Here is a 144,179-nt window from a genome sequence, read left to right on the forward strand (position 1 = left end):
TGAAAGAATATACAAGTGCAAGAGCAGCAGAATGTGAACATTCTGCTTCCAGAATACACACACACCTGGGAGTATCAGGGTCTTTTTGACGTGATCTCAAACTGCTTCAGTGGGTTTGTAATGACAGGATGTTTCAGCTTTTAGACCACTTCAGTGATTTTTTTCCTCAAAATATTTGAATTTCCTTCGGTCCAAACTGTGGTACATCTTCTGTATCCACATAAGGGAACAGCAGGACTCAGAAACACCCCATAAAAATTATACCAGTAACAGCTAGAGCAGGCCGTTTGGTGACTCAGCTTGCCTTGCAGTCAACAGCTGCAGAAACACAACATTATCATTTTGCATGGGTCTCACAGCAAAACCAAAGTGTGTCCTTTAAAGAATAAATCTCCATCATCATATTATGCCTAAACTGTCAGTGTCAACATGCTGATGGTTGGTTTTCAAAGTTGCGTGGTGTTGATGGCTAATATAATAGAAAAGCATGAATAAAGAGCAAGTTCAGAATACTGCAGCAGGAACTTCACAACTTTAAACAGCCTTTCAAGGCTTCTGTACCATGTGGACAAAATTCAGTGTTGCTTCTGGTGGCTGAGTGGTGGCAAATCTTGGGGTGTAGTTGAGGGGAGCAGAAGTGGAAAAAGGGGAATGAAGGATGAAGGAGAAAGGCTTGATGGAGTTTAGTTAAGAGAGTACTGAAGGAAAAAGGGTGTAAAATAGGAAAGGGAGCAGAGAGCTGGAGATGGAAATGCTTTCTTTTCCTGCTACTGCTGGGGTGGGAATAGGGGCAGCAAGTTCAAGAAGCACTTGGACAACTCTCTCAGTCATATGGTCTGATTTTTGGGTGGTCCTGTATGTAGCCAGGAGTTGGACTCAATGATCCTTGTGGATCCCTTCCAACTCGGGTTATTCTATGATACTATGATTGTATTTGGCTGGAAGCAGCATGTGCCTTGAAGTAGTAACTTTCAAATCACACATCTATTGCAAGATTCACATCTTGCCTAACGGCCATGCTCACCTCTGCACTGCATTGGCTCCGTACATGAACCTGTGAAGCTGTGAAGCATTCCAGCAGGAGCAAGGAAGGGTTAACAGCCTGGCTGGGGGTGTGCACAGCTGCAAGTTCAGATCAGCCCTTGCAGACATTGTATTCCTCTGTTTGCACACGATTCATTTTCCCCTGCACTTATACCCCACTCACACATGCACAAGCATACATCTACACACACAAGGACTCCTCTAAGAAGATTACAGTAACCAGCAGTTATAATTTTACTTAAGCCTTTATGACATTTTTAATTAAAAAGGCTTTAGTGCTTTTCTAGCATGACATTTGATTGCACTCCAGATAATGCACTCTTGCCGATTCTGGCAGGAGAAGGCATTTAGAAAATATATGAAATATTTTTATAAGGAGTTTTACCCAATCTGTCTTCAATGAAAGATATAATGATTTCAAACTATGTGTATTCCTTTGAATAAAACAACAACATATGCCAGAGCAAGATAGCTGAAGAAAATCACCCTGTATAAACCACTGTCCATTTAAAACTGTGTTTTCATTTACAATGCCTGAGTTCAGGATTAGGTTTCCTATGGGAATTTACTCAAATATGTGGCACAGTTTTAATGCACAGCCTGAAATGAAACCTGCTCCAAACAACTTCTTGACTGTCTGGATAAACCTGGATCTGATGTCCTTATCATCTGCACCATTTTAATTTCTTTGACTTAATCCTGATTTTCACCTCAAGCAGCTCCAAAGAAGCTGTCATAATTATACTTTAATATTACTTTTACCAATATTAATATGTATTTTCCTTTGATTTATTTGCATGTAGTCCTTCATCCATTTTGGTCAGCAATAATCACTCTTCTCTTAAACATGGTACCTTGATAATCTATTACACTGAGCTCTCTTGAGCTCAAGCAATTTTGAAAGCAGAAATGCTGTTACTAAAGACCACACACACTTTGATATGGATGCATTTTAGCCCCACAGAATTTTAGCCCCACTAGCATTTGTAGGTAGCCACTGACAACAGCATCTCCCACATCTTCCTCAAAATAATAAATATCTTAGAGAATTATTTTTCCCAGTTAGTCAGTTTCTGACATTTCACAGTGTTTCCACTCCAACTGAAACTAATGTGTTATTTTTTCCCTAAAAATTATGTCTAAGGAAAAATATTATATCAAGCTATAGTGCCCCTCTTGAACAAATTAGAACCATTATTTTTCTGTCCATAGCAAAACAAAACAACAAACAAACAAACAAATAAATATCTGTATATTTTGTGCTGAAATAAATTGAGAAAGCTTTACTTGTATTATTATCTTTTTCAAAAGAAAACATCTGCAGAATAACCCAGCAGAAACTTTCGGTCATGGGAAACAAATCAGTTATTTCATGATGGATTTGTCTTCGGCTTCATTAGGATAGCAGACAAATGCTTCCAATATGGATTGTCCTGATAGTATCCTTATGACATGAATAGTTCTCACTCTTCTCCTTCTATGGATGAGGACAAAAATATTCACATCAATACTTTCTCCTCATTTGTTAAACCCTGACTTGAAATGACAGGGCCCCAGCTTTTTTTATACAATGTTATTTTATGGCACTTTACTTATGAAAGGACACTTTCTTTATTCTGAGCATAATTCTTATTGACTCCAGTTGTCACCCTGAAAGCCCAGTGCTGCTGCAGACATCAGAAGTCTCTTGGTAGGCTCTACAGGGAGAAGCACACTCACTTAACTGACACCTGTGAAAGAGAAGTTATTTAATGTAATATAAAATTATATAATATTTTGAAAAATTAACAATAAGTGATTGCCCAGAAATCAGGTCAAATGATGTTTGACATGACCCTGCAAGAGCCCTGGGCTCAGCTGGATCTGCCTCTGGCCTGGGTCCATCTGTCTGTGTAAAGGAAATGATGGAGAAGATGACTAAAACACTGATCTTCAGTGGATGCAGGAGAAAGTAAGGATGAAGAATGAAGAAAGTAGAGACAAAGGTGCCAGGGAAGAAGCTATGTGTCACAGAATAGAGGTAGCTCCCCAGGGAACACCTCTGGGGTGCATGCTTTGTCCAGAAATTTGGTATCAACTTGGGAAAAAAATTAAAAAAAAAAAAAAAGATCACGTTGCATCTTTGGAAGAGCTGGGGAGAAAATTTTTACCCTCATTTAGGATTCACAGTCAGAGGTCAGCATTGAGCAGTTTCCACCCTTTAGCAACCCAACCAACATTCCCATGACTGCAAGCCCTTCACTTTTTATAGTGAGACAAGGGTTCTTATTAATGAAGTTTTACTAAAATCCCATCTCAATCCATTTTCTGAATGCCATTATTTTCTGTCATGTGTGAGACAAAGATATGGAGAAATGTCCCCTTGGACTGGGCTTTCTGAGTCTTATCTCATTCATCAACAACTTGGGCCTCCAACTCTTCCCCTTGGGATACACACAGAGACCAACAGAAGCAGAATGCAGTCCTCCACTGTGAGTACTTGAGTATGTAGTCCCTTGCTTTTGGCCCATAATCAATTTTTGATCTTTACCCTGAAGTCACAGAGCCAATCAGACAGCGACACTGATGCTGAGCCTCACCATCAGCCTTCAGTCATGATGGAGCCATTTGGTAACCTTAGCCATTGTCTTCTGAGCTGCAATGAATGGGAAGACCCCAGAGGCCTGTGACCTTGCCAGATGTTGATACCTTTTGTGTGGAAGAAGCTAAAGGCACATTTCTGACATTCAAGTCAGAAAATGCTGGCAAAATTATAAGAAACTAAAAAATGGTGTCTTAAAAGGACAGATTTGAGGCAAGTTTTGCAACAAGTACTGCTGCTTGCACTGTTTAGAAGAGGTATGCACTTACAAAGTACTTGCAGTTATTGAGGTACCACAGCAAATTCTTCAACAGTAAATTTTTCCCCTGCTTTAAGAGCAAAATTCAGTATAACAGTGTGGAGATAACATGTTCCCTGCACATTGCAATTTTGTAATTTCTTTAACACCATTAGTTCCTATGGCTCCTTCCATTACTTGTGGCCTGAAAAATATCAAGAAAAGGAGGGGGAGGAACTCCTACTGACTTGAAAGAGATTTTTAGAAGCAGCATATTATGGAGCGCAGTCCCCCTATTCTTAATGGCCCAATTTTGTTCAAAGAATGCTTCAAGGCATTCAAAAACACTTTAAAAGCAGCAGGTTCTCAAATACATACGTCAAGTTGCAGCCAAGAGTGAAATTTTATAACCCATTGAAAAATAAGATTGTATTATGGAAAAATCTGACACGCCCTTCATTATTGCGGCCTGAATGAACTTATTACAATAAAGCAAACTGATAAAACTCAAGAAGCACAAAAGACACTTTGGTAAAAGGACAGTGGATCAATGTAGAGCATGCATCGCTGCAGAGCTCTGGGAATCTTGAGTTTTTAATCAAAAGTCACTGGTTTGTAACCTTGTGGCACCCCTTCTGTACAGCTGAATGGGAAACCAGAACAGGATGCCCTTGTTCAAGAAACAGTATCATTAAAAAATCCAGTTACTTTATGTTAGTTTTAACAATCAAAGACAGTGAAGCCTAGGTACCTGCAATAGAAGCCTTTTACTCTCTTTAGCGGATTAACATCTTTAGTTTCTCAGGCAGGGGAAGAAGTTAGAATTCGTTTACTTCAGATGTATAAAGCAAATGAGGTATAAGGGGAATGGGATCACAGTATGATTTAGATACTTCATTTCTGCAGTTCTTGTCCATTTTAGTTACATAGTCATCTCAGGGAATCTGGTTTGGGAGAGAGCAATGATAGAAAAGGAAAACCTTGCTTCAGCAGTGCTCTTGTAAGAATGAAGTATTGTGTTTGAATCTGGTGCAATAAAGGATCATGTGTATCATCTGATTTAATATTCATTTTTCCCTTTTCTCTTAGAGGGGCAGCAGAAGGGCATATGTGAAAGCCACATCTTTGTGCCATTTGGAAATCAAGAATTTGGAAAAACAAGGGAAAAAAAGAAAAGAAAAAAAAACACAAACGTTTACCACATGTATCAAAATGGCTTTAAGCTGTCTTTTTGCTTTCAATTAAATAAGACCTCATACCCTCTGAGCTAAATCCTTCTGTTCTTCCTCTTTATTTTTATGTGTTTATATCACTTGAATGATGTCGTGTTTATCTGGAGCTAGAACTGCACCTTAAATCCCAAATCGCTTTATTGGTCCTCTTACTCCCTCTCGTGGCTGCATATCATCTGTACAGAGACTCTAAAGGATGGACTGCAAGACAACAGAAAACATCAGAAGATACAGCATTCCTCTAATGCTCTGCAGACTTCTCTGCATACATGAGCATGTCTGACACACTGGGTTAATAAAAAGAAACTTTAAAGAAAAAGAGCTGGCATCTCAGCAGCTGCAGGCACGTGAGTGGAGCGAGTCAGGTGGGTCAAAGCCGGCTGTCTGTTGTGCAGCACTTTGATGGAATTTATGGCACAGGGCATTCTGAACTCAGAGTGCTCACATCCCACGTGCCAGATCCACTTCCTATGTGGAACAATCTGGGCAAGCGTCAGAAAGCTCTGTGAGGTTCTTTCCAGGAGGCCTCCTGCAGATTGTTTTGTCAGATGTTGGCCACCCTGCCCCAGGGCCTCCAGACCTCCAAGGGAAGCTTCCAAAAACTGAGGTCACCTCCCGTGAGAGGTGGGCCTCTGCTCTGCATTTCTGGTTCGCCTTCCTAAGCCACCTTGGGGGCATCTGGCTCCTGCATCTCCCTTTGGGCCCCAGATTTCATGGTATAGAAGGTAGAATACTTTTTGCAGAGATCAAAATAAGAGGAACTTAATATCTAGAGGCAGCACTCCTTTCTGAATCAGACAGCACAGAGCATTGGAGACATCAGTAGATCATGTAGGCCAGCAGACAGCCATTGGTGTAAATAACAGAATAACATGCAATTGAAGATTCCTGCTTTTGTCTGGGATGAAAAGAAAATGTTTCATGAAAGAAATGAGGCATTTACGTCAGAGAAATTCTTCTCCTTTTATGCCCTTTTTTGCTCTAAAACAGATTATGGTGACAGAGTTGTCTTCTGAGGTTTCTTCAAACAATTCACATACACTGTTTCAAATATTTGATTCTTCTTGTTGAAGCACATGAAAATAATTACATCTGGAGGCTGTAAGCTTCTCTATTTTACCTCCTGAAGCAGGGTGAGATACTAGCCACCTCTAACCAGTGTGCAGGACCTGCTGATCTGCGCATCAGAGTGCACACAGCTCCTGTGAAAGACTGGAGGTTCAGCAGAGATTCTTCACATTGGGACTTTAGCTTCCAAATCCACCACGTGGAACCCATCAATCCCATGCTGAGAAAAAATATCAGAACCAAAAATCCAAACCAAAACTGCTCTGAAAGCAGCTAGATGCACTTCCAGGCTTCTGTGGCTTACCCCAGCTCTGAAGACCGTGCATTCAGCATTGACAATGTCTGCATCCCAAGGGACAAAAGCAAACAATAATGTTCCTAGAATCATAGAATTATAGAATCACATAATTATAGAATTATAGAATCATAGAATCATCTGGATTGGAAAAGACCACTAGGATCATCTAGACCAACCATCATCCCCAGTATACCAACTAACCACATCCCTCAGTGCCACATCCACAAATTTCTTGAACATTTTGACTCCACCACCTTCCTGGACAGCCTGTGCCACTGCCTCATCACTCTTTCCGAGAAGAAATGTTTCCTAATATCCAACCTGAAACTTCCCTGGTACAATGTAAGGCCATTACTTCACATCTTATTTGTTGGTGCCCCAGACATTCTGGATGTTCTGAGGATGGATTCAGGGCATTCTCTGTTACAGTGAGCCATAGCAATGGCATGTTTGGATGCAACAGGCATCTCTGGCTTTTCTCCAGCTGTGTTCAAGTATGTTTCTGCCCATTTTCTCCCCAAAGCAAATGAAGATCTGATATTACTAGGAAGCTGTTGCTCTGTAAGATGTAAACTAAAAGTAAGAGCTAGATGGCCAAAATCTTTTGATCCTTCCTTCTCACTGGCCATCTCTTTAATCCCTTTTGTGTCAATACCTCGTATTCCGCTCCTTAACCTGGCAGTGAGAAATTCTAGAATCATTCACCTCTTCGTTTTTCCCTGCAGGATATGAACCAACACCATCTACAACATTTTCATTTCTTTCTCAGTAATTGCAGCTGCTGAGGAAAAGAACAAAACAAAAACAAACCCTCAAACAGAGAGGTGAAACAATGGTGAGAACAAACCTTCTGTGAAGCCTTCAAGCCTGTTGTGGTTTTATTGATACAGATCACTCTGAGAGTGGGATTTCTCTTCACTTTACCATGTGTATTCCCAGGTGAAGGCAGAAAGAAGTATATGAACAGAAGTAGAACTTCAGAAGCTTCCCAGGCATCTAGGTGTCATTTGAGTGTTTTAATCATGTATAAAACACTCCTATCTCTACTGCTGATATTTTCCAAAAATTGATAAACACAGCACATTTTCACAGAATCACAGAATCACAGAATTGTAGGGGTTGGAAGGGACCTCTAGAGATCATCGAGACCAACCCCCCTGCCAAAGCATGTTCCCTACACCAGGTCACACAGGTAGGCATCCAGGCGAGACTTGAATATCTCCAGAGAAGGAGACTCCACAACCCCCCTGGGCAGCCTGTTCCAGTGCTCCGTCACCCTCACCGTGAAGAAGTTCTTACGCACATTCGTGCAAAACTTCCTATGCTGCAGCTTATGTCCGTTTCCCCTCTTCCTGTCTCCACGTACCACTGAAAAGAGACTGGCCTCACCACTATGGCTGCCACACCTCAGGTCTCCTTGCAGTCATCTTTTCTCAAGGCTAAACAGACCCAGTTCACTTAGCCTTTCTTCACAGGGGAGATGCTCCAGGCCCTTCACCATCTTTGTGGCCCTCTGCTGGACTCTTTCCAAGAGATCCCTGTCTTTTTTGTACTGGGGAGCCCAGAACTGGACACAGTACTCCAGATGAGGCCTTACCAGGGCAGAGTAGAGGGGGAGGATCACCTCCCTCGACCTGCTGGACACTGCTGCTCTTCTTAATGCACCCCAGAATGCCATTGGCCTTTTTGGCCATGAGGGCACACTGCTGGCTCATGGCCAACCTGTCGTCCACCAGGACGCCCAGGTCCCTCTCTGCAGAGCTCCTCTCCAGCAACTCATCCCCCAGCCTGTATTGGTGCATGCAATTATTCCTCCCTAGGTGTAAGACCCTACACTTGCTTTTGTTGAACCTCATCCGGTTTCTTACTGCCCAGCTCTCCAGCTTGTCTCGCTGAATGGCAGCACAGCCTTCAGGCGTGTCAGCCAATCCTCCCAACTTCGTATCATCGGCAAACTTGCTGAGGGTGGCCACTATCCCTTCATCAAGGTCATTGATGAAGATGTTGAACAAGACCGGACCCAGCACAGACCCCTGGGGGACACCACTGGTTACAGGTCTCCAGCCAGACTCTGCACCACCAACAACCACCCTCTGCGCTCTGCCAGTCAGCCAGTTCTCAACACCATCCACTCTCTATCCCACACTTCCTCAGCTTTGTTATAAGGATGTCGTGGGAGACAGTATCAAATGCCTTTCTAAAATCAAGGTAGATTACATCTACCGCTCTTCCCCCATCCACCCAGCATGTGACAGCATCATAGAAGGCCTCCAGGTTGGTCGAGCACGACCTCCCCTTGGTGAACCCATGCTGACTACTCCTGATAACCTCCTTTTCTCCCAGTTGTCTGGAGATGGTATCCAGCACAAGCTGTTCCATCACCTTTCCAGGGACAGAGGTGAGGCTGACAGGCCTATAATTACCCGAGTCTTCCTTCTTGCCCTTTTTGAAGACCGGAGTGACATTTTGATATCTGCCTGCCAAAGATGGAGTCAGAACTCTAAATGAGTTGCTTACACAGTGTAGGCTTTGATCAAGGAACTCAGTGCAGCAATTATACACAGCTTAAAGGTCTCCAAAAGCATGAAAATGGAAAATTTGAGCAGAAGACCCGTGTTAAATCATTTTTCCTACCAGTGCAAAGACTGCTAAGGCTCACACACTGGCCTTGAAAGTACAGGGTTGGAAATGCTCTTCCTTTGTACAGGAGATTGACAAAATGCAATCTGGGAAGACATAACCACGGTTCAGAGCTTTACTCTACCTTAAAAAATTGAATCCCTTTCTCTTTTCGCAGGTAAGAGTCAGGCTAAAATTGCTTTGGGAATAAGAGTGTTCCTGCTCTTGTAGCCCTGTGGGGAAAAGATTAAGAAATCAGCACATTTCTCTCTCCTGTGTGAGAGAAGTCATGCTCTACTACAGAATCACAGTGCAGACATACACAGTGTGTTTAGAAGTGTGCTAAATGGCATTCAGATCTGGGGAAGGAACACACATGTGGAGCATTACGCCCAATGAAGCTTCCCTTGCACAGATCAGGTTAGGCGTGTTCATCCATTTTTACTCACCAGGGAGCCACACAGGCAGCTTGGGGAGTTTCTGGGATCTGCTGATCCTCAGTTGCCATCTCTTAGGGATGTGCATGATATTTCCATGCATGAGGCATTTGAAAAACATTCCTGTCATTGAACTAAGCTATGGATTCGGAAACAGATTTAAAACCCTACACCGTCCCCCAGCAAGTGCACAAACACATAAAGGCATAGACACATTCAGCTATCTCTCGGGATGTTGTGCATCCAGTCCTGTTTCCTTGCAGCGTTGCAGCATTGTAATCCTGCATCTGTGTGACTCCATAATAGGTTATCAATGTTTGGAACAGGAATATCTCTACTTTTTGCTTTTTTTTTTTTTTTTTAAATGCAGTATTTATATTGCTTTTTGTGCCCTTGATGGTATGACCTTCAGGAGGGAAATGTGCATTCCTCTGAGTCTGCCATTTGTACGACTATCCCCTGTTTTTTTCCTGTCTTATTCTCTGTTATAGCTCCTGCTGAGCACAGCCTTCACCAATCCCTCCCTGGCTCAAACCTCCCTGCTGCCCAGTGGGCTGCAAATCTGTAGCAGCTCTCAGATTTGTTTGATTGAATTGAAAGACTTCTACTGGATTCCTCTACCCTCCCTGAGGGTCTTTCTGCAGCTCCTTGCATCAAGTTTCTGAGGTATGAGCACCCCCGGGATTGAGTTGGGGTGAACTTCCAGGACTGCTGGTGAATCTGCAGATATGAGAAGCTGTATTCTGCTCCCTTTCTCCAGGACAGTGCTTCAGCTGCTCTTTTGATCTTACCCCTCAGATCCAGTGTCTTTGCAGGCTTATGCGAACAACAGGTTTTGACCCAACAGGTTCAGATTTTTAGGAAAACATTTGTGAAATGCCAAGCAATTTCTTACTAAGATCAAACACTTTGAAAAGGGAGTCTATTTTAGGTGTTCACTGGCAACACAATGTAGAGTTTCTTCCTCTGTGTTGCAGCTGCAAATAAACGAGTATCCATTTCCTATACAGAGACCACACTGATCATTTCCTATCTGCCTGTTCAGTGGAACTTCCACACATGTAAAGGAGAGGCTATTTACAGCACCTTGAGAGCAGTTTATTGCCCAGATGATGCATCCTCTGGTGGAGGCAGCGTGGTTGTGAAGCAGATGAACTTTGGAGCTGCATTTCTCACAGCACTAAAAGCATCATATGGCAGTGCTGGTGGTAGCGCAAAGCTGCACTCCTGTGGGGAAATTGAGTCACACCCAGCTAAAGGCTTCTGATCCCAAACACCACAATTTATCCCAATGCCATTTCCAATGCTGAGAACCGCTAGTTAAAGCTAACTGCAAGGACTTTCCCTTCAATAAAATGACCTGAAATTCATTTACCAAATAAATTTATTGTAGATGATGTGAAATTAGAACAAAATCCCCATTATTTGGGCAAAAAAAAAAAAAAAAAAAAAAAACACACAAATTGCATTATTTAGGGATGTCTGTATTGCTCTTAGGGAACAGCTCCAGTAAAATATTGTAGAGTGAGAAAGCTCAGATGACAGTACTTTTCAGCAACTTTTAACAATAGCATTGTACTCTATTTCTTTGCCATGAGGGTGGTGAAGTGCTCACACTGGCTGCTCAGAGAGCTGTGGGTGCCCCATCCCCAGAGGCACTCAAGGCCGGGTTAGGTGGGCCCTGGGCATCCAGAACTGGTGGGGGGCAGCCAGACCACAGCAGAGGTTCGGTGGGTGGGCTGTGAGGTCCCTTCCAATCCAACCAACAGGTGATTCTGATTATATGGTTCTGTGCTTCTGTGATCCCATGATTCTAAGATTTTAGAGTGAAAATTAAAAATATCCTTAAGATAGCTGAGATTTATTAGCATAGAACATCATTCACCTCCAAGATGAAGCAGCTGTGCAGGCTGCACTATTTCTGCACTGCACATCTGGCACTGACAGGGGTGGGCAGCAGGAGCAGTAACTGACCCTGCTGGAACTCCTCCTGTGCCTGCTGCAGACTTAAATAAGGGCTTTATCTGTCTGCCTCCTCTCATAAGCAACGAATTTGCAGACATAGGAACACTTTTCTTCATATTTCTCCTGTTTGGGAGTACATGACATGCACTGTTTCTATGGCTGAATGAAAGGTCACGACTGACCAGCTGGTAACACAGAATGCAGGCTTATACTAATGACAGGGTATTCAAGTTTTGTTTCATATTACAATGAGTGCATATTTACATAAATCCTACATTTCTTTAGCTAAATTAAGCCAGAGGGTGATGATTTTTGTCTTTACAAAGGAGATGATTTAATTTTATTGAACACAGGTTTCCATTTAGAAGATCAAAGTTGGTGTAGCTCCCTCCAGCAAAAATTCCATCTTATGCACTTCTTCATATATTCAAATTAAGAAAATGGGGGAACTGGGACTGAAAAAGCTAATGAGTTCTAACAGACAGCTAGCAACGACTCGTTTCTTTCCTTTTTTCTTTCTTTCTTTCTTTTTTTCTTTTTTTCTTTCTTTCTTTCTTTCTTTCTTTCTTTCTTTCTTTCTTTCTTTCTTTCTTTCTTTCTTTCTTTCTTTCTTTCTCTCTTTCTTTCCTTCTTTCTTTCTCTCTTTCTTTCTCTCTCTCTTTCTTTCTTTCTTTCTTTCTTTCTTTTTTCTTTCTCTCTATTTTTTTTTTTTTTTTTAAAAGGTATTTGAGGCCTTTGTTCATCCTGGCCTTGAAGACATGAAGACATTTTTCCTTCCATCAAAGTCCTCTGGAATAGGTCCTGACTTTCCTTCCTCCACAACTGTCAGGAACTGATAGCAGAGGCAGCGTGCACATTTTTGGGCAAATTTCTAGAAGCTGATGATATGGAGAGAGCACACAAAATACAGAACAAAGAAGAAAAGCATAACCCATTCTCCCCTGCTCCCATCTAGTGGGTACTGCTATAAGAAACAGAAGGGCATGGACCATGCTGTAGCACATTCAGGGTAAGCCGTGAGTCTGGAGGCTGAGGGTACAGGACCCAAGCTCTATTTTTCTTCCTAGGAAACCTTTCTGCTCCACTTGCAACATGCAAAAGACACACACTGCATCCACATAATGCATCTACACTAGCATCTTAGCTTGGATCAGGAACATGCATTCAAAGTGTTTCCCTGACCACCGCTTCTTACCAGGCTTTGCTTTGCACTGTGTACAAGTTCTGGTGAACTGAGCTCCATTCAAAGCCAAAACAGTAGATCTGGTGCAGGAACACATAGCAGCTGCTAATGCAAGACCAGCCCATGTGATAAGATTAGATCTCAGCTGAAATGAATCTTCAAAATACTTGTAAGGTACACACTGGGAGCTGCACTAGCTCCTCTCCTCATTCCATGCCACCTGCTAATACGTGCACAGACAAGCACTGTTTTCTAACCTCTCACTGCTTTAAAGTGTGAGCAGTGCCATTTTAGGCACCATATGGTATCCCTGCGGGCCTCCAGCTTCCACTCTGCAGATGAACAGCTCACCCAAATGTCTTGTGCCATGGCTGGCAGCTCTGCACAGACATCTCAGCTACCTCAGGGAGATGAATAGGCCCTCAATGTCTGTGTTAAAGAAACTGAATACCACCTTATGTAAACTTTTGATCCACTCTTTGCCAACAAATAAATAAGTAAATACACAAAAAAAGGCAGTAAATTACATCAAAATGGAAAAAAGTGCTTAAAATACTGTGGTGAGTACTACACAATGCAGTGCAATACAATGTCAAGCAAAAGTCTCTCATATAAAACTCTCAGAGATGTTTTTAATAACTAAAAAAAAAAAAAAAAAATTAACTCAAGCCAATACAAGTATTATTTTATACCTAAGGAAACACTTGAACTTTACAGATATGTTTGCTTTTTAGTAAGAGATCCATTCACTGACTTTAAAGCAGTACTAAGAATTTCAAAGGTTTTTTAACTTTTTAATTTTAAGTTTTTGTGTGTGTACTTTCCTAACAGCAGGATCTTTGCAATACCATGTCCTAAAGCCAGTTCTACATTAACAAATAAGTAAATTAACAAATTGCTATATTTACTGGGGTAGTAAGTAATAAAACAAACATTCTTTGGCATGTCTCTTACCCTCAGGCTGACAACCTTCATTTGTGCTCCGAAATGCCTGACCTCAAGAACAGGTTGGCCAGCGGTAACTAAATGAAGATGCTGAAGGATGAACACGCTTGGGACTGCCTGGCAAGGGCTCGTGGTCATGGGCCAGCATTATGACACGGGCCCATCCACTGTCTTTCTTGGATCATGTTTCAAAGATACACAAAAAAAAAACAATTTGGTTTACCAAGATTTAGCCTAAATTCCTCAATCTGCATAATATTGTTTGGAGCTTCAGATCTTTAAGCTCTGAAACAAAAACCCTGACCTTGTGTGGCCATTATATTTCCCAGTAAAACAGTTCACAACTCAGCAAGTAGATGAAACTCTTGCTTGGCATGAAATCTTCAGTGTTCTTCAGGCCAGGTGCTGTCTCACCTGGAAAAGCCAGACAATGCTTAGGTCAGGTGTATTATTTATTGGTAGCCTAGTGATCCATGCACAGTGATGCTCTCCATATGTGGAATTCAGTGATTTTCTGAGGATAATTGAATACCTGGATGCTTCATAAGTGTATTGCTCACAAGGATCTATTTCCAGCCTACATGCATGGCAGATCTCAAGGATACTGTTATTCAGAATAACACATCAAACACAGCAGCATACATTATCAGTATGTAAAAATACATTACATTAACTCACAAAGATAAAAGAGTTCATGAATAAAACTTATTTACATTAAAATCATTGGGTTTGGAAGTTATTCTATCAACTTCTATATAAAGATTGGATATAACCAATGCAATACTACTCATTTTAATTTACAAGATAGATTTGTTCATAATTATATTGTATAACACAGGAAAGTAAGCATAGTGTTTTAAATCAAATTGCATTTTATTAGTGTTTTTTGTTTTTTTTTTTCTGGAACTGCAATTCACTTCTGACACCCCCAAAGCTTAACCATCTGTTTTGTTTTATAGTTATGAGTAACAGTGAAACAAACATACATAAAAATAAGACTTTACAGGGCTGAAATCTTGCTGGTTGTCTGCTTTTGTATTCAACACGTGGGGAAAAAAAAAAAAAAGCAGCATACAAGTAAAATTGGAGTGCCATCATCCTCATTGCTCCAATTCTCTGCATTTTGTCATTTCACATTCTCTCAAAAAGAACACAAACTTACACTGACAAACCTATAGGATAGAGAAAATACTTTGTAAAAGGATATTTTAAGAATCATTTAACCAATGCTTTTAATCTCGTGTTCTTCTCAGGTCTCTGCTTCTAACATGTCAGTGTACTCATTTTTTTCCCTCTGAAATGAATTTACATTTCATTTGCATATGTTGACAGGCATGAACTGTATTCCTTAGAGTCCCAGGTAGTTACCAGCCCATATTTATGAGACACTTATTACAGGATGCTCATCACAGCAGCTCATCCTCTATTGCAGTAAGCAACATCAGGCTGTTCCAAAATGTTATGATCGTCTCATTGCTTTACTGCTGGATTACATTTTATCCTCTCCTTGTACATTTCATGCTCCTGCTGCAATCAGTGAATTCTGGTACACACTGAAGGTATGAACAAGATCTCATCACGATGATGATACAACCTGACAGCATCTTGAAATGTCACACTGTCAGAGAGGACTCTCACATACTTTGTGTAAGACCGTGGTAGGCTTGTGGTTTTACCAGAAATGCTGAACAAGTGAGAGTGCTATTTTGCTTCACACATAAAAGTGCAGTAGACATCAGTGAAACTGATAACCTGACCAGATTGCTGTTGGCAGAAGAAATAAATGGTTCTTCTAGGGAACAAAGCACATCATAGGGCATATTGAGCTAGCAGAAATAAAGGGACAATAAAAAGTAGATTGTAAGTGTTAATAAAAAGAAGTTGCTTTCACAAGGTACAGTGTTTTTTAATTAGTTGCAGCACTGTCTTGAAAACCTCTTCCTTGGAGGGACTGGCATCAACCTCTTGGCATGCAGGATTCACCATCCTTCTGTACGACTCTTCAATTCTATTTTAAAACAAAACAAGAGCAACAAAACAAATTGCAGGAATGTGAAATGGCATTAGTCATCAGTCTCAGAAGAAAGTACTGGCACTGCAGAGACAATGGAAAAAAATGTAATATGAAGCTAAGTATGAAATCTACTGCAAAGAGCAATGAACTACTAGGAAAATCTGAGACTGCATAGTTTCCTTGACAATGATTGCCAGACCCATAGCAATGTTCACATGGCATGACACTGATGTATTTCTTTCTTTATGGCTTAGGTCTAGAAACTGTCCAGAACAGCCGTACAGTGGGCATTCTGCTTCTAACACCTGACCTTACTGCTCTCTTCAAATACCTGAAAGGTGACGACAGTAACAGCGGGGCTGGTATCTTCTCACTGGCAACAGGTGACAGGACAAGAGGAAATGGCCTTAAGTTGAGCCAGGGGAAGTTTAGGTTGGATATCAGGAAAAACTTCTTTCCAAAAGGGTAGGTAAGCACTGGAATAGGCTCCCCAGGGAGGTGGTTGAGTCACCATCTCTGGATGTGTTTGAAAACCGTTTGGATGTGGTGCTCAGGGACATGATTTAGCGGAAGGTTGTTAGAGTTACGGTAGTATGATTAGGTCATGGTTGGACTTGGTGATCTTGAAGGTCTTTTCCAATCTGAGCAATTCTACGATCCTATGAGTCTATGATCTTCAAATGTCATCATTTTCTCTCAGTACACCCATCCTGACACAGGCACCGCTGTATGTCTGCACAGAGCTTCTGTCAAAATTAAGCAATACATTTTTTAATATGTGCCATCAATATAGATGTTAAAACTCTAGAGGTAAGTTTCAGCTTTGAGACTTGTGTGTATAGACATCTACATCCAGGTGTTGATGTGGAGGTATATACAACAGCACTAGTTACTCAAGCTCCCACTGCAGAAAATGATGATGTCACCAACACATTTGGTGGTGCCTAGACAGCAATTCAGCTCACCCTGAAGTAGGATATCTAGGGTGCAATTCAGATGCCTAAACATGTGTTTCAAGTGCTGCTTGAGACAATGTAGTCTAATCTCATTTAGCTTCCAGCTGCTGAACAAGAAAGGGTCCACAGGTTGTGTGCCATATCTGTCAGCCTCTTGAAGACGCCCTAGAACACATCAGATTACTCTAGATATTTATGCTCAGATCACTGGTTTCCTGGCATCTGCTCAGCTGAATCACACTGAAAGTGGCACTGACTATGTTGACTGTATAGGAGACTGAAATTATTCACCTGTAGCATTCAAACATGTTTAATTAGAAATGATAAAATTTACCCTCCTCATCAGCCATGAATCTTTTCCAAAACAAACAAACAAACAAACAAAAAAAACCTCCACGAAATGTAGAGATACAGGAATCCTTGTCCCAGTAACAAAAGCTGGACATTTTACTACTGATTTCACAGGAACCAAGACTGCTTCCATCCTCTTACCCTTCATTAAAGTATACCTTTGGCGAAACAAGCTGTTAGCTTCCAGCTCAGCCTCTTCCTTTGTTCTCTCCAGCCCTCGACCTTCAAGCCTCCGGGCTCGCTCCTCAGGGTTGACAGTTAGGAGAAGAACAAGATCAGGTTTGAGCAGATCTTCAGGCCACTTATACACGGCATCATGATCTGGTGGAAGATTTTGGATGTTCCCATCTGTTTCAGTGGCTATTGTATAAGCAGCTGTGCTATGCCAATACCTGTTGGGAAAATACAGAATGGACAGAAAGACATTTTAGAATAGACACAAGATCTTCAACAACATAGGAGGCAAGTATCAATATAACAGAGTGCTCTGAGAGCTGGTAGATGCCTCATCCTTAGAGACACTCAAGGTCAGGATGGACAGGGCTCTGAGCAACCTGATCTAGCTGTACGTGTCCCTGTTCACTGCAGGGGAGTTGGATGAGATGACCTTTGAGGGTCCTTGTCCAACTTAAATGATTCTATGCTGCTGATTCTATAATAACCACAAGTAAAAGAATGACTAGGTACTTGATGCTGGGAGTTTGAAGGCAACTACAAAGAAAAATTCTGTGCCATCCAGAATTGCCAAAGTACTCCATAATAGTCAGAATCATTGTGAATTACAAATTAAAAGGTATGGTAGAAGCTATGCATTAGGTAAAATGTTCCAGATACTCCTATCAAAATTAAGTTTTCTCACATGAGGGCCAAAAGGAGAGTGTTATGTAATATTTTCAAATCCAATAACCATATTTTTTTTTGTGATTTCTATACCACTACATGCAGCAAACTTGGTAGCAAACATAGATCTTCAACCACATGTTAATGAAGATGATCTTTATTAATGGTTACCCATTTCACTTGTGATTAACATTCCCACCACCATGAGAATGTACACATTTCCATGTTTTTAAGGCTGGTTAGAAGTACCATTCACAGATACACAAATTCTGGGCAATGGGAGGGGAGGAGGTCATAGTACATCTATTGAAACATGCCTGGAGTTTCAAAGTACATATAGACTTCCTTTATTAAGAGTAAAAGAAGTGGTTGATGCTTCATGCCTGCCAGTGATCAACAAGCATTTTGACAATGTTCTCAGTAATGTGCTTTAACATTTAGTAGGCGCTGACTTGAAGTAATTGTTGGACTCAGTGATTCCCTAAGGTTCCTTGCATCTTTTCTTTTCTTTTCTTTTCTTTTCTTTTCTTTTCTTTTCTTTTCTTTTCTTTTCTTTTCTTTTCTTTTCTTTTCTTTTCTTTTCTTTTCTTTTCTTTTCTTTTCTTTTCTTTTCTTTTCTTTTCTTTTCCCTCCCTTCTCCTCCCCTTCCCTCCCCTCCCTCCCCTTCCCATTTTTTCTTTCATTTCTATTCCTTTCTTTTCTTTCTTTCCAATGAGCAATTGGATGATGGTACTGAGGTAAGAGGACTTCCTAAATATACAAACCTGTCTACAATCACAGGTGCCTGAGTGGATGCTTTTGCTATTTCTGAAGCAAGAATGTAGTTGCCCGCAGCATAAAAGGCCCTTCTAATGGGTGTTGGCTCTTCATCAAATATTGTCCTCCACTGGCTGATGCAAACTGGCGGAGACCTTAACAGAACAGCACCCAGGGCATCTTTGACTGACTGTGTTACTGTGGTTTTGCCTGTATTTTACATTTACAAAAGAAAACGATTGTTATATATCACTTCAGATACAGCTGAATTTTAATAACTGAAAAGTGCTTTTATTTTTCTATTTGGAGTACATGTTCTGACACCAGTGTAGCCTGAGTACCTTGTGATAAGGCTTTCGGTGGAAAGTGCTTATGAGCTTGACTCAAAGGTTATTAATTACTCCACTTTCAGCTCTCTGGACCTCCTCTTCCCTTCCAGCAGTTCTCTAGATTCACTCCTTTAAATGCATTATGAATACCAATTTCTCTATATATCCATTTACAGTACTTTTCTGTGTGACAATCTGTGTGGATACTATCAACCAGTACTTGCTTTTCAAAAGCAATTTTCAGTTCCATTTGATAAAAATACAGAAAACAAAGTTATTCAGAAGCAACTCATACTTCTCCCTGTGGCAGACTGTTGCTAGTTTCCCAGCCCACCACTACTTTAGCTCCAGTAGTTGAGTTTACTTGTCAACAAAAATATGCTTCATAATCTGCACAAGAACTACAATTTCCAGCATGCCACACTTTGTGTTTCTTCATTTACATAGACAAAGAATTCAACCATAGAATGAAAAGCAGCAAATGAGAGAAGGTAGACTGGTATTTATAATGGCTAATTATTCGTGTCGTAAGTGTAATTTTCTGAATTTTTGAGCTTTCGAATTTTTGGATATAATTTGTTTTTTTGTATGACATTTCAAGCCTTGGGTGTGTCTTAAAGCCATAGCTGTTACTCTTCCCAACAACTCCTACTACACCACGCTCCTACCTGTGGCATCCAGACCCTCAAACACCACGACGGGAAACTCTCCCTTCCGCTGACGCTCGGGGCACTTCTCCAGGATGTCCAGCACCGCTCCGGCCTCCGGGATCCGCGCCGCGCACTGCGGGAGAGAATTAAACCCTCGTACCTGCTTGCCAACCACACGGAACGGAGCGCCCCGCGGCCCCCCGTGCGCTCACCTCCCGCAGGCGGAGGCGGACGGCGGGCGCGGCAGCGGGCAGGGCGCGGCGGAGGGGGTCCGGAGCCCCCGCGATGCAGCCCCGCAGCATCGCCGCCCGCTGCCTCTGCCGCACCGGGGCCGGGCGAAGAATGGGGCGGGCGGTGGCGGAGCCGGCGAGAAACGAAACTGACTCTTGTCTGTGAGGAAAAGTGAGGGTTGTGTCTCTGGGGGAAGGGTTTTCTGCTCCGCCTCCCCTCGTTTGGTGGATCACAGGAATGCTCCCCGCGGGAAATCGCTCCGTGCAGGCTGGGCGTGCCTGGGGTGGAAGTGAAAGTGAAAGGAAGATAGAGACATATAGTTTTTTTATTTATGTTTCTGAATTCCTCTTTCTGATGACTGGCGATAAACTCGAGGGAACAGCATGGAATTGTGTTAGGGGAGGGTCAGGTAGGGGTTAGGAACAGGCTGCGCACCAGAGGGCGGTGGGCATGGAACAGGCTGTCGAGGGCAGTGGCCACGGCCCCGAGTGCCGGAGTTCAAGTAGCGTTTGGACACTGCCCTTAGGCATAGTGTTGAATTTTGAGTGCTCCGTTGTGGAGCCAGGAGTTGGACTTAATGAATCCTTGTTGGTCCCTTCCAGCTCAGGACATTGTATGATCACACGATTCTTGACAGCTGCTGTGAGTGACGCTGTCCAAAATGTGGATTTTGTGTTTTTTGAAATATTTAGCTTGTTAAATAGGGACCTGCAGCAGTCCCATTTTGCCCTTTAAATAGCTGAAAAACTGCACGTTGGAGATACCCAAGTTGACTTCTGAATATCATAGAATCCTAGAATAGAATCATTATGGTTGGGAAAGATGTCTAAGATCATCTAATTCCACTATCAACTCACCTCTGCCATGCTCACTAACAATGTCCCTCAGTGCCACATCTCCAAATTTCTCAAGCATCTTCAGGGATAGTAACTCCACTACTTCCCTAGGCAGCCTGTGCCAATGAGAAGAAATGTTTCCTGATATCTAAACTGGACCTTCCCTGGCACAACTTTAGGCCATATTCTCTCTTCCTGTCCCTTGTATGCAGGAAAAGAGGCCGACCCCCACCTCACCACAGCCTCCTTTCAGGTAGTTGTAGAGAGTGTTAAGGTCTCCCCTGAGCCTCCTCTTCTCCACACTGAACAATCCTAGTTCCTTCAACCACTCCCCATAAGATTTGTGCTCCTCACCTCTCACAGCTTTGTTGCCCTTCTCTGGATACGCTCCAGGGCCTCAATGTCTTGAATATAAAAGAGGGTACACTCTGCTACTTCTTTCAGTAAGTGCCCTCTACTTATAAAATAGCTGACTCTGGTAAATAACTGTTCAACACTCAGCTTGTTTACCACCTTCATGATTTTGTAAAGCTGGCTCAGATTTCCCCCTCAGGTCTGTCATGTAGAAATGAGAGCCCTTCCTGCTGCTCAGTCCCCTTGCTCATTTGATTCCAAGGACAACTTTAACACCATGAGATCCTGCTAAGATGTAGGGGCCAGAACTGTACCACTTCTCAAAGCATAGCTCTATGTGCCCAGTTTGCACAGAACAGCAAATTAATGCCATCTCTCTTATTCTCAGTGCTTGGTACTGTTTTTGTTGCCTTTTTTTTGGCTGCTACCTCCTACAGAGCCAATGGTTTCAGGAAGGTAGCTGCACTCTGAGATGTCTTTCCTGAGATGGAAGTGCAACTATTCAGCTCACCATTATGCAAATGTGGTTTTGATTATTTTTTCATATGTGCACTGTGTTACATTTCCCTACACTGAAGCTTATCTGCAGTGTTTTTGTTAATTCAGCTCTTTGACTCACAGCCAAGTCTTGCTTGAAAACCTGACCTGGTTCCTCATTGACTTCTCTGGTTCTTTGCTTATCCGTTTTCCTTGTTTCCTGATGGCACTGCTGCCTTTCCCTGATGTCTGAATGTTTACTTTCATTTTCCATTTTCCATTTTCCCCTCCCACCACCCTGATCTCACCCTGTTTACAAGCATTCCAGAGCAAGCAGCCAGTGCTTCTTTTTCTTTTAATGGTATGTTTAAGAAATCACTTTTGTATGTGACTTTCTGTTCTCCTGGCTAAATACTTAAAACTATCTTTGTGCAAGATTTCAGGTGCTTCACAACAAGTTATACAGAAATAGCCAGGTAAAAAGAGAGGAGAATGGAGTTGCCTTTTTTTTCTCCAGGGCAGATCTTTGTGTTTAGAATCAATGTAGAGAATATAAATCTGTTTTGAAATTAACTTACATTAAACATTTTTTTCACTTTCTTCAACTGTACTATTATCATTCTGTCTTTTGTACAACAGGAAATGATGTCGAAGAGCAAATGTGCTAACTATGTGAAAAGCACTGTTCTCCTGAAACATTATTTTCAAGTTCTGCTTTTCTAGCAAAGAGGGTGCACAGCAGTATTAGCCATGTATATCCTGCTGGATTCTTTTATGCCAATCATGAATCACAGACTCACAGAATCACAGAATGGCCCGGGTTGGAAGGGACCTCAAGGATCATGAAGCTCCAACCCCCTGCCACATGCAGGGCCACCAACCTCCCCATTTAATACTAGACCAGGCTGTCCAGGGCCCCCTCCAATCTGGCCTTGAACACCTCCAGGGACGGGGCATCCACAACCTCTCTGGGCAGCCTGTTCCAGCACCTCACCACTCTCTCTGTAAAGGACTTCCCCCTGACTTCTAACCTAAATCTTCCCTTCCTCAACTTAAAACTATTTCCCATCACTGTGTGTCATCCAGTTTGCAATTAATAGCAGCATTCAAACATTTCTGAAAAATTATGTGTATGTTGAAAATATTTTTGACGCATATCTGATGAACTGAAATGCACTGAGTTCCGGGATGCCATTCTCTGACTGCAGGAGTGCTATCAGGAACAGAGGGAAGAAGCCAGTTCTCCTGCCACTTATAGAGACCACTGTGCTTTTCCAAACCTCTTCTTGAAGGCTATAGGCCAGAAAATCAGTCATTGCCTGCAACATTTACTGTAGATTGCTAGTACTTGTACATCCTCAGAGGGCACAACCAGGTCTGGGTTTACGTTGCAGTAACAAGCAGGCATTGGCTTTGCATGTAATGCAGAGAACATCACTTGAAAACACACTCAGTTGAGGCAAAAATTAGAGAGAAATTTCATAATTGCCATTTCCTAAGGAAGCTCAGAGAAAATTATGAAGAACAGGAAGTCTTGAGTAAACTTCAGTGTTAAGTTCTCTTTACATTTTTTTTTTCCTGGAAATACAGTTCCCCTCTTTCAAAAAGGAACACAGTTAAAAAATGCTCATGTTTTATTTTACTGATACTATTCAGGCATACTCTCGGAGCCTTTTTGCATCAGATGTAAATATTGTATTGAGATAAGTTGGTAATCATTAAAAATTTCAATTAACTTTGAAAATTACATATTTTGGAACATATTTTGCCATATGAGACGCACTAATGGAAGTCTTTAAGATCTTGTGCCTACATACCACAAGCATTCTCAGTAAAAGATCACAGAATCATAGAATGGCTTGGGTTGGAAAGGACCTCAAAGATCATTCAGCTCCAATCCCCCTGCTGTGGACTGGTTACCTCCCACCAGAGAGGCCCATCCAGTCTAGCCTTGAGTGTATCCAGGGATGGGGTACCCACAGTTCTCTGAGCAGCTGTGCCAGGGCCTCACCACCCTCTGAGTGAAAAATTTCCCCTGAAATAGATGCCAACCTACAGATGTCTTTTGTCTGGTCCCTGATTTTTACTCACATCTGATGTTCAAGTCAAGGAAAGGAGAAAACTGTGCTCCCTGTGGTTGCATTGGCTGAACTTGACATAAATATAAGTTAGAAATTAGATGAGAAAGTAATATGAATTGGGGTAGAGAAGATACAACATGTGAGAAAGTTTCTAACATGAAGCAGAGGGGATTATGTAAGAGAGGGAAGAACTGAGGATATCAGAAAAGCCTGCTTTCATCTTTAAGCTTGTGTCTTACACAAACCTGAAGGAGCTGGAAGGGCACATAGATCACATCTCATGTGGACAACTCATTGAAATGGCCTCTGTTGATAAACTCCAAGGCAATTTTGGAAACCCTCAGGAGCTGAGATGTTTCCTGTCATACAGCAACAACCCATTTGTAAGGTGGTGTTATGAAGGCTAGACACAGCAGGGAGGCTCTCTTTCCACCCTGCTGACATGGATCCAGCAAAGATGGCTGATAGGGAATCTGTACACTGGCTTAAGGGGAAATCTGAAGTCTGGTCGGTTATGGTCCAGCCATTAGTGGGCCAGGTCAGCTTCAGAAGAGTAGCAGTTTGGAAAGCAAGTGGTATCCTGGGCTCCATCAGAAGAAGGGTGGCCAGCAGGGAGAGGGAGGTGACTGTCCCTCTCTACTCTACTCTTGTGAGGCCCCCTCTGGAGTACTGCGTCCAGGTCTGGGGCCCCCAGTACAAGAAAAACAAGGAGCTGTTGGAGAGGGTCCAGAGGAGGGCCATAAAGATGATCAGAGGGCTGGAGCACCTCTCCTAGGAAGAGAGGCTGAGGGAGCTGGGTTTGTTCAGCCTGGAGAAGAGAAGGCTGTGGGGTGACCTTATTGCAGCCTTCCAGTGACTAAAGGGAGCCTATAAACAAGAGAGGAGTCAACTCTTTTCAAGGGTAGATAACAGCAGGACAAGGGGAAATAGTTTTAAGTTGAAGGAGGGAAGATTTAGGTTGGATGTCAGGGGGAAGCCCTTTACAGAGAGAGTGGTGAGATGCTGGAACAGGCTGCCCAGAGAGGTTGTGGATGCCCCATCCATAGAGGTGTTCAATGCCAGGTTGGATGGCCTCATCATGCTTAGCTGTCACCTTGCCTCACCCTTTACCACTGCAAGAACTGAAGCCACGAGCCCACACCCAGTGGGAATCCCCAGGTGCTGGAAGCACCCGGCTCTACGAAGGTGACAACGGCCACACCGCGGCCTCGAGAGGAGCGGGCTCTGAGCCAAATTTCTTCTCATCGAGAAGGGAAAGCGAAACTCGGCGTTTTCCCGTGCCGTGCGGTGCCGTGCCGCGGCGGGCGGGGCGGGCTGTGCCGCCGCTCTTTTAAAAGCAGAGCGCCGGGCTCCTCGCTGCGGTGTGAGATCCGAGCCGGACGTAGCCGAGCATCGTAACGCCGAGCCGAGCCTAAACTAGATAAACTGATAAAGCTGAGTTGAGCCGTGCCGATTCGAACCCAGCAGGGACAAGTCGAGCCAAATAGAGGCGATCCAGCTGAACCTCAGTGCACCTCTCCGGGTGGAACCGAGAGAGCCATGCTGCTAGGCGTGCTAGGTCACCTGCCGCTGGCTCTGGCGCGGGCGGTTCTGGCAGCGCTACGCGGGCGGCTGAGCGCGCTGTGCTGGGAGCTGACGCCCCTCGTTCTGCCCCTGTTCTCCTGGAGGCGGCGGTCGGGCTGCAGCCCCGACACCCCCGCAGCACTCCGGGAGGACAAGGACGAGACGGTCCCGACGCCCACCAGCGTCAATTACCACTTCACCAGGCAGTGCAACTACAAGTGCGGTTTCTGCTTCCATACGGCCAAGACCTCCTTCGTGCTGCCCCTGGAGGAAGCCAAGCGGGGACTGGCAATGCTCAAGGAGGCGGGTGAGTCTGGGGGCCACTGGGAGAGGTAGGATGAGGAATGCATGGGCACAACAAGCAGAACCAAATGGCATTGAAAAAATTAGACTCTTTAGCAGGGTCTGTTCTGATAGGATAAGGGGAAATGGTTTCAAAATAAAAGGGGGAGATTAAAACTGGATATAAGGAAAAAGTTTTTTACTATAAGGATGGTGTGTCGCTGGGGTGGGTTTGCCAGAGACACGGTGGATGCCCGTGCCTGGAGATGTCCAAGGTCAGGCTGGATGGGGATCTGATCGAGCTGTAGGTGTCCCTGTTCATTGCAGGGCTGTTGGACTAGATGGCCTTTGACAGTCCTTTTCAATTCACATGTCTCTATGATTCTAAGTCATTCCGTAACTGCCATGTTCAGGTTCCCTCATAATATCACTGGGGTGGGGTGTTGGAAAGTGTCACTGGAAGTGGTCAGTATGCAGACAGGCTCATAACATCATTCTTTGGTCCTTTTCTAGGAATGGAGAAAATAAATTTCTCAGGAGGAGAACCATTTCTTCAGGACAGAGGTGAATTTGTAGGCCAGCTGGTCCAGTTCTGCAAGAAGGAGCTGAAGCTGCCAAGTGTCAGCATTGTGAGCAATGGTAGCCTGATCAGAGAACGGTGGTTCAAGAAGTACGGTAAGAAAAGCTATCATGCAAAACAAGTGCTGGTGGGGTTTGAGAAACAGATTGGGGCAGCCTCCTGGAAGGATGCTAGGAAATGACTTCTTAGTAGTTCATTTTCAAGTTTGATAGTAGGAAAGATTTTTTCTCAGACAGAGGGGTGAAGTATTGGAACAGGCTGCCCAGGGAGGTGATGAATTCACTGTTCCTGGAGGTGCTCAAGAAGTGTGGAGATGTGGCACTGCGGGACATGGCTACTGGGTGTGATGGGAACGTGTTGGTGATTGGACCAGATGATCTTAGTGGTTATTTCCAACCTTAATGATTCTATGATTACAGTACCTTTGAACCAAGAGTAACTTACAGTGAAATATTGTTAATTACACATTCTGAACATATGCAGTCAGTTCTATTGCCTCACTGGTACAATGGCATAATAAAAGAATAACTCAGCCTGTCTCCATAATGCTAGAAGGGTGGTGTGCCTTCTGAAGATGACACTGCTGTGGTTTTTGTGGTTGATGCAGTGATTTCACAGAACTGTAGTTGGATGATGCTTGGCGATAGACCATGAGGAAATGATAGGCAGACTACAACAATTTCGAAATGAAAAAAAAAACATACTGCTTATTGATTTTTGAAACTTGTTCTCAGGTGAATACTTAGACATTCTGGCAATTTCATGTGATAGTTTTAACGAGGAAGTCAACGTTTTGATTGGCCGTGGTCAAGGAAAGAAGAACCACGTGCAAAATCTGCATAAACTGAGGCATTGGTGCCGAGATTATGCTGTTGCTTTCAAAATAAACTCCGTGATCAACAGATTTAATGTTGAGGAAGATATGAATGAGCAGATCAAAGCACTCAACCCTGTGCGCTGGAAGGTAAGAAAACAGTGTGCATTATAGGTCACACTTCAGAGAAAACCAATGATGAAATGAGGTTCTGTAATTCTCTGGAAGTCTAATGGCCTCAGTCAGAGCTCCAGCTCCAGCTTGGGGTGAGAATAGGGGACATCTTGTCAGTGCTGCATGCTGTTGAGATGGGTTGTCTCTCTTTCTGCACTTAAATGGAGCTCAGTATGTCAAGAATCTTCTCTGTTGTGATATTTACAGGAAATTACTATTTCACCATATGTAGATCTAATTTTTTATGATTTTAAAAATAAGACAGAAGGATTTTATTATTTGAAAATGTGTCATGTTGTAGAGAAAATGAGGAGAAGGTAGTGTACAATGATATATAATTAGCAGCATAAAACTTTATACATTAATGTTCTGTTCGAGAGTATTAGTGGACAGTGTGTATATGATATAACAGTCTACTAGCACTGTATTAATAGATACATTATATTATCAGTTTAAATATGGGTAGAGATAATGTGACTTAGAAATAGGAGACAACTTGTCTAATAATTTCTTATTGTTCTGTGATACTGTAATTCTATTTGCTTTTATGGTCATCTGAAGCTAGCTAAACTTGCAGTTCCCAGTCAAGTTATAATAAAGAATACAGGTTGACTTGGTAGTCTGCATGCCACATAGCGCTTACCAGCATTTGTAATATAACTATCATAATCAAGTTTCAATCAGAAGTTTGTTCTTGGCCTTGATTATCAAAGCCCTCATTAAGACTAGAGCAGTTAAGATTTATGTGGAAATCTGGTCAAGAACCATGATTGTGTAATTGCATATACAACTGTGCAATGTTAATTATTTAATAAATCTTTTGTATAGCATTCACTTAATCACAGTTTCTACCAGTGTGACTCCACTGATAGAAAAAATTAAAAGATATTGCTACCAAGACTATTGAAGGTTTTTGAAGTGTTTTGAGGCTTATAAAGTCATGATGTGTTTTATTTTCAGGTGTTCCAGTGCCTAATCATTGAAGGGGAAAACAGTGGGGAAGATGCTCTGAGAGAAGCAGATAAATTTGTTATCAGCGATGAAGACTTTGAGCAATTCCTGGAACGCCACAAAGATGTCCCCTGTTTGGTACCTGAATCTAATCAGAAGGTAAAACTAAGACTGTCTTTTCATAAATTTATTTTGTGGCTAGCTGGAAAGGTACTTGATAAGGTATCATGGTAATCAGCACTTTCTCTATCAATATTGAGTTAGAAGAGCTACGGTGAAAATCAGTCAACACATGGTTTTGTTAGAGTGGAAACCAAAGTATTTTATTTTCTTTAAGGCTTCTTAATGAGGACAAAATTATTAATTAAAGGGTAAAAACTCACTGATCTCAGTCCTGGTGAGATTCCTGTCACAGTTGCATGACCCTCTGAATTATGGATATAAAAAGTATCAGTACAAAAAGGGTAGAAACTGAAATTTCCACAGTTGAGTTGTGAACTCTAAATACCTGTGGAACTGGATACGCCTCCCCTAGGAGTCTGATAAGGTTCAATATCAAAGTAAAGACAATTTGTACTCTTGGTTCTTCTTTCACTTATGAAGGTAAATATTTTGGGGGGGACAGTGGACAGACAAGTAGGAGATACCCATTTAGCCATGAAGTGTGTCGTATTTCTACTCTTGGCTTATTTCCTTGTGCAGACCTGAGAGCTTTTTGATCTGGGAGATTACCACTGGCATCTCTGTCTGCTGAGGTGATAATTAAGCAGCCCTGCTTAAATAGTCATGTCATCTGTTTGGCAAATGACTTAATCATTCTAGAATGCAAAACTGTAATTTTTGCTGATGTTGAAATTATCTGCAAACTTGAACGTTATTTAGAGCACCCGAATACAGCTGAAAAGCCACATTTGAATTTGTTGTTTTAAGGTGTCATATTCAAATGATTTCTGATTTGTTCATGTGACAAGTCATAATAGTAATCCTGTGACTTACTCCTGTAAATTTGATCCAGATTAACTGAAATCCATGGGAAGTCCACTACTCTGGACTTGAATCAGACTTTAAAAGAATGATTTGTTTGTCTTGTCCTTGACTTTCATGAGAGTAGAATTTTTGTTTGTGTATTAATATTTTATTTTTAATCTATTCTAGATGAGAGATTCATACCTCATTTTGGATGAATACGTAAGTCTTTGTTTTATTCTTAATATTTGCATGCTAACATATGCTGATATGTACAACAGTGACAGCCAACTTAATTTTTTCTATGCATTCCATAAAATAATTTTTACTGTATAGTACAAGTGTAATTTCTTCCTCTCAGACACATCGAGAAATGAATAAAAGTGTGACATAAGGAGGAACTGCCATTGGCTTGCATGCATAATCTTGCAAATCTTAAAGTATACATATGTCATTGCTGCTTTCCTGTAATTTAAATATATAGAGTTTGTCCTGAAAACTAAGTTTCAAAGAATATACTTATTTTACATATAGTTAAAGAAAAGCATGAAATCTTCAGGATTTGGAGTAAGGCTTTGTTCCTGCTGCTATATGTCAATGTGTCTAACTGTGAGCCTCTGAGCCATCGGAGGACTGCAGCGATACCCTTTGTATTCTTACGCAGGCTGCTGTGGGGTTGCAATGCAAGTTCATTCTGCTTAATTCTGTAGAAAAATTAAGCTTTTACAAATTAACTTTCTAACTTATTTCATAATGGTTTTCCAGATGCGTTTTCTAAACTGTAGAAATGGACGGAAAGAGCCTTCCAAGTCTATCCTGGACATTGGTGTAGAAGCGGCAATAAAATTCAGTGGATTTGATGAAAAGATGTTCCTAAAACGAGGAGGAAAATATGTGTGGAGTAAAGCAGACATGATTCTGGACTGGTAACTCTGTGCACTGAGTTGTGATGTGCATTTTCTAAAGAAAATTGTGTATACGTGTGTACATTTATATAGCTGTATATCTATATATATAGAATGCTGTTAACTACAATATGGTATACTATACAGGTTGATGTATAACTCGATACATGAGTGATTCTATGATTTTATGATTCTATGAATGTGTTAAATGTTTTTAGGATGCAGATTTTGTTCTTACTTATTCATTGGTTGAATGTTACTGAGCAGCTACAGAGCTTTCATAGAAATATGAAGGACTTAACGGCAAACCATTAGGATGCTGTTACACAGTATCTTACACAGTATTAAGATAATAGATAAGTGTGGTTGCAGGAAACAAACAAACAAACCCATTATATAGAGTTGCGGTGGTTGATAAGTGCAAACTCATGAGGAAATATTCTTACGGAAAGGTTTTTGCAGTTCCTTACCAGCTCACAAGAGGGCCCACAGGCAACCTTTTGGAAATAGCCCACATCTTTCTCAGGCATAATAGAGGGTCAGAATGTTGTTATCATTCTATATACTCAACAGGAGATTGGGATTTTTTTTTAAAGTAACAATTTTCATTTTTAAAATGTTAAAGGCATCTGTTGTTTTTCTCCTTCCTCTCCACATATACGCGGCATTTGCAAAAATATTGGGAGATGTAATTTTCTCTGAAAATATTGTTTTTAGTCATGTGAGAATATTGTTTTTTTTCCTAAAACACAAAAAGGAATTTTATCCAATAACAAACAACTTCTTGATTTACACTGGCAATGACCTCAGTTCTGACAAAAATTTACAGTGGAAAAAATGTTTGCATTTTATTCATAACTTTGTTCATTCTCCTCTTATTTGCAAAAGTTGATTTATTATTTTTAACAGCCACTTGCACACAGATTTGTTGGAGATCCTTTCTGAAATGAGTGAATAATATATAAGGCACTTCACACGTGTCTTCTCTTGAATACAGGCAGTGCTTCTTCCCATGCTTTTTGTTCTGCTAAGGCATGGATGTGCAAACAACAAGGCTCATATATCATGTACCCTTCTTTTAAAGGTTGCTGGCTCTTACCTGCTGGTTGCTAACTGGCAGATACTGAGTGAAACTCATGGAGTTTTGTGAAGGCTGTCTGTGATTTGAAAAGCTGGCAGCATCAATATATAATAGAAAATAGACAAACGAAAACATCCTGTGATAATTAAATGTGCTGCCTGTTTGCTTGGTTTTCTGATAAATTTACAGTGTTCTAATTACAGTTTTTCAAAGCTAATGGTCCCATCCTCCCCAGAGCTCTATATGGGGACCTGGGGGTAACCTTTGCACAAACAGCAGTGAGCGGGCACTGCTTGTTCTCCCTTCCCATTGCACTTTCTGCCCAGGCTGCCTCAAATGTCTGAATACTTTCAAACGCTGGAAGCCAGCATGCATTAAACGTATTTACAGTACACCTTCTTTCCCTTTTCTGATTGTACTCGTATTTTTAAAGACATTTTAAAGAGAAATGTCTTGCATTTACCCAATGCACCTTCAGAAGTGAAGGAGCTGGTTCTTCTAAAGAACAAAAAGGTACACCTCTGAAAACTGTGAAAATGTTTCAGTTTACAGTTCTTTCCATTTCTGTTTTTACTGTCCTAACTGCAAATGCACCGTCTCAATGGTGCTCTTTTGTCTTTTTGCATCTTGCCCTCACTTCCGACGCATTTCTGTATTTTTTTTTCTCGTTATTAATACTCAGTGACATTTTAAATGTGGCCCACATGCATTAACCCCACAGTCTTTTGGCAGCTGTTCCGCTGACCTCTGCTTGAGTTTTGCCCGAGTGCCAACTACGGGCAGCTCAAATCCATGTGACTGCAGTGCTTGACTTCTTCTGTGCTCCCATTGCTCAGGCGTGAAGTCTGGCTTCTTCCTCAGCACCGACGCTGCATGATAGAAAAGGAGCATTTTCCTTTGCTGCTGGCTCAGCCCCAGCCCGAGGAAAGATTTAGTGCATCCCTGTGCCACTAAATCCACCCGCTTGCCGCTGCTGCAGAAAACGCCAGCTGTATCGCGGCGCGCAGATGTGTGGTGCACAAAACCCCATTCAGAGCCAGAAATCCTGCCATGCTTCCCTGAGTGTTCTGCTCTGTAAATGGCCATTGTTGTGCTCCAAGAGATCGCTGAGCTGCAGGAGGAAGCTGCAAGATAAACAAAAGGAGCTGAGAATGTGAAAGCGCTGTGAATAGTTTGAACACTAAGGCATGGAGGATGGTTTTAATCACAAGGTTCTAAGTTATTTCTTAAAATGCTCAGGATTCTGTGTTGCTTCTTGCCATACATAACTGGGAAAATGGTTCTGCTCTGTGTGACTCTCATCTTAAAAAAAAAAAAAAAAAAAAAGCCACATTGTTGTGTTCTCCATTGTAAAATGAAGAATTTGCGTAACATGGTTTGACAGACAAACTTGAAATTTAATAAATAGCTATTGGGATGTTTATACGCAAAATTCATTTTTGGTATGAAATTTAAAAAAAAAAAAAAAAAAGTAAGTTGGCTGCTTCTTGATTAACCTAGATTATTACTATTATTACACGTTGGATCAAAGATAGATTTGTGACTTTAATTCTGTGTTTGGTGCCAGGGGAGTAATATTGGGTTCAACAGGGCCTCTTCCAGGCTGCAGGATTACACATGCACATCAGAGAGTCAGGGTGAAAATTTGTGTCCTGCAAACACAGATATGCCTAATTGCATTTTCAGGTGTAATCCCATAGCAGTGCAGCCACTGGGTCAGGCAGCACCTTACACTGCAGTTTACCAGTGTTGTGCAGCTATTTTTAAAACTTGTTGAGATGAAAGTTGGGGAGAATTGGTTCAGTTTAAATTAGCAGGATTGTAACTTGAGTAGTGGGTAATATTGTCATGTAAGATACATTTTATGATGAACTCCTTTTCAATGTGAAAGAAGCTCAATGCGTTTGAATGTTGAGAAGAGTTTTTGAATGATACTGCCACATAATTTGTGCTGAATGTTCTACATCAGTATGTTACATGTTGCAATAAAAGTTTCTACTTTCCTAAGTCTGCCTGTCATTGTTTTTTTTTATTATTGTTTTTTATATAGCCCAGACCCACAATAGCTGAATAATGACTGCCTTCATGAGAGCTGTTGTTGTGGACAAGGCCTGTATTTAGCACCAGGCTCTGCCTGCACGATGCCAATGGCAGTGTTGGATGGAGAACAATGGTGGGGACTTGCCTGCCCACCTCTGCAGCTCGGTTGCTTTCTTTTGTGCTTCCCAGTTGCTTCACACATAAGCCAACAGCAGGAAAGCAGCTGTTGGGGTTTGTTGTTGGTGGTGTTTTTTTGTTCTGTTTTGTTTGTTTTTTTTTTTTTTTTTTTTTTTTTTGTTTTGGTGATGACGGTTTTGTCTTTTTTGCTAAACAAAGCTTGCAAAAGAGCACCTGCAAAACAGCCTCGTGGTTTCCTGATGTTTTCCTTCTTCCTTTCCTGGCAGCAAGGCTGGAACCCTTCTGCCTTCCTTTGTAAAACCCCTATTGTTTCTCTCCTACCGCCGAACGACCTGATTAGCCGCCGGGTCCGCAGCCACTGCCAAGGCAGGACAAAAGGAAGGAGAGCGGCGCGGCGCGGCACACCCGGCCTCTGCTCGGAGCAACGCGGCTGCCAAACGGGAAAGCCCGGCATCCCCGCACCGCTTTCAGCCACAAGGGGGCGGCACAACGCCTGGCGCGGCGCAGCGCGGCGCGGCCGCTTCAAAGCGAGCGGCGGCGGCACCGCGGCGGTTAATGGCGCTCGCGTAGCTGTGGGCGCGCCCGCCTCCGCGCGCCCTCACCCCACCCTCCGCCGCCGCTGCCGGCCCTGGGGAAAAGCCCGCGAGCGGCGCCGGCCGCGCGCACTTCGTTCGGTGGTTGCCGGCGGGGGGAGACCATGCGCAGGGCGGCGGCGCCCGGCCGCGGTTCCACCGGGTAGCGCCGCGCACCTTCGCAACCTTCTCGGCGGGGCTGGCACGGAGCGGTAAGGCGGCGGTAGGGGATTGCGGGGCGGCAGCGGCAGGAGGGGTGCTGCTGGGAGGAGGGATGCTGCTGGCAGGCTCTGCTGAGGATCTCGGGGGGAAGGGGGAAGGGTGTCCTCACAGCGGGTGGCCGCGGGGTTGCCGGAATCCTTTACATAAGGGCCCGCGGGTCCTCTGATGCCGGCTGACCGCCGCCGGTCTCGGCCCCCGCGGGCGCGCGGTGCTGCGGTCCCGTTGCCGTCTGCCGCCCGGCGGGGAGGGGGGGGACAGAGCGCTGCGCCGCTGGGGCCGGAGCCGCCCGCGGGGCGGATGGGCGCGCACCGGTGGAGCCGCTGTCCGCGGTGCAGCCTCCAGCCGGCGTCGCGGGGCGGGGAGGAGAGCGGTTCCGGGCAGTTGTGCGCCTGCTGTCCTGTGATTTACATCGAGGAGCTCGCCCTCCGTCCAGCAGTCCGTTCTCAGCAACACACGGTGCGGTTTAGGGAGAGAAATGGTTTTGTTCGGGTCACAGGGTAAAGAACTAGGAGTTGGAGATGTTGTTTCTCTTGTTTTAGCTTAATTTGCTGCAATTAAGAGATGCTGCCATTGTGGCTTTTTTTTTTTTTTTTTTTCCCTTCCTTTTGAAGTGTCAGAAGCCACGTGCGTGATAACAAGGTTGCTCTCCCCTTGAATCCAAGGGTGTCTTCTTGAAGTAGCAGCTCTGTGTCACTTTGTTTCTATGGCTTCTAAACAAGGAGCATTGTTGGAGCAGGCTGCGGGAGTGGATGTAAACTGCCCAAATTTCAGTCTGTTCTTGGAAATACTGTTATTTCTACACTGGAACAAGTCATGCTGTGTTCTGCAATAAGTAGGAACAATGGTTTATAAATAGATCCATATGTTTATATTGTTATAACAGTGCGGCCAAACAACTGTTTATGTTGTGAAATGGGATTGCTTCATTTCACATCAGCTTATCAGCGCTGACCTAGAAGAGGCTGCAGCTGAAGTGGCGACATTCTTGGGCAGAGTGCTACTGGAAATGACATCAGTTCCAGTTCCTTGGCTTTACAGCTTGTACTGGCTGGCCTTGCTCATTGCCTCTGTGTGTTTTGCTTGTGGACCTGAGATCTAGTGAGGGAATGTGGTGGAGGAAGGGAAGCTGTGTGGGGATGTTCAGGGCAGATTAGTGCCTTAAATAAAGTGCTCATACCTCAAGGGATCTTTGTGGCAAAGGAGGAGAACTTGTATAACTGTAGGAGAAATTGGATAACTGTCTTGTGGTAAGGCAAAATGACCCAAACTGAAGTTTGTTACATACCTAAAATAAGATTAAAATGAGAAGAATCAGGAGGGGGGGGAAATTTATTTTTGCTTAGGGGTTACTTGTAAAAGATAGTATTTTTTTTTTTTTTTCCTTGGGATGAAGTTTTATTCCTCCTCCCCTCCTTTCCCTAGACATGAAGTTTCATTATCCTCTTGTGCAATTGGAATATTACTTGTGACAGGGAGAAGCCATCTGTGCTTGAAATAAGAGTGCAGTGTTTCAATGTGATGCAACTCCTTTGATTGAGACATTCTTTGGGTAAAACCAAGGGTTAATTTTTTTCTTTCCAAATGTTCTTTGTTCCTGTTCTAGGAACTGCTAGACCAGATCATGTGTTTATCATCTACAAGCTGTTATTGTAGAGTTTTGCCCTTGAAGTATAGCATTGTGAATTGTCTTCAAACAGTGTTATCTTTGAATATCATAAGTTATCTTCACTTACAATCTGGATTCTGCATAGCTTGGTATTTTAAGGCAATAGTTTGCAGAAAAAGATATCATCACAAACTGTTTTTATTTCTAGTGCTTTATCCAGTGCTACATTCCGTGTTTTTGTCCCATTTTGTGTGTATTTTTTATTTTTTTCTCTCAAATAACTTGTGACAACTTTTCTTTCAGTTAAGCCAAAGGACAAGGCTGCTATCCTAACCATGAGTTTTGGCTGTGGTGCCATACAGAGCGGGGAGGGAGGGGGATGGGGGTATGAATGGCCTTAGTGTATCTGTGTATTTACAGGAGTGCTCTCATAGGCTGGCAAAGAGCTGTTGTTTGCCCTCGCAGAGCTGATGTAGGGAAAAACAACAGCTTGGATCATCCTGCAGTTTGGTCTGTGTGTAGCCCCACTCTCTCCTAGAGAATGGGTGTACAGGGAAATCAGAACGTGTTGCATTTCTTCTTTCCTGTGGATATGGTATTGATAGGCAGCTGTGTCATTAGGCTGTGGCTTGACTGGGAGATTTGCTTTTAACTGGATGCCTTTTCTTTTATTTTGAGTTGCCAAAAAAGGAAAGGGAAAGCAATTACACACCAACACACCACTCAGCTGGGTTTGGTAATTCTGCTATGCCCAGCTTAGGCTGTGCTCAGCTGTTGTTTTTACAAGGCATTTATTTTCCTTTGCAGAAAGGAGCTCATAATATTCATATTTCACTGACCTTTTGAAGGAAATCAGGCAAAAAGATCATAAAGATAATTTTTATTTTCTAGTTCTGATGGCTGAGGTAAGCTGTTGAAAACACACTTGCTTCTCTGGCTGTGTGTTGTAAAGCAGTAAACATAACTTTCTATTTCATAATCTGTATGCTTCAAATTGAATTGGAAATACAGATTTTCTGCTTGTGAAGTCACTGAATGCTGGAGCTGAGATGCTTGCACAAAACTGATGTTCAAATACCTTGACTGCATGCTGGTGGTGATATTTACAGTGGCGACATGTAAGTGACCTTCCTCAAATTGCTGTGGGAGGGGGAAAAAAAAAGAGGAACAGAGAAAGTGAAATACTGTTTGGCACTTGTTACTTACTGTGAGAAATAAAACCTTCTTTAGATGGTTCTGGTTTTGGCAAGACAATGGCATTTCTGTAGGATCACTTTCGTTTTTCATCCAGAGAATGGCACGTGGGCTGTTATATGGGAAGATTTGACATCTTATTTTCCAGGTACCACTGTGCTGGTTTAATGAAACTGCACCCTGTTCATACAAAGTGGAAACAACTTAGGATAGAGTAGGTGGGCTAACGCTTACATAATGTGGCCTTTGATGTGGTGGATGCCTTGTGTCTGGAGATGCTCAAGGTCAGGCTGGATGGGGCTCTGAGCACCTGATCGAGCTGTAGATACCCCTGTTCATTGCAGGGGAGTTGCACTAGATGACCTTTAAAGGTCTCTTCCAACTCAAACGATTCTATGGTTCTTTTTTCCCACCACATAACATCCAAAGGATCATCTGAAATACTTCGGAGTGAAGATGGACCTTGAAAGTCATCTGAAAAATAAGATTCTGACTTTGTGTGCTCAGGCACAAATTCTTTTGCTGTGTACAAGTGCTCAGCTCTTCTAGCATTGATCAAAACTTTTCTTATAAGCAGCTACTTTCCAAATCTTTGGAGTGTTTGTATTTACTTTGGAATTTAATTTGGAATTTTTACTGATCCAGTTTGCAGAGTACTGTAGTTATTCCCCATTATTATAAAACTCTACCATGAGCTCATGCAATCTGTGAATCGATCACATCTTCAGCTCAACCTGCCTTCGCCTTAGCTCCAGCCCTGGATATAGAATTAAATGCTACCTGACAGCTGTTGGACATGTCAGCCTTTGTGGAGGACTCCTGAGTTTTTAGCTAGTGTGAAATATAAATAGGAACTTGAGAAACGATATTGAAGCAACAGTCCGTTATTGCCCTTCTGCAATCTGTTGCATGATCAACTTCTTTTGCTTTCTATTTCTGCTGCTGCTGCTATTTACCAGATAGTCTGCTTCATGTCTCATTGCTGGTGAAGATCAACACAAAAGTGTGTAGTTTTCTTAATTTTTCAGATACTAATCTCTTTTTCTATAGGTTCGCATATATCTGTTGCTGTTATATATTACTTTATAGTAAGTATAAAATATTTTTACCCTGTAATTTCTCCAAGCAATATCTGTAAGGGAGCTGATCTAGCAGAACTGCTGACGGAGCTGAATGTGTGTCTCAGCCACAGTAGCTTTCCTGAAGCACTCTTTGCCTTGATTTCTGGTGCCTTTCTCTTTCTCAACATCTTGCCCTTGAAGTGCATCCTCTCCTGATTTGGATGTGCTGATCACCAAGCTATGGTTCTGCTGACTGGGAGCAGTCCCTGCCCATTGCAGGCTGTTGGGATGTGCCAATTGTCAAGTCTCCTTCATAACTACTTTGCTGCATATAGAGGACAGAAAACTGAACTCTACCTGAGCCAACCTACCTTTGAGCTTGTTTGTGTATATAGCTTCTAGGAAGCAATGAAACAATTGCAGTACTCTCTGAGCTTGGTTACGCTGCAATGAAGTTTGTTCATATCCGTATTGCTTAAGGCAGTTGTGTTTTTATGGGCCTCCAACAATGTTTGTATTTCACGAAAGGAAAATACAGGTTATTTAAATCTGTCTTGTTCTTCTATTGATGCTTAACAAAGGAGTTTACCTTTATTTCTCTATGCCTGTATTGAGAAAATCACGCATCCAGATGGAATTACAGCAGTGCCCTGCGATTTGGGTGGCCAGGCTTACATCTCTAGTGTGATCTTGTAACAGCAAGTGAAAATTCAAGGCTGAGCTATTTGCAGTCAGTGTGTATATTAGCCTGGCTTTCTAAGAAAATAGAGATTATGTGCAACTCCCTCTGTGAATGTCTGTCTTTCACTCTAGCTCTTAATAACTTCTAAACCTCTTGACTAATTCCAGTTGCATTTACAAGAGGGGTAGAAGCTTATCTCCAATAAACCCAGCAGTGGGCTGACAGCAGGCAGCCTGAGCAGATGGAGAGATCCTAGCAGAAGCAGCGGCTGCAGCCTGAACTCTTCCTACCACTTTGACACACGCATTCCTAGGAAACTGGATTTTGCTGGCTCAGTTGCTTATGAAACAGCTTACGTTGTGGTATTGTTTTTTTTTTTTTTTTAACCTTATCTGAAATTAAACTATGACTTCCTTTATGAGTATTTTGAATATGGAGAAAAAGCAAATGTTTAATTTTATTCTTTAACTGCAACTTACTTCATAATACAGCTGAAAGTGCATGAGGAGAGAAAAATAAATGAAACCTCAAAACTTCTGTTTGTTGTATTGTTATAAAATACTTAATATATTGTGCTTTCATGATGTTAACTGTCTCTTGTTAAAATGGCTATTTCAACTTGCTTCCTCCATTTGCTAGCTTTGTCTTGCAACATCAGTTCTTCAGAGACCAGAAGCTTTAGGATTCTGGTAGATTTTGTGTATAGTGGTCATTCCCTGAATGGAGCATGTTGTTTGACAGGATACGAACTGAAACAGTTCCATTTTTATTTTTCCTCTGTGTTGGTTTTATGTAAACGGTCTGCTTCTGCTGGTCCCTTTTGCTTACTGGTATCTACTAAACATACCTTCTTGTCTTCTGTTTTCTTCTTTATGGTGGTTTGGTTAATGTTGTATCATCATTTTCCCTCATGTATAAAGTATTTCTTGTGTTTGGAACCTGGAGGAAAAAACATCTACACCCACTTTCTCCCATTAACTGTGGGACAGAAAAGTGCTGACCAGAAATATGTGTTGAGGAGATGTTTGATTTGTGAAGATACAATCCATATTACATTTTTGGAAGAAAGTGTATGCATACATTAAAATAAATAAATAAATAAATAAACAAACAAAAACAACAAAAAACAAAAAACCACCAACTTTTATTAACTTTTATTGAAAGTTTTTCATTTTAGTATTTCTTATTCTCTTTCAACTTTTTATAGTTGTTGACACCTTAGATCTTGAAGTTTGCAGATGATGTTTCTCTGTACAGTGAATTAGAAGGTTACGTTTGTGGCAGTCATCGTGTGTGTAGCTTTCTAGCAAAGCTGTAGTGGGGAAAATGCACTGGTTTTATTCCCTGTGCCTGGGAGCAGTGGACCAGCTCGAGCATGTTGTTTGTACTGACAGCATCCCAGAACCTGGCCTCAGCTGACCCTGAGGGCTTGACTTGCTGGCTCTGTAGGCCAAAGGGTTGCAGGGCTGTCCTGACAGATCCCAATAGATTGGGGTGATGCTGAGCAGCTTAGCTATGTGCTGGGTCATCAGCCTGTGGGGCTCCTGACCCCGCTGCTGGGTCAGGGCTTTCATGCCCCTGGTAAGCTGCAAGCTGAGCAGAGCAGGCAGCTCTTCAGGCTGGTTAGCAAGAGTGAAGCCCACAAAGGAAGGTCCTTAAGCAAATGTGACTGTGACCTTTGTGGTTATTGCATGTGTTGACACCAGCCACTTCATGTGCTATCTCGTCTGCAGCTCTAATGGTAAACAGTCAGAGGCTCAGAAGGTCACGGCACTTCCTGTGCTCGTGCTCACCTGCAGGGTGCCAGTTTATCTCAGGGCTCTGAGATAGGATGTTTTTCTTTATCTTCTGAGTGAAGTGACAATCTCTGATCTTGGGAACTGTTCTGCTGAGCGTGTTTGTGCTGTGTCTTGCTCCAAGCAGTGCTGCCGAGCCTGGCAGCTGTCCATGCTGTTGTTGGCTCCAGTGCAGCTGATTGGTCCTGCCCTGTGCTTTGGAGCTGTGTGACTCTGAGGGAGCCCGTCTGCACCATCCGATTTCATCCTTTGCTTTGCTGCAGTTTCTTATGCTGCAAAAGCCTCCAGAACTCGGTTGGTATCAAATGGCTGCCATCTCTGGGCATCTGATCTGGTGGCATTCAGGATGTGTTGTGTTTCATACTTACCTCTTTTCTTCTGTGATGTGATATCCTGCTGGAGCAACAGCCTCAGACTTTGACTTTGTACGGATTTATGTCTGAAAATCCATTCTGTAATACTTCACCAGTGACTGTTACTTAGGGTGAAGCAAACAAGCAATTCTTGCTTGTTTTCCTGTCCCTTTTGCATCTGCGAATAGTTACAACATCAGGCTGATAACCCACTTTTTTTTAACTTTTTGTTTCAAATTTACACAGTTTGCAAAAAAAATCTAACTTCAGAGGGAGCAGCAATCTAGTTCTAGCTTCAGTTCACAATGGATTTTTATCTTAAAATGAAGTTATGACAAATCCTTAGACGACATCTAAATCCAAACTGTGTGATAGTCTTTTTAACAAACTGTCAGCGCTAAATATTTTCACCAGTCATTTCACATTTCCATTAGCTCCTTAAACAGCTGAAGTTCACAAATATGAATGAAATCTTGTGTTTATGGCTGTTCCCTGCCTTTCAGTTTAGACTATTGCTTTGAAGCTTTATTGTTGTTAAAGATATAAGTGCTTCGAGGAGGCTGGCTGCTTGTTGTTAGGTAGATCACAGATTTGTTTTCTGTTGTGTGAAAGGTCTTCAGGATGGATCACTGGAAGGGCAGCAGGGTTATGCAGGATTTCTGCTTCTCACCTTGGGATCTTTCCTCGTATAGCTTCAATTATCACGCTTTAAGACTGTCCTGTTCTTTTCATTGAAGTAACTGGGTATTTTACACCAACTCATTCTTATCTTGCAGTGTGAAAGAAGGGCAAAGATTGTGCTTTTTTTCTTCTTTTTGCGTTATAGCTTTTGTGGAGTCATAGGCAGAATGTTAACTAAAAATTCAACTTGGAAAGCGCCAGGATAAAACGAAAAGTGGACTGTTATATCTGAATGTCCTACCAAAATCACCTCAACTAACATGGAAATCCATTCTTCTTTGAACTATGAAAGGAACTTCACATGAGACGTCATTAATATCTGTGATACAGGAATTATCCAGTCCTATATTGTTAAAGTTCTTAGGAATCTGGAGAATCCAGAGTACGATAGAAAAGAGAGGAAGTTCTTGTTCTATCTCAAAATTTCTTTGTAGTCAAAGTGACTTTGGGCAAGTAGGCCTGAAAGACGTTGCAGAAATCTGCCAGGTTACAGTAAGGTCTAGATCTTTCCTAGTTTAAAGATTTGTGATAAATGTGTTTTAGACTTTTTAAAATGTTTGTCAGTTGTGCTGAGAAGTTGGTAAAAGTCTGGGGATATAGCCTTCTAAAGAAAAGCAATAAAGTAATTTTTCCCCCCCTCTTTACTGGAAAGCATACTGAAGTTCTGGCAATTCAAAATGGCCCATTCGTTCACCTAGTGAGCTGCTCACCTTACTGTTGAGAAGAGAGGGGGAAAGCCAATAAGTATGGAACGGCACTGTTCGGTTAGCATTTCTTTGATGATAAAGAGAACAGCTCAGGATATGCTGGTAACTTCATAAAAATAAAAGCAAGCGATTTGCCTCTAAACAGATATTTGGAGGTGGTGTTTGGGATGACAGGAGGTATCTTTGCACTTGAACATTGTTGAGAGGTTGCAGGAGTTTTGTGTCTTGGTGTTGGCAAGTAGGTCTTCTACAGTATGTGTGGGAAATCCTCTTTATAGATGTTGTACGCATGAGCCTAAATGTTTTGTGTTAGTTGCTCTGAGGTGCCAAAGTCTCTGAATGTTCCAGTACTCGAGTGGGAGTGTATCAGAATTTCCTTGGAGAGTTCTTCGCAAACATTCATCATCATAGCCCTGATTGTTTCATTTCTATTTTGTGATGATACAAAGAACTTAAGTGCTTGAAATGATGAATGCTGTAACATGACAGTAAGAAATAATTTAAAACACGTTCTTGCTTTGCATCTTGACTGGGCTTTGTATTTTGATGCACGTGTAAATGCTCAATAAGGTTTCATGATAGCTATGTCTTTTATGGTTGCTTTGTTAGGGATGCTAAGTGACAAACCGACTTTTCCTTTGATTAGAGGGCTTCTGCCATTTACAGTTAACATAGACCTACAGGGTTGGGAGCTCTGCAGCAATCTGAAAACATTTCTGATTTGCCTGAAAACTTTAAATCTAACATTCTCTAAAAACAAGAGTAACTTTTAATAACAGCAGTAATAATAACAAAGACCCTTCAATTTTATTTTCTTACTACTTATTCACTACATTAAAACAGTAAAATGAGGATAAATTTTTTAAAATTGAGATGTTTTGCACAAACTATTTCCAAAAAGTACTTGCTGGTTTTTAATGTTGGCATTTCCTGTGGATATTAATGGTTAATTATAATGGAACTGTCAAAGAAAACAAGATGTGAGCTTCTCAAAAAAGAATACAGTAAATACAATTAGATTTTCATCTGAAGGCAGTAAATTTTGGCAGATGAAATCTATTCTGGGTGTGTACCCATATATGCAAATTGCATAAACACAAAGAGTGGCTTCAGGGCAGTCTGTCATAAAATGAACAAGAGTATTGAGCATCTGGTGGTACACATTAAAAGTTCATCTTCTCCAAGATGTGAAAGCTTGTGCGTAACATAACTGAGTGAGCAGTACTGCATGACTGGGAGGACTGGAGTTATTTTGGAGACTTCTTGGAGGATCTGGTGTTAGCGGTAGAAGCAATCAGACTGAATGGGGCCTTTATTGCTATGGTGTTATGAATTACAGTGCTGCATACCATGTTCTACATGAGTAATGGCACGCACAGAGACGGGTTGTGTGCTCTTTTACAGAGCTGTATTTTCCTTACTGACAGTTCTTGTTCAGATCATTGCCATCTCCTTTAACATTCTCTTCTATTCCCTGTGGTCTCCTGTGCTTGTATCTAGGTTAAGGGATTGGTGGCTTGTTTTTTTTTTTGTTTTTGTTTGTTTGTTTGTTTTTTGATCTGTTGATTTTTTAGATGGTAAATGTGAAGCAGAAAATTAATGCTATAATCCTTATCTAACTCACTTTCCCATCGAAAACCGCAATCCTCTCAGCTGATATAGTGACTCTGGTGAGTATGCGGATATAACACAAGATGCAAGAGAAGAGCAATGACACTGCATCCTACAGGTGTAGGGAGAGTACCCGCCATGAAATACTGAGACCTTAGGGAGTGTATGTTTTAAAGTAACACTGTGCTACCAGCTTCTCCCTGCCTTCTGTTTTGCCCTTGTATTGGCTGTGGAGCACTCTGCCAGCCAGCAGCAACCAAACCACTCCAGTTCCATCCCTCTGGCTGTAGGCTGAATGGTGTGCAGTTGTATCTGTTAACATCTCATGAATTATGGACAGTTTGTAGTCCAAAAGGAATTTGGACTTACACCATGTATTTCTCCTCACCTAGTCAATCCCTGTGCGCCTGAGTTTCAAGAGGCAATTCAAATGCTTCTTGGTTGCAAAAATACAAATCTATGGCACTTAAAAATAAACATGCACTTGAGAACAAAACACTAGTCTTTTCCAGAGGAATACTTTCTGCATTTTAGAGTGTCAGAGATAAGCAGTGACTTCTCTGCTCCCTCTGTGACTGAATGTTAAAATGAGGTTAGGTTGAATCTGTGCAGAATTGTAGGTCAGCTTGAAGCTGCCCTTAAACCGTAGCTTAATTTTTTAGTGCTTTCAGTGAATAATAACTTCAAGAAGTTTTTGCAAATGGAAGAAGAAAAAAACTGCCTAATGTTCTCATATGTGACTGAAGGATAGGTAGATATTTTCTAAAATTCAGCCTTTTATTACTCCACTTGGCACTTCTATGCAAATGATAGTCACAGTATTTTAATATTTTTCCTTAAGAAACTAGACTAGCAAGCCATGTGGAAAAAGCAATTTTTTCCGCATTGTACAGAAATTGTTCAAAGTGGTGTGATATGCCTGCATCTGCCTTTTCAGAGGAATCTATACCTTATTTCTTCAGCTTCCCTCCAAATGCTCTTCAAATGCAGTCATTACAAAACCTCCTGCAGTAAAATAAATATGCAATGCTGATTTCATTATGTTAACAGTAGCTTTTGAATGTTTGTTCTTCACTGGAGGGAAAAATAAATATAGGGAAGACATTTTCCACTCCAGCTTCTTAATGAGCAGGTGTGCAGGGGAATCATCTTCTCACAAAGGCTTAATTGTGTATGGATTTCTGTTGCACTATTATAGTAAACCTGCTAGTTAAATCCAAGAGAAGACCACCTCTTGTTACAAATCTGAAATGATGAAGATTCTTTTGCAAGTGCATCCTGGAGTTAGTTGAGCAATAATAGCTGTCAGCTTCAAAGTAGACCTCATAATTAAATTGTCTGGCTTGCCATGTTAGAAATACATTTCCCGATTTTCAACACTCTGTATCTGATACACTGATGTAAGTGGATTTTATTAAAGCATCCTCTCTCACTATATTTTGAGCCTTTCTGCCTTCATGAGATCACATGGTTTCTTTAGAGCTTCCCACGTGGGATCTGATAAGAAAGCATTTTATGGTCACAAATCAGCTAGGTAAATAACTGTTCAGCCGTGGTAGTCTGAACTATGCTTGCCAAGAGAGAATGACATGGGTTATATAACTGGTAAAACCAAAAGGAAGGACTAGAGCAGATGGGTGGCTGGTCCTAGAGGTCCATGGGGATTTCACCTCTTGACTTGAAGAACAGCAGAGTTAGCTGACACCAAATAGCCCAGAGCTTTACCCAAAGCCCTCTGCGTTTTTCTCTTCACTAAATACTATGGTTACATTCTGTTTCTGTATTTCAAGATGTAGCCTCTTTAGCCCAGAGATCACAGGACTTGGGGTTGGCATGGCATGTGAACATCATGCACAGAAGAATTTCCCATTGTCCAAGGTACTGTGTCCCTGGCTCCTCCACTGCTCCAGGGAGTGATAGCTGCCGAGGGAATCTCACCATCACCCTTTTGATTCTTGCTTTTCACTGTGGTGATGACAGCACAGGACTGCATAAATGCCATCTCCTGACAGTGTTGAAAGATGCCAGTGAGGGTTTTACATTTTTGCATAATCACACGTTGTCCCTACAGTAAGCAAAAGTGAGAATCTGAAGCTGAAATTGTGCACATAAACTGTCAAATTTCATCCTTTTTTCCTCCCTGTCCTGAAGTGTTTGTCCTTAGACCCTCTGGCTGCTGGGCCATGAGATGCATCATCAGCTCTGACAGAATGGAGCTGAGGGAGATGAGTTTCACGGCCATTTGTGCCTCCTGGCTACTCCTGGCTGACACAAAAGCAGATGAACTGTGGGCTGTCACATAAATACACAGCAGATCCCATAGCCTTTCTTTCCTCATCTGTCACTGGTTCTGTGCTGAGCCTGATGCAGGTTTCCTAATTCTGCCTGTCAGTTTGTGGCTTTGTACAATGGAGCTTACTTGTTAGGAGAGGCATTACAGCATGTCAGCAAAAACACGCTGGGTGAATGGAGCAGCAGAAATATTAACGAGTGGATGTCTGTGGGAAATAAACTAGCAGTGAAAATGCTCCAAAAGGACTGGGCATAGACCAGACACCATCTCAATTTTTATTTTTATTTTTATTTTTTTTGGAAAAGCCAATTACACTGATTACCAATCTGTCTTTCTCAGATTTTATAGATAACTAAGCAGTCACAACAATGACTTATATTTGGTTTCCCACATTAAAAATAAGTATGCAGGAATTTTCTGGGCATCTGTAGCAAGGGAGACAGCATCCTGGAAAGCAGGAGCTCTGCAAACATACTGCATATAGAACTTCATTTAGCTTACCAGTGCATAGCTGGAAGGATTGGAGAGGGACAAGGATTAAATTATCCTTGGCTGGGATTTGTAAAAGAAAGATTCTCCTTGCAAAGCATTAATGACAGTTTAATATGTAAATTCTGCATCTGGTTTTAGTTTTCCCATCTTTAAAAGGTCTTTTGAAAACTTGTAGGAGGTATCAAAAAAAGAGTCACAAGAATTATTGGTGCTGAAACAATTCCTGGTAGAGATTTAATGTGGCAAGGATGAGTTATGAGCAGCTTTTTATTTTTTCACTTGCCAGTGCATTTGTTTTATTGGGTCCTTGTTCAGGTAATTTTAGGGCAGACCTTCAGTCATCCAACGACAAGCGTCTAAAACATGTCAGATAGGGGGCTGTGTCATGTCCACCTCTGTGTGATGCATTGTCCTCCATCGCCAGCAGAGCAATGTCATGGGCAGGTCAGAAGCAAGATGCTGGCTCTTGAAACACTGGGGAAAAATAATCAAGAGAAAACAGAGTGAGAAGATGATTGAAATTACAAGGGGATTTGTTGTTTCTGACGTAACACGTTTTGTCATTTAATTCACAAGGGCAAGGTGTCATGCAGAGAAGATAATTCCTTAGGTCTTGTCAAAATGCTTATTGGTTGAAACCTGTTAAGAGGTGGAAGATCTTGAGTGTGGAAAACCTGAGTAAGCAATTTAGTTATCTGATGAGGAAAAACTGCATTTTGCGTGATCAAAATGAGCAAGTTCACTTTGCCTCTAATGATCAGCCTGCAGGCTGGGTGACAGGCAGGATGCTGGCTAATGAAGGGAGAGCCTTCTGGGAAAGACTTGTGTGGGAGGGGATATAAGAATTTTGTCTCTCTGCAGAGCTTAACCTAGTAGCTGAGTGTCTTTAAGAAAATGCTGGAGAGGAGGACTGAAATTTGCACTGTGGCTAAGGAAGGAAAGGCCTGAAATAGGAGGTAAATCCCTGAGGTTCTCCTGAATTTTGGGGGCTGGAAGAGAGAGTGCAAGAGCAAATACTGACAAAAAGGGAATTGTTTCCTTAGGTCTCTCCAGGCTTTGAAAGGCAGAAAAGGGAGGAAGCTGCAGGAAGGTGATTTCCTTTGTTTTCCTCCTCTCTACCCTCTCCCCCCCCCCCCCGCCACACAGTCTCCGTTCCCATTTAGACAGCCATGCAACTACAGTCACTGACTAAAACTAAGTATGTCCACATGCAAAACTTACTGGATGTAGTTCTTCAAGTCAGTAAATTTCTTTCTCCACCACTGGAGAAAGCAGTAAATCACTTGAGGTGTCCAGATAAAGGCAGACCTTGTGCTTGGGCAGAGTTTGTAGTCTGTCTAGCTTTCAGACTAGCTGGGACTTAGGTAATCTCTAGAATTCAGACCAACCAGCTAATACATTCAATGCTCCCTCTGACCTTCAGCTCAAGGAAGCTATTTTTTTTTTTTTTTTTTTATTAGTAGATGTACCATAATGAAATAGATTTTCATTTCTTCCTCAAAGCATCAAGAGAATGTGGGAAGAGGGCAATAATGATAGTTGGTCCTATTTCCTCATTTCCAAGCAGAATTTGAGGCAAAGAAGCAAGTAGGAGGAAAAGGTTAAAAAGTGAGGAGAATGTGCAAGAAGGGAGGAGGGAACCTCCTTTTGATGACAACAGTGGGATGAACAGCATGTTGGATAGCTCTAAGGTGCTATAGTGCATGTGCATATATGCCTGTGGATAAAAGCTTGTGCAAAGGTTTCCTGAGCTGTCTGGTCAATTTTTTAGCTACTGTTGTTGTTCTTTCTTTTATTCTTCCCCTTTCTTCCCCCTTTCCCCCCCCTTTTCATATGAAATAGAGCTTTTTTTTTCTTCCCCATATCACATCTCTCTAAGTGGAAATCAGTGTGAAAGCTGAGAACATTGCAGTAATTAAATGCTCATTTTCAAAACTTCCAAAGGTTAAACTAGGTCTTGAAACATACAGCTGTTTTAAAATGTTACTTTAATAAAGCTCATGATTAAGAAATTAAGGAGGACCAGAATCTTGTGTGTGTGGCAATAAGCTAATTCCAAAACTGCTTTAAAGAAAATGAACGAAGTAATAAAAGATTGCTTTCATGTTTAAAATCTACTTGCTCCATTTGAGGATGTAGGTTTTCTGAGTATTCAGTGAAAAGGAGCTGAGGCAATGGTTTCTTTCTCAGAAGTAACATTTGGATAAATCAGAAAATGGGAAATGGCTTGGAATGAAAGCAGCACTCCTGCCAACTGCTGTATTCTGAATTCCTCCTCTTCCCTGGCATTTTATCATATTTATTAAAATGTTCTGCCTACAGACTAGCTTTGCTCAAAGTGGTGGGCTTTGCATGTGATTTTGTATGTATGTTGTCCTCGTACAGTTTCAGAGAATGCTTTGTTAAGAGTGTGCAAAGCTACCTTAATTCAGTGTAGTTCTTGCACACAAGAAGTCCCTGAATCTATTGCTGTATGCGGTCTGTGATCTTCAGAGCATACTTTTGTGAAGCTCTGACCGTGAGGACTGCATCTATGTGAGACGTTATAAAATATATTTTCCTCTTCAGGCGTAAAAATATATTGCATTAAAAAATCTCCATCATGTCACTTTAGGAAGACTCATCCCATCCCACATGCTCCTTGAGCCAAAAAGAGTCGAGAGGTGAATTTTTGTCTTCGCTAGGACCTCCTGTGCCACCACACACTTTTAAAAGCTCATTGACGGAACAGAGCGGTGAGTTCCGGTTTTATACAGTCAATCTAAATAAAGTCTGACCCTTATTTTTGTTTTTTTAGGATTGTCTACCTCTGCATCGAGCCAAATTCCTAGACTGGTTGGTGCTGTCTCATGGGATCCCTGTGACTGACAAAGGAGAGCTTGTTGTGGTAGGCGCTTGCATTGACTGTCTTGGCAGCACTTATCCTGGGCACACGCAGATGCAGTCTCCAATGCAGCCACTCTTTTGTAGGACTCTTATGCCAACAGGAGCTGGAAAGAAAGCCCGTGAGAGAAGGGCTTTATGGAAGCTCTGGAGTTGTTGCTGTGTTCTCCCATAAAAATCAAAACCACATAGCTCAAACTGCTACAGAGGAGGGAATTTGTTAAAGTTTGTTTTTAATTATGGAGCTCTATGATGAAAAAAGCTGGCTTATTTACCAATTAAATGTAGGAAAAAAGCAAAAATCTGCATTCCAGTTAACTTCCTAGAAAAGCGCAGGGCACAGAGACTTGTTTTGGTACAGTTCTATAACTGTCTTCAAAGCACAGTCATATTGTACTGCCTTAAATAGGCTGATTAGGTTTTTGTTTTCATCAAACTCTACATGAGAGCCTGCTTTGCTTTCATATACACTCCTTGATTTAGTAGGTTGGTGTTCCACAATACTGTGCTTTCAATTTTAACCAGCAGTAATAATCCAAATAAGGAAATATGGTAACAAAATAAGTGATTTCTTTCTTGAGTTGGCTATAGATCTATCTGTATTAATGCCATAGCAAACTGCTCATGTATTTGATAAATAGATTTCCAACAAAGAAAAAAAATATAGCACACATGCTGATCTACTTGCCTTCTAGAAGGCAGTAAAAATTCTCTTTAAATAATGAAAGTGTCTCCATTTTTATTCTGCTTGTGGTTTAGAAAAGATCATGTAAATATCACTAGCATTGGAACTGCTGTATTATGTTTCCCCTCATATGTTGCCATTTGTGGAAATTAATGTAAACTTCAGATTTTTCATTTCCCTGAGCTTGTAATTACATATTCAAGGTTTTCCATTTTCCTGAGCAATGCCACTTTTGCTTGCATGCATCTTTTGGAAATAGTATTGTAATCTCATATATGTGCAGACTAGCAGATTTTTTTTTCTCCTTTCCTTTCAAACTGATGTTCTTGTCTTAGCACTCAAACTGTAAAAGTGTTCTTGCATGACTTTTTCTAAGCACGAAAAGAACCTAGTGTGAAAAAAGCATAACCATTTCCTCATTGGCTTGAGTTTATGTATTGAGTTTTTATACAAAAAAGCTGCATGTTTAACTTGAGTAATGTCTCTTAGCGTAAAGAGGTACCACTTAACTGTAAAGTTTACTGAAATATTTTTCACATAGCATTTTCTTTCCCGCTCACTCTTTTCGTACCAACTGAAAAAAATATTTTGTCATGCTCTTTTTTTACCAGCAGAAAAACAGAAAGGCAAAGAAATAGATAAAATTTATTTTAGACCAGAATGTCTCAGCATCTTCAGTATCCCTTCCTTAAAAAAATGAAGTTAAACAACTCTTCACTGCTTATTATTATTATTATTTTAAGCATTTGATTTAAAACTTTTGTATGAAGAACTGGAAATGATTTCTTGTGTCCCTTGCACTTTGGACTGTAAATTGTATAACTTCTCCTTTCATAAACTCTCATTTCATAAGTAATCATTATTTCTGCTTCCCCTACTTATTTTGGGAAGATGTAGTAGAAACTTTTGGTGCGTGTCTATTACTCTAGAACATTTCTTCAAGTTTCTGTAATAAATACATAATGACAAATTCATGCCTGTTTGTCCTGGCAATGACATCTCTCTAGCTTAGATAACTTATTTCATACTTTGTGATGTTTGTTACCCTGTGTCATCTGTATGCAGGGAGTGACTATATCTCCTCCTGATCCCCATGCGTCAAACAAATAAGCCAGGCTTCCCCAGGTTTCTTCACAGAGATCAGCTCTCCATTCTTCTCCCAGGAGAGTCATGTTGTTCATGCATGGTGGTCACCAAATGTGAAGCAACTCTGGACTCTATCAGTCTCTTCTGGTCTTCTGTGATGAGTCTGAATAGCTCAGCCTCACTGTGCTCTTCCATAGCTGAAATGTGACTTGATTTTGAATATTTCTGCTTCCTGCACACCCTGGAATGGCTCTAAAGGATTACTGGAATGGTGCGTATTCTGGCAGTAGTCTGTACTGGAAAATATTTGTGGCATACGGATGATCATGAGGTATTTGTGTGACGAACAAGAACATACCATACATAATTCAGGCTGTTAGTATAAAGCAGAAAAGTGCTGCACTGTGATTATCCTTGTCTAGCAGGCAAAAGCCTGCTGTTTCCTTGGTATGACAGTGAATATATTGACAGAACTTGCTGAGCTGCAATAAGTATTGATTTTTCTTCTCTAAGTATCTTGAGAAAAGCTTGTGCATCTCTTCTTCTTTAGAGATGCTTTCATAGGTGTAGCTCAGTAGCTTACTCCTGCTCCTTAGCTGAGAGAGAAGGAACTAATGGTGAAAACCAGAGTTTGCCAGAAAAAGCAAACTTCTCTAATAATCTAGCACTGGTTTGAGATTGTGGAGATTTCTTTTGGAGTTGTTTGTCATCTTGTTAATAATCTTTAAATAGTTCTAATGTTCCATTTTGGTGTGAAAGGAAGCAATCACAGTGTTTTGGTTTTTCATCAGATGTCGTAGCAAAGTTAATGTATTCTAATTTGCTGTCTTAAGCCCGGTGGCAGCTGAGTTGGTGTGCCATGGTTCAGGGATGAGTGTGCAGTGTGTATGATTCAGCTCCAGTGACACATACATCATTTGCATTATTGTTATTATTCTGTTACGTTTTGTAGCCAAACTGTGCCTTTGGCTGCTGCTGAGTTCAGCTTGGAAATGTTGAGAGGTGAGATGAAAGTTAGTGAAGATGTGAATATAAACTGCTTACAGGAGTTGGATTTAGTTTTTTTTCGGCCTGTGAAAGGAAGAAAGAACTGTGCTGCAGAGGTGACAAACACACTATGTGGCAACAACCACTAGGTAGGTTTTGTTTAATTATAGTTCCTGAAATAAGAAGTGAAAGTAAACCTATTGACTTTAGTCACAGGAAATCTCTCTGATAGCAAAGAAAGGTTTGGAAGTGGTGAAAGTGGACAATGACTTTTTCTATTTTCTTTTTTTTCTTTTTGGAAAGTAAAATTTTAGAACGTATCTTATATCAGCTCACGTGTTCCTTGTTTGCTCTGTTGTTTATATGGCACTGCTGTGGTACGTGCAAAGTGACAAAGAATGGTCCTAACCAGGCCAGGAATTCTCAGTCTTAAATTAAAAAAAAAAAAAAAAAATTCTTAGTTGTTAATGTGTTGCAATTATTTCAGACAAGCTCAACATTTGACTGAAATCATCAGCGGTAGGTTACATCTCTGGGCTTTTATTTCAAATTCTGGAAGTCTTTTCCCCTCTCTGTTGTTGTTGTGCTCTTTTGAGAACTTAGTCTTGATTTATAAAAGGTGCAGTTGAATAAGCTGTTTTGGAGGTAGTACCATATGCTGACAACTAAATGGGAGGGTTTTTTCCTCCCCTTTTGTGTTTTGTAGAACTGAAATCTGGCTGCAAACGTTTGCTTTTTGAACAGATGTTGTGTATATGTGAAATGAGCTCTCTGAATAGATTGTTCCAGGCTATGTGAAACTGGCTGCTTTTCCGTTAAGAGTGGATTTGAAGAGTTGGGTGGACTTGGGCATAGCCCAGTTTTTTCCCCTGTGCAGTGAGTGAGAAGGGAGTAGAGGTTGCAGACCACTGCAGACACAAAATAGGGAATGCAGTAGGATTCCAATACTTAAATGTGCTGGAATGTACTGGCAATGTGCAAAGTGGACAAATAGGCATAAGTTAAGGCATGTGTCTGCTGTTGTGTATTTTGACCTTCAAAGAGAAGTATTAAGCAATCACTGCAGACCAGTTCTTGTAGAAGTTGACCTTTCATGCAGAAGGGTCTTGTTGCTGCATGTCAAACTCAGTTCCTGAGCTTTCCCCCCAAAAAACTTCCACTTTTTTTCTCCTCTTGAATGAGATTCACTGCAGATGTGCTTGAGAAACTTTCTTGTACCTTCCTAGGTTCAGGGATTGCTCTGGATCCTCTAGTTTTATGTTACCTATTTTTCACTCTCTTGTATTTTTCCAGTGTCCCTCCAAGTGAAATCAGTACAAAAGCTCTCTCTGTATCGATTCTTATGTTTATGTTACTGAATCTTCATCCCACCCTGAATAGCAAGATTTTGAGCTCTTCCTTCTGTCTTGAGCTCTGGTTTGCTTTTTGCATGTCTCCATCCAATTTTACTTCCCTGTAAAATTATTAAGTTGAGTTGAAACAGTTGTATACCATAAGAACTGCCAGTGGGAACAAAGCTGTTGAAGAGCTATGCATCTCAAGGAAAGGATGTGGGTTTCATACTGTCTTTTCCTCTGCTACTAAGGTAGAAGGCTGATTTACAGCTTGTCTAATAACTTTCCTGTTATTCAGTAGCTCTTCTCATGTCTGCCATAATTTTGAAGTGCTGCTACCATAAGGACTGGAGCTCCAAGCTGAGGAAGAGGCAGGTTGGTGGCTGAGTCAGTTGCAGAAGCAAGCTGAGTGGTGCAAAAGCAGGAGCTGTCTCATGGGCTGTGGAATGAACTTCTCCAGGAACTTGGAGCCCTCTCAAACTTCACCACTTGCTCTTCCAAGCACAACACCCAATTTTCAACCACGCTTTCTTGAACCAAAACACAAAGTCAGTCTCTCCAGAATAAAAACATTTAATTTTGAGAGTTAGTGGAGGACAAAGGAGAGAGTACAAACTGTCTGTGACGCAGGATAATTATATTCCTTTATGCGCTGCATGCTACTTTGCCTGCTTTTTCCATCTGCCAAACACTGGTGTGCCAGTATCCCAGACCTCTTGGTTACTTCAGGCTGCAAGCAGGTATTAGAGCAGTCTTCATCAAACCAAGCTCAGGTAACTTTTATTCATAGGTTTGAATCATTTCCAGTTGGCCACTCAGTGTCAAAGTGCTGTGACCAGTGTGTGGGGGAAGAACTCTCTTCCCTATAGCTTGCGTTCTAGCTCTAATGCCATTGCTTTGTGTCCATAATCTTTTTTTTTTTTTATGTATTGTGATTATTTCTTTTTTAAGACTTATACTCCTGTTTTTATCAAACACTTTATAAACGGCTAGTTATTTTCATTCATTTGGTAACTGCCATTCAGAAGCCACATGTGGTCAGCTTATGATTTAAGTGTCTTAATATCTTGTATTTGGATGTCTCTTCCTGGTCTGTGTGTCTTTTAATCAATACTGTCTTCTGTAGGCCTTTGCTAGCAGTGCTTGGGTTTTCTGTTGTTATTTTAAAGCACAGATGAAACTACAAATGTACCTGGGATTAATCAGTTACTGACCTAGTTGCTTTGTCATGTTCTCAAACACACTGTTAATATGAGTACATGACTTCACTTATCAGACTTCAGATGTTTAAAGCTTATGAAGCATTACCTTGGCTTATGCCTGTTGTAGTAACAGCTACCTATACTTCTTTCATAGCAGTGTTTGGTACGGATGAAAGAATCACTGGATTTCCCATCTTCTCTTGCATTGTGGTGTCTTCCTACGATGGTCTACCCCTGCCTAAATGAATTGTGAGGGCCTCCAAGCACCTTTCTTTGAGTTGTGATTCTCTTGCTCTCGTTTGTGCTCTCTGCTGTAAGATATGCTGTCCTTACATTCCCCCTCTACTTAAAGAAAGGCTTGTTCTGCTTCTTTTGGACAAGCATTAGCCCTCTGCTCTGTTTCTCCCTCCTATGTACTTTTAAAGTAGCACTACTCTGCTATTGAATCTGTTGAATTGGTTTCCTGCTGGAAAGAAACAAAAAGGCGGTGTACTCCAATTGATTGAGGCAAACTACTGTATTAGTTGTCAGTGAAGGTTAACCAGGGATTTCAGAAAATAAAGATGATACAGATCAGGCGTGGTGGTTATTCATTAGTGGGGGTTCTTTTCATTAGTCTTAAAATAGAAATTCAAAGACATTTCAGTGTTCCGTTCCCTCCCTGTAGCAGTTTTTTTTCCTTCCTGTCTAGTTTTAAAATTGACCAACTATTTAATCCTAAAAGCATGTAGAGCTTTTAACTCCTAGCCAAGAACTTATTGTCCTCTGCAGGGGCAACAGTGATGTATGTGGGGGAGGGGAAATCTAGAGCCTGTGACAAAGCTTACTCATACAATAGGCTATCTTTAGAAACATTAATAGCCATATTTAAATGAAATTTCTATTACTGGTCTCCTAGATTGCTAGGTACAATAAAGTCAACCAAGAGAGAGCAATCAGATTGAATTTGCTACTAGGAATATCTAAAAACAAACCACAAAAGCTAATTTTAAACAGTGGGTTGCCATTCATGTTGTTTAGTTTAGAACCTCTGGAGCAATTCCTCTCCGTTTCTATTTTAAAATTGGCATGTCAGACCAATGTAGCTGCTCTTTCTCCATCTCCTTAACATAAAAACACCATTAAAGTAAAATAGGAAAAAGCAACAATTACAGAACTTACAAAAAAGATTCGTTTTTTAGTACAGTGGTTTTTCTTTAAATAGGACATTATGTCTTGAGCTGGGTGGGTGGCATATGTCTGTGCAAGTACCATGTAACGTGGCTTGGACTGTGGTAAACGACCTCATCTGTGATCTTCCCAGAAGCTGAAAAAAAAAAAAAAACGGCTTCTGTGGGTTTTTTCTTGTTTGGTTTGGGAAAGCATGAGTTGAGCATTTTAAATAGTAGGATTCTTTCCAATTTCAACACGTGGCATCTGGAAAGTGTAGAATATCTTTAACTACCATTTTTTAATTTGGCCTTCTTAATAATAATTTTTCTTTCCACTGAAATTTTATTTTACTAAGTTTTTTTTTTTTTTTAGCATTTAAGTATTAAATGGTTGTGATGATCACTTCTTTTGGTGCTGCATGCAAAAGGAAAGATGCTAGAGCAGTCAAAACTGCTCATATTCTGCTTCAGACATGTTTTCTGACACTCAAATGGGTCTAGAGAAAATGGTTGAACACAAAATTCAGATACTCATCCATCTGTTTTTTGAAGCAGTAAATTTAGTATTGAGGATATTTATTAGTTGAGCTTTATAACTTTATTCCTATGATTTTAGCTTCTGAAACCTACAGCATGCACCATACAGAACAACTGACTATCTGCAGAGCTTCTAAACTAGATTTTTTCAGACAGAATGTATGTTCAAGGTATGAGACTTGAGGTGAGTGTTTCATGAAGGAAGGGGAATGCCTCTAAGGAGCTCTTTAATGGATATTGTTCCCATGTGACAAACTCACGTGACCTTTCTGATCATTAGTTGATTGTTTGGATGCATAAGAAGAACTCGTTTTATAAAATAGCTTTGGGAATATATTTTTATGGATATCAATGCTTTAAATATAAATGTTGTTTCTTCATTTTTCTTTCTTTAGGAAGTGAAATGAAAATGCTGTTAATATTAAGTTTCTTTAAAAATTATCAGAACTCATATAAGAAAGCTATTCATTGGACTGGTTGTTCTTAAGGCTTTTCTTTATAAGCCCTTAGAATGATGAGCACAAATGTAAGCTGCCCTAGAAATGTTTTTCCCTCCTTGCCAGAATAAATCTTGTCAAATTTCCCCTGTTCTATGCTGCATGCCAGATCTTTCTGCTGAGAATAAATAAATTTTCTGTCTCTGAGCCCTGCATGCACTCAACAACTAAGCAAACAAGCACTGTAGCCTATGAGAAAGTGTTAGTGCGGTAGCATTTTGGTACTCTTCCTGTACGGTCACAGAATCACAGGGATTGGAAGGCATCTCTGGAGAATAGAGTCCAGCTCCCTGCTAAAGCAGGTTCCCTTCAGCAGGTGGGTCACACAGGAAAGCATTCAGGTGAGGAGAGTCTACAACCTCTCTGGGCAGCCTGTGCCAATGCTCTGTCACACTCAAAGTAAAGAAGTTCTTTCTCATGTTCGGATGGAACTTCCTGAGTTCCAGTTTGTGCCCATTGCCCCTTGTCCTGTCAATGGGCTCCACCAAAAATAGCCTGGCCCCATCCACTTTACTCCTACCCATTAGATATTAATAAGCATTGATAAGATTCCTCCCTCAGTCTTTTCATCTCCAGGCTGAGCAGCCCCTGGTCTCTCAGCCTTTCCTCATACCGGAGATTCTCTGGGGCCCAGTCATCTTTGAGGCCCTTTGCTGGACTTTTTCCAGTTCACTGTCTTTCCAGAACTAGGGAACCCAGAGGAATCACAGATGAAGCAAAATGTGTGTGCCATGTTCAGAGCCACAGCCCAGCGCTGCTTTTATGAGTATACAGCATGTGATAATGTGTAACGTCTGAACTGAGCATGACAGAATGATTTAGGTTGGAAGTACCTTCTACAATGTGCATGTTAACTGGGGGAGTGGTCTAATATATTCAGGTGTCTTGCACAGTATTAAAGGTTAAGAAAGCAAAGTCCTATCACTTTCTTAACACTTTTACTAAATTAACTAGCTGGCAGTGAGAGCCATTTACAAATGCAGAGAACCCTGTAGCTTTTGTTGTTAAAGTTTTATTATAAATGAGGAAACAAAAGCTATACTTCAAGCTCCAAAAGCATCTTAACTTACTATGATTAACCACTGAGTAAGAAGAAAAAGCTACATAGGAACTAGAAACGATTAAATCAAAGCCCAACACCTATTGATTTTTAAGAGCTGTGCTAAGATTTACAGAGCTGCGTGGAAAAAAGTCTAATAGTATTCCTCTGCTCGCATTATCTAAATCAAAGATTTTTAATTCATCAGTGCTTCTTATTTAGAGAACTTTAGCTTGGGGAGCCTCGAGTACAGCATTTCTGCTGTGGTGAACCTGCATTCTTTCTTTTTTTTTTTTTTTTTGTCCCTTTTCAATTGTCCCAATATGCTGCTACATCAGCCAACAGGTCTCTCTTTCTGCCAGTGCTGTTGCAGTTGTGTTACGCATAGTTTCTCTTTGAACACACTGGTCTACATGATGTGGTAGGTACCACCAGCTCTCATGTCTGCTGGAGGCATGAGTAAACTGAACTGAATTACGCTGTAAGCTTGTGGCAGAAGAGGTTATCAGTAGTTTTTTGCTCTCAGTAAACTCAAGTAATGTTCTAATCACTAGACCGTCCTCTTGTGTATGTAGTCACGGTGGCTCAAGCAATTATAAGAGCTTTACCATTCCTTAAAGGTCTTTCACAACCTGTGCTATGCGACTTGACCATCATTTAGAAGGTAGGAGCCTAGACCAATTTGAAGATCTGCCCTGAATCAGTGTTATAGACAGATCCTTATTATGTTATAAGCTCCCTAGCTGAGCTGCTCAATGTGGGTGAGAGATCTGTGTCCAGCCATGTTCTGACTGAATGTCACGCTGGGATCTGATTTGGAGAAATATAGATGAAAGATGTAATTCTGTAATATGCAAAATGGAAGTTGGGAACAAACAGTTTATTCACACAATAATTTGTTCGCCAATCTGGAATGGCTGAGATTCTACCTTAGACAATAATAGTATTAAATTTTGTAACACTCTGCTTAAAGGCAGATTATTTTTCTCCTAGAGAAAAGAGAAAATCTTTAATGATCTCAGGAATTTTTAGTTTATTTTTAGTTTTGACTGATCTAATCTGTAAGTAATAAGCAATAAATTACATTAATCTTACTATGATGAGTCTGTTTTGCCCATGATAGTAACTGGTGACTGATCTCCCTGTCCTTATCTCAACCTTTCAGCCCTTTGTTATCATATTTTCTCCCACTGTTCCTTTAGGGAATCAGGGAGATGTGAGAGAGTGGCTTGGTGAAGTTTAGCTGCCCTCCAGGGTGAAACCACCACACTTAGTGGGTAGGTGGAAGTAGAAATATTTTTACCAGATGGATTATTCTTATCACATGAGGCATCATCGGATGCTATTTAAGGATGAATTGTTCGGTGAGAGATACAGGAGTTCTCCATTGTGTTTCACTGTTACCTATTTTTCAGTCTGGTGCTATGAAGAGAAAAGGTGAGTAGGTAATACTGTTGATCAGGATAGATCCCGTTTACAGGATGTGCTGAGAAATTCTCAGCGTTTCCTCAGAATTTGAGAGGAAAAATAAAGGACAGAAACAACTCTTCTTAATGATCTATAATTCAGTTTAATTGCACAGCTCATACCACTAGGTGTCATCAGGTGGAATTCCTCCAGAAAATTTGGTGTTTTTTCCCTGTTATTTATTATTGGCTGAGGTGCCTGATATTAAACAAACATAATCTTTCTTTAAAGACCTCTAAAATTTCCTGTTCAATCAGTGAAATAGATTATGTAAACAATCTATTCTAGAAGTCCTACCTCCTCCAGTACCAACGATTGAGTGAGTGTCTTAGACTGAATTTTCCTAATAGTCCTATTGACACCACGTGCTCCATTGGGTCTTCTGAATTCTTCAGAACACAGGAAAACTTCATGCTAGTCTGAGTTGAATGACAAGACTGGGAACTTGCTGTTAGCACTGGGAACTGTGAAAATGCTGTCTCATAAATATGTTTGAAATTTGATTATCAAGTCAGAAGAACAAAGATAGTTGTAGTAAGCTAACCCAACTTCATCTCTCTCTGAAGGCAATTTTCAGCTACAGCTTACCTGCTTTATGGACAGTTGCAGCGTATATGAAGATATCTTTCTGTATATCTTACAGCTGGGGTATGAGCTGTTGATAAAACCTAAGTTTCACTTTTAAAATAGAAGTGACAGACAATAAGAGCTTTTGCAGTCATTCCTGAGTAATTTGTTCCTTCATCTGAGACATGTAAAGCACATGAAAGTGCAGTGCTGGGCAATGCACCAAGCATGCATTTTTTTCCTAGTTGCAAGAAAAAAAAAGACAAATTTTGATTTCCTTTTGGTGGAAACAAGGGAATTGCTCAACCAGTCTCTGAGTGTCTCAGTCAGAACCTGCACTCCACTCCCCTTGCTCATATTCACATATTCTCAGTAATTTCATACAGCTTTAAATGTGGTTTCTAGCTTTAAGCTTCCAAGACTTTTCCCCTCCTTTCTCTTCCATCCCCTGCCAACAGACGAAAAAGCCAAAGATCTCAAGCTTGGTATTATTTGGGCTTTGTGTAAACATAGCTGTTACTTTTCTAAGGGAATCAACTATGGAGAACAAAATCCTTGTGGTATGTTAAGGTTTCAAACTGCTCCTTGCTGATTTATTGTTATTGTGGAGACAGCTCAAAGGGAGCACTAATTCATCAGTTCCTTGTAAGCAGAGAGGGGGAAAGAATAGGAGGAAGTGAGAAAAAGGGTGGAGAGGAAAAGAGTTCAGGGAAGAGGAAAGATCAAAATGGGAAAATACTAGGAGTGGGAGGGAAGACAAAGAGAAGCAGTTGTTTTTGACTGGGTGGTTTATGAGGTTTCTGGAAAATAATAAAATGATATGTTACCCTAGAGAGCAGTGGAATTGTCTGAAACTTGTTATAACTTCACAAGCTAGGAAATAATTCAGGCATGAGTGACTTCTCACTGCCAGTTAGTGATAACTGATATAAGATTTAAGGTATTTGAGATGCAGGCATCTATAGGCTACCGATAGCTAGTAGTGTAGCTATCAGTAGTCTATAGTGGAATAGTCAGCCTAGCCAGCAGCACTGCCAAACTCAGCCCGTAACTGTAATGGGAGCTTAGATAGCCAGAAAGCATCAAATATCTTCACTTTACTATGTTAACACTGTACAGGTCTTAACTGCGGCCTTCCTTGGCTGATGAGTGCTAGCTGTGTAGCCCTTGGTGTATTTATGGTTTTGAGCTTGAATTATTTTAACAAAGGTGGCAGCTACAAGATATATAATACTCTGGAAATCTAAACAATAAGTAACCATCTGCTTTCTTTCAGTTGAAGCAAAATCTGAAGATGTTCAGTCAGGAAACTAGTCTAATTGTTTCTGATTTCATCTTCTGATAAACAAAGCCAAGTCAACAGGATGTAGCTCTTTCACTCTGAATGTCTCCTGGCTCTTGCCAGCATCTGCTGAAATGCTTATTCATATTACAATTCCTTTTAAGAACAATTATAGTGCTTTTGTTTAGCCAATTGTCAGTGGAGAAGAAAGCTGTTTTTTGTTGTTGTTGTTGATTTTTTTTTTTTTTTTTTTTTCCCTCTGAACTACTATTCTTTTGGTCAGGATGCTGATGAATTGTTTCAGTCTGTTTAATCTCAGACAGACTACTGTCTCAATTGTGTAATCTTAGTTCTGGTTTGTTTAAATTTGGGAAGGACAGCAATGTGAAGTATCGTTCTTCATATGGAGAAAACCTTTATTTCCTAGATTCTGTGTGCATCTGATTTTTCTGTCTCTCAAATACTCAAAAAGCTTCCACGTTTCAACTGTTAATGTTTTAACCCCTGGTCTTCCACACTTTGACATGAACTTAGTTGTTGCCGTAACAATTATAGATTTTTAACTTGTTCTTGACTCTATTATTCAAAGGCAGTGGCTCAATGCAGTAGAGAAGCGTTAGGAGACAGCTGGGAATTCATGGACTTTCTTAATGAAGGTTTGTGACTCTTAAGGCAAACAGATGAGATGTGCAGGCCCATCTTCTCCAGAGCAGAATGATTGTGCTGCATTTCTGCCCACCTCAGGTCCAGGTGATATACCTGGACGTGTATGCTTACAGTATCCAGGCTTTTCCTCTAGTAGGAGAGACAGATTTTTCTGCTCAGAGTGGAACACTGTATATTTACCCATACCTTCTTATCTTCCTGCTCTTTCTTTTCTTTCACCACAATTTTAATTTTTCCTTCAAATTGTTTTATTCAGGCCTACAGGGCTTGAATAACAGCCACTCCCAGTTTATTTCAGGTTGCTGCTGCTTGGCAGTGTTTCCAGAAGCCACAGTGGCACTATAGCTGGTGACAAACACAGGAAGATGCAAGGTCAGAAAATTCTTTGGCTCTGTCACGTTGCACAGAGGCTGCATTTTTCAGTACAGATGATAGGATCTTGCACTCTGAGGCACTTCTGCGTCTCAGCTTACAGGTTATCTTTTGGACAAAAGAGGAGTTTTTGGTGTGTCATCTTTAGCAGTTAAAGCTTTTTCTTTATTTTTGTAATGTCTCTTCCTTTACACCTATCCATTCATTTGATAGGCAACACTTTATATGCATGAATAGATCTACAAATTGTCCATTACCTTTCTAATACTTTAAAACTTTTCATAGTTTGTGTTGTAACCAAGCCAAGCTGTTAAAATTTTCATTTTATGCCTTCTAACATAATACCTAATTAGTAAAAAAAAGGTTGTGTGAGGGAAGAAATCCTATCAGCCAACCTGTTTAGCAGACGTTTTTGAACTTCCCCTAACTCAATCATGTGTCTTTGAAGCAGTCCAGTACATTTTTGCACTCCTTATGCTATTGTTCAGTGGTACTGTTCAGTTTTTTTGGTCATTGACATGACTGAAACTTTTATTTTATATTTCATGTATACATTATAGTATGCTTATACATAAAATATAGTTACATACATACCTATTTGTCTATGTTTGCCAAGAAGATAAAGCAAACAAACACTGACTATTCATGGGGTGGACACAAACACTGACTATTCATGGGGTGGACGTGGATGATTGAAAAGTTCAGCTCCATCTCCACTCAGGAGGAGCCCATTTGTCATATGCTTTACTAGCCAGAAGTTGAAGCTGCTGACGAAGCTCCAAACTTTTACTTGGTCTATCTATTCCAGGCCACAGCATCACTTGAAGATGAGGACAGAGCTAGTAAGCTTGATGTTGAGGGTCAACAAATGCAATAGAAGAGTAGAGGTCAGCTCAAGATTTCACAGTACATTGTGCATTGACAAGATTTCTTGTGCCCTTATGTGATAAAAAGTTATGTCATAGTATATCATTTGAAGGACAACTGATATTCACTGGACTTGCTTAGTTGACTGTGGATCACATTAAGAATTAAGTAAATATTGGGCAGGATTTAAGAGCTTAGGGAAGATAGGCTACAAACCTTTGGAAGGCAGTCATCTCCAAACATCTATGTAAATCCAGCCTTTTGTGTGTTAGTTTGCCTGACAGCTAGCTGACAGAATTATTCTTCTGTACCTCCCAGGTAGTTCATGAAGATGAAGGTGCAGAAGCAATTAGTTATTGCAGTTGTAGATGCCTGTAACTAACTGGGATTGATAAGCAAGAGCCATTAAGTCTGTTTGACAATTCTTACAATCAAAAAATCCTAGTGGGTAAATTTATTAATTAGTTTGTTTCATGTAGGGGCATTTAAATGGCCTAATCAGAAAGCCATGGTGCATTTACATAACCAAAACTGATAGCATTAGCAAAAATATTTACTAATTAGTCAATTCTGTCATGTATGCTTTCTCCATATTTCTCAAGCTGTATAATCCTCCAGATGATCCATCAAAGAGCCTAGGAACAGAGAAAATGACATCCAGTTCAAACTCTGTCAGAGGAAAAACAATGCAAGTTGTGAGGCCCTACAGAATACCCTGAGCCACCAACCTCAATCATGTCAAAAAGTAGCTGTCCCCTTGGAGAGAACATGAAGACGTTCATGTGCAGTCAGCTACAACTCTGGCTGCTTAGAGAGTCTCAGAGTAGTTTCGTTCTCACAGCCTATTCACCTAAAAAGCATAGCAACCAGCTCTAGTTCCAATGTGCCATGTAATAGGCTTTCTGCAAATGACTTCACTTCAGAAATATGCATTTTTTTTTTTTCTCCAAAGAAGTAAAATATTTGGAGAAACTGTACTATAGCAGGTGTGTTTGATTCCTTCTAGGAGAAAATATAGCCTGGATCATATTAACTGAAATTACTTTGACAAAGAAGGGAACAGAAATGAGAACCAATTTTAAATCTTTAAATCCTTTCCTTTGACTTCTAAAAGAGCTGGTTTTCATCCTACCAGTAAACATAGTTAGACATTAAGATGAAACTTTAAGGCATGTGACTTTAAGAGTACATGACTAACTGTTGTAGTTTAGAAATTAAACCAATCCCCAGTCTAGAGCTGAAATTAAGATTCTGTTGGAAGCTCTATTTTGAGTCTTATCTGGTGCAAAAGACCCACTAATTAAAGCACACAGCATATGACCACTTATTCAACTGTATTTTCTTTGCACTTTTTTCACACCTACCTGATTATGTACTCATGAAGCATTAACTTGATGCAATTGCAGCTTAACTTTACAGTGTCATGAAGAACTGACCTAAAGATGCAATCAAAATTTGTATAGCTTTGTAAGTTCTCAAATGACTTGCATCAAAGAAAAAGTTGTATGATCTTTGCTTTCACAGAAGTTTTTACACTTTGATCTTACTGTTCAGAAGCTTGGAAATAAGGCATTGCTCAGTTCTAGTCTTATCAGAGATCAAATCTTCCATTTGTTCTTACTTAACAAAGTAGTCTGTTAGGTAGGCCAAAATCTAAGGTCAGGAATCCCATTTATCTTCACTTAAGTCATTAGTTGTTGTGCAGAAATAATGAACTGCTCGTTTCCTCTCCATGCTTATCTCACAGAATGCATGACAATCACATTTGAAATGTATTAACAGTCTTGTTACAGCAGCAAGATTTCTGTCATTTCCATGTCTTTCTGCATTGGTTCCTCTTTTCTGTGGACATGCACATGGCTGCAGAATTAACTAGTCGATTTATGCTGATTCTTTATGAAAAAAAAGCTCTAAACAAAAAATTACATCAGCTATTTCTTGTGATTTCTATTTCCAGCTTTTTATGATTCTGTTCTAGAAAATGTGCTGCATTAGCATATTTTTACAGATTCGGTTTTACTGTATATGGATGTATTCTGCAGGAATATGCAGATGAGAGTGACTATGATCACACTGGAGTTTGAAGTCTGAGCTGAAAGCTATCTTCTATTCTGTTTTTCTAAGTCTAATAGACCTGACTTGATTCATTTGTTACCAGGGTCTGTGAAATGCATGTGTTGAGCTTGGTAATCCAGTTCAATTCGTAGTGACCTAAGCATTAACTGGGGTAAAGTTTGTTTAGGAGTTGGATTGAACTGTAGCTATACCTTTACTATCTATACTTCCAATGGCTTACTAGCAGATACTCAAAAAATTTCTACTGTCTGGAGCTGTAACTGATGTTCTTCACTACAGAAATACTCTAGTAGTTATTTATCACTGGTTTGGTCCTCTACATTTTCTATTAGTTGCTTTCTCTTTCTTCTTGCTGTTGCTTTACATTCTTCCTGAAGCTCTGCACATCACTAAAAAGCATGTGAGAACGCAATCTGAAGCAATAAAAGTCCTGGCTATGGAACATTATCACATTTTGACTGTCTTCTGTGAATTTGTAGGGTTGTTGGGAGAACACAATGTGTGTAAACACAAAAACTTGTTATTTAGTTACAACAGCGTGCCAGATGATTGTGAAGCAAAATTCTCTTGCTTTGGAAAGCTTCATTTCTTGTATGTTTCTTTACAGGGATAACCAGCAGAAGTACCACTTGAATGGTAGCTTTCCATGTATGGTTTCCAATGCCAAGTGGCAGAGATTCCATGTTCCTTGCATTAGTGCCACCAGTGACAATAATTCTTGTTTTTTTTTTTTCCTGTTGCAAGTGATTCTAAGGCATCATAATTAAAAGACTACTTTAACATGGATTTAGCAAATAATTGAGGTTGTAATGAATGTACATGCATATTAGGCTGCAGTAGGCTTAAGTCAAAGGTGAAAATTATTATTATGCTATCTTTTGCCTTTTGCATGCTGTTACAAAAGTGACATACAAAAAATTAATGAGACTAATTTGGTAGCCTGAAGCTGTTTTTTCTTTTCTTTTTTTTTTTTAATGACAGCGTGGATCAGTTGTTCTTGTAAGTGGCTTGAGAATCAAATAAGCAATTTTTTTTTTTTTTTTTTTTAAACATGCTCCTATGATCAAAGGGAGGTAATTGGTCTCTGCTGCATGTATTCCTTTCTCAGCAGCAGCTGCTTGGCAAGAAGGGTGAGCAAGAAGCAGGCTGGTCTACTGCTATTTGACACTATGGTCAGATTTTGCTTTCTGCTATCATTGTGGTTGAGTTCAAGTCATGGATTAGATGTCAAATCTTATCAGGCAACCCATTTATCTTGGCCTGCAGGATGCTAGTTTGGAGGAAGTTTTGCTTTGCTACACTCTTTACCAAAGAAGACAAAAGAAGAGAAATATTTCTCATTGAATTATTGTGGTTGTTTTACATAAAAAAAAAAAAAAAAAAAAAAAAAGAATTATCACAGTGATACCAGTAAACCTCTGTTAAAAGTCCTAGGGAGCATGGGTAAGACTTGGAGCTGAAAGGTTAATATTTTCCCCTATGCTTATTGACAGGCACTGAATATACTTAAAACTTCTTTTAGTCTGGATTTCATCATATTGGTGTATTTGGTGATCTTTTAGTCTGAATTGGGTCAAATTTTACATCTTTGCTCTAAAGAAAGCTTGCTAGAACTTTTGTCTGCCTGACATATGCAAGTGCACCCATAACTTATTTCTCTCTTCACTGTTCATCTGCTGGTTTCATCTCTTTGTTGCCATAAGCAGCAGCTGTGCAATAAACTGGGCAGGATGAGTAAAGGACACTGAAGCTGATACAAAGCAGATTGGATGGTGTTTGATCATTGCTTCTCAAATATTTCATAATTCTAGCTGTAAATCTAACAGATACACCAGAGTTGGGAAAAAATTTTTACTGGTACTTTGTGTTAAATGGAAAAAGTAGTAGGAACTGACAGTAGTCTAATAGCCTCCAAAATCTTAGGCTCTGATTTGTATGACAGTGTTGGACTTTCACGTTAGTCTCAGAAAAGATAGCCCAGCTATTCTTATTTTGTGTCTTGGAGCCATTATTCATGTGCTGTTCTGCAGGGCTCTTTCACCAGTTTCCTTTGAAACTGTGGGGTTTGTATAGGGGTTTTCTGAGCAAGTGATCCTGAGCATTCCTGAAAATGGGATTGTTTTATCTTTTCTCCCTGATAGCTGTATTAGAATGAAATACGACAAGGGTCTGCTTTTTTTTTTTCTTGTCCTTGATGTACCTTTTAAAGAGCTTCTTCCAATGGGTTAGAATGAATGGAAAACTAATGTAAAATCATCACTGTGTTTCCAAGATTTTAGAGCCCTTGGTGGAGTCATGTCCACAGTGAATTGAGTATCAAAGGCTCAGAATTAACAAGCACTGCTTTGAATTCTCCATGTGATTGTCTGGAGGCAAAATACCATCTTTTGCTTGAACATCTGACTAAATCTCAGCAAAAGACAGAAAGGTCATAGTTATCATGGTTCTGTTGGTCTTAGGAAGTTTGTAGGTGTTAGGTTTTAGATACTGAAGTTCATGCATCTGCAAATAGGGGAAAAAAAAAAAGCTGTGAGTATAATTGGGGTATTGTATTGTCCTATGTGGGCAAAAGTAAGGAAACAGCTAATGTGGGGAAATGGGGTGGTGTAATAAAGCAGACTTCTCAGCAATCCTGAGATGTGAATTTTCCACTTCTGGAAGGTCAGTATCACCATGACAAAATAATAGTAGCAAATATGACATTAAGACTAGATATACTACATAAATTACCCTAGCTGATTTGAAGAAGTGTGGTTTTTGTTTGCTTTTTCTTCCCCATATGTGTAACTTTTAAATTATCTTTACTCTTTGTGATAATGCATTTAATATGTGTAAGATTGTTTTCTTTCTCCTTAGTCATTTGTCAACTCTCCATCTGGGCCCTGAAACCTAGGATAAAAATGCTCTGCATAGTCCTATCCTTTTGCTGTCTTGAGGATGATATATAAGTATTATGGAATCTTTTTATAGCACATTTTTTGTCATCTTATTTGTCCCAGTTGTTTGCTGCTGCAGCAAAGCTGTGCTTTCAGCATAGTGCAAGGGTTGAGAGAAAAAAACAGGCTTAGAAATGCTGAGGATGCTCAGAATATCTATAGTTTTTTCTAAAATTAGCTTAGCAAACTGATCAATCTGTCATGTTCTTAGGAACAAAAATATCTGGCGCTGTGAGCTGTAATACCATCAGGTTGGAAAAGGGACATAATGGATGTTTGGCTCTTGGAAGAGATGCTGCATATATTGTTTGGGTAGCTGGAACAGGGTGAGTTAAGGAATGTATTTTTAATAATGGATAATCAATGTAGGTCAAAGTAAGCTAATAACTCCTACTGAAAATGACAAGAATTAGGAATGAGATTGTGTCAGACACAAGTCCATGTCCTAAGGATGTGTCCTGCTTGCTCACATGACATTTTGTCAGTGCATCCCATGGCTTTTTCCTTTTGCTTGAGTGCCTTGTCAGTCAGGGGGTGTATATTTACTCCAAGTGCTGACACTGCCCAACTAGCCATTGCTATTTATATTGTTTCCAAATATGTAGCAGGCAGAAGCTGACAATGGGGTTTGCAATAGCAAAAGAGTGCAGAGTATCAATATAACTGATAGGAGTATCTTGACTTTTGCTCTGTTTTTCAGACTGCTCTGCAATGACTACAGCAAGATATAGGCCTACCTGGGACTTGGTTCTTGACCCGTTAGTATCCTGCAAGCTCTGCCTTGGTGAATATCCTGTGGAGCAGATGACAACAATAGCACAATGCCAATGCATCTTCTGTACTCTGGTGAGTTTACCTTCTTTTTAATTAGGCATAGAAAACAATCCGCAATTCTTAACAGAAGAAATGATATGCATTTTTACTGAGTATGCTTTACCTTGAAGTGTTGATGTTACACTAGAAATAGAATCATAGAACCACCAAGGTTGGAAAAGACCTCCAAGATCATGCAGTCCACCTACCACCGATATTTCTCCACTAAACCATGTCCCTTAGTACAATATCTAAACATTTCTTCACACATCCAGGGATGTTGACTCTACTACGTCCCTGGACAGTCCATTCCAGCACCTGACCACTCTTTCAGTGAAGAAATTTTTCCTAACATCCAACCTGCATCTACCCTGGCAGAACGTGAGGCCATTCACTCTAGTCCTATCACTAGATAGGCAGAAGAGGCCAACTTCCACCTTGCCACAGCCTCCTTTCAGATAGTTGCAGAGAGCGATAAGGTCTTGCCTGAGCCTCCTCTTCCCCAGACTAAAGAATCCCAGTTCTCTCTGCTGCTCCTCATAAGACTTGTGCTCCAGACCCCTCACAGCTTTGTTGCCCTTCCTGAAGTGCATCCAGGGGCCTTGATGTCTTTCTTTTAGTGAGGGGCCCAAAACTGAACACAGTACTCAAGGTGCGGCCTCACCGATGCTGAGTGCAGAGGGATGACTTCCCTGCTCCTGCTGGGAACTCTATTTCTGATACAAGCCAGAATGCTGTTGGCCTCGGCTGCCTGGACACACTACAGGCTTATATTCAGCTGGTTGTCAACCAACACCCCCGGGTTCATTTTTTCCACACAGTCTTCCAGCCACTTTGCCCCAAGCCTGTAGCATTCTCTGGGGTTGTTGTGGCCAAAGTGCAGGACCTGGCATTTGGTCTTGTTGGACTTCATCCCGTTAATGGGTGCTGGTGCTGCACACTTGACACAGAGAGTAGCAAATAAATATCTCAGTTTTCCTATTAAAAAATAAAATTAACTTAGTGCTTTAGTATATTGTCATACACAGTTACATCCTTACCAGATTATTCACTTTTACTTTGTTCTCTCTTCTATCTGTGACTTGGATTTTTTATTTTATTTTTTATTTTATTTTATTTTATTTTTTGCTGTTGTTGCTTGTTTCGTTTTGCTGTGAACGTGCCAGAAGAAGTAAAAAGTGTCTCATATATTAATTTTTATTCTATAATACTAGAATCACTTAACAGTTTGTTGGCTTCTTTTAATTGCTGTATTGCACAAATACATTCCTGGAATGGCTTTAAAGTAGAAAACACCGATGAACACAAATGTAATGTTTAGCAAGGATCATCCTCACAGCACATGAATATTGCTGATTTATAAACAGAGAAATAAAAGTAATAGTAGCTTCCCACCCCTAATGGTGATTTGGAATAAAAATATTAGATCCTTTAATTTTTTGATGACTGCAAGTACACCAAAAATCTTCTAATTGTTCAGCAGTGGAAAAATTGCAGTAACACCAATAAGAACATAATTTCTAGGATATGTCTTATTCAAAGATGTTGAGCATCATAAACTCTTGAGAAACTATAGGTTCAGATAAGGGATCACCTGATTTTTAACTTGAAACTCCTTTCAACAGAATTTTTCTGGTGTTAGCATCAGAATTTTTAAGTGGTCTTTACTGGTTCTTTTTTTATCTAGAAGTATTGCCTATTTTTTTATAATTTGTTTTTTTTCTGATGATGATTATCAAGAATTACCAACAAAAGAGACAGCTCCTTATTGTTGCTGTTTGAAAAAGAAGCAGTGTGAACAGCTCAGATTCTAATACATGTCATACTCCAAAAAATCCAAGTTGTCACAAAGAGCTTTCCCTTTGATGTTCCATGGTAAAAGAGATGAATACACAAGCAGGTAAACAGATAAAGTCTGCTGTAAACAATATTTCTGTCCAATTAAAAAGTGAGCATTGCTTCATTATGCACTTCTGAAAGAAGTGTTTACTCAAGCATGCAAAAGCATATAAAATAACAGGTTTTACAAAAAAACAGACTGTTGGACTTCATGAAAACTGTTCTTTATTGTACAATGGTTAGTTCTGGTATTTACAGCTGAGTTTTCTGCGTCTCTGTTTCCTGGATGTAGAGAATATTTTATTTTCAGTAATTTTTCAGTAACTGTTATGAGGTAGCTGAAAGGCTTCATTATCAAATGCCTCTTCCACATCATCATATTCCTTCCAATGTTTGCTGCCATCCCTTATCTTCTATTTCTTCCGCTTACTTGCTCTTAGTGTAATTTTGGAAGGTATAACCTGTTACAGATACTATGATGATAAAGAAGTAACCTTCACTAATAGACCAGGATCTAAGAGCAGGCTAAGTAAACTTACCATGTTAAAATTAGATTCCTGTATTCACCTCTACTCAGCTGGAATAATCATTTTTAACATCCTCATTTGATTGTTTTGAATAATTAATTCAGTTTTGACCTTTTCAGGAGAACAAACCTATCTTGTCTACCTCAGGATTTGTCCGAGCTGATGTTTGAGTCCCTGAAAAACTTATTTGCCCCCAACTTGTCTTGCAAAGTAAAAAGAAAATAAAGTTACCCTTACTTTCATTGGCTGAGGGCGGGGAATCAATTTCAGCCGTTTGAAGGGGCAGAACACTGATCTGGGCAGCACAGGAATTCAGAGTGATGGGAACACAAGGCCTTCATCTCTATCTTCGGGACAGCCTAAAGGTTAATAAGTTTCCTACGAAAATATTTCTATAATTAGTCAGGCCAAAGTCTGTATAACTAATGGTGAACGAAGAAATTGACAGCTGTGGTATTCTTTCATGTTTCTGGAAACTTGATATTTCTGGAAATTATCAGGGTAGTCCTCAGTATTAATCTGGCTGTTTACAAAACACCATTCAAGTTACTAAAAAAACAACAACACCACCAACAACGCAGAGTAAATCCTTTCTACTTACTTTCAGAACAGCCCTAACATTTATGCCTCCTGCCTTACCGGGGCTGCTCTGAAAGTAATTCCTCCTATTTAATGACGTTGGCCCATGAGATCAGAAGCAGATGTAGGTGGTATGCCAGTAGGTATTGAACCTTTCCACCAATATTCTTTCACGTTTTGTTGCCATGTGACAAATGGTAGCAGAGGAAGATTCTAACAAAGTGGCATCCAACGTGGAAGTGTGTATGAAATAAAGGTGTGCAATTAAATTCCTCCATGCAAGAAAAAGAAATTAGTCTCACTAACATTAATTGGTGCTTGCTGAATAGTTCTGGAGAACAAATAGTAGATATGAGCACAGTGAGACAGTAGGTGGTGTGTTTTAGCAATGACACTGTCGTAGCTGTTGTGAAACAGTGGGTCACCCTTGCTGGTGCAGAGTTTGCTCTATCAGATAATGTTATTCTGCTCTTTGTAGCTGTTGTAGTTGCCATGGAAATAAATAGGGGGCATTACTTTCAGAGCAACCCACATAATACAAAATAAATTTAACAAAAATGAAGTGATTCTGTTTGCTTTATTTTCAATTTCCATCTATAAGGAGAAGAATGTTATCATGAAAGCTTTCTGAGCAAAACATGTAAAATTAATTACTTCTCCTGGGAAAAGCAACTGCTACGAGACACCCTATCTTGAAATTTAAGGCTACCTCCTGTGTGCTAATTTATAGTAGGAAAAAGTGACTTTAAAATGCTTTAATGTCTTACTTTTTTGATTCAGTTTAAAAAGCACACTTAAGATTTCCCCTGTTGACCTGATTCTAAGAGGACAAAGATGTTGACAATACTCAAAAAATGAAGAAACAAAAAGCTAACAGCAGGCAGCTTATTTTCCTTCCTGCTCTCTAGACTTTTGTCTCTCTGATACATCAAGCAGTCAAACAACAGATATATTCTTAATGGATGCAAATGTACAAAAACCTGAGAGCTCAATAGCATTGTGTGTGCATTAACAATCATAACAATAAAAAACATGATGACTTGTTGTACTAGTAGCCACAACTAGCAAAATAATACAACGGGAAATTGTAGCTTCTCTGTCTCATCAGCTCACGAGTGGCAACCTGCTCTATTCAACTCAGCTCCACCAGAGAGGGAGGCCCCCATTCTATCTTTCTGAATAGCAATTTTGTGTTATTGTATAAGTGTCGGGAAGAGAGAATCCCTCATGAGATCTTTACCACAGCACCACTGTGGCTATAAGGGAGTGAAGGCTTGTACATAGAAATATTAAAGGATTGAGGAATTTGCATGGTGATCTGAATTCTGCCTACAGGCTAGTAACACTGCACTTAAAAGGTCTCTTTGTAACATTCTGACTCAGATTGCTGAGATTTAGACTGAAGGGTCAGAGTCAGGACCAAGAGCTGTGGCAAAAAACAGTTTTCATACTTCTATTTGATACTTCTTTTTCTTTCTCTCCTTCACATCACTGCAGAGATCACTGTTTATCTCTAGTCTTTGACATAAAAACAAGAAGCCAGAACAAAATTGTATATATATACACAAATGTATGTATGTAATATGTACACACATATAAAATCTCTCTCTGTACATAGATATCTATATAGAGATATAACTTGGTCTATCAAGATCAAAACCCTGCAGGCCAAATACTTCTCCAGGTGTATTTCTACTTGTTTTAGTACAGCCTGCTGAATCTATTATACGTAGATTATGTCCAAAGTATGTAGATACTGCTCCAAAATCCTTTAGTTAATATCTAGCCTTTGCCTGCTATCTTAGAGGAGGTAGAAGGGGAGCATATTTAGCCCATTTGCTGCTTTCAGTTCTCGCCACTTCATGATCTATGTTGAAATTCTTGTGTGTTTTATGGGACAGGATGTTCCCTTGATACCTTATCAATTGTATATGTACTTAAGTTACAGCTGGTTTTGTTCCAGTTAATAAGTTAGCTGCTGAGATCTGTTTCCAGATTGTGTGCATTTTTTAAATACTGTATAAAGCATACAGATAATTTTAAATAATATTGCAAGTACAGTGATGCCAGCACTTTTTCTAAGCCAAGCTAAGATCTTCTTGACTTGATACGAGACAGTTCAATTCTATTCAAGATTTTACATAATACTGATCATACTGGTACCAATGGATTCATTGCTTTTCTTTCTCAATTTAAGAAAAAATAATAAAAAAATTCAAGTGGTGAGTTAATGGAAGTAAATATCTTGAAGAAATACAAAGCCCGAAAGAGAGCTTGTCTTTGTTGATGGAGAAATCTGTTTTAGTCACTCATCTGCTATCTTACTACCAGCAGAAAGGAGGAGGGTTACTCAGATGCAAGATACAAGCTCTGCAATTAGAAAATAAAACAACATCTATTTAAGCCTTACTTTCTGCTGCCATAACTGCCTATGACTGTATTATAAAACTGGTATAGCAGTGTTAATTTCTCTGTCAGTAGATACTCATACCCCGATTCTTATCCACAGTCTCACCTTAAGCCGTGGAAACAGCTGGTTCATCTTCTCTGGTGTTTTAGGTGTCTCTCTGAGTTTGGCTTAAATGATCTGAATATTCATTTAAGCGTATTCTATCTCAGGTAGCATGACAGTAAGTATAGTGTTGGACTATCCTGCTATCAGTACTCCTTTTTAACCAGGATTTTCTATCTGCCTAATCATGACTGTCTATACACACCTGTTTAATTCCAGTCATTTCCCTAACTGAGCTCCTTGGTAGGATGAAGACCTGAATGGAAGACCTATGAGCAACAAGACAAACATTATTAAGCTGTCTGTAAGTGGCAGCAAACGTTATTTTTTAATTGCAATTGACTGAAAGCACAGAGAGCATTACTGAATTACAGTAAAATGCAAAGGTTACTTAGTACTCTTCCTCATTCCAAATGAGGCAGTTTCCACTTTCCCCAGGCAGTGAGGATACCAGGAGCAGAGTGCATGTGAGCTTGGCAGCCTTCCCAATACAGCTAAGAAAGCTGCCCTACTTGCTTTGAAGCAGGAGGGAGGGGAAAACCAAATGGTTTGTGCCATTTTTATAGAGCTCTGGGTAGTTTTCTAGCAGCTGGAATGTTTTCCTGTTTCCCACCATCTTCTGGCAATGCTTAGAGCTTGCTGCTTGTTCTCACTTCCCTGAAACCTTAACAGAGAGCTGATACCAATCTTGACACGTGGTGTGTCAGTACAGGCTTTGTGATCACAGGTCATTGTGTTTACATAGCAGTTGACATTGCAGTTCAGGTTCTGGCTCCCAGGTGCTATGATGACAAAGCTCCCTGCTTTAATAATGAACTGGCCTGTTTGCAGAGTAAGGTGCAACTGGGAACTGCAGAACCTTAAGTGAAAGCTGAGCTTAAGAGCCTTCATCTCTCCCCTCTCTAGTGTGATTTTACTGGGCAAGATAAACATTAGTTGCCTTTATCAAGATGTTGTGAAAACTAGTTACTTATTGTTTGGTTACTGTTTTGCATGTGAAAGGGAAAGGTTCTTTGCTGCAGGGGTATTGGCCTCCAACTCAAAAGTACTCATTCTGTTCTGAAATTTTAAAAAGTAAAAATAAAACGTAACCTCTCATGCAACTGTTTTCATACATATATATGGCCATACAAAAAAAAAAATAGTTAAGAATGTAGGCAGCTATAAGTCTTCCTTGCCTTATCTTTCTCAATTGAGATGTTCAGCTGGAAACACACAGTTGTTTTTCAGTTTTATGTTAGTAGTTTCTGCTACTTGGTCCTGCTAATAATCTTCCCCAGACATCACTTGTTGTGCCTCAAAGAATATTAGCCTTATTCTAATGACATTTGTCCTGCTGAAGAAGTCAACAGGATTCCTCTTTAAGAGATATTTCTCCCTGAAAATAGCTGCATCTTGATGATACTATGTTCCTTCTTGCTTCACTTAGTCTTTTGTTGACTGATGGCAGTATAAGTGAAACTTCCCTGTCTTCAAGCTGAACACTGGTGCAGACAAATGCTGCACCCCTTCACTAACATATATAATTTTTGCAAGTTGTTTGCATCAACTAAGCAGTGTATACCAGTGAGTGTTATGATATTTGGGTGTAAGGTCAGAAAGTATTTGGAAAGAAGCAGAGCTAATGCAGCCAAGCCTTTCCCGATGTCCGCAGGATGAATCAAGGGCTGTGCCTTTGCACAGTCACACTTGTACCAGTTGAATCTCTTCTCTGGGCTGGCAGCTGGCTTGTTTCCTAGCCTGAGGTTCTCTCAGCTCACGAGAGCATGAAGACCTCTGTACAACACCTTATTTTATATCTGAGGGAAGGATGCCCAGGGAGTTTGTCCTGAGGTATAGTAGAACAGGTTGCAGGTATCTCCTCCAGCCAAGCTATCATTTGGCCATTACCCATGGGCAAGAAGATGTGACTGAATTTAAGCTGAGAATATGGGCTATAGCAGGATGTTATACTTCTGTACTAAGCAGTTATCACCTGTCATGTTTCCCACCTCTTGTCCTGGCCAAAGTTCATTTCTCAGTGCATGTCTTTAAACTGAAAAAGCAACCAAATTTGGCACTAGATATTTCTCCACTGCAGAACCATGTAGATTCTTGTATTAGAGTGAAATTTTGCATGCTTGTGTAGCATGATTTTTGCCTCAGCCAAAGTAAGGATATAAAAAAGGGTAACTGGGTAAGAATGTTCCATTATTGCTTTCAGATATTCAATTTGAAGTACTACATATCAAGTGACTGTTTTCTCATGTGATTTATTAAGGATGATGATTCAGATAAAAGTTTAATAACAAATGCAATTTTGGTAGTCTGGATTTCTTTGAAAGTAAATTCTTACCTCTGACACAATGTCTAGGTAAGTGGAAATGATCTGTTAAAGTTTAAAGTAGAATCAGAAACATTAAGCATCTGTCTAATGTACATCTGTCTCAGATCTAGGAGGTTTGTGATGTTGCATATAGATTGTGTTCTTGGATTTGGTCCATAATAGGTGACAGTATATCTAATAAAGAGAAAAAAATCACCGCTGTGCTTGTGTGTATGCCTTAGGATATTTGTGATTTAGCATACATAAATATTTCCCTGTAAATCACTTGTCATTTGAATAGGATTAAGATGATACTAAAAAGCCTGATTGTAGATCTGCTATAGAGAATTGTGCGCCAGGGAGCAGCAGTGCAAGAGCACTTTAAAGCTGAGTCTGTGATTAAATAAGAATAGGTTTGAGCAGGATTATAACTACTGCTTAACACACACACACACAAAGAAGAAAAAAATACCCAGAAAAAACAGTAAGTTTGGAAGAAGCTTAAAAGCTCTCCAAGAAAACTACAATGTTTTTCTTCTCGCATGTTTATGTTTCTAAATATACCACTGAAATCTGACAAAGTATTTTTCTCTTTCCACAGAATGCTAACATTAAAAGCACACTTTTTTTTCAGCACCAGATCGCCAGTCTTGTTGCTTTTAGAAGATCTACAGAAATATTGTGAAATGTAATGTATAGCTGTAATATATGGAATTCCTACTCTTCAAAAATTAAGGAAACCTCAGGTTCAAACCTAATGCAGTCATGATTGAGTCCTCTCCAGACAACACCCAACTGTAGGCTGTTGTTTATTTTAGAGGAGTTTTTCCTTTTGGAATTGTTCAGCTTTGCTTTCCTTTAGACAATGATTTCTTCAAGGAAAATTTTTCCAGTTCAGAGTGAATTTTCTGTTTTGTCTAAAGGGAAGGAAAGCATTATTCCAAAGATAATAGCCATACGGGCACCCAAATTCATCTTTCTGCTTTTTACTTGTAGCAATGAACAATCACTCATTCTCTCATGCACTAGCTCTCTCTCCCAGTTCCCTTCTGAGATTATTGCACTCTGCTCCCTATTTACTATTCTAATCCAAAGCTAAAAACTAGCATTACATCACCTTACCCTGAAGACTTATATAGTGTCTACCAGTATAAATACCTACGTACCAGACAGATTGTGGAATTGGCTTATGGAATTAGCACAGAGCAGTGGAATAACCTTGGTATCATGTTCTCCTCTGCCAAGAAAAGGTACCATCTTCCCAGTATTCAATTCTGAGCAACATAAAGAAAAAATCCTGGGATGCAGAGTATAAAACAAAACTATTTTAAGTAGTTGTTGAAGTGTATTTTAATATTTCCTACTTATCAGTGTACATTTATCACGTGGATTTTAAATTTTGGTTCAGTATATTTTTAGCACAAAAATAGCTACAAAACAGTGCTAAATACTTCTCACTTCTTGTCCTTTCGTATTTATTTTCTTCACAGATTATTAGACCAAAAGAAATGATTATATTCACCTAGACTGGTGTCATTTGTAATGTAAATCTTAAAATACCAACCAGCATTTCCTATCTCTTCCTGTTGTTAAATGCAAGTTTCAGTAAATATATGGGTGAGTTCATACATTTGTTTTATGTATGCATATTTACAGAGGTTAATCTAATCCTATTTTACAGATGATAGAGATATTGCTGGACTCTTATTAATTTGGTCTAGCTAAAAGTAGTCTTGCTTGGAAATGTCTTATTGTTCAGTATGAACTTTATTTTCAATTTTTCCATTTTTTTCCATTCCCCTTCTTTGCATTGGAAGTCAGAAGTACTAATTTTAGAATCAGAATTTCTGTTAAATAAAGCAATAATCTCCCACATTGAAGAAAGCACATCAACACTTACTTGTGTTCCTGAAGTGGAATGCAGAACATAGAGATTGTCTGCTCAAGGTGAAGGATTGTTCTCCCAGCTGTCTTACTAATGCCATTGTGCAATGTTTTTTCGAGTGCAGATTTTGTTTTGGGATGGGCTGTGGCTTAATGCCAGCACTAAAATAAATTTAAAGCTTTAAGAAATAAGTCAAATGTTATGGTGATGATTATACTTGGCTCTGCAATCCTGTCGCTCTTTTCGGCCTCTCTAAATGCACTGACTTATTTATGAAATTTCCCGGATGACTTCATACATATATGTGCAGAATTAGTATAGTTAGAAGTCTGCATTATGAGAAAATCCACGTAGCAAAAGTTAAGGAATTAATACAGGATAATCTTCTTGCCTGCCCAACTCTCAAATGAAAAATGTCATCTTAAAAAGTCATTTCTTATCTCCTGGGATACTAGCAATAGAGTGTTCTTAATAGTAATCTTGCTATAATTTCTTGAAAAGGTGTGCTCTTCAGTTTCAAACAATGAAGTCATTTAGCATATGTATTTCCAAATGTTTTTAATTCAGTGCATTTGTATTACAAACTTACCTTAAAGACCAAGTGAACACTTTTTTTCCCCTCAAAATAGACAGTAGATGTTGCCCCACATGGGAAAAACAGAAGTTTTCTTTATATGTTTTGATAGTTTTATCTTGGTTTTGAATGTCAAGAGAAAAAACAAGTCAAAGCATCTTCATTAGAAATAGCATAATTGTTGCAAGAATTCTAAAAGAAAAAAAAAAAATCCAGACATTTTAATTCTTTACATTGAGATTTTGCTGTGTCCTGTGCAGGTTAGTTAGAGTTAAATGTATCAGAGTGAAATTATATGTTAAAGTCTGGAAGTTAGGGAAAGTTTAGATTCTTATAGGGGCCTTTGATCTTTATAGTGTTGGACAAAGATGTTCAGCTCTAAAGCAACCGCACCTCAGAGGTCATTGTGATTGTACCTTTCTGAGCATCGTGGTCCTTGATGTACAAAGGTTAGAAGTGCAATTCATTGTGCAGAGTCTTAAATATCTGCTTGTGCTTGGCAGCTTCAGGAGGGAAGTTGTTCCTTTATTTAGCCCTCTATTGCTGAAGAGAAAAAAAGAAAAAAATAAAATAAAATGAAGAAGTATACCTTGCTTATTTTGGAAGCTCATAGTAAACCTGAGTTGGGCTCTCAGTTGGTCTTTGTGGGAGAATGGGTTTAGACCTAAACTGCTCCAATGGATGCTATCCTGCCCTTTGTCAGGGGAACAGCAATGACAAGATGATTCTTAGATTACCAGGTGGAAGACAGTCATTGAGACACCAGCTGTTAAGAAAGGACAGCAGTGATGTACAGCAAAAGGACAGAGCAGGAACACACAAAGAATATGTAATCACAGGGAAAAGCACAAGTGTATTGCTCAGGGGAACTAATCAGTCTGCTCTTACTGATCTTATGCTGTTTGACAGCAACTGGGGCATGCAATGAGTCTTGACTTGCAGTCTGAAACATGCTGTGCAATGGTTTGCTTTCTTGTGTCTGAAGGAAGTTGCAACCATTATATGGCAGTGTTTTCATGAGGTTCCTTGTCTAGCATTTATATATGATAGCATATTACAAGCTTGTTTTAACTTAAAAAGCCCATCCAGAGGGATGTGGACAGGCTGGAGAAGCAGGCCCATGAAAACTTAATGAGGCTCAACAAGGCCAAGAGCAAGATGTTGCACTTGGGCTGGGGCAATCCCAGGTATTTATATAGATTGTGAGAAGAGCTCCTTGAGAGGAGACCTGTGGAGAAGGACTAGGGGGTCCTGGAGGACGAGAAGGAAATGAGCCAGCAGTGTGCGCTTGCAGTCCAGAAGGCCAACTGTGTTCTGGGCTGCATTAAAAAAGGGGTGGCCAGCAGGGAGAGAGAGGTGATTGTCCCCCTCTACTCAGCTCTTGTGAGGCCCCATCTGCAGTACTGCATCCAGGCCTGGGGCCCCCAGTACAGGAAGGACGTGGAGCTCTTGGAGCGGGTCCAGAGGAGGGCCACTAAGATGATCAGAGGGCTGGAGCACCTCTCCTATGGAGAAAGGTTGATGGAACTGGGCTTGTTTAGAGAGAAGAAAAGCTTGGAGAAAAGAAGGCTTTGGGGAGACCTCATTGTGGCCTTCCAGTACTTGAAGGGAGCATATAAACAGGAGGGGGAACGACTGTAAACAGTCGTTTACGAGGATAGGATAGTACAAGGGGGAATGGTTTTAAACTGAGATAGGGGAGATTTATGTTAGATATTAGGAGGAAGTTTTTCACTCAGAGGGTGGTGAGGCACTGGAACAAGTTACCCAAGGATGTTGTGGATGCCCTATCCCTGAAGGCATTCGAGGCCAGGCTGGATGTGGCTCTGGGCAGCCTGGTCTGCTGGCTGGCAATCCTGCACATAGCAAAGGGATTGAAACTAGATGATCTTTGAGGTCCTTTTCAACCTAGGCAATTCTATGATTCCATGGAAAATGCGAAGATTTGTAAAATGGTATAGATCTGTATACTTCAATTTAGTAATCTCCTGGAGGGCTGTCATAGCATAATTCCTCCTTTTCTCCCCTGAATCATTTGGTATGCTTAAAGTACGTACACTGGACAGAAACACATGCCACAAGCACCTGTTCACTTTTTGCAGCTGTATTGTAAAATACAGTAGTTTGACTAAAGATATCATAAAAGGACATGTTTTACTTCAGTATTAGAAAAGAATCACAGAATCACAGAATTGTAGGGGTTGGAAGGGACCTCTAGAGATCATCGAGACCAACCCCCCTGCCAAAGCAGGTTCCCTACACCAGGTCGCACAGGTAGGCGTCCAGGCGAGACTTGAATATCTCCAGAGAAGGAAACTCCACAGCCCCCCTGGGCAGCCTGTTCCAGTGCTCCGTCACCCTCACCGTGAAGAAGTTCTTACGCACATTCGTGCGAAACTTCCTATGCTGCAGCTTATGTCCATTTCCCCTCGTCCTGTCTCCACATACCACTGAAAAGAGACTGGCCTCACCACTATGGCCGCCACACCTCAGATATTTATAAACCTGGATCAGATCCCCTCTCAGTCGTCTTTTCTCAAGGCTAAACAGACCCAGTTCACTTAGCCTTTCTTCATAGGGGAGATGCTCCAGGCCCTTCACCATCTTTGTGGCCCTCCGCTGAACTCTTTCCAAGAGATCCCTGTCTTTTTTGTACTGGGGAGCCCAGAACTGCACACAGTATTTCAGATGAGGCCTTACCAGGGCAGAGTAGAGGGGGAAAAGGGAAAAGGAGTAGGAGTCCATATGGTTTTAGTCATTACTCAAGCTACAGGAACAGACTACAACACACTTGATCCTTCTTCATGCTGTCTAAGCATGAAGACTATCAGAGTACAGAAATTGAATATAAAACTGAATGCAAAGGAAATGTTTATTTTTATGACCTACTTAATTCATAGTAAAGATTTAATTTTTCTAAAATGACAAGTCTTATTCTGGCTTTATTACGTCAAGCTGTATATGTAAACAGAAATGTGAAGAAGAGCCACTGTCATTTTTTAGCAGGTTTAGAGTATCACTGAGTATAACTCAATTAAATATTTAGATACCTAATTACTGAAATACAAAGTATTTTAAAGAAAGAAACAATTAAATTCAATAAAAGTATTGCTTCAAGTATGAGTAACTCTCCCTAGACATGTGTCAATTAAATGAGAAATGAAGACACATATTAGTTTTGTAAGAGCCAGTGTACAAAAGAAAGGATATTTTGTTCCTTTTTCCCTACTTTTGTCATTATGTTCCTAATTTCAGTTCCCATTTTCTCTGGGGAATTTTATGTAATGCAGTTCATTTTGAATGTTATTTTGGGTGATTTATACATTTTTCAATCATCCTATATAGTACCTTATTGCCTTAGTGGGAAGGCTGTTAGGATATTTTTTCACAGTATGAGATCCTTAAAACCATCACAGAAAATGAGCAGCAGTTTGTTGCCCTTTTATAAAAGTTATTTGTATTTTAATGAATTTTACATTAGAATTAGATGCCCATTTACACACTGTATTGTTTTACTTTCATAGTGGTGCATTTCCAGTACTGCACCAGTTAATTTTTTTTGCTGCAAGTAGCACATTTTGTGTCTGCGCTCATGCCACAGGTAGCCTTTGCTTCAAACTGCCTTGCAAGCTCTCTGGATAACCACTTTTCTACCTGAGAAATCTCTAGACTGGAGAAGTCTTGAGCGAACAAAAAAATTAATCCTCTGCATAATTGACTAATGATACTTCATGGCCTCAAGACAGCATCTCTGTTCCCAGAAAGCACAGCATCATAAGTGCACCTTATTTGGGTTGGTTTTGAGTATATTGTGCCAGTGCCACATCAGTGGAAAGGGAAAGCCTTGGACACTGCCTGTGGCAGGGATGAGCTATATCTTTCCTTGGAAGATGTGAAGAAAGAGAAGCAAATCAAATGTGTTTTGGCGATGCTCCCAAACAGGCTGAGAGAATTAACCACATTAATGATTAATGATAGCAAAGCTCATTCAGCTCGAAAAGTACTTTCTATAAGTGCTAAGTGCTGGCATTAAAATTGTATGCGTTTTTGCTTTAATCCACAATTGGCATCTGCAAATGGAGGGGAAAGGGAAGAGCCAACAGTGTCATTATGGCATGCTAATACCTCATTCCAGCTGAAATCACAGCTTGCCAAGGCACGCAACCTAGGGCCTGGTTCTTGCAGAGCTCATCCTGCTGTCATTGCTGCTAGCAGTCCTCTCAAACCACTACACCTCTCTGCAGGGATAAAAGTGAAATGTTGGAAACCTTTTGCAAGTCAAAGATCTCCTAAATGAACTGTTATCTCCAGTAAATCCTTGCTTATAAAGAAGATGTAGGCTCTGATTCATCACGGAGGGTTTTTCTAATGCATAAAAAATTTTTAAAGATATCAATTATCTAGTCTGTTTTCCTTTTCCAAAAAAATAGACCTGTTGTCTCCATTGAGTAAGAGAGGCAGGAAAGGGGAATCAGAAATGATTTGCAAGCTATCAAGGCAATGGCAGTTTGTCACCAGCAGAGCCGTGTACCATAGCAGCTGAAATTATGTGGGTAGAAAGTGAAGTTTTTGCTGTAATCAGGCTGTGAGAGGTAAAATCCAAAACAAACCACTAAGCTACATGATAGGTTCACTGAAAGAAGCAGCAAAGACATATTATGAGAGAGAACTGAAGATGGATTTGCTGAATGAGTAGACTCAAGGCCTGGACCACAGCAGCCACAAGCCATATGCACAGGGCTGGGCCAAACACATGCCTTGTGACCTGGCTGCAGGGCAGAGACTGCTTTGTGCAGTGAATTCCAGTGGGAAACGCTGGGCTCAGCAGGGCTGACTCAGCCCTTGGCCTTTCCAGGCTGGTGCTGGGCTTGTGCTGTATGTATACTTGTACTAGCTGAACCCATGAGGTGTCCACCATGGTGTGACCTGTCCACTGGCAAACAGACCCTCATTTGCTCTTCCTGTGTAGCATCGGGCTGGTTGAAGCTGAGGAATCTGCAGAGAAAAGGGTTTCTCTCCCTTAGTCTTTCCCCTCACCTCCCTAGCAGGCATCTGTGTACTCACCTTGATGGGAGAAGTATGGAGGTAGAGGGATAGATATTCCTCAAAACTTAATGAGGGTTGGGCTTGACTTGCCCTTTTTCTAAAGTAATCCCCTGCCCTCTCTCTTGCTGACAGTCATGCTGTGTGCCAATGTGTCAGATGCTAATGTTTTCAGTTATGACTTAGATAAGGTGCTACGGTTGCTAGGAGAGAAAAAGTATTAGTACCACTAATATTTATTATTCGGTACCCATGGAAACTGTACTTCTTCTGGGAGTCCTAATTCTCACATTCTTGCTTCTTATGGAGCATAGACATACCATGAAGTTTACATAGTTATTTTCTAGAAAAAGAAGGCAAGATACACTCCTTGCTCTCTAGTGTTCTTGACAGACATCTATCTCTCGGTAATTACTGCCTACTAAACTGTGTTGTGATTTCCAGTCACACAAAGATTTTTGGAGTCAGGTTTTTACTTTTTTTTCCTCTTAGCTCCCTGTTTGATTTGTCTCTTCCCCATTATTGCTGTTTTTTTTTTAATTTTAATTTTATTTTATTTTATTTTGTTGCATATTTTAATTTGAGGAAGAATTATTTCATGAGGAAGTGAACTTGTTATTTTCTACCTGAGAGTATAGCCACAATACATGCTGTGAGTACAGGCCATGGTAGTTAAATGGACACATCAATATTTTTGTCAAAGAAGTTTATGTTCTTCAGAGTTCCAGAGGAAAAGTGTTAAAATATTGAGTGGCTTACTTTTGGTGGAATAGTTACCTCAGTCTTTGGCTCTCTTACAGTGCCTAAAACAGTATGTGGAACTTTTGATCAAAGAAGGTCTAGAAACAGCAATCAGCTGCCCTGATGCTGCCTGCCCAAAGCGAGGTCATTTGCAAGAAAATGAGGTATGTTTTTATTTACTGCAGATTGTTGGTTTTTTTTTTTCCCATAATGTCTATATGTATCTTGCTCTTTATGTTACAGCTGACATTGTTGCCAGCATACATTTTTAACAATCTCAAAAGGTCAAACATTTTCTCTCCATTTGTTGAAAATGTCCTTTCTGTTCTTAATTGGAAATTTATCGTTTTCTTCCTTCAACAGATTGAGTGCATGGTTGCATCAGAAATCATGCAGAGGTATAAGAAACTACAGTTTGAAAGAGGTAATGTATGTAACACTATTCATTACAAAGTTTTGGGAATGGTATCACTCCTCAGCAATCCCAAAAATCAGAATCTGGTTCTGCACAGGATCATGTGCATTAATTGCATGATTGTCAGAAAGAAAAAATGTATATATAGTTTCTGCTTTTGTTGGCGTGATGCCCATTGCAATGTTCTAGGAATAAACTAAGGAAAGAAAATTACTATGTATTGTGCTGCTGTGTAACTGAGGGAGGGAGTGCCTTCTATTTAGAGTGTGCTTGAGAAGTATCCTGTTTCTTTTTAAGAAGCCACCAATATCCCTTATGCTAAAATCTGGTACATAAATATTAGGCAGTTAAGTATGTAATGATAATATGGCTCTTGTTAATTTTTATGAGGATATAAGCTGACTGGCTCACTTCAGTGATGTGGAACTGGGTGAAATCTTGTAAAGAGTATGTGACCACAGAGAACTTAGAGTAAGGCTTTTGCTGAGGGAAGAACCCAGCCTAGAGACCACTAAAGTCAGTGGTGAGTTTTTATTGACTCTAGTTGGCTTTGAAATATGAAATAACTTACCAGTAAACAGCCTCCAAGAGAAGGATGAAACCGGGTAACACTTGTTATTCTTGTGGTTATGTTAGTGCAGAGACCAACTGAAAGTATAATCCTACTGGGCAAGGCACTGTAAAAGCACTTTTTCATACATTATACCTGTATAGCTGTATAGTTATATAGGTATATAACTATATTTGTTAAGTACAACTGAAGAAAAATACCACATCTTGTTCTCAGAACAAGTTTAGTTCAGTGAATGAAAATGAATAATTAATTCTGATACTGGAAACCCGCTTTACTTTGGTGCCTATTTGATAAACAGGCCAGGTTTATGTCTAAGTGAGTAGAATAAATTAAAAAGCTTCCTTTGAAAATGTGTGGTTTTGAATGCCCTGCCAGTCAACCTCAGCTGGAATATATTGTTGTGGAAGGCTGGTCCTTTGAAATTTGTTCTTTTATGTCCCTGTCCAGAAGTGCTTTTGGATCCATGTCGGACTTGGTGTCCGTCCTCTACTTGCCAAGCAGTTTGCCAGCTCCAGGAATCAAGCCCACAGAGCCCTCAGCTGGTCCAGTGCAAAGCCTGCGACATTGAGTTCTGCTCTGTTTGCAAATCTAATTGGCATCCAGGTCAAGGCTGTCAGGAGAACATGCCAATCTCTTTTCTTCCAGGAGAAACAAGGTAAAGTATTGCAAAGGATCAAGTGTTTGGAAACAAAACACTGAATCTTTGAACAAATATAAATATGAATAGTAAAGAAGCAATTTCCAGATATTTAGTTTAAAGGTGTTTTCCTTCATCTAGTCATTTGCATTTTTATAAATGTGTATTCAACAGCGGAATAGACCTCTCAGCTGCCTCACCCCTTGTCACCATTCCCAGCAAAGTGCAAAGGAGCTCCTTCAACCTCTATCAGCAGCTCTTTTGCCCCAGTGGGAAAAATATGACTAGGATATTGTCCTGATGAGTTCCTATTCATGTGCTCTTTGTGTGTGCTTGATCAGAATAGAATCTCAGTTAACTTCATGGAAAGCTAGAATGCTTGATCTATTTTCCTTATTTTTTTCATTACTTTTACTTCTTACTTCATTCTTTACCTTAGGTAAAAACTAAGGTGAGTTTTCCTTAGTATTTTGGAGCTTAATGTGCCAGTAGCAGTTTGTGCTATCTGCATTTGGAGTTTCATATACACTTCATGTATTCAAAGCATTTTTCTGTGACATGGTTGCCTATAGTATGACTAAAGATTTTATGTCCTTTTATCCAGCCACTGATTAAAGGGCAATCAGTTGATTCCCCATCAGTTAATCTTGTATCTCCCACTGGCAGTGGCTACAGGAAGTTACATTTCTCAAGACATATTTCAGTGTTTGGCATGCATAAAAGCTCTGCAGGGTATAAAGCTCCTCAATGGAATTAAATGTTCTTCCACTGTTTCCTCTTTGTTGTGCCCACTGCATGATGGAGTGTCCTACAGTTTTACATAGTGGTACAAGACAAGAAGAAGAGGCACTGATTGTAACTTATGAACCATGCTTCATTAGGACAGTGTTAGAGACGAAGAGATGAACTCTGAAATAACAGCATTCCTCAAAAACGGTTTTTGTTCTGGAGGGAAATTTCTAGAGAAGATTCTCAAGGAAAGCAGGAACATGCAATCTCAAGATTTTTTTGAAAAAGTAGGGATAACTTCTCAGCACAATTTTTAAAAATTCTTCTCTAAACACTCTCATGACCGCATATCTTATAAGTTCCTTACTGTCTCTGACAGTTCCGTTTTTAAAATGGAAGAAGACGATGCTCCAATCAAGCGCTGTCCAAAGTGTAAAGTTTACATTGAACGAGATGAGGGTTGTGCCCAAATGATGTGTAAGAACTGCAAACACGCCTTTTGCTGGTACTGTCTGGAATCTCTTGATGTGAGTAGATGCAGTACACTCTGATTCTCAGGAGGTTAGAAGTTCGTTGTTTTGCTATCCAACTGTCTTATTTATCAATTAATACTAGATCATTATTTTCTGCATAACTTGATGCACTGGGACCCCCCAGAACTGATGCTGGTAATTTAGTAGAATTTGTATATTCAATTTTACCTGTCTGACCTATGTGATCTTAGCGTTTCGTCCATCTGAGCTAGGAAATAATTATTATAAAGTAAAATTTTGTGAAAATATTCTGTTTTCAATCTTTACGAGGCATTTATCGTGGGAGTTTTTGGCCTCTTTTTTAATACTGCTTTATTTAGCACTGACTTTTCAATGTTCCCTTTCGTGAAAAAGTTGCAGGATAAGTATAGCAGTGTTCTCAGTTCTGTGGAAGTTTAGCAGACAAACACTAGATTTGGTGCGTCACCATGCAGGAGGCTAAAACTTGGATTTGTTTACTGCTTATTGTTTCCATGAGACAAGAAATAGGTCTCATACATCAAAAAGAATGCAGTGTTACTCTAATACCAGGAATTTGTCAGTCTATAAGCTGCTGCTGTGTTTACACAGCCTGTTATTGTGCCCAAAGATCAGAATACATATAGTATACAACATCTGTTTCCATGTCATCCGTTTTATTTTATAGCATTGTTAACAATAGCAAAGGAAAAGTTTTAGGCTCCTAAAAGCTACTCAGTGTTCAAATCCTATGGTTGTCCCATTTTAATGTTTTACCAACAGACCTACAATTGCAAGCTTGTTAAATACTCAGTTAAAAAGGAGTGTTCCCCTGGTACTTGACTTGCTTGTAAAAGGATGGTAGGACAGATGGCAGAATCATTTCTCAAAAATCTGTATTGGCCTTACTTTTATTTTTCAATTAATAAAATAAACCAAGCCTTGGAAGCCTGCGGTACAAGTATTTATTCTCCTTTGTTCCTTATGTATGTGTATATAATATGTGTCTTTGACAGCTTTTGTTCTTGGACCCTCTTTCTAAACTTGATATTAGCATTAAATATTTGAGTTGAGAGCCTTTGAGAGAACAGATTCCTTATATACACTTAAGACTTCCTATACAAAGCCATTTGTGAAGAGACTTAACTGTAAACAAAGGCACTTTGGAAAGGTTGAACCTGGTCATGACCACTTTATCAAACTTTTACCTTCATGTACAATTCCTGATTTTAAGTTCTCAGGAAGTAGTATTCTATAATTTGAAGAATAGTTTGTACTTCTGTATATTGCCTACCTTTCCACTTAATATTTTTCAGGTTTATTGCCTACTTTTCTATTTAATATTTTGTAGGATGACTTTCTCCTCATCCATTATGACAAAGGACCTTGTCGAAATAAGCTGGGACACTCCAGGGCATCTGTTATTTGGCACAGAACACAGGTAAAACTCAGATCTTTAAAAGCATTGTATGGATCTACAGAGAAACAATACTGTAACGGTGCCTTCCTTTCCCTTACTCATTTTAACATCTCAGAGTAAAATCCTGTTCTGAATGGTAGCTAATGTCCATAGCAGGTTTAAAGAGGGCAACAGCTTGGAGAAAAATATTTTGCTGTCCCAGAAAGGACACCCTGTGGCAGAAAACCATGAAAAACTATAAAGGATTATGTTTGCTGAAATAAGTAAAGTCCCAATCTGAATCTGTTCTCAGTAAATGTGGTGGAAATCTCTTTTGCCAATACCCCTACAGTCAAACGGGAAACTTATCCTCCAAGAGATTTTTTGCTTCCAATGCAGAACTGGAAAGGAATAAGCCTGGGTATGCTGGATATGGCTCTGGGCAGCCTGGTCTAGTGGTTGGCGACCCTGCTCATAGCAAGAGGTTTGAAACTGGATGATCACTGTGGTCCTTTTCAACCCAGGCCATTCTACGCTCAGTATCTTGCTATTGCTTCAAGTTGACTCACTCATGGAGATTAGATAGAGCTTGGTAGTCTAGCGTGTAACCCAGTGATCTTATTAGTAGTTCCAAACATGGATTCAAACTGACAATTACAAAGAGTCTGAGGATACCTCTTGTAGTCTAGAATCAGTCTGACAGGACCCAGTGTGAATGCTTGTAATAAAAGCACTGTCTGCACTACTTTCATTCATGTAATATAAATGCCAGTGTGACTTAGTCTAATCTACTGCTGTAAATTAGGCAGTCATTTCAGAGATAACAGAACATCTGGGTATCTAATTCATCTCTTCCTAAATTAACTGTCTGCCAGTAAATATTTACCATAGCTTGGGAAGAAGTAAGTTTCTTGAAGTACAGGTTTCTTTCTGTTTGAGAATAAACTGAATTCTGGACAAACAAATGATATGAGAAGAATCACAGCCTTCTCCCTCCAGAGCACCAAAGTTAATGTACTTAAGCTTTCTTTATATATCTGTAATAGAGGGGATTCACTCTATATTTGGAATCTGTTCTTTGCAACAGTAGTTAATACAAGTGTGATTGATTGACAGTATGCTTGATGTTCTGGTCACTGCTGAAAAAAAAGAAAGAATTTTCTTCCAGTGAGAATATAGTTCTGCTGAACTTACTACTGGCAATTCAATGTTGAATTCATTTCCTTATGTTAAGTTTCTTTGAGTATTTATCCAAGGAAAATTGAAGTGAAACTTTGTTTTATTGTTTGTGGATTTTAAAAAAATGATATATTTTGGCCAGAAAGAATGATTTGGTGCTACACAGGGCAGTGACTTCTTCAGAAGCAACTGAATTGAGTGGAAAATAAGTAACCCTCAGTCAGCAACCTACTATTAAAAAGAACTAAGTAAAAAAAAAAAAAACAAAGAAAAACCCACCACAAAACAAACAGAAAACTCAAGTGAAACCTAGACATGTCTTTAATAATGCCATGATGATGTTGAAAGGAAGCTGTAAATAGTCATCTCATAAATACTGGCACTTATTGGTCCAGTCCAGTGACTTGGTATCTACCAGCTTGGTTCTATCTCACCTCTAGTGTACTTTATTGCATGAGCTGCAAAGAGGTAGGCAAAGCCAGTTACAGCTCATGGTTTGTGAAAAAGATGAGAAGTTAGCTTTATTTTATGTCAGTAGCAAATGAATGCAGAGTAGTAAATAGAAGTTGCATCAGATTGTCAGCAATTCCAAAAAAAGAATGAGTAATGAAATGTGCACACCATTAGAGCTGCAAAAGAAATTTCTCTTGGCAAGAGATAGTACTCTTAGAATAAGGAGGCTTGATCTCCTTATCCCTAGACGGCCAAAAAAGAACCTGGCACAAGGTGAGGAGACTGACGGGGAGCTGCTTATCACTGTGCTGTTTATCCCACAGCGCCATCTCCTGCCACTGCCGCTCCAAAATGCCTCCCTCATAGAACTGCAAGAGAGAAGTACCTAGCAATCAGCAAGAGAAATGGTGCATAGCGGGCAAAAGCACTCATAAATCATCCCTTCTCTTCCAAGGCAAATTAAATATTTGCCAGCTAGTTGAAGCGGCATATATAGCCCTGGCTAGGAGAATTCTTAACGAGGACTGCACTGTAATTTTATTTTGCCTTCTGTTTCAAGGAGTTGCTGGCAGATTAGCATTCCCCTCCTGCCTCCATTATTCAAAATTATTCACAGACACTCTCGTGTGAATAAATCTAAGTGATTTTCTTCAATAATTTGCAGGCATACAGTTGCAGCTGTCTATGTCAAATGGGAAACTTCCTCAAGCAGTGACCCTCTGCCTAAATGTATAAATAAATAAATAAAAGAAAATCCAAATTAAACTCTGTAGAGACTAATTGTTTGGCACACTGAGAAAATGGACGATTTGTTGTCTTCTGCCCCTTCTGTGGAGGGGATGATCAATAATGTAAATGAAAAAAAAACAAGTACTTTTACATAGTTAGGTCACGTCCCCTGAAACAGCAGGATTAGCTCTGTTCTGAATGCAAAAAAAAACATTAGGCATATGTATGGTTGGCCTTCAGCCCATAATGTTTGTAGTCTGTGAATGGGATTTCCAAGCTTGTGTTTCTACTGGTGAGAAGATTCTCCACGAACAACACCAGATCTTTGCTTATTTTCAGAACTGTCTTCAGGAAGAGAGTAGGAGCCTGTCTTGTAGTCTAGATCCTGATATTTAATAGTCTTGATCAAGAAAAAAGCACCTAGTTGGTTGCTTCATTAGCTGTTCCAAATGCAACAAAAATAAAATAGGCAAACAGCTGTTTGCCTCACATTGTGTGATGGAGCTGAATCATGCAGCATGGTTCTGACTGTAGCAACAAACATGAACATTTGCTCTCTCGTGCTTGCTGACTTGGGAAGTTGACTATAGCATACAGGCAGGAAAAAGCTGCAGCTCTGGTGAGGCCAGTGGCAGTTGCTGAGATCCATCCAAAGGACACTGATTTTGTGCTGATGTCATCAGAATCTAGACAGGTATCATCCCTAACGGTGCTATTCCTTTGTCTTGCAGGTGGTTGGAATCTTTGCAGGATTTGGTCTTCTACTTTTGGTGGCCTCCCCTTTCCTTTTACTTGCTACACCATTTGTTCTGTGCTGCAAGTGCAAATGTAATAAAGGAGATGATGACCCTCTACCTACCTAGATCAAGGGAAGATTGGACTCATCACAACATGTGTTTTGATTTTATTATTGCTGTTGATGTTTCTCTCTTGCACTTACATTGCTGTAGCCTTACTTGCCCTGTTCTGCTTTTCATTGACTCACAGTCTTGGTTCCAGGAACTGTTGCATAGATCAAGTGGTAATAGACAAAGACAGTAATGAAAGGCAAGTTTGGTGCTTAAGGGAGACCATGGACCCAGGTAGCTATCTGAAAGGAAGAGGTGATATTGCTAAAACATAATGCAAAAGGTTTCTCTGGCCCTGCTGGAGGACTGGGAACTGTGCTGAATGACTTCAACAGCACAAGCTAACAATGCATATAAATCAAAAGTCTCTGCATATTTGTTTGCTTCAAAATTTGATGTCTTATTCCTGTAAGTTGTCTATCATTTTAATTGGATAGTCAACTTTTTTGTGTCTTTACCATGTTTGTTATGTGTTTTTGTTATTGCTATCACAACATCCTTTTTAATGCATATTTTTCCAACTATAACAAAGTCAATAAGGTGCATATAGGCCATCCAATGCCTTCCTTGAAGTATGGGGACGGACAAAGGGACAAAGTTGGTCCTGTTGCCTTCCTGGAATATTTTGAAGTCTTATTAGAAATTTGTTTGACTGGAAGCTACATTTTTAGAATAAAGTGATGAAGCTGTATGGTTGAGTGGTGACACAAACCTGCAATCTAATCAAGGTTCTTTTAAAAATGATGGTATTTTTACTGCTGGACCACGAGTGTTTTTCTGAATTGTTATTTTTTGCTGTTTGGAGTTCTGCTACACTTACAGGGCTATGTAACTTCTAATCCAGGTATCTCAATCTTTTTATATAGATAGATAATCTTATTTAAACCAAATGTGTAAATAGCTGTGCTATTGAAATATTTTGGGAGTTCAGAATAGTTTGCTTCTGTCTTTAGGGCAGGTATTTAAAATACAGTACTAGTTTTACTATTTAGCAGACTCTTGGATTATCAATGAATCTTTCCTTCTGAGTATAAAAATACATCAAGATCATCCCTGTAGTTAATAATAAAAAATGCCTGGGATATTTGTGGAAGTTAACATTTAAACTACTTAGCCCATTATCAGAGTTAATATCTATGGTGTGTGCTATTTAAGAACAATACTGTGATGAAACAAGTTTTCATTTGACAAATAATAACTAACTCGATGTAATAATTTTGCAGAATTCAGTGCTGTGTGTTTCCAGGGTAATAAAGTGTGCTAGTCAACCTACTGTTAATCATTGTAGTTTCTCTTTAGTAATATTTTATTTGGAAACCATTTTGCTTTGATTTGAAAGCTGGCAGAAATTTGATTAATAACTTGTCTCTGTGAAATATGAAGCACCTGAATTGATGTGCATATCTGCGTATAATACCAGAGGAAAATCTTCTGAATGATGTGTAGACTGAAGTTTGACTACATTTTTTTCATCATTTATTTCTGTGCTTTGTCAGTGTGCTGAGATTGATGAATACATTGAAGCCAGGATAACTTTGCACTGAAAATGTATTAAGCCTCTTAAATGCAACAGCTTCTGGCTGCTCTCACAGGCTGGGAATTTAATTTCATAGCTCAAGCATAGGAAAATAACTCGTACTCTTCATTACCTTTTATTTTGTAATATTCACCCACTAGACAAAAAGATGCAGGGTACAGTTTTGATACGGGCCATTGTTTTTTGGTAAAACATCTCTTGGATTTCTTCCCCTCCCTCTCTTTCCCAGTTTAATGATATCCAAATTCAAAATGTGTCTAAACACAGGTTTTAGTTCTGGGAAATGGAAGTTATCTGCAATTCACTTATTCTACTTGATTTTAAGGACTACAGCCATGATTATATGAAGAAAAAGGACAGCGGATTCCCAACAGTCTGAACTCTTTTTGAGGTGTTCAGCTTGGTTATGGCAAGGTACAGCTCAGATCTTTAATTGTAATATCTGATTTTTGTTATCATAGTTCTTTCATATGTCTTTGTTATTAAAAATTGTTTAGCTGTTCCAAAATATCTGTAGGGAAGCCTAAATAGTGCATATCCCATCCCTGGTGGAAGAGCACTGTCTAAGCCCACGTGCCCCAAGTCACAGCTTCCAGGTGCAGAAGCAATGGCAACCCTTCTGCAAAGGACAGCTTCCTGCAGGTAAGCTCATAAGAGGTGGTAAAGCTCAACTACAGTCTTTCATCCTTGGCCCTGTAGTTCTGTTTAACTGCAGAAAAAGAAATGGATGAAAGGACATAAAGATTTCCTGGGTCATTAATTTCCTCTAATTAGAAGTGCTAAGGGTTTTCCCTGTATGTGGCAGTGCTGATGATAGGAAATAGCCGAGGTGTAACCACCTGCTAACAGCACCTGGAGTGTCCTTGTCTGAGATTTGATTTCTACTGTGCCTTACTTAGAGATAGCCTTTCTGTGGCAATATAGTAAGGCTGAAGATTCCCACAGTATTGTGGCCAGTTAATAATCAATGTCAAAATTAATGCATTTCCAAAGTTTAAAAAGGGAAAGATAAAGAATTCCTTCAAAAATGTGGACATTAAATAATTGATACTTGCAGATAACATTATATATAATCAGAAAACTTTGTACTTCTGTCAGCATATCTGATCTCAATGTACTTGAATTGCTAAGGGAGATTTTTATTACATATCTCTTGATTCATATCATGTTAGGGTCAACTATATGTCTGCATATATTTCCCAAATACCTAATCCTTTCAGGTATGCTAAGTATCATTCCATGTATGTTCTCGGGGATTTGGTTTTGTTCTGTTTCTTGTTGTTGTTTCTTTTAATTTTTTTTTACATGTTGGGTCTTTTTCCAACATAGCATATTTCTGTCAATGATACATTGAATTTCAGACATTCTTATGTTATAGTTTCTGTTGATGGTGTGAGATTTGATACCCTTACGTGGAATTGTAAATACATTATTATAAACTCTGAGATTTAAGCCCCGTGACATGGAGAGGTGAATGTCTGCTGCTTTTCCGCTGAAACTCTGTTACAACAGCTTTTTAGATTTTCATCTGAAAAATAAGATTTACTGCATGATTTCTGTTGCATTTTTATAGCTATGCTATTATTTAGTTTGTTAGCACTGTCTTATATGCAGTTTTTAATGTCTTTTGTAAAAGTACATTATTTGCACGTTCTGTTGGGGTGAAATAGTATCTTGTCCTGTGAGCATGGGACTGAGCGTGGAGTCCAGGCTCCAGAGACTTTGAATCTCCCTAGACTTATCATTGGGCTCAAGTCAGCCCCGAGAGAGATCAGTAGCACAGTGGCAGTAGCACTGGGTCTTCCCTACGTGACATTGGACAAGTCACTTATCTCCTTTTCTCTCAATTTAACCGTCTTTTACACGGATGGACCAATGTTCACCTACCTCACAGGAGAGTTGTGAGGACAAATTCTTTGGTTTTAAGGCCTTTCAAGATTCTCTGATGAAAGGTTATATATAAATGCTCGCAGTAGATTTACATTAATACTTCAATTTAATTCATATTGTCTTTCAACCTAAAACCTCCTACTATTGACTTTAGTATGTCAAGAATTTGGGATACTTTCTCCCAGGTACCAAGCAGCATGATCTTCCCTCAAATATTCAGGCAAAATCCCAAATAAGAGCTGAATGGTGAAACTCTGAGCTTACAGTTGATACCGTGACATGCAGGAAACACAATCAAAATTAGAGAAAAGCTCTCTTGCTTATAGAGCTGACAATAAAAGATTCATAGATCAGAAAAAGATGAAGTGCTTTTCATTTAAAATTGGAATGGGCGGGGAAAAAAAAATGAAGTTTCATGTATTTCATCTGTAGTTCTTTTACTGCATAGGAATAAATATGCTTAACATAGACAGTTTTCATCCCAATATGGTGCAGCATGCATAAAGCTTTGTGCAGGTTAGCTCTTTAAAACCAAAGCTTATACGTTTCACACATATTATCTACAATCCAGAGGAAAACAGGTAGAATGGTGGTTGTTGATGACAGTGATATTAAGGACATCAAAAAAACCTGCATCAGTGCTTAATTGCTAGTGCACTTATACTAAGTAAGGCATGCTGTTTGTGTTTAGAGCCCTACGGTCTTCATTGTTGCTTTGATTTGTGTATCTCTCATCAGAATTCCAGAAACATTAGGTACAGGTACGTGGTACATAACAGAACCTTTCTTGATCATTTTATCATGGATGTATTTTAAACTTGCATAGGAATAAGCATGAAGAAGTCATGCATATGTATAAATAATGTATTTGGCCAAGTGTAAAAACAGTTCTGTTGATGTATTTGAAATGTAAGTACATTTTGTGCCACTAACACTGTGATGTATAAAAGAGCTGTTGAATGCCTTTTAATGTTGTGTTTTGTACTTTGAATCATATTGAAGAGTTTAATTTGTAATTTCAATAGATATTTTAAAGGAATGTGTCTCTTGTGATTCTTCCAAGTCATTTTTCAAGGTTATGTGTCTGCTAAAGAAAAGTACTTCTGTTACGGTAGGACTGCTTATGCTTACTTGCCTATCCTTACTTCAGAACACACAGCTTTGATGACTTCCTACCTCATTTCTGGGCATAGCTGACGTTTCTGCCTCCTGGTCTCCCACCTGAGCCAATAGAGTGAATCTGGGCACCTCTGGAGATGGACCCAACTCACAACCAAGTCTCTGGTACAACTCCTGTTGCAGGCACTTCTTGTGGGCGATTCCTGGGTGAATTTTGCTCCACTGTGCATCACTCTGAGCCATGAGTATGTGTTTGCACCACAGGTTTGGTTCTGATGGAAAGGATTGAAGCAGATCTCTCCAGAGTGAGTAGTTTGTATTCACCTCAGCTGCTGGTACTGAGGTTGAGATTTTTAAGGCAAAGCCCAACCTCTCGAACAACAGAACACCCTCAGCTGTGTAACAGTGGGAATTTGCTCTCATATCCTCAATTCCATTAACAAGCAGTTTACATTCTGCCTGAACTGCAGTTTTGGATGCAATCTTTTCTTTGGTCCCCATAGTTTCTTTCTTGCTTGATATAAAATAGTTTGTCCTCTTAAAAAAAAAAAAAAAAAAAAAAAAAGGCTCAATCTATTCAAAAAGAATAAGGTGTGCATAGCTCATATAAAAGTTGAACAATTCTAGAAGCAGATATCATTAACAAAGCAATCCTTCTACTTTTTTGCTCTGCTCCCAAAGTCTTTAGCTTCCAATTAGGCTTTGTTTTGCCTTGCAGTTTTCTTTTAGAGAGGAGAGTTAGTTTTCAGTCACTTGTAATTAATTCTCCTGCAGTTTGGTAACATTCAACCTCTTGGGCATATCCTCAGTCTTTATTCGAGATTCAGCTTACCTTGCCACACAAGGGCTTTCTTACTAATGTATGTGACTAGGTTTCTGTAGAAGAGGTCCATAATAAGAGAAACAAGAAACTATAGAAAGAGGATGTGAAGTCACAGATTTCAGGGTCTCACCTGTCTAAAATTAGAGCATTTAAGCAAACTAGGAGTGGTCCTAATGCCACAGTAACTCCAAAATTGTACCTGGGCATTGGGTGGGAGAATGACTCAAAATCAGTCCAGTAACTGTCCTCCAGGATCTGAATGATTTAGACAATCGAATATTACAGCACAAAAACATAGCACTGTTAAATAGACATATAACTGCAGGGGTTGAATTACTTACACTGTGGGGTAATGCTAAATGTTGCCACTGCCAACACAGAAGAAAGTGTTTCCACAATACATTATTTTGGCTTTCAGTTTTAGTTTTATTCTGAGACCATAGAGGATGTTTCTTACAAGAGATTTTGTGCTTACCCGACCGCAGCACATCTAGACTTAAAGCCTGATTTTTTGCAGGATAGAAAGCCTTTTCTACCCACACTGTTTTTTGGGAATGAAGACTGAGCCTTGAATCTGACACCACCTAAGTATGAGGTTTGTCTTAGCTTTCAGCTTTCCTTTAACTGCTGTCAGTCAGTGCAAAAGCTCAGCCATTTCCTGGAAGGTGATATTCCCTTGCCATCCTATGTTGCTTGTTAAGGTAGCTGTCTGGACAGTCTAGTCAGCTTTTTTTCAGCCACTTAAAAGATACTTATTTTTTTCCCACCCACTTTGACTACAGACGTCTAGGCCACAGGCTTTGTCCAGGCATACTATAATTCTATAGCTAAAACTGAGCAAAGCATCTTTTTACTCTTAGAGTCCTTAGCACAAGTGCTGCTTTCAGATACCAGGTGCAAATTAGAACCAGGTCACTCTGCTCCCATATGGAATTTCCAGATGAATGTCTGTGATAATGACTCTGATTCACATAGACAAATGTTTCAGTAATGTAGATGATGCAAACCAACTCACACATACAAACAACAGAAATTCAGCTTTTTTTTTTTTTAATTTTTCCTACCTGAAAATGAAATGAATGCTGTAATAAATAATAGTACAAAATGCTAAATATAAACCTCAGTCCCAAAGAATAGAGCTCCTGGGAGTAAGCTGTAGGTATCCTAACTCAATATTGTTTTCTAAAATCCAATTGTAAATGTGTGTGTCTAGCCCATGTGTGGTACTTCATTTTTATGCACAGCATGTTCCTAAATGTCAAATATGTCTTCTAGTTAGTGTAGCATATCTATGTCTTCAGGAAGTAGAAATTCCACTGCATAAATTTGTAGAACAAGAAATCTGATCCTGGAGCAAAGCAAGTTGTCCATACTGAATAGACTGATAAAGACTCTGGGATATTTTTGGCAGCTTTACATGCAAAAAGTATGTTGGGAATAGAATCTAATATTTTCTTCTTTCAGAACGCTGCCTTTCTCCCTCCTTCCCCCCTCTGCCCCCCCAAGTACCTGGAAAACTAAAAGTAGAAGCCTGTAAGTGTAAGTAGTACTTCATGAATGCTACGAATTGGGTGCTCAGAGCCCATTAAAACAGGTTAGTATTCATGTTACGTTTAGTGAGTTTGTGTTTTAATTTTAATCTTAGTAGTCCTGCTCACCTTGCTGTGAGAGTGAGCGTGTGCAAAAGGGAGCTGTGTTTGTGAAATGGATTTTCTCTGTCAATGACTTGTTTCAATTGCCACAATTTGTTTGCAGGCTTGGGCGTTCCTGAGATCTGCACTGTTATGTTCTTTGAGAATGATTAAAACCAAGCACACACATTGTTTTTCCTCTTTTGTCATTTGAATTGGTGTTTTAATGGGTGGCATAAATGCTGCCTCAAGAGCCTGAGGTCTCATGTTTTGACGACACTGACATTTTGTGGGATTACCTGCAGAAGAAACGCATACAGATTGTGCAAAATTTAATCTGAAAATTGCCTTGTCAAAAGAGAATGGTGCAGCATTTATTTCTTCATTTTTGAACACACTCATTTTGATTGTGTACATGAGGCTTCTACAATGGGTACAGGTCAAATGAGTGACACTTGAGCTGGAATATGGATAGGCTATTCTTTAGTGCATTTTAAAAAGCACTCAAAAGCGTATTTTAAGCCCTTATGCTGCCATGAGCCAGCAGGGTGCAGTCTCTGAACACCATTGCAAGCAAAAAGAAATAGCTGTCTTTGAGAGTACTGAACAGAAATCCATATGAACGACATTTCCATCTCAAGCTTTTATAGTATATGTTTCAAAACTTGCACAGAATTAATTGTAATGATATCTTGGCTAAAAATAACAATACTGTGATGAGCCTGCACACTATGCTGATGCTCTGGATATTAACATATGTTACTGCTCCTTCTCTCTCAGAGTATATAAACCTTTTCTGAAGGTCAAAAAGCCTCAGTGTTTGAACTTTCGGGAAACTGATTTAAGCACAGAGATGTTTCAGTCCATAAATCTAAAATGAGAGAAAGGTCTGTTTCAAAATGCCAGTTAGTCAGAGAGCACTGATTAGTCACACTAAGAAAAGGAGGGGGAACACTAAAAATCAATTAGTTCCAAACAGATAATGCATTGGCTAATAATATTGCACCTTCCCTATATTTTATAATTGACGGATGTTGTTGCTGAGCCAAATTATTCTCTTCTCCCTTCCTACCCACGCCTGCTGTCGTATCTGTGTTCGTCAATACAGATGTTCAGCAGAAACAATGCAACTGTCCAAACAATAACTCCAACCATCCGTTTAGCAGTCAACATGTTTGGCTGAGGAGGCACTCTACAATGAGTGTTTGCTGTGAACCCTTCTACTTCTCTATTGCTCTATTTATATGCAGCCAAATGTTTGTGTCTCCTCCTCCCACCCCACATCTGTGTAATTCACAGTGAAAAGTTAGTTTCTAGTATTTGTTGTAGCATGGAGATGTGCTTCAGGATCCTGCTGGCACTAACACAAACCATGACTGCTGATGATTATATAAATGTGATGTCCCGGCTGCTGCCATCTTCCTGCCAAATTTCCAGGGACTCCTACAAACCTTCTGGGTCATGCCAGTTCCAGCCTGTTTGGGATGTGTTTGGAGCATGGTTTTCATCTGGCTCCAGCTGTCCTTTGCAAGACCCCACAAATATCTAATCACAGAATCATAGAATGGCCTGGGTTGAAAAGGACCACAATGATCATCTAGTTTCAACTCCCCTGCTATGTACACCAACCACCAGACCAGGCTGCCCAGAGCCACATCCAGCCTGGCCTTGAATGCCTGCAGGGATGGGGCATCCACAACCTCCTTGGGCAATCTGTTCCAGTGCCTCACCACCCTCTGTGTGAAAAACTTCCTCCTAATAGCTAACTTAAACCTCCCCTGTCTCAGTTTAAAACCATTCCCCCTTGTCTTATCACTGTCCACACTCGTAAAAGTACAACTGGTGTAGCTTAATGTGTCTTACCAGACTGATAGCACATTGTTCTCAATATCACTACATGTTCAACAGTTTTCCACAGCTTTCAGCAATGATCAGGTGGGTACAGAATGAGAAACTTCTCAAATGCAGGCCACCTCCAGCCTTTTGGTGCTGCTTGTGACTGTCACAGCTTCTTGGCAGTGGTAAATGGTTTCTAGGTGCAGAGCAGCATTGTACTTGTATGTCAAGGACAACCACTGGGAGACGTGTCTGCAGGACCCACTTCACTGCTTTCCAAGGTAGGAAACAGAAAACAAGGAGATCCCAAGCAGTAAAGCAGAGAGGCACCTCTCTATCTGTTACTTCTATAAAATGAGGCTGAATATATACTGAGGTGACAGAGAAATGAAATATGGTGCTTAGTGCCATCACCCTTCTCCACAGTCGTTGTCCATTCCCTTATCATCTGAGAGCAGTCAGTAGAAATGCCAGTGGTCATCTTTGCTAGAGGTAATAGTCTCCAGATATGTGACAGGCCCCTAGAGAGGACGTTGGTGTTCTTGGTGTCTTACTTCAAGCAGCAGTTATCGGTCTCAGTTGAGAGCTTGTGTTACATGGAGTTTTACACTAACGATGCTTCAACGGAAGGATTTTACAGAGATTTATCCCGTTGAGAGTTCATCAACCACATGTGTGATACATGGGAACTATAAAAGCTCCTGGATACAAGGGATGTTCAGCTTCTTGGTTGGGGAAAGAAAACCTTTTCTATTTAAAAGAAAATCTCATTATCTCCATTAAAATGGTCAGAACATGAGGTTCCAAAAAATTTCCATGGCTCTCTGGAGTGCCTTGTATCTCCTTCATTTAAAATAGACATTTGCACCCTGAGGAACTCAACCTCTCCTAGCATCTCTGAAGAGTTAATATGCAGACGGTGTGAGATTTGTATGCTGGCTGTGTGGGCTGCATGCTGCACTCTGGCTGAGCACTGCTCCTGGTGGCAGGGAGTGGGTGGATGCGAAGGAATATTAAGTAAAGGTAGCCCGCAAGAATTAGAGAAGGTGCTAATCACTTGATTTGCCAGGAGGAGAATCAGGCAGACTAAGCAAACATTTCTGAATCATTATGATTACTTCCTTAAATAAGCAAGATTTCAGAAGATCTGTCCTACAACCTTCCGCTTCACAAAGAGGAAAATCCCTTCTGCTGTTACTGCTTAATTTTATTTCACTAATACGGGATTTTCTTACATTTTTTAACATAAGAAAAAACAAATCTCCAACCAGCTCTTGAGTTCTTTTCAATGCCTGGCTTGTTCTTTTTCATGCCTGGTGTCATAGCAACAGGAAGAATTCAAAATTAAGTATAATCCAGGCAAGATGGCCTCTACATTTATTTGATGTTGATTTTAGCCTGGCCTTGTGATTTATTTTTTCCCAAATAAGATCAATGACAGTCTTTGCTATGGAGGACTTTTCTTTCTCTGGTGAATAAATTCTGTTGCCATTAATTTGAACATGTAGCAAGTTGCCAATGACCATTACGATTGAATTAATATAAAGATGTGATATGAAACAAGATTCAGAGAGACAAGCAGAAAAACAAAAAAAAAACAAAAAAAAAAAACAACAAAAAAAAAACACAAACCAACAGTAAATGATTAAGAGAAATAGATCTTATCAGTCTTTAGTAAGCTTTACCTGTGGGTAAAACAAAACCTGATCTTTTTTCATATGAATAGTTCAAATGAGTGTTGCTGTAAACAATTTATCTAAAATTATTTGATTTATGGACTTAGATATGGGAATGTATTTCATTTGAGAAATATTCAGTGCCTGCCTTGATATGGTGATGCTTTATCCTGAAAGATATTTTGGTGGTACACAGAGGAAAAACTGATGAGGCCTAGCAGGCTTTTCACTTGCTCATTCATATACAAAGTTCCAACTTCTTCATTTTCGTCTTCTGCTCTGCATTGCTAAAGTCATATACTGCATTCATTTTCCAATATGAAGGACTAGGTTTAAGTTCCAAAACTTCAGATTATTTTGATTCAGTACCTTGCTCTGAGGTTCCCCTCAGACAGTGTCTCTAAAGCTGGTCAATTTTAAAATGTTGTACACAAAAGGCTCACCGAAGAATCGTAAAGCAGATACAGGTAGGGTCGCTCTCACCTCCAACTGAAACAGAGTAACAAAAGTTTGGGAGCAAAGTGGCAACCAATTTCTCTTGCAGACAAGCAAGAAGATTTTGTTAAATGTACGATGAGGTTTACCAGCAGCTTCCTCTGGAAAGTGTCAGATAGTATTATTTTGTAGCCAGACTATTTGCTGTTTGATTTGTAAAGTAGAAAATGAAAATTATTTCAATATGCATACAGCAATTTATAAATTGCATGCCGCTCCCTGTTGGAAGTCTTTTTATTTTATTTTACTTTAGTTTACTTTATTTTATTTTATTTTATTTTGTTTTGCTTTGATTTGTTTCATTTCATTTCATTTCATTTCATTTCATTTGCAGAGGAATGCATGTTTTAAACGATTTCCAAACATGTTTAACCCTCTATGGAACTTATTATTGAAAGTTTGCACAAGTTTGCTTTTGAAAGGGCAGAATATAGTATCTGTATGACTTTCTGTGTTGATTTTGTTTGTCTGTTTTTCAATTAAATTAGTACACATTTTGACCTGAATTCTACACATACTTTGAATTTTTTTTAATTTAGATTTATGTTATATCTCAAATATCACTTTTAGCTTTGGTTTTGAACTGGGCCTGGAATGTCATGAGTGTATTCTCATTCTGATAAAGACATATAGACAAATGTCATACAGACAGAGATTTGGATGGGATTCACATTGTTCACATTGTCTAAATTCAGATATCTGTATCTGCTCTGATCTCCTAGTCCTACTTTACTATCTGCTTTTAGGACCTGACTTGTGTGATGGGTTCAGGCCTTCTATGGATTTGGCTACACTAAGATGCCAGTATATCAGCATGGTAAAAATGCAGTATTCTAATAATTTGTGAGCTAAGGGTTATTAAATAACTAAAATTAGCAGCCTACTATTATTTAATGGCAGGATGAATATTCATCTGAGAAAAAAAAAAAAGCTGTATTCTGGCGCTACTTCACATTTAATTCTTGATTAAATGAAGGCTGTAAGAGAAGTCTTTGATCTAAGGTGATAAATCCTCAGAAGATAGGCACTAGGCAGTTCTGAAGACTTGTGAATATCACCATCATTCAAGTCTCGGCAAGCCGTCCGTGTTACTTGGAGGGCACTTTAACTGGAAGGCTCTCCATCCTTATTTGCCTCCCATGTCTCAACAGAAGTTCTAGGAGATATTGCATAAGATGTGTGGATGACAGTGGAAGTTCCAGGAGATAATTACATGCAAGATGTGATATACAAAATTGGCGTCAGGGATTAGTGGTATTGCACAACTATTTTCTGGATATTGTTACCAATTCCTATCTCAGAACAATAGCTACAGATTGCAACAATTGACTAAGAACATATGAGAAAAGAAGCAGTAAGCACTGAAAACGCATTGGCACATATCCTTCAGGCAGAGAGCTGGAGAATCCATCCACTTACCAGATGGATGAGAGAGGTCCAAGCACATTTCCTGATTCTTCTTGTCTCCACATGTGGAGCACCAGAAGAGATGAAGACTGTGTTAAATGAAGTTTTGGAGAAGGAAGTATAATCGCTCAGTTCTTCAACAGAAATATGCAGTGGGTATGAGCATTTCCTCAAGATGGAGAATGGGGAATAGCTGGAGTATTTTCTGTGGACATTCTAAGGATGCTGGATGGGAAGAATTAAGTTTAAATAAATAAATAAATAAATAAATATTTGTTTGTCATTACTTTCACGGATTGGATACATGTATCGTAAGGATCTGCTTTCTGAAGAAAGCTGGGAGGCAAAAGGAGAGTGAGCAAGAGACAAGCGAGAAACTGTGTTCTGTATCTTTGTCACTTATTTTTGACCACAAATTATACTGGAGAGTTCATAGCACCTGAATTGCTCTAGAATGCTTTCAGATAGTTCCACAGTTTACTATTGTAATTTAGTTAAGATATTGTTTCCGATAACATTATTTTCAATTAATGAAGATAATGAGACCCAAGTAGTAATGCGGGAGTCAGTGCAGTAATCAAGAGCATTGACTTGCACCAATAAGCCTTCTCTCCCATGACCACACTCCTAAACTGCCACTTCTGCACTCAGTTAGCGAAACAGCAAGACTACACAGGTAGCCAAAGAGGATATGTTTAACCGGTAGTCAACTAAAAGTGGGAGGGAACTGAGAACCTAGAAACATTTTGGATATGAGCAGTGTCACCTGAAAATCTGGCAGGGTGGATTTATAACATGACAAGGGACAAAAAAGTGAGATAAATACATAGGGGAGAGGCATTGAATAAAGTAGACGAGGACACTGCATTTATTAAAAAAAAATGAAGCAAACATCTGTGTAATTAAAAAATAAACACACATGCAAATACAAGTGAAAGGAGAAAAAGCACCAAGTGCAAATGAAACAAGTGTAAAATGGTGGTGTGAAAAGCCATGCATACGGTGTTTCATAGAACACCTATATAAAATACTATTTTTACTGTTTTTGATAAGCCATCTGTGTAGAAAAGTGCATATCAAGGTTATTTTGCACCCACAATGCAGATCTGTTCAAGCCTAGGCTGCCAGCAGGACACTTTCCTTAGTGACAGCTGTGTTCCCATTGGCTGAACCCAAATGGATTTGCTTTCGCTCAGTGCTCCAGCTAGTGTCACAGAAAGAAGGGCATGTTTCTTCTGAATACAGGACAAGTTCACAAACCAAAACCTGTGAGCTTGTAGCCACAGTATCTCATCACTTAACATTTATTAAGAGTCATGTGGTTGTAAAGGTTGATGAAGCAGATCCAAGGATGCCCATGGGAAACTCCTCTTGACTACTGGGAGTAAAACAAAATGAAACTGAAACTAGAAAAGAATTTGACCTTGGCAGAAGGTGGATTGAAATCAGGGACTGGCACCCTTTCAGAGGTGTTGTGCCAGTCAGTATTTTTGTTTCCTAAAATTAGAGGTTAATCATGCTGATAGAAAGCTGACGGGAGCCAGAGGCACTGCTCAGCCAGACCACACACAGCTGGTGCAAGGTTCCAAGCCCTGAGGAGACAGACTGCAGCCTTTGTAGGAGGTTGGGTTGTTCTAGCTGATGCTGGCCCTGCTGGAAGGGACCTGATGTCTTCCTAATAAAGTATGGCTGTACACTGCTTTTCTGAAATGTCTGACTGATTTTCTCATACTTTCTTTCTATGGGCATTTTATTATATCAAGTGTTAGGAGTAAATACTAAGACCAACATCTTGGTTACCTTAGTTACCTTGCAGTAACACAGCAAGTTCCCAACCCACATCAGTCTGGGATACACACTGCAACATTAAAAATGTGTCTAAAACTAACAGATTTGCAAGGGAGCTTTATTTCTTAAAAATCTATTTTTATCTCCCTCTTATACTCATTCAATGATAGATTTGCAGTATTTATATTTGGTGTGTTTCATTTCCTCTAGTCTATAGAGTCATTCATTTATTCATTTCACAGAACTGGGTGGCAGAGTTCAAAGCTGAGTTTCTCTCCCTGATTTGCTCACTTTTTTTTTATCTCACCTAAGCTGGATGGCTACAGATCAGATGAATAGACAACTAAGTTACATTACAGTCAGTGGAAAGAAATAGTACCTCTGGAGTGGACTGTCATGGTTTTTCCATAGGTATTCCATATTATATTACTTCACGAGTGCAGTGAGGTTTAGACTTGTCTCTAAGTTAGGTGTCTGAAAAAGATGAGAGGGGTTGAACTGCTCTTTGCTCACTCGGTTCACTGTTGCTGAAGAAACAACTCAAGAAAACTGAGTTGTTTCTTCAGCAGTCTGAAGAAGACTCAAGCAGTCTGACTGCAAAGAATGAATTGGTAGAGCTATTTACTATGTAGATTGGCTCCCATTCTGGCTTCTGAACTGACAGGATGTACTTGCTGTTTTCAAGTATTACTTCTTTGGAATAATGATTATAATCAGAAAAAGTCTTGAATGCTTCTAGGGAACTTGCATACACCATTTCAGCAGTTGAATTCCTGAGAGAAGCACCCAATACTGGAGAAAATAGAAACAAAGTTGATACAGACATGCATGAAAATGCAAAATGAATTTGATTAAGAGTAAAAATGGCAAGTTTTTTGTGTCATATTCTGAACACTGATTAGAAAAAGTTGGCAGAGCTCTCTTGCATTAACTCACCTAAAACACAAGGAGACATCTTTCCAACTATTCTGTTTATCATTGCCTATATCATCAGGTATACAGGCATGCTTCTTCCCAGTCCACCATTTCCTTTGTTCAGAGGGAGGTCACACATAAATGGTCATTTTATGTCTGCTGGTTGGCGACCCTGCACATAGCAGGGGGATTGAAACTAGATGATCATTGTGGTCCTTTTCAACCCAGGCCATTCTATGATTCTATGACTATTCTTTTATCACTTCTAACTCATCTACATTTTATGGATAAACCAAAGATTATCTCAAAATTTGCTCAGCAGGACTCTGCAGTCATTTACTATTGGAGACGTATCTGTTCACATCATTAAGTTGCTATTTGTGAACAGAAATAGCCTTGCTTAAAAAATGGAGTAGGCTCTTTCTTGCACCTCTAAAGTCCCTGGAAAAGCAGCAGAATTAAAGGACACAAAGCCCCTCTACATCCCTTTCCTCTGCATCTACCCTGGCTAGACGGATGCCCTAAGGAAAAGCAGAGTAAGGTGGATGGCAGAGACTCTCAGAAAGGCTGTCTGGGTCTGTTTCATTACCTTTGTCAGGGGCTTTGCTTTATGGAGGCTCTGAGAAAAGATAGTGAGAGAACAAGGCATCTGGCTTCAAGTAGTCTCAGCAAAATCTTGGGAGGGAAGAGTGCTCAAGAAACAAAAAATACACTGAGAAAAAGGTGCTGAGGTAAGAAGATGACAAGGGAAGACTTTATTTCAATAGCTCGTGTCAAATCTGCAGTAAAGGAAAGTTTATTTGTTCAAAAAGTAAGATCTGATTCTGACACATTCAATAACCTTGTTGCCTTTCTGATAACCAAACTGGGGCAGTTCGACAGTCCAGCTGTACCATGTTGACTAGACTTGAGGCAGAATGAAATATATTTCTGGCTGGAGACAAGACTTGCTGTCTTTGCACATACTGGTTGCTGAAGAAATGATTTTTATGAAGGGAAAGAAAAGCAGACAATGCTGTTTGCCAAGACAGACTTCTTTGGGAAGTCAATAGCCTACATCTCTATTCTCTTTGTCTTCTTATCATTTTAGTAGAATGAAATAATCTCTCAAAAGCCTACCATACCATGATATTTCCAGATTCAAGGGACCCTCCCTAAGTCTACGCATTCACACTGCCCCAAAATAAATTCTTCCTGCTCTCACTTTATGTAGATCAAAGTGCAGATAACATTCTTAGAGACATATTGGCAAGTGTACTGTATTATTCCTTAGTCCCTTTGGGCTAGCCATGAGATGGACAATTATAGTGCAGAACAATATTTGCACTGAGGACTAGTAGTCAGGCTCAGTAGTATTCATGAAAACTTTACACAGACTGATCTCACAATCTATCCACCACGTGTGTGGTGGGCCCCAGCTGGACCTGAACTCTTCCCTAATCCCAAAGAAGTGGAACATTAATGTATTTTCCTATGAGGTGAAAAGCAAGGAGGCAGCTGCGCTTTCATTTTTTCCTGCCTGTTTCTGATGTAAGATAGCAGCAGAATTTACTTGTGGAGGAATGGCAAAGAGGTGACTCATAATTTAATATCTCCTGGGAGAGGAGGTAAGATGTTATTCTTCTGGTTGCCACAAAGGCAGTACTCCACTTTCCAGCCTTCTTACACATATTTTATTGAGCAGAATGAAAAAAAAAACAAAAAAACACAACAATCTCAATTGTTGCAAAGAGACAAAACAGTGTAGAGTAAAACAGGGTAGAAAGTCTGACTGGGCACATTCCAAAATAATGTTTCACATCTGATTGTATATGTTATTGCTTTATCTTGTGAAAGAAAAGGAAAAAAAAAAAAAAAAAAAAAAGGAGAGAAAGAGAATAGGAAACAGAAAAACAGAATGGAGCCATGGGAAACAGATGAAAGATGACATTCAGAAAATGGCATGAAAAACTGAAGAAATGCTACACAAAGCCAGGAAATTGTTATTTTGCAGCAATGGTAACTATCTGTGACCATCTCCAGCACTGTTTCACTGCATCCATCAGTGAAGAACGCATAGATGTCACCATGCTAAATTCACAATTTGAATAAAGTTCCACAGTGAGGAATAGAAAGTCTTTGATTTACTCCCCTGGGCTTTGGATTGGGCTCTTTCCATATCCTGGCTCCTTTTGGCTCAGGCCCTTAAAACTCTGTTGTTTCCACTTCTAGAGTGACTTCCATCCAAAGAACAACCTGAAATTCAGAATATTTCATTTGGTGAGTTCTATTAACACCAAGCAAGTTAAAGACACTTCTCCTTGACGTACAGTTCTTCTTACCTTCTTCTCTCACAGTTCAGAATTAGCTGAAATTAGTCATTAATTTTGAATAAGAAATCTTAGTATGTTTAAATATGTACTCTTCCTGCCTCAGAGCAACGTACTTCTTATGAAATGAATATTACAAAATCAAACTACCTAAGAAGTTATTCGGATTCTGAAATATCAAGTTAGAGAGATCATTCTTCAATTTTATATTTTGCTTATGATTTTTCTTTCTTTTCTTTCTTTTTTTCTATCAGTAAATATGGTCTGAAATGCTATTTCTATTACTGCCTCAGACACATAATATCACAAAATAATGTTTGAAAAATATAGTTATCTAATTCCTGAAATCTCTTTCTCTTCCTTCCTTCCTTCCTTCCTTCCTTCCTTCCTTCCTTCCTTCCTTCCTTCCTTCCTTCCTTCCTTCCTTCTTTTTCCTTCTTTTTCTTTCTTTTTCTTTCTTTTCTTTTCTTTCTTTCTTTTTTTCTTTTTTTCTTTCTTTCTTTCTTTCTTTCTTTCTTTCTTTCTTTCTTTCTTTCTTTCTTTCTTTCTTAATTAGTATCTCTTATTTATGTAACAATGAAAGTGTTTGATCCTTTAAGACAGGACTACACACTATGAAAAACAGAAGTAAAAAAATTAAAAAAATCTCCCTTGAGCACAAGAAGTAGTTTGGAAATTGTTCTGCTACATATTTTAAGAATGGAAAAGCTGTGCAGAGCAGTATGATAGTGGATTCTTCTGGGAGATCTGTCTTGGGTTATAAATGAATAGAAATTTTATTTTGAATAGGTAACCACTGGCTTGTAGATGATGAAGATAAAATATTTCTGCAGAAATATAGATGGCAATGAGAACACAAGACAGGTGTGGGGTGTGTGTGTGCGTGTGCAGGTTGCATTCCCCTCCCTTGGAGGAGATTTTCAAATCCCAAGAGTCCAATAAAAGCAAACAATAGTACTGCTATTTCAACAAAAAAGAAATGAGAAAAAGGCAGCTCCAGCAGGAGCAGCTTGAGGCAAGAAAAGGGCTTTTATCTCCCCTTCCATCCTGATATCATAGCCAAGCATCACGATGAGGCTTTCAGTTCCAGTGCAACAGTACACTCCATTTTTAAAGGCCAAAACGGATTCTGATGAGGCTGTCTTCATTCATTAAAAATAGCCTTGTGCTGAAGTGGAAAAAGGCTTGTTCCAAAGCTCGCTGAAGTCAATAGGAGTCGACTTCAATTGCCTTTGGATCTAAGCCATGGTAATGACAGAGGCACCATGAGGTCATAGTTTAACAACTTTGTTCCTAAAGGACAAAGCCCAAAATGTTCCAACCCTTATGAGCTCCTCGCTTAGCTGCAGGAGGCTTCAATGGACAGTTTGCATTATAGACTGAATCCACTATCCTTTCACTGAGAGGATGCTACCAAGTGCTCAAGTTAGAAAAGCTTGTGGTTGCAGTGGTTAAGGGTGCCATTAGAACAGTGCAGTCTCTCAGGGAGCTCTGAAGCTTTCTCCATAAATTACAACAGAGTATCTCAGCTCCCTTCTTCAGCTGCCACCACAGATGGCCTGGATGGATTCACTAACTGCATGTCACCATAGCTGTGATTGCAAAGATCGTTCTAAGGGCTTACATCAGTAGTTTAGCATTCAACCTTCTGCAATGGCTTTGTAGATTTTTAAAATTTCTTTCAATTTGCAGTAAATAAGTAAACATCATAAGTCTATTGAATGCTATTTTTTTTTCATATCTCGCATTTGTAGAAGCCCTCTTTTATTTCACTCTCCTGCCTCCCAGCATTGTTATGGTCCTTTGTTCCAGCTGGATAGGAACAGCACATCAAGTATTGCTGGCATCCTGATGTCACACACTGGCTGTGCAAGGGGAACTCGCTGATAGGGTAACCCTGTGCTGGTAAGCTATTACCTTCAATTTGCTCCCACAGCCATGTTGTAGGCTGTGCTTCAAGATTGCTCTTATGGGAATGCTTTTCTGGAGAACAGGATTTGTCATTATACTGGGCAGAAATACCACTGAGCTAGCATGACACAGTGCAGAGTGCAAGATGCTCTCTGGTGACTCTCCTAGTAGGGCAGCCCTGATGTGTGAAAGGCTGTGGTCAGGTTTTGGGTCAGGTAAAGTGCATGAATGAGGCTTCAGTTGAAAAGAAGTAGAAACATAGAATGCTTTGGATTGGAAGTAATCTTAACGAATCTTAAAGATCATCTGCCTCTAGACCCCTGTCATCAGTAGGGACAACACTGCCCAGACCCCATCCAATCAGGCCTTGAACACCTCCAGGACTGGGGGATCCACAGCTTCTCTGGGCAACCTGTGCTGGTGCCTCACCAATCTCATTGTGAATAATTTCTTCCTTAATTTCCTATAATTTCTTCATATCTACTTTAAATCTAACCTTTTTGAGTTTAAAACCACTGTCCCTTGTTCTATCACTATACTTCATAAAATCATAGAGTCATGGGCTGGCTTGGACTGGAAGGGACATTAATAATCATCCAGTCCCAACTCTCTGTTATGGGCAGGATTGCCACTCACCAGGTTAGGCTGCCCAGTATTCCATTCAACCTGGCTTTGAAAACTCCAGGAATGGGCATCCACAGCTTCTCTTGGCAGCTTGTCCAGAGCCTTACCACTGTCTGAGTAAAAAAAATTATTCTAATATCTAATCTAAATCTTCCTTCTTTTTGTTTAAAATCATTCTCCCTTGTTCTGTCACTGTCAGACTGTTCTATTTTTATCCTCCCAGTAAAGAGAGCTCCATCTTTCCTACTCTTCAGGTACTGGAAGGTCTTCCAGAGCCTTCTCTTCTCCCAGCTGTACAAGACCAGATCCCTCAACCTTTCTTCACAGGAGCAGTGTTCCAGACCTCTGATCAACTCTATGGCCTCCTCTGGACTCATTCCAACAACTCTATGTCTTTATTGTGCTGGAGACCCCAGGTCTCGATACAGCACTCCAGAGGGGGCCTCACAAGGGCAGAGTAGAGGGGGGACAATCACCTCCTTTGATTTGCTAGATAATTAGCTGATTTTGACCCACTCTGTACCAACATGCACTCTCATGCATGAACTATTTAAAGCCTGTACTTTTTCCCTACATCTTTGTTTGAAGTTTTGGTTACTTCAAGAAACCTAAAATGTATGTTTAAATATAAGGAAATGTATGATGAATTATTAGGAATTAAACAACTACTAACAAATGGCTTCCATCTGAATCTCTGAGAGGAAATACTGCAGAGGGTTCTTTTCCTTCAGAAACAGTTGAAAAATTAAAAGAAATAAAATAAAAAAGGAGCACAATGTTGAGGCACTGGGCTGGATTTGCCTGAGCAAAATAGTCCCATAAAATTAACAATATAGTTCCATAGGGTGGTGGCTTAGACAATTCAGCTGAAATACCATTATCATCATAAATATCTTAAAGAAAAGTTTCTGAAGTGTCAGGTTTTGACAAACGTTCGTTTCTTATGGAAAGAGATGCAAAATCAGTCCAGATATATTCCTAGGAAAAGGAAGCATGAGCCTTCGTATCATCAGAAGTGTATGAGTTCAGTGTCCTGACAGCAACAACAAAGCACCGAAAACTTTAGTTTTATCCTTTCTCCAGCATAATTACTTTATATATACATAGAATCTATTGATACAACCCTCTATCTTTTTATTTATTTTCTTTTTTTTTTTGAACTCTTGTATTTCTGATGAGTTCTGCAACTAAGATTCTTGTCCCTGACTGAATCTTATATCTGTAAGTATATTACACCAATATGACTAAAAAGGTAGCCTGACAATTAATATTAGCTAAATAAAATACACAATTTTTATTTTCCATATATGAAGTGATTCTTTCATGGACAGTAAAGTTCTTGTCCATACTCACTGAATAAGCAGTATTTTTAGTCTATTATCTCCCACCATTATTGTAATGTTACTCAATAAAACTAAATGCTTTATTTGTTCTGCGGGGTGACAGTGTATTTCCTTAACAACACAACATCATTGTGCGCTTTAGGAAACAGCTGCACAAGCCAGTAAAGTGATGACACATACTTGGAATTTTCTCCATCTCTCAACCACATTTTGATGAATATCCCATGAAATGAATAAAAGCTATCTGCTGTAAATGTCAGGCAGGTGCTATGCAGCTGCACACCAAACACGAAAAGACTATTTCATGAGACTATTTCTGCTGTATCTATCTCTTCATCTCTCCATCTCTGCCCTCTGTCTACCCATCTACATCTTTTCTGTCCAATATCTCTAAATCTCATCTCTAAATCTATTTCGGTCTAATTGTCCACTTGATTCTACATTAACCTGGGTTTTATATTCTGCCATGACCATGTCATTCAAACTCTTTTCTAAGGATATTAAATATGCCTTGTTTTTTTTAAATATAAATTTGGTATTCATTGAAATGCTTTATTAGGGTATGTTCAAGAAAGTCAGATCACCTTTAGGCAACATTTAATTAAACTACTCATCAAAGTGGGAATTAGTTTTGAATTTTGAATATCTTACTTTAATAACTTGCACAATATTTGCAGTGCAAAGAATTTTAAAAGAGAGATTTACCTTCACATTGCACTGTATAGAGGCAAAGAAGAACCTTAATATCATCTTTCCTACAATTTACTGCCAAGATCAGTGTATTAAGCTCGGCAGGCTGCCAGCCAGTATGTGCTTGCTTCACTGAACCTTGACACAAGATACGGCAATCTCTGTGTTTCCTGAAGAACTGATAAAATGAAGGCAGTGCTGGTATGTGCTGTCCCTGTGGCTGTGCTTGGCAGGGGCTGATGATCATTTTTAGATGGCAGGACTGGTGTCTGTAAGCATATTCATCTCCATTGCCTGCTGAATGTGACTGTGCTGGACACTCTCTAAAATGTGCTTGAAATGAATTTCATCTATCTAATATCTTTCCACAACCCATGAACTTGTCTGCTACCCCAAATATATACCTATATGAATATCAGTGTTATGTGTACGTACATATATCTGGGCATGTTTATATAACTATGTATGTATATATACATATATATATATGCATTTGTTCTATATAATCTAATAAATAATAAGCATAGTTATGTGTGCTTTTAGGAGAACCTCTGATACTGCACATAAATCTGCACTGTCAGCTTCTATCCACGTGGCTGCAGAACTGGGAGGAGTAGCTAATCTGCCAGATGCTTCTGCTGCAGTTCAGAGGGACCTCGGTTAGCTGGAGAAATGCTCCAATTTATGAAGTTCAGCAAATGGAAATACCAAGACCTGCACCTGGGGAGGAGTGACCCTATCCAGCAATGCACACTGGAGACCAGCTGGCTGGAAAGCGGCTTTGGAGAGAAAACCCTGCGAGTTCTGTCAGGCATCGAGTTGACCATAAGCCAGCAAAGGGCCTTCACAGCAAAGTTCAAAAATGTCCTGGCTTGCAACAGGGATGCAATGCCAGCAGGTCAAGGGAAGCGATCCTTCCTCTCTATTCAGCCCTGATGAGGCACATTTGGATTGCTGGATCTGCTTCTGGGCTCCTCAATACAAGAGAGACATGAACATACTGGAGTAGATTCAGCAAAGGAGCACAAAGATGATGAAAAGAGTGATGCATCTGACTTCTGAGGAAAAGCTGATTCATCCTGGAGAAAAAAGAGGCTCAAGGGAAATCATGTCAATGTGTGTAAATACATTACAAGGATCTGGAGACAGTCTTTTCTCAGTATTCTGTGGTAGGACTAGGGGCAATGAACACAAACTGAAATACAGGAAATTCTGCTTCAACGTCAGAACAGATTTTTTTTTTTTTTTTTTTTTATGGTGAGGGCAGTTGAACACCGAAACAGATTGCAGTTTTACAGTGTCTTGATCCTTGGAAATATTTAAAACCTGACACAATCCGCAAGACACAATCCTGTGGTTCTGTGAGTATGTTTCTGTGAACAAATGTTCCCAGCATTTCTTATTTGTTCAGCATTTTGGCTTAATTTTGAATCTATCATACTAGAAACTTGGAAACAGGCATTTGCCTTAAATGCACTCAACAAACTAATAGAACTGATTTTGACCATTCAGTGTCTGAGAGACTCATGGCTCAGCCTCCCTGCTGCTCCATGCTATCTGAACTTCTCCACTAGTACTCATCCTTCCCAGTTTTTGGTTTAGAGATTTTTATCAAGCAGTTATATTATGGAGATTGTATCATCCTCACATTGTTTTGCAATGACACTGAGATAGTGAAAAATAAATAAATAAATAAAAATAAAAATACAACAAATAGACTGTATTTATTTCAGACCATCTGCCTTTGCAAAGTGATGTGATTTTATTCAGCCACTCAAACTAATCCACAGTATATTGTGACGACTCTTGGAGTAAAAAAATTCTTCCTGCTAGAAGCTGAATTATCACTCTAAGTTTGGCCTTACTGTCATTGATTATTTGCACTGAAAAACCCTGCCAGGAAGAATAGTAGTTCAGGTCTGCCCCATAAAGTCTGACAGATTTTTCCAATTTTTCACAGTAAATTTCTAAGTTCAACTACCTATAGGTTTTGCTGAAGACTTATTTAAATTTGCACTTTCCATCCTTAGCTGTATATAAATGTAAGGAAACCAGGGCAGTTACCTGTTAAAAATAATTCCAATATAATAGTAGATTCTATAGACACAAAAATTAATCCTTGGTGTTTTTCCTGATAAATTTTTTTTTTATTTCTTTTTCTTGGCATAAATAAATAAAAACATTGAAGCTTTTTCTGAAATACTTATTCCTCCCAATATGCATGAAAAAAGCTGAAATTGCCCAGATGTGTATTTTAAAATTACAGGTAAGACAGTTCAGCAGTAATTAGAACTGAAACCTAATTTGTGTTTATTTCTTATCACAGAATAAGGATACCAATTGCAGTTATTTGCTTTTCATCTGAAACAAGAAATCAACTTTATTTAAATAACAGAAGCAACATAATTACTTTTATCTGTAGACATAAATGGTTGGTAAGCACTTCATTTTTAGGGGCCTGTCACATATGTTTTTCATTATAATTTATGAGATAAAATCAACTAGACAGAGGTGAAAATAAATGTTTTCCTATTGCTTCTATTCCTCATCCTATCATTTTGTTGTTATTATCATTGGGTTGTTGTTTTTTTTAATATACATAAAACTGAATATAGGTCTCTCCTTTTCTTCACACAGAAGAAAAAGAATTTTTACTAATGTGCAAAAATTTCAAGCAGAAGTGCTCACGGACAAATTTTCATTCATCTCCTGCAGATGAAAGACTATTCGACCTAACAGATAGGAAATGGTATAGTTATTTATGTCTTATTCAATCCTGAAATATACTAAATTCATACAGTATTCTTGAATATGTATCTGTCAGCAGCGCAACTTGTCTTCCAAACTCTACTGGTTTCAAAGCCTTTGAGATATTCTATAGACTGAACTAAGGATAACTAAATTAACTCTAATTCTATGCTCAGAGATAACTCAGTACCTCTGGAATAAACACACAGTTTACAGTGAAGTCTCACCTTTATGTGTGATGAAAGTTTCTCCAAGGAGAAGTAGTTATATCCAATGTGGATTTTACACACTTCCACAGGAGACTGTAATCCCAGTGTCATGGCTATTCTCATACTCAGATTTCTCTGCATTTATCTTTCCCAAAATGGGCACCATTTCCAGCAACTGGCAACGTCATTGAAGTAACAAAAGACGTTAAGATTGCTCTGTATCATTTTTATTCCTATGAAGAAAAAAAAAAACAGGACTCAGTAAAGGTTGTGAGATCAAAGTAAATGCACAGGAAAGAGTCTAAAGGAATTAATACAGACTACTTAAGGTAAAATCTCTACCTATATCTACTTATCTATTTATTATATAACAGCTTTTTGCCTTAATTGGTTTACAAAGTTTTAGGATTCTATAATAATCACTGGAAAAATAATTCGATACTTTCCTCTCCTTACAGTATGAAAATTTCAAGTGAATTTACACTGTTGTAACTTCAGCTTATGAGGCTTTTTCTGTCTCCAGTGTGTGTGAAGGAAAAACTGGCACCAAATATTTCTTTTTATTTTTCAGAAAATTTTTCCATAGTTGAAAGATGTTTTTTTAAGTCTCTCCCCCACTTCCTTTATTTGCACTTAAAAACAAAACAAAACATCCAATTTGCATTTCCTTGCTAGGTCATTATACTCAGCTTTTTTATTAGACTTGCTGCTGACCACTAGACCCTCTCCAGAAGTGCAGTTCCTTTCAGGAACACATGCAGAACTCATGTCTGTCTGAATTCACATTTTCTTCTAAGTGGAAGGGAACACCTGCTATATAGTCTATCTGTTCGCTATTGCCAATCTGATGTTAGCTTTAATATATGTCGCCATCAATTTACATTTACTGTGTGATTCACCATAGCTTCAAAAGCTTTTACAGTAGTATTTTTCCAAACATTTGTTTTCCTGTTGTGTTTATATTGTTTATACTGTTTATATTTTCCTGTTTATATTTATTGTCCCGTTAATTGCATGTCATTTATAAAATTTCTCAGTGTCATTTTTGATGTCAAGAATGTATTCAATTTATCAAGGTTGTTTGGGATTTAATCCTGTCCCATAATACACTTGCAATTCAAGGTTGATATAAGTTCAGATTTCAAAAACATATTTCTTCACTACTGCACAAGTTATTTGATGTGCCCACTGGAGAGTAGCAGACCCACCACAGAACCCTGTAGATTTCATGCTTATGTATCTATCTTTCCAGATAAAAGTTATTTAATACTGGGGTTAATTTCCCAATTAATTCTATGCAAATAATTATTTTAACCACTTACTCTGAACCTTTTTATGAAATTAGACTAGAAAACTAAGTCAAAAGCTTAAAAACCACAGATGTATCATAATTTTTTAGTTTTTCTTTTGCAAACAGGTTGTTATTCTATCGTGAAAAGCCATTTGATGTACTTGACAATGGTTTTTTCATTACAAATCTAAAGAGTTGGATAATTACAATCTTTTCATTTATTCTAGTGTCATTCTAGAGCTAAAATAAGTTTTCACTGGCCAATAAATTACTAAGGATTCTTTTCTGTACATTACACTTCACTTTCTCTTTTCATTCCATTGGAGCCCGGCTAACATAATCACTAGATTTTCTGCTGCTATGCTAGAAAATGTCCTAAGTAGCCTGAGGAGGATTTCAACAAGATATCAAATTATTTGAAAACATTTAACTTATTTAGATAGCCTCAGAGTTACTCTTTTCTATGCCAACTGACTTCATCCTTCTTTGACATTGATTTTGTGTTAGCTCTCTAATTGCAATTGGTGAAGACTGATGCCAGAACAACATCAAACTCTTCAGATTTGTTGGCAACATCTGTCCTTAGCCCTCCGTCTTCATTAAGCAGACTAGATCCTATGACTTAAAAAATTAGATTGCTTTCTTGCTACTCTTGTCTTCTTACCATTTCATAACAAAAGTATCAATATTATTCTGTTCTTTGGTCTTTTCGAAACTTCCACTTCATGTTTATGAAACACTGAAGTTTTTCATACTTGTCATTAACAATTTAAACAGTTTGTATTTTATGTTCATTTATTTCTTCAGAATGAAGTATTGAAAGAACTGACCTGAACTTAGCCTCTCACTATTAAGATTGCATGTTAGTTATTAAGGAAAATTGGAAATGGAAGTCATAACTAAGAATAATTGTCTTATATCTAACAGGAAACAAAAAGAGATGAGGGAGGAAAAAGCTTGTGAGGGACTAAAAGAAGTCTCTTCTGTTCTGTTTTGTAAGGCTGTTGAAGACAGTAGAGAACCCTTTAAACTAGAATATCACATCAATCTACGAGATGGCTGCTCTTCCTTATAACTTGTTCCTATTCCTTGTCCCTTTATTTAAGAAACTGTTAACTCCCTTGGAACTTCTTTCCTATAGTTGTGTTTCCTATTTAGGACATAGAATCATAGAATCATAGAATCACAAGGTTGGGAATGACCTACAAGATCATCTAGTCCAACCGTCTACTCATTACCACTGCTACCACAAGCTACTAAACCATATCTCGCAGCTCCTCCTCCAGATGCCTCTTGAACATTGCCAGAGATGGCGACTCCACCAGCTCCCTGGGCAGCCACTCCAGTGCCCGACCACTCTCTGAGAGAAAAAGTTCTTCCTTATGTCTAACCTAAACCTCCTCTGATACAACTTGCGGCCATTTCCTCGGGTCTTCTTTGCTGCCTGGGAAAAGGGGCCAAACCCCTCCTCACCACAACCTCCCTTCAGGAAGTTGTAGAGTGCAATGAGGTCTCCCCTGAGCCTCCTCTTCTCCAGACTAAACAATCCCAGCTCCCTCAGCTGTGCTCCAGACCCCTCACCAGTTTCTTTGCCCTTCTCTCGACACGCTCCAGGACCTCAACATTTTCCTGTAGTGAGGGGCCGGCCCAAAACTGAACACAATACTCAAGGTATGGCCTCACCATTGCTGAGTACAGGGGATGATCACCTCCCTGCTCCTGCTGGCCACACTATTTCTAATGCAGGCCAGGATGCCTTTGGCCCTCTTGGCCACGCGGGCACACTTTGGCTCATGTTCGGCCGAGCATCAACCAACACCCCCAGGTCTCTTTCTTCATCACAATCATCTAGCCACTCATCCCCAAGCCTATAACACTGAATGGGGTTGTTGCGGCCAAAGTGCAGGACCTGACACTTGGCCTTGTTGAACCTCATCCCATTCATCTCAGCCCAGCGACCCAGCTTATCTAGATCCCTCTGTAGGGCCTCCCTACCCTCAGGCAGATCCACACCACCTCCCAGTTTGGTGTCATCTGCAAACTTACTGAGGGTGCACTCAATCCCCTCATCTAGGTCATCAATAAAGATATTAAACAAGATGGGTCCCTGTACCAACCCCTGGGGGACACCACTTGTAACGGGTCTTATCAGTCCTTTTGAGTTTAGAAAATCCCCTTTTGTGAAATCCACTGTCCTTTTTTCCACTGCTGCACCCATATCCATTGCAAAGGTTTATCAGTTCTACCACTTCACAGATTATTCTCACTTAAGTTGCCTCCCCCTTTCCCACTTTCTGTCATTTTCTCCTTCCTGGTCAGAATCAAATCCAGAACAGATTTGATTATCACTCAGAACAATTTAAAAACATTTACTATATGAGACTTTAAGAACTTTCTTGTCTAGCCTTCCTCCATAGGCAATGTAGGGAGACAGACTCTTTCAGAGGCAATTCTTCCTACCCTGTAATAGCATTCAAAGACAGGTGGGAGGGACTGATAGCAATGTGCTTACCTGGCTAGTTTAAATTAGATGTCCAACTATGCAAGAGCTAAATTTAAATAAAATATACATAGCTATACATTCTCTGTGTCCTGTTGTATTTCTTTCCCAAAGATGCCCTTTCCTTCTTCTATTATTCCCCTGGAGAATTCCAACAAGTCTGTCTCCCACCTGATTCCAGATCTCACAGTGAACATGTGCATCCTGCATCATATAAGGCAAAATACTTTGCACATATCTACAACCGATTTAGTCATTTCCTTCTTGTCCCTCTTGTGACCCTATTATGAATGCCTCCTCTCCCCTTCAGGAAACCCAAGTCCTCTAAAACTGCACCATCTGTATAGACATACATTTATCTTCAGGATATGTCTGTCCTTGCTCAGACTTTTACCCTTCTCTGATGGGATAGATAAGAACACCAGCTGAGACTCCTATTATCTCATCACCAGTTCAGGAGCTTTGCTGTTTCTTATGGCATTCTCCAGCTGGTTCCTAGAATGGTAGTACTATTTCCCAAGTGAATGAGCCACTTGGAAGAGGTTTCAGATGGCTGAATGAGTCTTGGTAAACTCTTGCAATAGCTCTGATCTATGCAGAACCTCTCCATAAGTGTTGGGTCATACCAACAAATGGACGTTTCTGTTATTGAGACAAGTGATCACCCTTCATTTTCTCTTGTGAGCAGAGGTCATGAACCACTCAGCTGTCAGACCATGTGGTTTTTCTTCCCTCAGCACTGCAGTTGGTTTCCCACTCATTGCCAAGAGTTTACTACTTTTTTTTCTTTCTTTTAAAGCTTGATAGATTGCCAGCTGAGGCTGAAGTTCCATCTGCCAGCAACAGTAGATCACAGCCAGCTTTCTCTCTGTGGAGAAATATGTTCCTTTTCATTCACGGGGCTTCTGCAGACCTCAGCTTCTTTGCTCTTGGAGACTCCATGTCCATCACATTTATGAAGTCTTTATGTTCCCTTATGCTTCTCAGAACACCCTCCCTTCCTGTAATTTTTCCATTTGGATTCTAGGAAATTACACTTCCTGGCTCTCTGGATTCTGCTACAGACCACGTTCATTGAAAATCCAGACTGACCCAGATAAAAGCATCTACAGTTGTGATCTTGGTCTGGACACAGCTCCCCTGAGGGCAGGTAGAGGAAAAGCTGACTGCTGAGTCAGCTTAAGCAAGGAGAAATTTCTCAATCGTTATACCCTATTTTCCATCGCTCTGTAAACTTTCTGAAGCCTGGTTTATTCCAATTTCCTTATGAATTTCTCTTTGTTGCCATCTGTTGCTGGTTAACTGATCCCAAATCTTCTACAGGAAAGGGGTTTTCAAAGTTCCTGAGTTAATACCTCAAAGCTGAAACCGAGTTTAAAATCAAAATATGATACATCCTCAGCTGGTGACCTGAAAAGATTTTTATTCACACTTTTCTCAGGTGGTGGCTAATCCTCTTGAGAGGCTGTCTCTGAGCGACCAGAGTCAGGATCTGATGAACAGTCTGGGCTAAACCATTGTGCTTAAGACCTCATTCATTTCTAGGACACATTTGTCCACTGAGTTCAGCAGCAGATTTTCTGCATGTCTCCAGGACTGAGCTTATCTTCATATCTATTCTTTGGTAGCTCCTCAGCAGGTACCTCTCATGAGGCAAACAAAGAAAAACTAGATGAACAGTTTCTGGCAGGGAACAGGAAGAGGAGTTTGAAGGAAAGCTGCATCTGGGTCAAAAAAAACATTAAGGTCAATGGTATGGGTATTCAATTGAGAGTTACTGTGAAATAGCATGGTGTAAGACTAGAATTTCTATTGTTTCTGTCAGAAAACTCAGCAAAGTAGCTTGGGAGGTTCCTAAAATCTCAAATTCTAAAAAATCCACATGGGTCTTTCATCCATCACCTAAATGCTGGGGATGTGAGGACAGGGGAATAGAAGAGAAAGTTGAGAAATTACAAAAAATAGTAGCAGAGTGGCAAAGCTTATTTTTCCAGCTTGCTGTGCAGTTATTTTTCTATTATAAAAACTGAGCATGTTTTGTTGTTGTTGTTGTTGTTGTTTTTAGTATGATAGGTTTTCCAGAACAAGATGCAGTACACATTCTTCTGTTTTTTTTGTTTTGGTTTTTTTTCTGCTGTTGTATTCTTCATTCTAACATACATTAGTATATTTTCATCTACTTAGGCCCAACTGAGGTTTTTAAATGCTTTCATTATTGCAGAGCTATCAGTGATCCTAGTATACATGTGAGCAAACAGCTATATATGGAATAGCTGTTGCTAAATGTTATTCATAGGCAGAAGACAGAGAGAAAAGAAAATAATTTAATTCCAGAAAAATAGTTACTATTTTGTTTTGCCTTAATTTTACCCTTAACATTGCTGCATCTTCAGTCCTCCCATTCCTCCTCCAAATGTATTTGTTTGTACTCTTAATAATATATGCAAGCTCACTTTTCTTGTTCCTGTTATATCAGATTCCTGGTTTTCCAATGACAGGAAAGTAGAACAAGAGCTTTTTAAAATTTTCTTGGATCTGGTAAAATGCAGCATTATTTCAGCTTTTAAAAGTGGCTGTTCCTGTATCTGCTGTCTATCTTATTTCAGTGTCTACTTTTTTTTTTTTTCCAAGAAAAGTTTTCAAGAAGCTCTCTTTCTGAATGTCTCACCAGTCCTAAAATAAGGCTGTTTTTAGTACTGTCCATATTTCAAATTTCAACATTTTTTTTTCCCCTGGATTCTCTTCAGGCACTTTGACCCTTGATTTGCAATTTCCTTTAGCAAATCTTATTCTCCTTAATTTTTTCCTGTCATTTGTTTATAAAGAGTTCTCACTTTTACTTTTTCTTGCTTTACTTTATTTCCCCAGGAGGTCAGATCTGTTCCCCTACATCTACAAAGCTAATGACTCTAAACTAACCTTCCTACTCATTCATCCTAGATTTAGTTCTTACATAAATGGAAACTTCTCCTCCTTACCACTGTCTTCAGCACGTGTCCTCTTTGTCTTCCTCCTCCACCAAAATCTTCTATTCCATTTTCCCAGTGATAGATCTAATACATTTCCCACATCACAGAAGGATGTGGAGGTGTGAGTTAACTGATCATGAGTGAGTGAGGACAGACAAGCCAGCCTGGGGCACCTCCAGGATGGTATGTTTTGTAGGGCATCCTAGCATCTCTTCTCCTTTTGGTCTGTGCTGCCTGACTGGGTGCTGAAATGTTCAGGTTTTTCCCAAACTCTACTGTTTCATCTTGTGTAACGCTTCACTTTAGTTTTGACAGCATTAACTTTTATCATCTTTTCCTTCATTAACTACAGTGTCCCTTTCCCAGAATCCATTTAACTTTCCTTCCTTCCCACCTACTTATCCTCAGTTCCGTGAGGCAGAGTGCCCCACTGAGGAGGAGTACAGTTCCTGCTGCTTGGCAGGAATGGGTGGTATTTTTAACAAACCCTCTCTGCACACCCAAGTGAAAAAAGGCCAATCTTTCTCCATGCCACTCAGATGATGGGGGGTTGGTCACTTGTGGTTTTGAATCAGCCACTGCTGGCAGATCTCTCCATGTTCTGCAGTTTGCAAAGGTCTCTGCTGTGGGAAGAGTGGTGTAAACAGATTTCATCGTGCCATTTGAATAAGAGCAGGAATAATTCCAAGGCAAAGAGAAAAGAAGAAATAAGTTACACATCTAGATATATGACATTTTTAATTTTAATATTATCTCTCACTGTATGTCCAACTGACATTCTTTCTAGTACCATTTGTTAAGTAGCCCAAAACTCAGTTATTTACCAACCTGTTTTATATTTTAAGTTCCTTACAAAGATACAGTATGACATCCTCTCTGTTCCTCAGTGAGGTAAATAGCGGACTCTAAAAGAAATTAAAAATAATAACAAATATCTGTACCTATAAATTCATAAATCAATTTATTTAGAGAAAATCTTTAATTTTTATTTAGTGTTATCCCAATTGTCTAGATGTGAAAAAAAGAACTAATGGCCGTAGGTCTTTTACATATTTCTGATCAGGAAGAGATTTCACTGCGTATATTAAGTCCATTTTATAGCTATTAGAAAGCAGAGAGTGAGAAATACAGCAGGCAAATTTACTTAAAAGAAAAATATTGAAATTGTTGGATTTAACAGAGTTGTATATCAAAGCTATCACCATACCACTAAGTACTTTCTCTTTATTGAAAATTTATTAGAAATGCTGTGGCTAAGTGCCATACATCCATAAATCTGAGGGATCCTCTAGGTACTTTCTGAATCTTACACTTCAGTGTTACTCATATTTAAAAATAATTGATGACCATCACGAAGACTATTAGAGAGATTTATGCAATGCTATTTTGGTTGTCATTATGTAATGTCAATAGTCGAACCAACATCTGTTCACGTGGACCTATATGTAAAATCTTCAGTGTTTCAGAATTATTTATACTGGAATTTCCCAGAAATTGTTAAAAATGCAATCTGATGCGAGCATGATTCTTTAGCTTAGAAATCCTTTGAGCCAGATATGATGAGTAGGAACCCATGCCAACTATATTTTGCCAATATTATGAAGGTAGTCTAGTTTTCAGCCCTTCTGATTTCTAGCTTCTCATTAGACTACAACATTCATCACAAAATCAACATTTCTTACACTTGCACTGGGATGATCTCTGTTTCTAAAACAAGAGTGATTTGACTTTAAAAATCCTCCATGAGCAACTGAGGATGATGGATTTCAGGTTGGTGGGCATGCTTTTATTTATTTCAGAATTATAATGATATATATAGTGCTTCTGATGACAGAATACTAGAAAAGCAAATAGACAAGCAGACATATACATATTTAAAAAAAAAAAAATTGCAACAGAGAAGACTCGATAACAAAACTTTTCTGATTTATTTGTAAGGGCTCGGCCGGACAACTACAGCTGGTTTTGAGTACTGTATTTCAGAATACCATACAACAAGAAATACGTAAGCCAGATGGAGGATCTGAAAGCTGAGTAATAGGTATAAAAGCATGAGAAGGAAGGGCAGCCTAAAGAAGGACAACAAAACAACAAGCTTCAAATATGTAGAATAATAGTGCAGTGAGAGGGAAGGAATAAATTTCTTCATATCCTGTAGGGATATGAAGAAAAGCAATAGAATTGAAGAAAAACAGAGAACATTAAGTTCAGATAATGTGAATCCTTTCTAAGATAGGAATTAGGAAGTAGACATACAGCATATACCTATAGTTAGAAGGTATAATGAGGAAATATAACTAATCTCTTCCTACAGAAGTAGGAGTTCTAAGATTCTTTTTAACCCTCCTTTTCTATGGTTCTATTAGTTTTTTAAATGAAACCTCATTTAAACATCAACATTTGGCTCTTAATCACTCAATATTTAAATCTTTTTGGAAAAGCCCTGTACTAAATGAAGTTTTCAAATTTTTTGTGCATTTTTCATCTTTAATCTAAACAGAAATTTTCTTTTTCAGAATCTCAGAATCCCAGAATCCCAGAATTCTTTTAGTTGGAAGAGACCATTAAAGGCCATCTAGCCCAACTCCCCTGCAATGTATAGTCACACCTACAGCTTGATCAGCCTGACCTTGAATGTCTCCAGGGACAAGGCACCACCACTCTGGGCAACTTGTTCCAGTGCTTCACTACCCTTATTCTAAAATACTTTTTTTCTTATATCCAATCTAAATCTCCCCTCTTTTTCACAGACCCTCTTTAGATATTAGATATTGAAAAGCTGCTATCAGGTCTCCATAGAGCATTCTCTTCTCCAGGTTGCATGGCCCCAGAACTCTCAGATTGCCCTTGAAGGAGAGACGTTTCATCACTTGGATCATTTTAGTGGTCCTCTTCTGGATGTGCTCCAATAGATCTATGTCTCTTCTGTACTGAGGACTCCACATATGGACACAGTACTCCAGGTGAGACCTCAGAGTAGAGTAGAGTAGAGTAGAGGGGTAGGATTACCTCCCACAGTCTGCTGGTCACACCTCTTTTGATGCAGCCCAGGATATGGTTGGCTTTCTGAGCTGTGAGTGCACACTTCTGGCTCATGTCCAGCTTCCCATTCACCAGTACCCCATGTTGAATGTACTATTATATTAAGCTTCTGTGTGCCCAGTTTAAGTTCCTCTCTTAGTGGAAATAGCTTGGATCTGAAATACTCAGAGGAGTAAAATCTAAAGCTTCTATCTCCCCTGCAGTATTTCTCTTACGTAATTCAGGATACTGTCCACTGGTCATAAGAGGATGCAGCTGGAAAATATCCCAAGCTGGCAAAATGAAGTAACAGAAAGACAAGTGCAAAGGAAGCGTAGAGAGCTTATAGAGAGGGTGCCAATGGCATTAAAGAATACACAGCATTATTCACAGTTTTTTTGCAGGCGTGGTGGGTTTTTGCAGCGCGTCTGCCTCTCTCTGCAGCCTGCCAGGGGGAGCCTGCAAGCAGCAGCGCTGCCACGGGATGGAGCGATCTGCCTGCAACTGTGAAACTTGGATTGGTGCTTTGCAGACTGTAAATTTAAAACAGAGATCTGAATACAGCAAAGACATAAGCTGTTTCTGGATATGTCTCAACAGGAAATGGCTTATTGTAGAGAGGGTGGAAAAAAGGGAAGATTCAGTTGAAAATAACAAATATGCCACATCAGTGGAGCACAAGGACAAGTTGTTGTAAAGCCTATCAAGATCTATTGAGACTCTTCTGCCCTCTCATATTGCTGAATGAAGTTGTAGAAATAGAAACCTCTCTGCAGGACTCTTTGAATTATTTCATGTAGGGCATTATCCACATTCTACTTCCTGAACCAAATATTTTACATTTTTTTTTTCAGAGATGAAAAGAGATGGTCTTGTTGTCCCTGCACAAAGTATTTGAACCAGAAACAGAGCTAAGATACTATACCTGCTTGTGAATTGCATCGCTTGGGATTCTTTAGACCATGACTTATGCTGTGCTCCATCTTTTCTATGGTGCACCAGTGACACATTCTAATGATAGAGGCTGGGGAAAGCCATAAGCAGTTCATACTGGAACAGTCTAAACCAGAATGGGAGATGAACATGGCATGTTTAGTCACTGAGTTATGTTTTCAACAGGGGTGGGAAATTACTCTCTTAATTCAAAAATAATCTTTGTTTTCAGCAAAAAACAAACAAAAAAAAACAAAAAAATTGCACAGACTGATACTATTAAAGAATTTCAGTAGGTGTCTGGGAGGAAATCACTAAGAAATCTCATGGAAAAAAGAATTATATCAGTTGTAGTTCATTTGCAAAAGATGTATTTACAGGTTAGCTATTTTATTTTAAAAGCTGGTCTATACTTTCAGGTTAGAATGAAGATTCCAGGGCAAGGAAATTAATAATTTAAACATCTTCAAAAGCTGCTGTTAATGCTTTCTTTGTAGAGTTAGTTAGACTTTTAAACTGCTATTTATCTCACCATAGACAATGAGAAGATAACCAAATTATTTTTGTTAAGGGCACTTTCTGACCAACTTTACCGTCTAATTTTATTCCTTCCCATTTTCCTGTGAATTAACATCAAAGGCTTCAAGTTAAGAAGTAAGCACTGCCCAACAGTGATAATCTCTTATTTAAAAACAATATATATCTGGAAATGTGATAAGTCATGGAAATGGTTTTACTGGATCTCTACTTTTTAAGTTCATTTTTGTTAAAGCATTTTTGTAACAGAAGATATGTTGAATTCACTGCATATTTTGACGATTACGTTTCATCTGCTTGTGTGACTGAGAATTGCATTGGCTTTGGAAATTCAGAAGTGTCCAACTTCCAGGAGATGGTGCTGTAGCACTTCAGCTGCCTGCTGCCTCCCAGCTAGGACAGCAGTCCAGGTTTCCAACTCAGACAAAACATTTCTTTTTCATTATTATTCTTCAGAAGTGCAGGAGTAACTCCTTTCCTCACACATTTCTCTCCCCTTCCATGAAACTTCTGAATGTCAGAGAGATTCAGAATTAAAAAGTAGCACAGCTACTGCCTTTCTGTTAATGTAAGGTTTAACAAAGACAAGTATCAAGTAATGGGATGTAGGAACGAGCTGCTTATTTTGAACCTGGCTCATAACACTTTTACCTTCTGAAGGTACAGGTCTGCAAATGATGGTTTTATCTGAGCTGGTCACAGTTCAGCAATTTTTAAATGCAGAAATATGAAATAAATTCTAACTTATCTATGCTCCTAGGGCATCTTCAATTATTAATAAAGAGTCAGCTCTGAAGGCAAGCTACTCTCCCACAAGCACCTCTTCCAGCAGTTCCCATGAAATCAGCCTACTGCTTAATCAACTTTACCTAACAAAAACAGCAAGCAAGAGGGGAAAAAAGGCCAACAGTTGAAAAATTAAAAAGTTGGTTGGAATAACACTTTTTGAAGTTCTAGACTTGGTCTCTTCTCCTTATATCCACCAATGACTTGAGCAAGCTGATGGGTAGTATGTGCGTGTAGTGCAAGTGCAGAGAAGCCCTCCAGGTAAGTCACCACGGAGGAAGAGGCTGGGGTGGAACTAAGTGTGGGGCTAAAGCCAGAAGTGCCCAGCTTTCCTCTTCCTATCTCCATGGCATAGCCTTGATTTATGGCCTTGCAAACCCAGGCAGCACAGCCTGCAGTAGAGATAATTTGGGTCTGACAGCTAATTCTATTCTTGTGGCACTGCAGACATGGAAAGTCTATCAATGCTGGAAAGGCTCGGTATCTGTTTGCAGCATGCTGCCCCAACTTTTGTCTTCTAAGTGTCACAGGAAACCAGGAGTCCTGGAAAGCCTCCAGTATCTACATTTCTGTTTGCTTTATGTAGATAATTTGGAGCTGTGTTTTGGGAGTTTTCTTTTTTTTCTTTCTTTCTTTCTTTCTTTCTTTCTTTCTTTCTTTTTTCTTTCTTTCTTTCTTTCTTTTTCTTTCTTTCTTTCTTTCTTTCTTCTTTCTTTCTTTCTTTCTTTCTTTCTTTCTCTTCTTCTTTCTTTCTTTCTTTCTTTCTTTCACACACTGTTTCTGGAATATTATAGCATAAAATAAAATACTTAAGTGTAAGGGTCTGGGAATCAATACTTCCAGATTCAATTACTGGCACTGACTGCAGCTAAGAGGGAAGCAGTATTGTCCCCACAAAACAGTGGAAAGGCATGAAAAATGCAGAGCCTTAAAAAGAATCACAATTAAAATCAACAATCACATTAAAATCAAATTTCTTATGCTTTTTATTGGAAAACTGAATAAAATAAACAAAACCTCTCTCTGAGGATATAAAATACTTTCAAAAGAGAAAAAGAACCTTTTTATTTTTGTAGGAGGTTTTCTATATAATTTTTTTCATCAGGTTTAGCAGTGACTTTGACAGACTCTGCTTGACCTTTAGAAAACTTCTCATCTGCTGGTTACCTAAGTGACTCCCACCTGTGTTAGAAATGTGTCTACAGAAAGATAATGAAGCTTATCTCAAGTGTTTTCCTGCAGACATGTTTAGTAGGAAAAGCTCTGTCCCCTACAGCTACATTTGCAACATTTATTCCTCTGCTTCTTTTTGTGTTTCTTCTAATGAAGTGACTTACATTTCACGTTTTTCCTTATTTGTAAAGGCAATATGCTCCTCTGCGATGTTTTGCAAGTTAGGTTTCCTTTTCCTGTACAACACCCAGAACCTTTATCTGACTGGTTGGTACTCAGCTGGACATACCTATCAGCCTCATGAACACTCATGGAAAGACATGGTGCTTGAGAAGAAGCACTGCCAAGCACTCTCATGCTTTCCAGAGTGTTCGCAAAAGCTGTAAAAATGTCACTGCAAAAACTGTGTGTATGCATATAAATGTGTGTATGCAGCTATTTATGCATTATAGAATGTGACTGATCACTGCTGTAAATCACTTACCTGCCTTGTCAATAGGAAGAGCAGGTCCATTTCATAGATAACCACTGCAGTCACAGACAGATAACGTAATGCAAAATCTCTGAGGCAGGGAAGGGACATGGGCCATTCCCTGGTAGAGACTTACTGCTCTCACCTCCAAAACAGCCTAGAAAAGGTTAAGCACAAAAAGGTAAGAAAAGAGACACAGTTTAAGGTGAATTATGTGTACTAGCTTGTTCACTTTTTTTTTTTTTTTGAGAAGATATCTGATTTTTGAGACAAAGAAAGTCAGTGAGATATAATTCCTGTAGCCTTCTGAATCAATGGAAGCATCTGATTTCAGAATACAGATATTATTTTTTTTCTTTAGACTGAAAAGATTAAGATGGGAATTATAAAGAAATGATAAATGTAATAGTTAAAATCAGTTGTCTTATCTTACTAGAAAGATCTTAAATCTATAGCTCTAGAAGAACTGATGCATTTTAGCAGGTTAAGAGCAATAAAAAATTCTCAGCGATATAAAAATATTTTTTAAAAACCATTTTTTTTCTTCTTTATGTCCGTGTATCATTTCTTCTTTATCTTTGCCAATACTTCAAGGTAAATCTATGATAGAAAGTAACATCCATCATCCCAGGGCTTTCCATACCTGACCTTGCATTTTTGTAAGCTCACTGCAATGTGGATAACTACAGACACCAACATATGGTATAAATAAAATAAGGGTACAAGTTGTATTCCTTACTTTAACTGCAAAGAACAGAGACGTTTTGCTATAGCTGTCACTAGGAAATTAATGTGTTTGTCGCTGGCTATGCAGTATCCAGTCCTAATCTAAGCCTTCATAAATGCTTCCTTCTTCACAAAGAAAAACTTATTCCTAGCCACACCCTGTCAAAAATCTGGCCTGCTTAGCTATGCTTTGGCTTGAGCTTTGGTGTGCTAGATAATGGGAAAACAATGAAGCTGTATGTGTTGTAGCTATTAGTTTAACTGAGAGATTAATCTTGTGGATTACAAAAATACAAGAACAAAGGAGAAACTGACATTGAAAATGATTTTGTGATATTTGTCATTTTTAGTTCAGCAGAGCCAGCATGCATTAGCCGAGCTACTCTCCATATTGCAATGCACAGGAGAGTAATTGTCACAGTGATAATAAGCTCTCATCCCAGCATGGATACTGCATGGTAGAGAAAAGGGACAATTTAGCTCCTTTCTCATATAGCTGTATCAACACAAGTAAGTCCATCTCTTCCACCTGTCAGCAGAGGTAAATTTGTTCTAAGCTGTACTCATACACAGAGCTTAAATAGTAAAGGACATTGATTCTTCACCAATTTTTCCACTTTGGTTTTGCTTTGCTGAAAGCTCACATACTTCCATAGCAGTAAGAGAGCAATGCTGTATGTGGAACTCTCTGTGAAGGTGGATGCTGCTCTTTTCTAATACAGAGAATTACATGGAGAAAAGAAATGAACCATTCTTTTGAAGTGTATTTTTAATTATTTCTTTGGGTTAGAGAATTTTGACACTACTCTGTATAGTTTTCCACAGGATGTCTAGGGATGGAAGTTGTGCAGCAGTCAGTCTTGCTGTACCACTAATACCTCTGCACGGCTATCATCCTGGTATCTGCACTGTGCAAACACACCAGCTACCAGAGCTACTTTTAACATGGATTGTAGCTGGAAACTGAGTCCTTGAAATGTTCATCCCTGGTTGTTTCTGTTTAAATAATAGCACAATTAAATTTAGCAAAACAGGAAAATTTTAAAACTCTTTTATGCTCAGCAAAAGATCCACCTGGGGCAGAGTTCCACATACAAGTACTTCATTTTCCACTTTTCACAGTCAGCAGCACTTCTCTGAAATGATTAACTAAGCTAAGTAGCAGAAATGAAATGTTAAATATGACATTCTCAATGCTAGCTACCACTAAAGCTGACTTTCTATGGAATAAAAAGCAGTCTGCTGAATATCTAAGAACTGTGGCATACAGCATGAAATCTACCTTTCACCAAAAATGTCTCTTAGGTATCTCAATCTTTACCATCCTGAATGATAAATGATGCATTTGTTCCCACCTCCTTTTCCTCTAAAAGTAAACATTAAAGCCAAATTCTCTAAAGGCAAAGGGTTGTGTCCTGATAGAGCTCAAGATACAATTCAGTAACAAAGGCAGATTTTCAGTTCTGGTTAATCTCAGACTGCAAATGCAGAACGTTTCTTTCTGTTAAAATTTCAAAGCTATTTGTTTGTTTGATTCTGAGACAGTTGCACTCAGGTAGTGTAAAAGGTTCTTCAAACTGATAGTAATTTATTCTTACTTCATAATTTGAAGTCTCTTTATATTCCTAGAGTTGGAACAAGAGCTCTAGAGTGAAGGAGAATTGTATGTACTGTGCCAGGGAGATTACAGCAACACCACAGGCATGAAAATATGTGACTTCAATATATTACTTTTTACTGCTTCATTCTTTGACCTGGCTGAGTTACAAACTTTGTATCCAGTCAGCATTTCTTTAACTTATATGAAAGTTCTAGTGTTGAACACAGGTTGTTCATGAAGTTTTCATGTCTGTGTTCATTTATCCCAATAGGTAAAGGATGCACAGTTGTGCTCTTGTTTGTCCTTTTTATTTTGGCCAGAAAAGTCACCCTGACTTGAGAAATATCTCACCAAGGAGTTATCAAGACTGGAATTTCTTTGTAAAAAAGTCCATTTCTACAAACAGACATTTCCAAAAACAAATACTTTGTTGAAGTATTCTTGACCAGCTTTACTAAGATTCTGAAGTGCTATACTAGTAGCTCCTTCTCATCTCTGCTACAAGTGAGGCTAGACTTCACTTTCTTCATCTGACAAAAGGGCAATTGGAAAGAAGTATGATGAGATGTATGAAACCATAGATTATCTGACTATAGCATGTAGGATAGATTCATCACTGTTTTTCAGAAAGCAAGAACTAGAAAGCAACAAATGGCAGACCAAGGTTTGCAGGAAGAGAAAACGTATCTTTAATCAAAACAACTGGAATAGTTGGAAAAATATCTATGGTCTGTGATAAAGATAATGTACAACTAAATATAATATTGAAATTAGCTGGCAACTGATTAAAAACAAGCAAGCAAACAAAAACTTGAAAATAAACGATGGTACCAAAACAGAAAGTGGCTGTTTATTTCATTAAACAAAATGCAAAACATCTAGATTATCAGAAACTGGGAGTGGATAATAGGGAAAGAGGACTCTTAAGTATGGCCTACTCTTTTATTTGTTCAGAGTGCCTTTTGTTGCTCTCTGTAAGACACAAGTTACCAGACTGGATGAACCTTTCATCTGGTTCTGTACAAAGAGAGCCAAAATCATGGAGATAGAGTTCCCCTGAGAGGAAAGGTGTTGGCTTCCTATAGGACAAGAAGGGAAATGGTGGAAGTGTGCTGTTTTATATACATACTTTAAGTTTTGAGAGCTATGGCACTAACTTTAGCATTTCTATATGACTTCACTACTTCTTACTAGAAATGACAGCTGTGAATTGAGTCTCTCATGAGATACTGCACTTCTGCATTAGTGTAACTTATCATCTTCAGTGCAGGAGGAAGATTATGGCAGCTGCTCTTCTTACTGCTCTTCTTGCCCCCTCTGTAGTGATGATGGGGTCAAAGAGAATAATGACCTCCCGAAGACTTGATTAGCATAAGGGAATCATTTATTTCAAGCAATAAAATCTCTAGTTTTAAGAGAAAAATCTCCTGAATTATCCACCAGTTCTTCCAGTCTATTACCTTCAGGGAGAGACTTGCAGCTCACTTCACTGCAGTGTCAGTGCTATCTCTAAGGTGACTTATTCCCCAGAAAATATCCTGTACAGAAGAGTTGTTAGTTTCTGCTCCCCATTTGTGCAGTGACTACCACACCAGTTTCACATATATTACTAGCTTTATATGTTGAGAACTTGCTCCATACAGACACCAGGAGCTGACATTCTCTCTGGAAGTGTCAGAAGCAATTTCTATCTGCAAAACTGTTTTAATGGTGGCATTTTTTTTCCTGACAGTAGAATGAAATAATTAAAATGCACTGGTGATGGGGTGATATTTATTCCTCCTCACCTTGCTCAGGCTTCTTGTTAAGTGTAAAACTTTTTATATGCCTCCAGGGCACAACTGAGCATGTGAGCAGTTGCATTCTGGGATCTGCAGCTCTCAGGTGTCCTGCTTTCCTTTGCACAGAGGTTATGTGCACTGGCACATTTGCCAAGGGCTGTTGTTTTGCTTTTCAAATGTATTCTGGGTAGCTCTGTAAACTGCATTCGAATACATGGATTATGTGGTAAATGCCTTTGTCTGGTACATAAGGTCTAAATCTGGGAAAGGTCAGACAATGCAGTATGAGGATGCATAAGCCTTTTTCATTAAACACTGAAAACAACATCTGTTTTTCCTTATTTCAGTTTTGCTTTAATAGATATTGGCCAGTTAATGATTATACAGCAATTTACCACGATTAAGAAGGTGAGCCTCTACAGTGCAGAAAGGTGTTCTTTAGAGCCAGTGGAAAATGATTTTGTCCCACAAAAAGTGCAGTGCGCAGAATGCGTAGGAGCTGCTGGAGGGCAGGTTCAGAAGTGCTACAATCTTAATAAGCTTTCCTGTGGAGGCAGTCACTCTTCACTTGCCTCTAAAATGAAATGAAGTCCAAAAGTGCTTCACAGAAACTGATGCTGGGGTGCTCACAGTCAACATTTTGGCACTCAGAGCATCCCATCTGGCAGCACACAAAGTTTCAGGGAAAAAGTCACTGATTTTGATAGCACTTAAGAAAAAAAACAGTAGCAACAACAAAAGATGTATTTGTGGACAGATGTGTGTCACTCTGCTTGAGAAGGGAGATGCCAAATGTTCAGGAGCAAATTCTGAAGATTTATCCTATATTTTATATTTCATTCATATCTTGAGAGTGTTAGAAGCAGCTGTTAGAAATATACTTTTGCCCAGCAACTGTTCTTGTTGGAAATAAAACTAAATATCCAAGCTAGCAGGGGAAGGCTATATGCAACTGTGTGCATTTTACAAACCTACATGGCTGCACTGAGTTATCAGTGGTACTTGACTGATATCAAAGAGCACATTTACAGGAGTGCATTTTGAAAAATGCCTTGAAAAGTTACATGGCAGGGGACAGACACTGAAAATGACTTCATTGTGATTTTTTCCTATCTGTCCAACAATAACTAAAAGCGTTATAAAGGAGACTCCTCCAACTCTTAGTCCACCTAAAACCTACTACACTTTCTTCTTGTGCTGTAGTGTATAGTGAAGGGGATGGATTAGAAAATGTAATGACCTTACAAAACTAGCTGTCCTTTGCCTAGCTACCTATGCTTTGGGTAGCCCAAGCAAGTAGAGATTTAAGTAAGTCCTCATATTTCCCCTGTTACTGCACAAGATCTTACTGTGGTAAGATGTTAATGGAATGTGAAGAGCCAATGAGTAATGTGGGGGTAAGCAAAGATCAAGCAGGTGCTTCACTCCAGACTCCTCTAGGGTAGAGTGTGTGCTTCCTGTGTTAGTGCCTGGGAAGGTCACAGTTTGGACTTTTCTTCCAAATGCCCTTCAATCTCTGTGCACAAAAGTCCCTGCTGTCAAGCTTTGTTTAACTAATTAGTTTATATATGGCCATGCCTAATTTCTTGTGGGACTACATTCATATAAGACCTCTCCATAAAAGAAGAGGACAAAGTCAATGAGAAAAGCTGCTGAGTAAAGAAGAGAAAATGTCTGGGGAAAAAAATAATCAATAGATTATCTTATTAAAATCTAAGACATCTCAGATTTTATTTCCATTATCTTGGTTTTCTATAAATACATTAGCCTTGTTACAAAGTTCAAATTCCTATTGGCATTAATGGGATCTTATGAGGTAGATATGGAAGAAGCCTATTAGATAATGCAACCATTCTGCTGATGCAGAAGAAGTCATTGAATTACTTATGCTCATTGAAGAAGAGAGATCTAAAGAGAGGACTGAACTTGTCCTTTCAAAAATAATTCACCTCAAATAAAATTAGCCACCATTTTTGTAATATATTTAAGATTGAAGATTGGTGAGTGGGTGATTTTCAAAAGAAATTAGTAATAAAGAGCATTAATAATAATTTTACATCTGTAGTAAAAATAAACAACAACATAAATGATGTTGAGCCCTTTAGATATGTGAGCATCTTACCAGAACTAAATAATACTAAGCAAATTCAAATATTAAGTTTCTGAAAGATGTAGCAGTGCAAATAAACATTAGGTAAATCTTTTTGCAGAGACACGCTTTACATTTTTAGCTCTGGGGTTCTATTTCTAGTCTTCGTCCAAAGTGTAATGAGCTGTTGTTTTCCTACAGATGAACTGCACTGAAGCACCAGATAGACAATGGTAGTTCTTGCCCTTCAGCTGTGTTTGATGAAGGCAAGATGAATCCTTAGCTGCAGGGAAGTAGGAAGTGGAATGTTCAGATCAAGCCACTGCTCAAATTAGGCATTGTTATTTTTCTGTCTTGTTCTTGGATTTTTTTTTTTTACACAGAAACCCTTGCGAAAGTAAGGAGAAGAGAATATCGTTATGCATATCATCATGACACCTTGATATAGTATTAGAATACAGCTGGGGCATACACTATACAGGAACTTGCAAACTGCAACGTTTTGGTAGCCACAGTAAATAGTTCAAACAAATAACTTAAACAGGGAAGCAAAATGCTTAGAAAAAAATGATTTTAGAACAATAAGCCCCCTTCATGCATGCCCTTCCTACCAAAAATCCCATAATCTCAAGATGGTGGATAGAATTAGTCTGTTAACACAAACAAATCACAAAAATGGACTGTGTGTGAACAGCTCACAAGCAATTCCCACCTCCAATTTGGAGAAAGTATTTCTGAATTTCTATTCAGCCATGAATCCTTGGTAGTCTCCTATAGTCAGGCTAGGCAAAAATAATGTTAATTGCCTTGGAGTCAGGAGTGTGCATCTGAACAGGTAACGGAGGCTGTGCAGCACATTAACATTTAGTACTGGCTCCATGTCTTATCTCATACCATTCTTCATTCTTCCTGCTTTTTTCTCTTCCAGCTATAGTCAGGATAAGCTGGCATGTTCACACAATAATTATTGAATACCCAGGTCACATGAAATATTCATAAAGCATTGCAGAACATCCACATCAACCATCACATTGATTTTAAAAAGTCTTCAAAAATAATTACTGATTCTTACGTTGCTATCTCCCTACATAGACTCACTTCTTTTTTTTCTACTATATTTGCTCCCTATTTAAAAAGTTATATTTAAAAAGTTTTAGCAATTCATCTAATGGTTGAGCTGCAGTTATTTATAATTATAGAATATTCTTGGGTGCTTGTTTAAAGTGTATTGGAGAGCTGCTGGTTTTGTTTTTTTCTGGTAGGCGGCTCATTACTTCATAAATCTGTGACTGAATGGGAATTGTGGCTGGGGAGCAACTGTGCTGCTTCATGCATCATGACCAAGTGTGTGTGGGAGTCAGGAACAGCACCTCTCTGGACCAGCTGCTCCATCCATCTGCAGCTGGGTCTAGGTACAGTGATCTACGGTCAAGATCTGCACTGGGAGTATTTTTATAGCTGTTTTATAGCAGCTGGTGTGAATGGCAGTAGAAAAACGAACGATCAACTTCCTAACCACTAGGAACAAACTAAGAAAGAAAAATAAGCATAAAAATTAGCACATTTCTGTAAGTATTATAAAGACACCCTTTGAAGTTCAGTTTCTCAGAAGAGCTACAGTGAGCTTACATATTTACTGGTTTGTCACTCAGCTGAAAATTTGCTTTATACCAAAACTTGGCACAAAAATATATTTGAGTGGCAAATGATGTTCGTAATTTCAAATGCTTTTATGTCCTCTTAAAATTGAAAAATAACTATTTGAAAAGGAAATGGAACTTGAAACTAGTTTGTTTTCCTCACTCTTCTGAAGGTAAATGAGCAAATAGAGTTATTTTTAAAATCCAGATTGAGTGGGGTTGCTTATAGAATACTGAATTTATACCTTCAATTCATGTGGAGTCCAGCTAAAGAGAGAAATTCAGCATGCTGTACATTTAATAGAGTGAATGTTTTTTTTCTGTATATCCTAGTTTCAACATAATTTAGGGAGAAATATTTCTACACAGCTCTGGCTTTTAGCTGTGGATTTAAATAATCATTAGGAATCTCAGCACACTTCAGATGCTATCTGGAGCTGCATGTTGTGGCTCCACAGCTCCTGGCAGGGGAAGTATTGCCCTCATATTTAAGTCTCCTTTGTAATGCCTGCATCCATACTAAATAAATCATGAGAGAGAAAGTGAGGAAGGTGAAGGTGTTTGTTGTTTTTTGTTGTTGTTGTTTTTGTTGTTGTTCAGAGATCTTCTTAAAATCAGTTCAGTGATTACTTAAACATTTTTTTGTGGAAGACTAAGTGGACAAAGGAGTGAAAGCATCCTGGGCTGGTTTTCCTACAAGTGATGTCTGGGAAGAGGATTCTCTCACTTCCTGGGTAGAGTTCTCTCTCATGGAAGGGGAGAAGTATTTTTCTGTCTTCCGGAGTCTACCCTCTCTTTAGAAATGCTCAGTAATTCCTCAGGAAAATAAAATAGGTTGTTTTTTTTTTTTGCTTTGAATATAGCAACTTGCATCCACTTCTCAAGATATATTTGTCAAGAAAATAATATCTGGAAAAAAAAATTTCTTCAATTCATGGTGTTTTCCTTGGAATGACAAATACATAGTATTCTCTTTTCAGCCTGTCTTTCAGAAAGAAAGATTCCTTTGCCCATGAACAATAATCATGTAATTGCCAAACCCTGATCTGTCCTTTCTTGACTGTGTATGGGTTGATAGAGAATTCAAATTGTCACAGAATTGACAATCTGTGTGCTCCTACCACACTGGATTTAGCACAGATCACTTCATTCTTTCTAAAATGTACTGTGTACCAGCATTTCTGAACCTCCCATGTAAACATGTTTATTCCCTCACTCACTCTTCTGCTCTGGTTTAGAGATGCAAAGACACGTAGGGTGGGCTGGTCGAGCAACAGAGATGTCACGTCATTCACATAGGAGATAAACTCAAATCTACTATTGACATAATGAACAGAATTTTTCCTGATACAGTTTATGCAGGTAATGGATGCAGAGATTGATACAAAATACAGGTAAGAAGGAGGTTCCAAAGTAGAGGAAGTCTTGCGGAAGTCTCTGGAACTCTCTGCAGAGGTCAGAATCTGACTTACCTGAACCACGGTTCTATTTTATGTCAGTCTTTCAGCCTCTAATCCTAAATAGCATAAGATATACAGAAAATCTCACTAAAGACACATAGCATTAATAACAAATATAGGCAACCAACAAGGTGTATCAGTCTAGTTCATAGGTTAGCTTTGAGAATTCAGGTCAGATTGTGGACTGCTCTGGGCAGAGCTGAATCTTTTTGCACCAGCTGAAATTCTAACTTTTTCCATTCAGAGTATTTTAATCTCTGAATGGCGGCAATGAGGCTGCTGAAATTACCAGGAAGTTGAAGGGGAAGGGTGGGGGAGAAACAGGACATACTCACCCCTTAATCACAGCCCCTCTCAGGCACTGATAAGAAAATAGTAGTATCGAGATCATATCCTAAAATTCAGACCAATCATTAGCCATTTCCACATGAAAGCAAAAGAAGAGCATTCATGAGAAATGAAAGAGTCTAATCTGATAAAATCAGCTGCTCTTTCATGGCCATACACAGCTTAGAGCTAAAGAATTAGAAAATGCTACTGTATATTCGATGGGAAAACAGGTCTCTTTAGTGTTTTCCAGTCAGCAGTGACAGTCTGTCTTCCCTGAGCTTGGTGCAGAGGGTCAATTTGAATCCTCTGAAGTGCCAAGAGCTCCATCTGCTCTTCCATCTGAAATGGGAATATTTTTGCTCTTTTTTTAAATCTTGATTTGGTCTTTCGGTGTTTGTGTTAGAACACACGGCCCAGATGCCAATAATGAGGAAAATATATTAAGTGATAAGGGAGAAAACAGAGAAATTAAAATGAACGAGGTAGGAAAATTGTAAATGGAAAATGGGAGCTGATTGCAATATCCAGCCCAGGTGTGGCTGTGAATTAAAGTGCTTTCCTGAGAGATTCCAACAGATATATCCCATAATCCTACACATCTGGGAAAGTGTTGGTCAAGACAGTCCTGGAAGTTGTGCCAAAAACACCTTAAAGATATTCCACACAAAGATCCAGCTTGCTATATACTCCAGCTGCTGTTTATTAGTGATGCTCATATTTTATGTATGCTAGCACACAGGAATTCTGTTAGAGACAAAGCTGTATATATAGATTTAAATCCATTGATTGTATATTCCACTTACAAGGGCTTTATTGGAGATTTTTTTTTTTTAATACAACCACACACCTACAGTATCTTTTTAGTTGGAACTGAAACATATATATACATCTCCACCTACAGACACACACACAAAGGAAGTACAAAGTACAAAGGAATGCTTTCATTTTCCTTAAAGAAAATTGAAAAGTGACAGTGCTTCTCCTCAGGAAAAAAAGTACACAGGGATATTTCACTTCTCTGCTCTCTTTGTTTTCACAAACACTTTGAGCTTTTCTAAGTCCAGTGAATTTGAAAAGTTGCAATTCTGAGACTAAGAAATTAACCTTAGCAACTGTGCTGATGCACGAACAAAAGTCTTCAGTGCAGAAGAATTACCATTTCCTTCTGATACAAATACAAATACTATGAGTAGGGAATATCAGAAAACACACTCATATTAAACCAAGATTTTTTTTCAAGAATGCTTCACCATGCAACACTTATATGTATCAATTAATACTTGTGAGAATTTTCCTTTTTTTTCTTCCTCTCTTTCTCTTTCTTTCTTTTTTTTTCCTTTGTTGTCTGCCTCCCTTTCTTGCTCTTCTTCTACTTTCTCTCCTTTCCCCTCTTTTTTTTCTTTTTCTTCCTTTCTCCTTTTTTTTCTTTCTTTTCTTTCCTCCCCCCCCTTTTCCCCGACTTTCCTTTTTTTCTTTTTTCCTTTTTTCACTTTTTTACTTTCACTTTTTTTTTCCTTTTTCCTTTTTTCTTTTTCCTTTTTCCTTTCCTTTCTCGTTTTTACTCTCCAAATTATGAAGTGGTGAACAGTCCTAGATGCTGCTATTCTTAAGACACTCCATGCTATGAAAACAGCTCTAGGTATCTCTGAGCTATTAAACACTTTGCTTTCAACAGCAGGTGTCACCACAGTGATAGAAAATCTCAAAATATTTTGTAGAACTGGTGAACAAAGCATGTTCTCCTTATAAAAATAACAAAATAATTCTGAACATAAGGTGACAATGAAAAGAAGTTTGTGGAAGTCCATAAAACAGGGTAGCTGGCATAAGCATGTAATGTTGAAAGCAAGATGGACATAATATTGTTTTAACTGTGATATATCATTGCCAAAGTACTCTAAAATGAAACTGACTGACATGCTTTCTTTGTATTGGTCCACAGTATTACAAAGCTACTTTTAAAGAATACTAGTTTCCAAGTGATGCAAGCTTAGATAGGTAAGTTCATCAAACTAAAAATGTCAGCACTTAAATGAATTGGAACTGCCTGTGAAATAAAAACCTTGCCACACACACACACACACACACACACACAGAAAAAAAAAAAAAGGAATCAACAGCAGATATCAGCTTCATTCTGAATAGCTTTAGAAGCAATATTGCATAGCGGTGTTTTATGGAGATTACTTCAGCACGTTAGACAGGTTTCAGTGAGTTAAAACACTAATCTACCATATTTTGCATTGAATTTATTTGCTATTTATATCATTTTCAAGGCATTTTGAAAAGGGTTTGAATCTTTAAAGACAGAAATCATATTTAGCAATATTTGTCATGGAAAAATATTTCTATTTTTAGATGAGTTCTAGAAATAGCAACAACAACAAAAAAGTCACAAAACAAACACTTGTCTGTTTTCTCAGTTTTGCTAATTCTAGTGGCTGCAGAGAAATAAGGATGTTATAAGATCATTTTGTCTAAAATATTTGCTGAAGTAAACTGATGCTGCTAATTTTAACTATCAATGGTGTTTCAAGGTAGCAAGAAAGAAATCAAAAGATGAATTTAATATTAAAACTGAAGTAAAAGAAAAAAATAAGAAAAAAAAAGCAATTAGAGGGAAATAAAACCCAAGAAGCATATTGATGGAATATTTTTTCACATCTTTTAATATTTTTCCTTAATTTATTCCCTCAATAGTAGCTGATACATAAGGTGATGCATAGCACTTAATGGAGGATTTCCTGTGTTGTACTGTGTGGTAAAGTTATCAGAAGCCTGCAATGGTGGCCTCTGTAAGGAGAGGCTCTGTGTTGGACCCACCCAGGTCAAGCCAGCTCCAATGGTGCCAACTGCAAGGCATGGCTGGGCCCAGCAGCCAAGAATGCAGTGCCTCTGGGAGGTGTATTCAGTAAATGGCAGAAAATGCTGCACAAGCAGTGACAAATAAGAGAAAATATGTGAGAAACAGTCGTACAAACATGACAGTCAAATGCTCTCTGTTGTGTAGGACATGGTGGAGCAGGTATTTCCCTGCAGTCTATGGAAAATGCCATTGTTCAGCAGGTTTGTCCTGAAGGAAGTGCAGCCCACGGGAAGAACTTAGGCATGCAAAAGCGTGAGGAGTAAGGAGCAGCAGAGAACTGTTACGGACTGACACACCATCCACTTTCTTCCATTTTGCACCACTCCAGGTAAGGAGAGACGAAGCAGAGCTAAGAATGAAGGAGGTAAGGTGGGACTAGAAAAGACTGGAGAAAGGTACTGTTTTTGTCTTTTGTTTTCTCACTACCCAAAACCACTGTAACTGGCAATGAATAAAATTATTTTTTCCCCAAACAAGTTTTTCACTTGCTACAGTAACTGGTACACTATATCTCTACCTTTATCTCAACCCGTGAGCTTTTCCATCCTATTTTCATCTCCCATTCCACTGAGAAGTGAAGTAGCATCTGGGTGGGCATTTGACTAGCCAAGGCTAACCCACTGAATGTCAGAAGGTGTATTAAGATAATTAGTCTACTTCCTTCTATTGCCTTTGCTAAAGTGTTAGAACACTTCGTTCTTTCCCTCCTCAGTACACTTCTAATTGTACTTATAGACAGCTGTCTTCAGTAAAAGGACCAGCCTTCATGTACTTGCCTTAGCATAACGTGGTTGTGGCACTATGCTAGCATAATTTGATTAGCTGTTCTCTGTTTTCTCGTGGGAGGAACACTCTAGGGCATCTGCATCATAATAAATAACAATATATTAAAATGTTAA

General features: G+C 39.4%; 3 protein-coding genes across 7 annotated transcripts; 2 read left to right on the forward strand and 1 right to left on the reverse strand.

Moving 5' to 3' along the window:
• Positions 1–14,464: 14,464 nt before the first annotated feature.
• On the reverse strand, positions 14,465–19,976 carry CMPK2 (cytidine/uridine monophosphate kinase 2). Its single transcript, XM_085217975.1, has 5 exons — positions 19,719–19,976; positions 19,525–19,639; positions 18,536–18,737; positions 17,090–17,323; positions 14,465–15,618 (listed from the first exon to the last, which is right to left on the reverse strand). The coding sequence occupies exons 1-5, from the start codon at positions 19,806–19,808 to the stop codon at positions 15,498–15,500; spliced, it is 762 nt and encodes a 253-aa protein (XP_085074101.1). The 5' UTR covers positions 19,809–19,976; the 3' UTR covers positions 14,465–15,497.
• A 4,822-nt stretch (positions 19,977–24,798) lies between these two features.
• RSAD2 (radical S-adenosyl methionine domain containing 2) lies at positions 24,799–32,808 on the forward strand. Its single transcript, XM_003204484.5, has 6 exons — positions 24,799–25,355; positions 25,844–26,005; positions 26,645–26,874; positions 27,859–28,008; positions 29,005–29,037; positions 29,581–32,808. Exons 1-6 carry the CDS (start codon positions 25,025–25,027, stop codon positions 29,743–29,745), a joined length of 1,071 nt encoding a protein of 356 aa, XP_003204532.2. The 5' UTR covers positions 24,799–25,024; the 3' UTR covers positions 29,746–32,808.
• Positions 32,809–33,457: 649 nt separating this feature from the next.
• RNF144A (ring finger protein 144A) lies at positions 33,458–96,621 on the forward strand. 5 transcript variants are annotated; one of them, XM_085217978.1, is made up of 10 exons: positions 33,458–33,763; positions 49,047–49,136; positions 68,095–68,209; positions 68,584–68,729; positions 84,761–84,865; positions 85,065–85,125; positions 86,138–86,345; positions 87,436–87,583; positions 88,899–88,988; positions 92,039–96,621. In XM_085217978.1, the coding sequence occupies exons 4-10, from the start codon at positions 68,595–68,597 to the stop codon at positions 92,168–92,170; spliced, it is 879 nt and encodes a 292-aa protein (XP_085074104.1). In that variant the 5' UTR covers positions 33,458–33,763; positions 49,047–49,136; positions 68,095–68,209; positions 68,584–68,594; the 3' UTR covers positions 92,171–96,621. The 5 variants fall into 5 exon arrangements, with proteins under 5 accessions (XP_085074104.1, XP_085074106.1, XP_085074103.1 ...); XM_085217977.1 differs by lacking the exon at positions 68,095–68,209 and having other exon boundaries at positions 33,459–33,763; XM_085217979.1 differs by lacking the exons at positions 33,458–33,763; positions 68,095–68,209 and adding an exon at positions 34,211–34,229.
• The last annotated feature ends 47,558 nt before the right edge of the window (positions 96,622–144,179 follow it).

Source organism: Meleagris gallopavo, chromosome 2, assembly GCF_905368555.1.
Source record: "Meleagris gallopavo chromosome 2, MGAL_WU_HG_1.1, whole genome shotgun sequence".
In the NCBI taxonomy this organism is placed as follows: Eukaryota; Metazoa; Chordata; class Aves; order Galliformes; family Phasianidae; genus Meleagris; species Meleagris gallopavo.

Coding starts and splice junctions, on each gene's coding strand:
- CMPK2 (XM_085217975.1), bottom strand. CDS start 19,808: ATGCTGCGGGGCTGCATCGCGGGGGCTCCGGACCCCCTCCGCCGCGCC. Junction 19,640..19,718: donor TCCGCCTCCGCCTGCGGGAG/GTGAGCGCACGG, acceptor TCTCTCCCGCAG/TGCGCGGCGCGGATCCCGGA. Junction 17,324..18,535: donor GCACCTGTGATTGTAGACAG/GTTTGTATATTT, acceptor TTTTCCCAACAG/GTATTGGCATAGCACAGCTG.
- RSAD2 (XM_003204484.5), top strand. CDS start 25,025: ATGCTGCTAGGCGTGCTAGGTCACCTGCCGCTGGCTCTGGCGCGGGCG. Junction 25,356..25,843: donor GGCAATGCTCAAGGAGGCGG/GTGAGTCTGGGG, acceptor GTCCTTTTCTAG/GAATGGAGAAAATAAATTTC. Junction 26,006..26,644: donor ACGGTGGTTCAAGAAGTACG/GTAAGAAAAGCT, acceptor ACTTGTTCTCAG/GTGAATACTTAGACATTCTG.
- RNF144A (XM_085217978.1), top strand. CDS start 68,595: ATGACTACAGCAAGATATAGGCCTACCTGGGACTTGGTTCTTGACCCG. Junction 85,126..86,137: donor GAAACTACAGTTTGAAAGAG/GTAATGTATGTA, acceptor GTCCCTGTCCAG/AAGTGCTTTTGGATCCATGT. Junction 86,346..87,435: donor TTTCTTCCAGGAGAAACAAG/GTAAAGTATTGC, acceptor TGTCTCTGACAG/TTCCGTTTTTAAAATGGAAG.